Consider the following 112,667-nt stretch of genomic DNA (forward strand, 5'->3'; position numbering starts at 1 on the left):
CACATGGCAGCCCAGTCTTGATCTCCATTTTACAGATGAGGAAACTGAGGCCCAGCGAAGTGAAGTGACTCACCTAAGGTCACACAGCAGACAAGCGGCGGAGCAGGATTAGAACCCAGGTCCTTCTGATTCCCAGGCACGGGCTATATCCACTAGGCCACACTACTTCTCCGGCCACTGTGGCGGCGGCGGCCCCCGCAGCCGTGTCCACCAGCTCCCGATTCTCCCTCTCCTCCCTCCAGGCCCGGACATTCGCTCCGCCCGGGCCCAAGGTCCCCCCCGAAGCGAACTCACCCCTCCGGGCAGAAAAGCAAGCGACGTCTCCGGCCTCGACGATTATCGGGGCGGGATATTAAAAATGCAACTCCAGCAGATGGAAACGTGCCTCGCGGGAGCCGGCTCTCGTCGCGAAGAGGACGGCAGCCAGGGGATGGTACCAGTTCGGATCAGCCGGTGCCAAAAACAGGCAGGCCAACCACCCCGAGAGCGGCTCTTCCGCGGCGGGAGGCCCGCGCTCTACGTGGTTTTGGATTTCGGTTGGCGTGGCGAGTCAGAGTTTGCTGGCCCTGAGCAAGATATCGGGGCAAAGTCCCTTTCTCGCCTCCTCTGTGTCCCACCAGAGAGTAGAAGCCGTTCCTTCCATTTCTGGGGTGCAGGGCGGGGAAGACCCCCCGTTTTTAGAGCTGAAAACCCACCCAAGTACACCCTTCCCACCCCTCACCTGACCTCCAGGTGGAAGAGGACACAGTTGCCTGAAAAATAATGAACAGCGAAGACGACATGCGTTAAGCGCTTACGACGTGTCGGGCGCTGTACTAAGCGCTGGGGTGGATGCGAGCGAATCGAGTTGGACGCAGGCCCTGTCCCATGTGGGGCTCACGGTTTTGACCTCCATTTTCCAGATGAGGTGGCAGGTACAGAGAAGTTAAGTGGTTGGCCTAAGGTCACACAGCAGACAAGTGGTGGAGGCGGAATTAGAACCCATGCCCTCTGACTCCCAAGCCGGGGCTCTTTCCTCTAAGCCACAACGTCACACTCCTCCTTCTTAACGGCCTTGAAAGTGAGAGAGCCCAGGGGGTTGGACAAAAAGGCCCAGGGCAGAGAGGATGGAGGGGAGTGGTCTGAGCACGGATAGATGCCCCTTGTCTGCTGGGTGACCTTGGGCAAGTCACGTCACTTCTCTGGGCCTCAGTTCCCTCATCTGTAAAATGGGGATTGAGACTGCGAGCCCCACGTGGGGACGGGGACTGTATCCAACCCGATTTGCTTGTAATAATAACGATGACATTTATTAAGCGCTTACTATGCGCAAAGCACCATTCGAAGCCCTGGGGACGTTACAAGGTGATCGGGTTGTCCCACGGTCTTAATCCCCATTTTACAGATGAGGTCACTGAGGCACAGAGGGGTTAAGTGACTTGCCCAGTCACGCAGCTGACAATTGGTGGAGCTGGGATTTGAACCTCTGACCTCTGACTCCAAAGCCCATGCTCTTTCCACTGACACGCTGCTTCTCTACCTCAGCGCTTAGTACAGTGGCTGGTGCATACTAGGCGCCTAACAAACACCATAATCATTACTGCAGTCTTATACTTCCACTGAATGATGCCAACTACCTATACGGTGCTCTGCCTTCTTATTATTGTTATTATAACATTTATCATGCAGTTAAACACATGCCAAACGCCGGGACAGATTCAGGATAATCAGGCCGGAGGCAGTTCCTGGCCCAGGTAGGGCTCACAGTCAGAGAACAGGTATTGCACCCTCACTTTACAGATGAGGAAACTGAGGCACAGAACGGTCAGGTGATTTTTCCCAGGTCTCACAGCAGTCGAGAGGCGGAGCTGGGACTAGAAGCCAAGTTTTCTGACTTTCTGTCCTGTGCCCTTTCCTCTAGACCACACTGCTTCTTTTTTTGTCCCGAAGGAGGAAAGGCCGGGTACCGTTACCCCCACTTTCTAGATGAGGAAACCGAGGCCCAGAGAGGTTAAGTGACTTGCCCAAGTTCACACAGCAGGCCAGAAGTCGAGCTGAGACCTGAAACCAGGGCATCTGATTCTTAGGTCTGTGGGGGAACATCTGGGCGTGGAGTGTGGGGCTGAGAAATGGGGGAAGGAATTTACCGCCCACTTCTTATTTTTAGTGACCAATGACTTGTCCAGGGTCACCCGGCAGTCAAGTGGGGAAGCCTGGGTTCGAACCCAGGCCTTCGGACTCCCAGTTCTGTCCTTATTGAACTAGGCCGCACAAGCGCTCAATAAATACGATATGACTCCTAATAAATACTATTGGTTGATTGATCAACCCAACACAGCCGATTTCAATGCGTCCTTTTTTTTTAATAGTATTTGTTAAGCGCTTACTATGTGCTAAGCACTTAGACTGTAAGCTCTTTGTGGGCAGGGAACCTGTCTACCAACTCTTGTTATAGTGTGCTCTCCCAAGCACTTAGTACACGGTAAACTCTCTATAAATAGAATTGATTGACTGAAGCACTGTACTAAGCGCTGGGGCTGATACAAGTCAATCATGTGGGGCTGCAGTCCAAGTTGGAGGCAGAACAGGAATTGAGCACCCATGCTTGGCACATAGTAAGCGCTTAACAAATACCATCACCATTTTACAGATGAGGGAACTGAGGCACAGAGAAGTGAAGTGACTTCCCCAGGGTCACACAGCAGGCCAGGATTAATACTAATACTAATAATATTTATAATTGTGGTATTGGGTAAGCGCTTCCTACAGGCCAGGCACTGTACTAAGTAGATACAAGGTAATCAGGTTGTCCCACCTGGGGCTCGGTCTTAATCCCCATTTTACAGATGAGCTCAGTGAGGCGCAGATAAGTTAAGAGGCTTGCCCAAGGTCACTCGGCAGACAAATGGCAGAGCCGGGATTGGAACCCAGGTCCTCTGACTCCCAAACCCGTGCTCTTTCCACTAAGCCACGCTGCTTCTCTAAGTCAGAAGCAGGACAAACGTATCTCAATCCATCAACGGCATAATGTTTGCGCAGGGCACTGTGAGAAGCGCTTGGGTGGCTACAACAGAGTTAGTAGACGTGATCTTTGTCTCTGAGAAGCTAACAAGTGTAGTAGACGGAGGCAGACGCTAAAATTAATTACAGATCGATAAATAACAGACGGCCCCGATAAATACAGAAATGAGTCCCGCAGTTTAAGCAGGAGGGAATAAGCTCTTAATCACCATTTTACAGATGAGGAAATTGAGGCACAGAGGTGTCAAGTCACTGGCCCCCAGTCACACAGCAGGCGAGGGGCAGAGCTGGGACTGGATTAGCAGATAGAGCATGGGCCTGGGAATCGGAAGGACCTGGGTTCCAGTCCCAGCTCCCCCACCTTGTCTGCTGGGTGACCTTGGGCAAATCACTTCACTTCTCTGGGCCTCAGTTCCCTCAGCTGTAAAATGGGGATTAAGACTGTGCGCCCCGAGTGGGACTTGGACTGTGTCCAACCTGATTACCTTGTATCGATCACAGAACAGTGTCTGGCACACGGTAAGTGCTTCCCAAGCGCTTAGTACAGTATATATATGTATATATGTTTGTACATATTTATTACTCTATTTATTCATTTATTTATTTTACCTGTACATATCTATTCTATTTATTTTATTTTGTTAGTATGTTTGGTTTTGTTCTCTGTCTCCCCCTTTTAGACTATGAGCCCACTGTTGGGAAGGGACTGTCTCTATATGTTGCCAACTTGTACTTCCCAAGCGCTTAGTACAGTGCTCTGCACACAGTAAGCGCTCAATAAATACGATTGATTGATTGATTGATTGCTCTGCACGCAGTAAGCACTCAATAAATACGATTGAATGAATGAAAGTGCTTAAAAAAATACCCCAGAAAAACTGTGAGAGACCGAAGGACCTTGGGCAAGTCGTTTCACTTCTCTGGGCCTCAGTTACCTCATCTGTAAAATAGTCAATAAATATGATTGAATGAATGAAAGTGCTTAAAAAATACCCCAGAAAAACTGAGGGAGACCGAAGGACCTTGGGCAAGTCGTTTCACTTCTCTGGGCCTCAGTTACCCCATCCGTAAAATAGAGATTGAGACTGTAAGCCCCATGTGGGACCAACCCCAATTGCCTTTATCCACCCCGGCATTTAGTACAGTGCCTGACACACAGTAAGCGTTGACTAAATACTATAATTATTAGTCCAGCCCCCTGCCTCAAGGCATAACCACCCCCAGATCATCCAGGCAGCTGGACTTTCCCGTCCTTAAAGGTCTCCAGAGAGCAAGCCACCCACGCCACGGCCCCCACTCAGAAATTAACTTCTCTGTGCCTCAGTGACCTCATCTGTAAAACGGGGATTAAGACTGTGAGCCCCCCGTGGGACCTGATCACCTTGCAACCTCCCCGGCGCTTAGAACAGCGCCTTGCACCTTAATAAATGCTATCATTATTATTATTATTAAGTCTGCTAGGTTGTTCTAGCCCCCATCCTTCGCAACTCACCTCCGATCCCTCCGACTGCAGTGGAAGCTCTCCTTGTTCCTCTAACAGTGATGACGGTACTTATGTAACAATAATGAAATATTAATGCTAAGTTGTCGGGAGTCTGGAGAAACACTGCACTCTGTTTGCCCACACTGATGTTTCGCAGCAAATCACGCGGCGCTTTCCAAGGAGCCCCGGGATCTCTGGCCCCAAAGCAGAAGCCTCCCGTCCTCTCCGCGGCCTCGGTGCGCAAACCCGGAGCCTTGAGGTGGGAATGCTGCAGCCGCCGGATCGGGGCCCGATTCTCCCCTGCAGCGGGACTTCCTCGGGAGTGGAGGGGATCGGGCGACCGCTGAGGAATGTCTTCCGCTGTCGCCTCCGACCCACGGCGACGCCGTGGACGCGTCTCTCTTCCGGAACGCCCTGCCTCCACCTGAAATAATTCTGGTTTTCTTGGTCAAAAGCTGGAAGTGCCTCCTTCCGTGCGGTAAACTTGAGTTTCCGCCCTTCTTTCCTGTGCTCCTCCTGCCCGGCACGGGAATTTTGACTTGTAGCAGACGGTCTTCCACTCGCTATCCACTGCCCGAGCTAGGAACGGAATGGGAAGGCCTCTGCTTGACTTTCCCACCCGTAGTCGAGACTGGCAACTCTGAGCCCACTGTTGGGTAGGGACTGTCTCTATATGTTGCCAACTTGTACTTCCCAAGCGCTTAGCACAGTGCTCTGCACACAGTCAGCACTCAATAAATACGATTGATTGATTGGTTGACCCTGAGAGGGTCACTGAGGAATAACTAAACGATAAAGGGCAGATCAAGCTTGTCACGGCCCACTCTCCCTGCTCCATTTTAACTTAAACCCGCTGATGACTCAGCTTTAGCTTGGTGATCGGTCAGGGGGATTTATTAAGCACTTACTGTGTGCAAGAGCACTGTACTGAGCGCTTGGGAGAGCCCAGTACGGCAGAATTAGCGAACGCGTTCCCTGCCCACAACAGGCTTACAAGTCTAGAGGGTGATTCATTCAGTCGGATTTATTGAGCGCTTTCTGGGTTCAGAGCACACAGAAGTGATGTGAGATATGATATGGTAATGGTGATGATTATTATTATTATAATAACTAAAAATATGATACGGTAAGGGTGATAATGATTATTATGACAATAATAACTAAAAATAATACTTGTGATGATGATGGTGTTTGTTAAGCGCTATGTACCAGGCGCTGTTATCAGCGCTGGGGTAGATAAAAGGTTATCAGGTTGTCCCACGTGGGGCTCACCATCTTAATCCCCATTTTACAGATGAGGTAACTGAGGCACAGAGGAGTTAAGTGACTTGCCCAAAGTCACCAGCTGGTAACTGGTGGAGCCGGGATTAGAACCCTTGACGTCTGACTCCCAAACCCGTGCTCTTTCCCCTAAACCACGCTGCATAAACGCATACTACGTGCCAATAATAATTATGGTATTTGTTAAGGACTTACGACCTGCCAGGTGCTGGAGTAGACATAAAAAATCAGGTGGATAGAAACAAACCAGGTTCCCTGTCCCTGTGGGGCTCACAGTTTCAATCTCCATTTGACAGATGAGGTAACTAAGGCCCAGAGAAGTGAAGTGACTTGCCCAAGGTCACACAGCAGACAAGTGCCAGGGCTGGAATTAGAACCCATGACCTAAGACCCAGGTCCATGTTCTTCCACTACATCGTGCTGCATATATGTATATGTTTGTACATATTTATTACTCGATTTATTTATTTTACTTGTACATACCTATTCTATTTATTTTATTTTGTTAATATGTTTGGTTTTGTTCTCTGTCTCTCCCTTCTAGACTGTGAGCCCACTGTTGGGTAGGGACTGTCCCTATATTCATTCATTCAATCGTATTTATTGAGCGCTTACTGTGTGCAGAACACTGTACAAAGCGCTTGGGAAGTACAAGTATGTTGCCAACTTGTACTTCCCAAGTGCTTAGTACAGTGCTCTGCACACAGTAAGCGCTCAATAAATTCAATTGATTGATTCCAAGCGCTGTACTAAGCACCGGGGTAGATAAGCAATCATCAGGTTCCACTTGGGGCTTACAGTCTAAGTAGGAGGGAGAAGAGATATTGAATCCCCAGTCGGCAGAGGAGGTAACTGAGGCCCAGAGAAGTGAAGCGACTTGCCTAAGGTCACACAGCAGAGACGTGGCAGAGCCGGGATTAGAACCCACGACCTCCGTGCTCTAGCCACTACAGAAAGCAGAGGAGGAACGATAACCCTTTTGGACCACTAAGGGCAAGGCTGAAATTAAGGCTTTGGGATTCCACAGCACCTGTATATATGTTTGTACAGATTTATTGCTCTATTTATTTTACTTGTACATATTTATTCTATTTATTTTACTTGGTTAATATGTCGTTTTGTTGACTGTCTCCCCCTTCTAGACTGTGAGCCCGCTGCTGGGTAGGGACCGTCTCTATATGTTGCCAACTTGTACTTCCCAAGCGCTTAGTACAGTGCTCTGCACACAGTAAGCGCTCAATAAATACAACTGAATGAATACCTGAGACCCGTAGTGACGTTTATTAAGCGCTTACTGTGTGCAGTGCCAATCCGGCTCCTCTCGCTCCATGAGGGAGCTAGAAAAAAGATGGAATCCCAGGATTTCTTCGCCCACCTGACTCTCGTCACCCGCTGATCATCTTTCCCATTTGGGGCTTTCTCCGGGCGGGAAGGAGGCAGTTCCTGGAGGGTTGGGATGACCCCAGCCAACCTGAACGAACAGACACAGGCGTTATTGACCACGCTTTAGCCACAAATGGATCTGCCCCAAAGCAGCAGCACGGCTTAGCGGATCGAGCCCGGGCCTGGGGCCTGAGTTCTAACCCCGGCTCTGCCCCTTCTCCGCTGTGTGATCTTGGGCAAGTCGCTTGGCTTCTCTGGGCCCGTTCCCTCATCTGGAAAACGGGGAATGCGAGTATGAGCCCCATGTGGGACGGGGACTGTGTCCAAACTGCTTAACTTGTATCTGCTTGGAACAGCGCTTGAAACGTCATAACTGCTTAACAGGTGTTCATTGTTATATTGCACTCTCACAATCACTTAGTACCGTGCCCTGCACACAGAAAGCACTTAATATTTGCCAACTTGTACTTCCCAAGCGCTTAGTACAGTGCTCTGCACACAGTAAGTGCTCAATAAATATGATTGATTGATTAATAAATACGACTGAGTGAAAAATGGGTGCAACCAAAACTTACCTCCCCACCAAATGCCGCTAACTCTTAACTGCGAGCTCTGTAATTGCCATCACTTTATCCTTATTACTGAGCTCTGTACACAATTACTTCCTCTCTGAAACCATTCCAAGTCTTCTCCTCCTGTGTGACGCCAAGAGGCTGCGCTGCCAGAGAGCGTCTATTAATTATCTTTATTCTTATTCTGGTGTGTGTGACTGACAAAATATCAGTTTTCCCTGTGAAATGCAGGCAGGGTTGTTTCAACAGGACACCCATTTCTATTCACAAAGAGATAAGTCATTTATTTAATAACAATTATCTACACGGATTAATGTAAACAATAAAAAACGTGGTAAAGAGGTCTCCTAGATAAATCTTTAAAAAAAAAAAAAACAACCCACCAACCGGTTTTAACCAGATTGCACTGGACGGTTTAATGTTGTCATTTCCCTGGATGTCTTGGAGTCAAAGTTCGTGTCTTGGGGTGGGAAAGGGGAGAGCTTCTAAAGACTGAATTTCCAGCTCGTCTTGACCCGTGAACCCGTATCGGAGCAGACGGGATCAGGCTGGGAGGAGAGAGAGAGGAAACACGTATTCTTTCCAGTTCTGGATCGGGTGAGGCTGGGTGATTTTCCCCAGAAGAATGCCATGTTCACAGCAATCCTTGTCTTTCGAACAGGGCGGGGGGACGGGGGCATTTTTACACACTGAACCCTGTTTCCGCCAGCCTCGGCAGAGAAAAGAGAAAGGACGGCTTCACTTGAAGGTGGGAGAGAAAGTTGAGACCCTGACTGATCAACGGGTGAATCCAGGGGAGAAAACAGGGAGCCTCAACTCTCGTCCCGAACGACGGGACGCGTTTCGGCCACCTGAGGGTTCAGACTGAGTTTCCACAAGAGAGTCGCCTCATGTCTGAGCTGCCTCTGCTCTCTCACGTGAATTCTCAAATGAGTCGATCTGCCCTGGGAGGAAGCGACGCGCACGCGGCCATCGGCTTCGCCAAGCATGAGCGGAACAGGCTTGGTTCGCCGAGATCCCAGGGGGGAACGGGCCCGGGAAGCTCTGGTTCGGAGCCCGGATGCCCCCGTCTGCTGTGGCTCGGCTCATCCCGGCCCGGCCGACTCCTCCGGGGGGGCGGGGAGGGGGCCGACGCCATCCGAGGTCCCCTCTCCCCTGGGCAGCTTGCTCGTTTGATGAGGGGAGGCAGAGATGCTTCGACTCAACTGTGCTTTCTGTCGGGGGCTCTGACCCCCAGCTGTTGTCCCCCAAAACTGGGTGGGGGGGTGCTCATGAAATATTGTGGGGCTCGCAGGCCGTAGCTGAGGGCCTGGAGGGAGGCCTCTTTCTTCCTGGCAATGGTCCCAGCTCCGGGGCAAATGGCTTTCAGGGTATTTATTTCTCACGGCCAAGAATCCAGGCTCAGAAGCCCGACGGATACAGCCTAAGCCACAGCCCGGGGACACTCCTCCCATGCGACCCAAAAGGGACATTCTCTCCTCCCGCCATATTCCAACAATCCCATCTTTCCTGAAACTGCTTCTGTTCCCTGGTCCCATATACGCTCAAATCATTTCATCTGCCCAGTTAGTTACATCAAAAGGCCCCCTTTTTCTTGGCTTTTTCACTCCCACCCCATTGATTATTCAACTGCATTCCACCTTCCATCAGGAAGTGCTCAGAAATGCCTAACAAGGGGAACCAGAAAAACAGCATCCATTCAGACCCTTACTGCAACTTTCTTCATCCCACAGCAATGACGGAGAATTCAAACCAATAAAATCAAAGCACCCAGACTTTCCTTAGAAAAGGATAAAAAAAAAAAACCTTATTAACTATAATTTGTGTGTCACTCGCCAAACACTTCAAGGGCTGCAAAAAATCTTTAACCTGAAAGTCTGCGGGTAGATTAAAAAAATAAATCCCATTGGAAAAGATGGGGACTTTCTAACGAGTTCGTCGCTGTCTTTGTAATTGTTTTTGGCAGGTAAAACTTGATTAAGTCAATGGGATGTCTCCCTGCTGGGGTGTCAGCCTTAAAAGAACACATCCAATCACTGAAATAATAAAAGAGAAGACCTTACCTAGACGTCTCCCTCAACTGTCAACGTGGGTGAGCAAGTTTGGGCCCTGCCCAGGGAGGATACCTAAACCTCAGCTCCCTCAGCGCTTCCCTGATGAGAATTTATTTTAAACTGTAATGGAAGCCGCTTTTATCCACATCCAAGCAGCCCGAATCTCCCCCTGTCCGGGTTCCAACGGTGGAAGAGAAGGAACAGAAATGCTTTAGCCCTTCGCCTTCTCCGGCCGCTTTTACCTACGCTCCCGACTCTCCGCTCACAGCTCCAGACAAACGTGACACCTTTTCGGGCCAGGCCTTCCTAGATTTCTTCTGGCAAGGAAAAGGCCACATCTCATTCCCCTTGACAGTCGGAAGTCCACCGGATGGACATCCAGCGGACGGCTTGAGGGAACTCTCGCCAACCCCCCGAATCTCGGGCGCTGCTTCGACCCAGGCCACGTCTCGAGCTTCGACGCCCAGGGTGACGCCACACGGGCCCCTGTCGACGTCGAGCTACAGCTATCTGCTCATCTCCTGCCTGGAAAACAGGGGTGTTGGAGGTTGATAATCGCTTAAACCTCTTCCGACGTCCGCTGCCTTTTTCTCCCGGCAGGAATTCTGCTTAAATGTGTGTTTTCAGGCAGTTCCTGGGAGGGACTGGAAGAGGGAAAGAAGATGAAGGATGGCTGTGTCCTGGATTGGAAGCCGCAGCGAACGCCCCCCAACCCACTCCCCTTTTTTTTAAAGACAAAGTCTCCTCAATCCAACTGTCGGCACAAGGAACTATCGGGCGATTGCCGCTCAACTGCAAAGTGTAAAGCAGGGGAACCAGTACCAGTACTGCCCGATACGCCCCAGCCAGAGACGCGGGATGAGTCGTTTCCGTCTTCGGTCCTCCTGGCTTGACCCCGGCGATGGCTCCGGGACACAGAGGGCATGCAGGTCCACTGCGGGGCATGACTTCTGACACCCCCGCCCACCTCTTACCCTGGATCAGAAAGATGAGAAGGTCTCCAGGGGCATGACAAAAGTGAATGAAGACTTCATTAAACAGATTTTTGACAGGTGTAAAAATAAATTCCTTTGGCTAAAGTCATAGTACCCCGGAGAAAGATTAAAAGGAGAAAAAAAAAGGGGGGGGGGAACGTTTTGATTCTTGTTTTTAAATAAAGAAGGAGTTCCACTCCAGTGAGAACGTGTGCCGCCATTTCACTCGGAGATTAAAAATGGAGAGTGAAAAGCCGGAGGAACGCTTGGGAGTGCTCAGCGGCACTTAGCAGGAACAGTTTCCGCAGCCTTTCACGCTGTTGATGATTTCCTCCTGAAGCTTCTTCCTTTCCTCCTCTTTGGACGTGTTCTCTCTTTTCTCTTCCCATCTGGAGCCGTTGCTCAGTGCCCGGCTGCTCTGCGCGTGCCACATTTCGGAGTAGATGCTGCCGGGCTTGGCCAAGAGAACGCTGTGTGTGCCACGTTCGGCTATTTTACCCTAAAGACACAAAGGCGAGGTCAGGAGGAAAAACGGAAACTTGATGCCGCCGTACGAAGGCTTGACTAACTGGAGCACTTTTGGGTTTTTTATGGTATTTGTTGGGCACTTTCCGGGCCCAGGGGTACTACTAATGATAATGGTATTTGTTTAGCGCTTACTATGTGACAGGCACTGATCTAAGCACTGGGGTGGATACGAGCAAGTCGGGTTGGACACAGTCCCTGTCACATAGGATGATGATGATGATGGCATTTATTAAGCGCTTACTATGTGCAAAGCACTGTTCTAAACCCTGGGGAGGTTACAAGGTGATCAGGTTGTCCCACGGGGGGCTCACAGTCTTAATCCCCATTTTTACAGATGAGGTAACTGAGGCGCGGAGAACTGAAGTGACTTGCCCAAAGTCCCACAGCTGACAATTGGTGGAGCCGGGATTTGAACCCATGACCTCTGACTCCAAAGCCCGGGCTCTTTCCACTGAGCCACGCTGCTTCTGTATGGGGCTCACAGTCTCAATCCCCATTTTACAGATGAGGTAACTGAAGCTCAGAGAAGTGAAGTGACCTGCCTGAGGTCACACAGCAGACAAGTGGTAGAGCCAGGATTAGAACCCAGTCCTTCTGACTCTCAGGCCTATTTTCTAGGCCTGAGAGTTTTTCTAGGCCTGAGAGTTTTCCTATTTCCTGAGAGTATTCCTATTTCTAGGCCAGGATGCTTCTCTGATACAAAGTAATCGGATTGGACAAAGTCCGTGTCCCACATGGGGCTCAATTCTTAATCCCCATTAGGCATGGCGTACTGAGAAGCAGCATGGCGTTGCGGATAGAACCCAGGCCTGAGATTCATAAGGTCATGGGTTCTAATCCCTGCCCCGCTACTTGTCTGCTGTATGACCCTGGGCAAGTCACTTCACCTCTCTGGTCCTCAGTTCCTTCATCTGGAAAATGGGGATTGAGACTCTGAGCCCCACGTGGGACAGGGACTGTGTCCAATCTGTGTCCCCAGTGCTTAGAACGGTCCTTGACAGATAGGGAGCAATTGTACTCTCCCAAGTGCTTCCTACAGTGCACACAGTAAGCGCTCAATAAATATGACAATGAATGACAAATATAATGATGATAACAATAACAATAATAAAAAACCATTTGTCTTGTGTACGATTCACCGAACCAAACAACAAAATGGACAGTGCTGCCATCTAAACAATAGCTTTCAGGTGCTTAGGAGAGGGAAAAAAAACCAAACCAAAACAAAAACACCTCCTTTATGTTCACTTCAAAATGAAACGATTTCTGCAGGGCAAATGTGCTTCTTCCCATGACTACCTCTGGGAACCGCGGCTATTGTCTGGAAACCTACTTAGTGGGAGGACAGATTCCAAAAACTGGGATCTGCCTTTCATTTGCCACCTGGGGACGGCTGCTGCCACACAGGCTGGGAGACAAAATGGGGCTCGTCCTTTTAACTGCTGCTCACTGGGGCTGGACCTTTACAGAGATGCCCAGAGTGACGACGACTTTGTACCTGCTCGAAGCCACATCTGAACGGGTCAGTTTACGGGAAGCAGCCTGGCGTAGTGGATGGAACTCAGGCCTGGAAGCCACGGGTTCTAATCCCGGCTCCGCCACTTGTCTGCTGTGTGACCTTGGGCAAGTCGCTTCACTTCTCTGGGCCTCAGTTCCCTCAGCTACAAAATGGGGATTGAGACTGGGAGCCCCATGAGGGACAGAGATTGTGTCCAACCTGATTACCTCGTATCTACTCCAGCACTTAGACCAGTGCTTGGCACAGAGTAAGCGCTTAACAAATACCACCACCATCATCATCATTATTATTATTATTACTATACTGCCCGGCACATAGTAAGTGCTTAACAAATACCATTATTATTATCATCCCTTGAAGCGATAGACCATTTTGGGGTCCGTTACTAGAAAAAATAAAAAAGGACCCTACAGCAGGCTGAGTTGGAGGAGGAGACTGAATGATGGTGTACAGTCCAGTACTAAGGGGCTTTCTTATTTTATTTGGGGAGAGGAGAACGACAACAGAAATTCTCAGAATTTTCTTCCAGCTGCCACCACAATTGAGGGGAGGGGACCTCAGATTTCCGGAACAATCAGAGGGCGTCACCTTGTCACGAGTCTCTCCGAACCGATTAAGCACGGTATCCTTTTCCTTTTTCCCCCCCTCAATAAGAGAGTAACCCAGTGATAGATGTGTTTTAAAAACGGCCACTCCATTTGGGTGACGCTTTCCGAAAGGGCGTGGGGAGGACGGGTGCATGTCGGAATTCACCCAACAAAGACGCAGAACGCCGGGAACATGTCACAAGCAAAGGAGCCCGATGCCACAGATTCCACTTAGAGCCAAAGAGGATACGGAGCTTTTAATCACTATACACAAATCCTGGGAAACCTGCTTTCCTCATCCACGCATTTCATGCTTTCTCAATGTGTATCTTTTGGGAATCTAGGAAAACAGTACGTGGGTTTAGACACGTTCTGCTCCTGTGACGGGGCTGTATTATTGGCTGTCAAAAGACGATGTTAAAAATGGAATCCGGAAAGCACCTATCGGAGCTCAGCCTGAACCTCGGACAAAGATTTTCTGCACGTCCCGCTAGAATCAGTTTTTACGTTACACACATGCACACCTACACACACACCCCACTAAAACCAACTCAAATGCCCCTGGGCCGCTGGATTCCAGAGGCTCACAGTTAACTCACCTGATCCAGGACGATGATTTCATCGGCGTCGACTACCGTCGAAAGCCGGTGGGCGATGAAAATGGACGTCCTGTGCTTCACCACGTCCCTCATGGCCCCGAGGATGTTCTGGAAGTTTGGGAGGGAAGGAGACAGACACACGTTTGATCGTTTCCGAGACCTGGGCCGCTGAAGGAACTTGGGACGTGTTAGCCTTCGCGGTTTAATGCCTTGGTGAGTGGCCTACGGAGCGATGACAGGTGCCCCCGACCGACAGAGGACGGGAGAAAACCCGGAAAGAGGGACGGGAGGAAAGACGCCGCCAAAATCAGGCGAGGAGCCATTTGGCTCGGAGATTTTACCCCCTTCCAACGGGGAGGGAAACGGGAGTCCATCTTTGGGAAAACCTCTGAAGGTAGACAACCTTGTAGGGACTGTCTCTATGTGTTGCCAATTTGTACTTCCCAAGCGCTTAGTACAGTGCTATGCACATAGTAAGCGCTCAATAAATACGATTGATGATGATGATGATGATGGTGGCAATGAGATCTCTCCAGGCCGTGAGAAAAACGATACGATCTGAAGGCATCCGTCGGAAGAAGCACGGGAACTACTGAGAAGGATACCCTTCTCCTCTGCCCGGATGCCAATTTGCCCTGGGACGGATGGGAACTGGGGACAGTGGTCTGCACACGGTAAGTGTTTGATAAATATGACTGAGTGAATAAACGAATGATTCAGGGGGCTCGGGGAAACAGCCAGTTTGGTTTGGCCACCTGACAACTAAACAAGGCAACGGAGGGAAAGGGGGAGGGCGGCACCCCCGGATCTCAACAGAGATCCACGGAAGAGTCCAATGCGGTCCAGGGGGGATACCCGCTTCTCAGGGCGAGTGAATCTGGGTTTGTTCTCTGCCGGTGAGGCCCACTCCAACAAAACTAACCGGTCTCGGAAGAAGGGGGTGAACCGACATACGGGGAGGCTTGGGGGTGGAGCTCAGAGAATAACCGAAGGGACCCGGGGCCGGGGAAGACAACTGGCCAACGGCATCTGCCTGTCTTGGCTCGCGATGTGCGGTTTAGCTCATGGGAGCACAGCTGCCGCTGTTGCCGTTGAGATTCCGTGCTGAATGCACAGCCGTGGTTATGAAGTGTCAGGCGGTTGCTGGGGTAGTATCATGACATCGGTGTCACAACATCCGACGCTTCCCAGCCCTCCCCGTGACACGAATATAAATCGACGGCGGCGCCCTGACTCGTTTCTACGGCGGGCGGTGGCTCCGTGCGGGGCGGGAGGCGGGCGTCACCATCAGCAACGTGACTCTTTTAACGGGAGCGGGGCGGACCAGAGCGGCCCCCGTCAGCGGGCTAGCTGATTCCAGCTGCCGGGCATCGGGGGCGGGTCGACCTCGCTCTCTGGGGCGGGGAGTCGATCCCGTTCCCAAGTCGGGAGCTGCCCATTTCCCAGCCGCCCCGGGTTGGGGAGAACTGTTTAGCATAAAAGGGAGAGGAGGAAGGTTTTGAACCCTAATCGCCTTACCTCTTCCGTAATAGAATCCAGAGATGATGTGGCCTCGTCGTACAGGATGATGGGAGGGTCTTTCAGAATGGCCCGGGCGATCGCAACCCTCTGCTTCTCTCCTCCTGTTGCAGAGACAAGGCCTTGGCATTTTAAAACGGGCCACAATAAAGCCACGCTCCCCCGATGGTCCCGTTTCTGTTCCTCCTCACCCGGGGAAAGTCTTACAATTCACCCTCCCCGGCCTGCAGACTGTAAGGGTCTCACCTAAATAAATCATTCAGTTTCACGGCTCACAGTGCGGAAAGACCAAAGAGAGGGGAATTGAAGACGGCATTTTCCGTTTCGGACACAGGAAAACAGAGAGAGGTGGGGCGGCCCTTCCTGTCTGCTTCCTCGCTAGACTGTAAACTCTTTTCTTTCTTCTTTACGGTATTTTTTTTTTTCTTTATGGTATCTGTTAAGCGCTTGCAGTGTGGTAGGGCAGATGCAAGGCTAGACACGGTCCATGCCCCGTCTAGGGCTCACGGTCTCAATTCCCATTTTGCGGGTAAGGTAACCGAAGCACAGGGAAGTGAAGTGACTTGCCTGATGTCACACCGCAGACAAGTGCCGGAGCCGGGCTAGAATCCGGGTTCTTCTGATTCCCGGGCCCGTGCGCTAGCCACTAGGCTTACGTTGCTCCTTGAGGGCAGGGAATGTGTCTGCTGTGTTTGACTCTCCCAAGCACTTAGTATAGTGCTCTGCACACAGTGAGCACTCAATAAATCCCACTGATTGATTGACTGATTCTTGCGAGCCTCAGGGTTTTCGGGTGCATTTTCAAGCGTCCTAAATGCAGTTCAGGTTAATCGCTCGGTTGTCTCCATCCTGAGACTCCATCTTTTCCCCCCATCATTTTTTTTTCTCCCACCCCTCACAAGCCACTGACAAGAATTCATTGCCCAGTAGTAGGAAATTCGGGAGCCCTGATGAAGAGAATTAAGAACGGGCTTTCTGAAATCCTGGGGGTTACTGCTGGTGGGGGAGAGGGTGGGGAGGGGTTTATTCATTCATTCAATCGTGTTTATTGAGCGCTTACTGTGTGCAGAGCATCATCATCATCATCAATCGTATTTATTGAGCGCTTACTGTGTGCAGAGCACTGTGCTAAGCGCTTGGGAAGTACAAGTTGGCAACATATAGAGACAGTCCCTACCCAACAACAGGCTCACAGTCTAGAAGGGGGAGACAGACAACAAAACATGTGGACGGGTGTCCAGTCATCAGGATAAACAGAATTAAAGCTAAATGCACATCTTTAACAAAATAAATAGAATAGTAAATATGTACAAGGAAAATAAATAGAGTAAATAGAGCAATAAATCTGTACATACATATGCTGTGGGGAGGGGAAGGAGATAGGGCCAGGGGGAGGAGAGGAAGATGGGGGCTCAGTCTGGGAAGGCCTCTTGGAGGAGGTGAGCTTTCAGTAGGGCTTTGAAGGGAGGAAGAGAGTTAGCTTGGGGTCGGTGCTGTCGATGGCGCTCCCTGCAACGACTGCCTGCTTCAGAGATTCAAGTCCGAGGTGGCTCTCGTCACTGGTCGCCGGACCGTTTCTAATCCCGACACCTCGGAAAGCCCACTCTCCTGCCAGCCCCCGCAGTGTGCCCACAGAACCGTTCCCTTTCCCCAGGCGGACACCTCTGAGCTCTATCAATCACCTGATCGTCTTTATTGAATGCCCCGGAACGCCCTCCCTCCTCCTATCAGACAGATGATTGCTCTCTCCGACTTCAAGGCGTTACTGAAGGCACATCTCCTCCAAGAAGCCTTCCCTAAGCCCTCCTCTCCTCTTCTCCAACTCCCTTCTGCGTCACCCTGACTTGCTAGAGAAGCAGCCTGGCGTAGTGGATAGAGCACGGGCCTGGGAATCAGAAGGTCATGGGTTCTAATTTTTTTTTTATGGCATTTATTAAGCGCTTACTATGTGCCAAGCACTGTTCTAAGCGCTGGGGAGGTTACAGGGTGATCAGGTTGTCCCACGGGAGGGCTCACAGTCTTAATCCCCATTTTACAGATGAGGTCACTGAGGCCCAGGGAAGTGAAGTGACTTGCCCAAGGTCACACAGCAGACAAGTGGCAGAGCCGGTATTAGAATCCATGACCTGCTGGACAGTTTCCAGCTCGTATGCACCCCAGCGCTTAGTATAGTCCCCGGCACAGAATAAGTGCTTAACAAATGCCATAATTATTATCATTATTATACAAGCAAATAGGGATGGACACAGTTCCTGTTCCATGTGGGGCTTCCAGTCTCAATTCCCATTTTACAGATGAGGTAACTGAGGCTCAGGGAAGTGAAGTGACTTGCCCAAGGTCACACTGCAGACAAGTGGCAGAGCCGGCATTAGAATCCATGACCTTCTGGAGAGTTTCCGGCTCGTATGCACCCCAGCGCTTAGTATAGTCCCCGGCACAGAGTAAGCGCTTAACGAATACCATAATTATCATCATTATTATACAAGCAAATAGGGATGGACACAGTTCCTGTTCCATGTGGGGCTTCCAGTCTCAATTCCCATTTTACAGATGAGGTAACTGAGGCCCAGGGAAGTGAAGTGACTTGCCCAAGGTCACACAGCAGACAAGTGGCAGAGCCGGCATCAGAATCCATGACCTTCTGTACCCTTCCTGGACAGTTTCTTGGAAGTAGGCAGGGCCCTGGGGTTCCACTGATTTGATTAAGTGGGCTGAAATAATAATGATGTTGATAATGATCACGGTGGTATTTGTTAAGCGCTTACTAGGTGCCAAGCACTGTAGTAAGGTCTGGGGTAGATACAAGGTAATTGGGTCCCACGTGGGGTTCACAGTCTAAGTGGGAGGAAGGACAGGGATTGAATTCCCATTTTAATAACAATAATAATAATAATGATGGCATTTGTTAAGCGCTTACCATGTGCAAAGCACTGTTCTAAGCGCTGGGGGGATACAAGGTGATCAGGTTGTCCCACATGGGGCCCACAGTCATCATCCCCATTTTACAGATGAGGTAACTGAGGCTCCAAGAAGTTAAGTGACTTGCCCAAGGTCACACAGCAGACATGTGGCGGAGCCGGGATTCGAACCCATGACCTCTGACTCCAAAGCCCGTGCTCTTCTTCTAGACTGTGAGCCCACTGTTGGGTAGGGACTGTCTCTATATGTTGCCAACTTGGACTTCCCAAGCGCTTAGTACAATGCTCTGCACACAAGCAGTGTGGCTCAGTGGCAAGAGCCCAGGCTTTGGAGTCGGGGGTCATGGGTTCGAATCCCGGCTCCGCCACGTCTGCTGTGTGACCTTGGGCAAGTCACTTAACTTCTCGGAGCCTCAGTTCCCTCATCTGTCAAATGGGGATGAAGACTGTGAGCCCCACATGGGACAACCTGATCACCTTGTATCCCCCCCAGCGCTTCGAACAGTGCTTTGCACATAGTAAGCGCTTAGTAAATGCCATTAAAAAAATAAAAAAAACGATTGATTGATTGATTGATTTTCACTAAGCCATGCTGCTTCTCTTCTCTTGATTGATTGATTGATTTTCACTAAGCCATGCTGCTTCTCTTCTCTTCGCTGCTACCATTTGTTAAGCACTCACTATGTGCCAGGCACTGTACTAAGCGCTGGGGTGGATACAAGCAAATCGAGTTGGATCCAGTCCTTGTCCCTCATCGGGCGCACAGCCTTAATCCCCAATTTACAGATGAGATAACTGAGGACCAAAATAATGAGCTGACTTGCCCACGGTCACACAGCAGAGATGGGATTAGAACCCGTGACCTTCCGACTCCCACGCCTGTGCTCTATCAACTTCGCCCTGCTGCTGTTGAGGGAACTGAGGCACACAGAAGTGATTATAACAATGATGGCATTTATTAAGCGCTTACTATGCGCCAAGCACTGTTCTAAGCGCCGGGGCGGTTACGAGGTGATCAGGTTGTCCCACGGCGGGGGGGCTCACAGTCTTCATCCCCATTTTCCAGGTGAGGGCACAGAGAAGTGAAGTGACTTGCCCACAGTCACACAGCTGACAAGTGGCAGAGCCAGGATTTGAACCCTGGACCGGCTCTTTCCAGGACGAGGCCACATTGCTGCCAACTGGCCGGTCCTGGTCTTCCGGCCAGAGGGAAGAGATGGGGTTTAGCCGGTTTGGGTGGGGGGCGGCTTGAATGTGGAAGAGGGGCGCTCAAATAGGGCTCCGTGCCCCTCCGCTGGACCCCCATTCCTTTGATTTCACCCTGCATCACCCCCAGGCCTAACTCCCCTTCTAAGAGAAGCAGCGGGGCCTAGTGGAAAGCGGCCGATCCCTCCACTCCAGCGCTTAGAACAGTGCTTTGCACATAGTAAGCGCTTAACAAATACCAAAATTATTATTATTATTATTATAGTAAGTGCTTAACAAATACCATCATAACAACAACAATAATAACGACAATAATAATAACGATGATGATACCTTCCCCTCCCAAATGAATATCAATCACTGGGTCCCATTCCCTCCGTGTGCACATTGTGGCTACTGACTGAGCGCCTACTCAACGACTGCCTATTAAGCAGAAGCACTGGGAGGCAGAAGGACCTGGGTTCTAATCCTGGTTCCGCCACTTGTCTGCTGGGTGACCTTGGCCAAGTCACTTCACTTCTCATGCCTCAGTTACCTCAACTGCAAAATGAGGACTGAGGCTGTGAGCCCCACCTGCCAACCCGATTTATTTGTATCCACTCCAGCGCTTAAAACAGTGCCTGGCACATAATAAGTGCTTAACAAATACCATCATAACAACAACAATAATAACGATAATAATAATAACGATGATGATACCTTCCCCTCCCAAATGAATATCAATCACTGGGTCCCATTCCCTCCGTGTGCACATTGTGGCTACTGACTGAGTGCCTACTGACAACTGCCTATTAAGCAGAAGCAGGAGGAGGCAGAAGGACCTGGGTTCTAATCCTGGTTCCGCCACTTGTCTGCTGGGTGACCTTGGCCAAGTCACTTCACCTCTCATGCCTCAGTTACCTCAACCGCAAAATGAGGATTGAGACTGTGAGCCCCACCTGGGACAGGGATGTGTCCAACCCGATTTACTTGTATCCACTCCAGCGCTCAAAACAGTGCCTGGCGCATAGTAAGTGCTTAACAAATACCATCATAACAACAACAATAATAACGATAATAATAATAACGATGATAATACCTTCCCCTCCCAAATGAATATCAATCACTGGGTCCCATTCCCTCCGTGTGCACATTGTGGCTACTGACTGAGTGCCTACTGACGACTGCCTATTAAGCAGAAGCAGTAGGAGGCAGAAGGACCTGGGTTCTAATCCTGGTTCCGCCACTTGTCTGCTGGGTGACCTTGGCCAAGTCACTTCACTTCTCATGCCTCAGTTACCTCAACTGCAAAATGAGGACTGAGGCTGTGAGCCCCACCTGCCAACCCGATTTATTTGTATCCACTCCAGCGCTTAAAACAGTGCCTGGCACATAGTAAGTGCTTAACAAATACCATCATAACAACAACAATAATAACGATAATAATAATAACGATGATAATACCTCCCCCTCCCAAATGAATATCAATCACTGGGTCCCATTCCCTCCGTGTGCACATTGTGGCTACTGACTGAGTGCCTACTGACGACTGCCTATTAAGCAGAAGCAGTAGGAGGCAGAAGGACCTGGGTTCTAATCCTGGTTCCGCCACTTGTCTACTGGGTGACCTTGGCCAAGTCACTTCACCTCTCATGCCTCAGTTACCTCAACTGCAAAATGAGGATTGAGACTGTGAGCCCCACCTGGGACAGGGATGTGTCCAACCCGATTTATTTGTATCCACTCCAGCGCTTAAAACAGTGCCTGGCACATAGTAAGTGCTTAACAAATGCCATCATAACAACAACAATAATAACGACAATAATAATAATGATGATGACACCTTCCCCTCCCAAATGAATATCAATCACTGGGTCCCATTCCCTCCGTGTGCACATTGTGGCTACTGACTGAGCGCCTACCAATGACTGCGTATTAAGCAGAAGCACTGGGAGGCAGAAAGGCCTGGGTTCTAATCCTGGCTCTGCCACTTACCTGCTGTGTGACGTCAGTTAAGTCGCTTCACTTCTCTATGCCTCAGTTACCTCATCAGTAAAATGGGGATTAAGACTGTGATCCCTTTTGGGGACATGGACTGGGTCCAACATGACTACTTTGTATCTCCCCCAGTGCTTAGAACAGTGCCTGGCACATAATAATAATAATAATAATAATAATAATAATAATAATAATAATAATAATATTGATATTTGTTAGTATATGCACTTACATAGTAAGCACATAACAAATACCATTAAAAATATAAATAATAATTATTATTATTATTGTAGTATTTGTTAAGCATTTACTATAAATAAATAATCAAATAAAAGATTGGAAAGTCAGTGTGCACGGCCCGGATGAGCGGACACAGTTGACTTTACCGAAACCTACGCTATTTCTGAACCCTGCCCTTTTTTTCTTTTTCTTTTTTTTTAAATGGTATTGGGTTTTTTTGGTTTTGTTTTTTAATGGCATTTATTAAGCGCTAACGATGTGCAAAGCGCCGTTCTAAGCGCTGGGGAGGTTACAAGGTCATCAGGTTGTCCCACGGAGGGCTCACGGTCTTAATCCCCATTTTCCAGATGAGGGAACTGAGGCCGCGAGAAGTGAAGTGACTTGCCCAAAGTCACCCAGCTGACGAGTGGTGGGGCCGGGACTTGAACCCATGACCTGTGACTCCAAAGCCCGGGCTCTTTCCACTGAGCCACTGCTTACTTACGGGCTGTTCTAAGCACAGGGGTTTAGCCTGTATCTACAGGCTAATCAGGTTGGACTCGATCCCCGTCCCGCAAGGGACTGGCCGTCTTAATCCCCATTTGACGGATGAGGTAACTGAGGCCCAGGGAAGTGTCCTGACCATCATCATCATCATCAATCGTATTTATTGAGCGCTTACTATGTGCAGAGCACTGGACTAAGCGCTTGGGAAGTACAAATTGGCAACATGCAGAGACGGTCCCTACCTAACAGTGGGCTCACAGTCTAAAAGGGGGAGACAGAGAACAAAACCAAACATACTAATAAAATAAATAGAATAGATACAGATATATATATAAAATAAATAGAACAGAATAGATATGTACAAGTAAAATAAATAGAGTAATAAATATGTATAAATATGTACAAACATATATACAGGTGTTGTGGGGAAGGGAAGGAGGTAAGATGGGGGGGATGGAGAGGGGGACGAGGAAGGGGCTACACAGCAGACGGGCGGCGGGGCGGGATTAGAACCCAGGTCCTTCTGACTCTCAGGCCCGGCCAGGTCAGAGTGGGGCGTGAAGGAGGAGGGCAGAGGCGGGGAAGCGGGGAGACGGCTCCTGAGGAACAGCATTACCCGAAAGCTTGAGGCCTCTTTCTCCGACCTGGGTGCCGTAGCCGTGGGGCATCCGGAGGATGGCATCGTGGATCCCGGCCAACTTCGCCACGGCATAAACGCTTTCGGGGGCGGCACTGATGTTCCCGTATAAGAGGTTATAGTAGATGGTGTTGTGGAAGAGAACGGCGTCCTGGGGCAGACGCGGAGAAAGACTTTTCAGCGGGCTTGGCGTCTCTGTGAATACTCACATCGTTTATTTAACCCGAATCCAGCCCCCAAGACTTTCCTGGATTGTCACAGGGCTCAGTTCAATCCCCGCCTTGCCCTCGGAGTGTCCCTTTTGGGATTCCCATCAAACGGACGAGGACCAAGGATGTAAAGGACGTTAAGAAGCAGGGTAGCCTAGTGAACAGACCACGGGCCTAGCAGTCAGAAAGACTTGGGTTCTAATCCCGACTCTGCCACTTGTCCGCTGTGTGACCCTGGGCAAGTCACTTTCATTTCCTGACTGCTTACTGTGTGCATAGCAATCAATCAATCGTATTTATTGAGCGCTTACTGTGTGCAGAGCACTGTACTAAGCACTTGGGAAGTACAAGTTGGCAACATACAGAGACGGTCCCTACCCAACAGTGGGCTCACAGTCTAGAAGGGGTAATAATAATAATAATAATGATGGTATTTGTTAAACGCTTACTATGTGCCAAGCACTGTTCTAAGCGCTGGGGAGGATACAAGGTAATCAGGTTGCCCCACGTGGGGCTCACGGCCTTAATTCCCATTTTACAGCTGAGGTAACTGAGGCACACAGAAGTCAAGTGACTTGCCCAAAGTCACACAGCCGACAAGTGGCGGAGCCGGGATTAGAACCCATGACCTCTGACTCCCAAGCCCGTGCTCTTTCCACTGAGCCACGAAAACAAAACTTCTCTATGCCTCAGTTGCTCCTCTGTAATAATAATAATAATAATGATAATGACGGCATTTGTTAAGCGCTTACCAGGCGCCAAGCACTGTTCTAGGCACTGGGATAGACACAAGGTGATCGGGTTGTCCCACGTGGGGCTCACAGTCTTCATCCCTATTTTACTGATGAGCTGAGGCACAGAGAGGTCAAGTGATTTGCCCAAAATCACACAGTTGACAAGTGGCGGAGCTGGGATTAAGACCCGAAACCTGGGCTCTTTCCATTAAGCCATGCTGCTTCCCAAAGATGGTAAACCCCACGTGGGACAGGGACTGTGTTCAACCTGACTAGCCTGACATATAGTCAGGACTATAATAATAATAATAAATAATAATGGCATTTATAATACAGTGCCTGACACATAGTAAGCACTTAAATACCATAAAAGGGGGGGGTGGGGGGGGGAACGATGGAGGGGAGAGGAGAGGACTGGTCCCTGTCCAGAAACCCATTTCCTGACTCTTCACACCATCTTCCTGCTTTTTCAAAATTCAAAACTGGCGGGAACTCTGGCTGATCCGGAGGCCCGGTTTCCTCTGATGACTGGAATATGGGGGCCTCCAAATCCCTCCGGACAACTACTAGACTGTAAGCTCGCTGTGGGCCTGGAAAGTGACTGCTTACTGTCGTACCGTATTGTCCCGGCTCTTAGTAGAGCGCTCTGCCCACGGTAATCGCTCCAGAAATTCAACTGACCGAATAAACCTCTCTTCTCACCAAAAGCTCACCCGGCCTCCGCCGAGCGCTTCTTAATTGGGAATCGGTGAGAACCCCTCCGGGCCTTTCACTCGACAGCAAGCTGATTTTGCTGATATCATTTGCTGATATCTCCCGGCTACTTCTTACTTTAAATTTAAGAGTCGGGAGGCGGAGGGGAACACCTGTCTTTTGGGAAGGAAGCTGAACGGGAACAAGGGACCACTGTTTGAGGAAAAGTTTCGCCACAAAACATGGTGGTGCTTGATCCTTATCCTGTCTGAGTTGTTTTTCCACCCACAGAATCGACCGATCCCGGATATGAACGAGCGGCGGGAAATAACAATCACGATGGCATCCGTTAGGCGCTTACTATGTGCCGAGCACTGTTCGAAGCGCTGAGCGCTGCTCGGAGGCTGTACCTGAGGGACCACGCCCACGGCTTTCCTTAAGCTCTCCAGGCTGACGTCTTGAATGTTTTGGCCGGCGATATAAATGCCTCCCCGCTGGGGCTCATAGAAGCGAAATAACAACCTCACGATTGTGCTTTTCCTGAAATTGGGAGAGAAGACGAGAGGGGGAAACCAAGTTGACTTTAGCGGCGATCGATAAGCGCCCCTCAAACCACCATAACGACGTCACGACCACGGGAGGGGCAAAAAAAAAAAACCCACATCACGTTGGGAATGGTCAATCAACGATGCAGAATTCCATAAAAAAAACGTGGTTACCCACCCTGACCCACTACCTCCTACGATGGCCACTTTCTTTCCCGCAGGGACTTCAAAAGAAATTCCACTAAGGACTCTCTGTCCCTCGAGGTACTCAAAATGCACATTATCAAAGACGACGGTAGCTGTCTGCGGTGTGATCTGAAGGGGAGCCGCCATCGCTTTATCCTGGTGGCGGAAAGAAGAAGAAATGCCACTTTACACATTGCCCAGAGCGGAGCTTCCCTGGCCATTTCCCAAGTCACCGGGAGAGAGTGGAAAACGAAGCAAGAACGGATGGGGCTGTTCATACCACGTTCTTTTGGTGTCTCCCTCCCTCCTTAGCTTTTCGTTTTCTGAAAGACTCGGCTCCACCCTACCGCCCTCCGCCCCACCCCTCAGGGCTATGGGCAAATGGCAAAAAATGATCTTTCAGGTGCTTCGCTGAGCACCCCTTCCGTTTGGCATCCACAAATTCTGCATCATTGATTGCAAACAAAAGGTAAAAAAAACAAGGGCACGATACAAATCCCCGTGGGGGGTAAGAATCGTCAAAGGTCTCCTTGGTAGGCGATCTCTTCCGCCCCGAAAAGGCCCTCAGAGCAACAAAACTACTGACTTTTAGACTGTGAGCCCACCTTTTAGGCTGTGAGCCCACTATTGGGTAGGGACTGTCTCTATATGTAGCCAACTTGTACTTCCCAAGCGCTTAGTACAGTGCTCTGCACACAGTAAGCGCTCAATAAATACGACTGATGAGGATGATGATAAAATCCGGAGCGGAGCGTTCCCTGAGAGGAGGAAATCAGCTAACTCAGAGAAGGCCGGGGGAGAACGAATAGTCCCACGGACAATCCCAGTAACTTGAATCCGACTTGAAAACGGTGCAGAAATTTGTCCGGCGGGACTTACTTTAATCTGGGTGTCCACCTTCAGCAGAGTGAACAGGGTGTTCATATCTATGAGCGCCTGCCTCGTCTCCCTGTACACGGTTCCCAGGAAATTGAGGGGGAGGGAAAGCTGAAACAGCAGCCCGTTCACCATGACCAGGTCTCCGACCGTCAGAGAACCTTAAAAACACAAAGCGGAGAGGAGGAGCAGGGGATCTAAGCGGCGGACAAACTCCCAGCACAGATGGCTTAACGTTCACTACGTCTTTTCAGATTCCGATTTCCCCCCACCCCGGGGACACGCTAATTCCCACCTGCGGGATCTTTCCCAGCGCGCAGTTCGGTGCTCAACACCCAGTCGGCGCTTAGTACAGTGCTCTGCACGTAGTAAGCGCTTAACAAATGCCAGCATATACATATATATATCGGCGCTTCGTCAATACTACTATTACTACTTTGTTCTGGGGGAGTCGGGTCAGTAAACTACCAGGGAGAATTCAGAGCGTCTGAGGTGTGGAATCGATCGATCGTATTTATTGAGTGCTTACTGGGTGCAGAGAACTGTACTAAGCGCTTGGGAGGGGACAATATAGATGAATGGGCGGACGCTCTCTGCTCACAACGAGCTTGAGGAGTAGAACCACTTGCCCGCTGCCAAGCAGAGGGGAAAAGAGAAATTCCACTCTCCGCCTCTCTCGCAACGCACCCCGGAAAATCCCGGTAGTTTTCCGAGTTGGCTCTAGAGTGGGGCGGAGAAACCTTCCCCGGAAACCTAACGCCCATTCCAAATTGGAAGAAGCAAGACAAAGACTCTGAACGGGGGAGGTGGGCAGGGTCAGAGGCACCCAGGGCAGGCCCCCATTCCCAGTCCCGCGCGCTGCCCACTGAGTCACCCCACCTCCAACTGTCAGCTGTGTGACTTTGGGCAAGTCCCTTCACTTCTCTGGGCCTCAGTTACCTCATCTGTAAAATGGGGATTAAAACTGTGAGCCCCCCGTGGGACAACCTGATCACCTTGTGACCTCCCCAGCGCTTAGAACAGTGCTTTGCACATAGTAAGCGCTTTAACAAATACCATCATCATCATCATCATCCAAGGCCCCATACGGCTTCCAAATTCCCGTTGTCAAACACGGGATCCTGGCAGTTTGGAACTCAATAGGGCCGACTCCTCTAGGCCAGGGGATCGACCATCTTCCGGGGTGGAGAAGAGGTGTTACGGTAGCAAAACAGTGGCTAGAGCTCGGGAGTCGGAAGGTCACGGGTTCTAATCCTGCCCCCGCCACTTATCTTCTGCGTGACCTTGGGCCAGCCCCTTCACTTCTCTGGGCCTCAGTTCCCTCATCTGTACTATGGGGACTGAGCCTGTGAGCCCCACGTGGGACGGGGGCCGTGTCCACCCGATTTGCTTGTATCCCCTCCAGCGCTTAGTTCAGTGCCTGGCTTAACAGACACCATAATTATTCGCGAGGGAACATAATCAGACCAAGACGGTCTAGCTCATTGCTGAAAGTGATCGAAATCGAGGGTAAATCTTCCCTATCCACTCACTGTTTCCATAAAGTCAAAGTAGAATAGCCTTTGAATTTAAGATATAATCAATCACAGATCCGTTACCCGTAAATGACTGTGAGCCCCCTGAGGGACAACCTGATCACCTTGTAACCTCCCCAGCGCTTAGAACAGTGCTTTCCACATAGTAAGCACTTCATAAAGGCCATTATTATTATTATTATTATTATTATTATTATTATTACCGGCTACAATTCCCTGGCTGGCTAGCACCATGATGGCTGTCAGGCCGACGCTGAAGATGGCATTCTGTCCGAAGTTCAGCATCGCCAGGGTGGTGGTAGTCTTCAGGGAGGCGGATTCGTACGTCTTCAAAAATCCGTCGTACCTCTGGGCTTCATACTTTTCATTATTAAAGTACTGCGGGACACAAGGACAGGGACAAGACGCGAATCCTCACGCGACGTTCTCGAAAAACCACTTCGGGGATTGACACGCGTGTTCCTCTTAAAAAGGGCGGAGCATGCGGAATGCCCCGGTTTTCCAGCTCTGACTTCACCTCTTCTCAGCCAGTCTGATGCTACGTGCACATCTCAATCGATCGTAATGATGGAATTTATTAAGCGCTTTACTATGTGCAAAGCACCGTTCTAAGCGCTGGGGAGGATACAAAGTGATCGGGTTGTCCCACGTGGGGCTCCCAGTCTTCATTCGCATTTTTCAGATGAGGTAACTGAGGCACAGGGACGTGAAGTGACTTGCCCAAAGTCACACGGCTGACAAGCGGCGGAGGCGGGATCTGAACCCGTGACCTCTGACTCCCAAGCCCGGGCTCTTTCCACTGAGCCACGCTGCTTCTCTAAATGCCCACCCCTTTAAACTGTGTCTCTACTTCGAGACTGTGAGGTCTCTGTGGGCAGGGAACGCATCTGCCAACTCTGTTACGCTGTACACTGCACTTCTAGACGGTGAGCCCACTGTTGGGTAGGGACCGTCTCTATATGCTCCCAACTTGTCCTTCCCAAGCGCTTAGTACAGTGCTCTGCACACAGTAAGCGCTCAATAAATACGACTGAATGAATGAATACTCTCCGTGTACCCGGTAAGCACTCAGTAAGTACGAGTGATTGAGTTACTGAGCGCCTGCTAAGTGCTAGGCACACGGTCCTATCATCATCATCATCCTTCCCAAGCGCTTAGTACAGTGCTCTGCACATAGTAAGCGCTCAATAAATACGATTGATTGATTGATTGATCAATCGTATTTATTGAGCGCTTACTATGTGCAGAGCACTGTACTAAGCGCTTGAGAAGAACAAATTGGCAACATATAGAGACAGTCCCTACGGGGAGGGCACAGTGGTATTATAACAGAAGGTAATCAAGTGGCAACACGCAATGATGCTACTTGGCTCAGTGGAAAGAGCACGGGCTTTGGAGTCAGGGGTCACGGGTTCGAGTTCCGGCTCTGCCAATTGTCAGCTGTGTGACTTTGGGCAAGTCACTTCCCTTCTCTTTGCCTCAGTTCCCTCATCTGTCAAATCCGGGGATTAAGACTGCGAGGCCCCTGTGGGACAACCTGATCACCTTGTAACCTCCCCAGCACTTAGAACAGTGCTTTGCACATAGTAAGCGCTTAATAAACCTCACTATTATTATTATTATTATTGTCACCACGTGATGGTGACCTCTTTCAGGATAAGGAATGCCCGTCAACGCACTCGGGTGGCAGCTTAGAGACCACCTGAGGAGGGGAATTGGAAGCCACCAGACAAAAATAGTGATTCGCCCCTGGGCCTTGAGACTCGCCTTGGGAGTCAGAAGATGATCAGGGGCAGGTTAAGCGACTTGTCACATTTACTCAGCAGGTGAGGGACAGAAGACATTCTGCCTCGAGCAGTGTGGCCCAGTGGATAGAGCCCGGGCAGAGGAGTCGGAAGAACTTGGTTTGTTTGTTTGGTTTTGTTCTCTGTCTCCCTCTTTTAGACTATGAGCCCACTGTTGGGTAGGGACTGTCTCTACATGTTCTCAATTTGTACTTCCCAAGCGCTTAGTACAGTGCTCTGCACATAGTAAGCGCTCAATAAATACGATAGATTGATTGATTGATTGACCTGGCTGCTAATCCCGGCTCTGCCGCCTTTCTGCTGTGAGACCTCGGTCAAGACACTTCACTTCTCTGTGCCTCAGTTGCTTCACCTGCAAAAAGGGGATTAGGAGTGCGGGCCCCAAGCGGGACAGGGACTGTATCCAACCCGACTGGCTTGTAATAATAATAATTGGCATTTGTTAAGCGCTTACTATGTGCAAGGCACTGTTCTAAGCGCTGCGGAGGATACAGGGTGATCAGGTTGTCCCACGCGGGGCTCACAGTCTTAATCCCCATTTTACAGATGAGGTAACTGAGGCCCAGAGAAGTTAAGCGACTTGCCCGAGATCACACAGCAGACGTGGCGGAGTCGGGATTCGAACCATGACCTCTGACTCCAAAGCCCGTGCTCTTCCCACTGAGCCACGCTGCCCAGCGCTTAGTACGGTGCCTGGCACATAGTAAGCGCTTGACAGATACCACAATTACGATTGTTAAAGCAGCCATACCGACAAGCCAACAGCTCACCTTCACAGTTTCGTAGTTGAGCAGTGAGTCTATGGCGGCGTTGCCGGCGTCGTTATCAGCCTTGTTCATTTCGATTCTGAATCGCGTTCTGCAAAAACCAAGACGGGCCCGCCGTGACGCGGCGGCCCCGGCCCTGGGAGGAGAACTCGCGGCCGAAGCCTCCCCGCACCCAGGGGATGCCTTACCTCCACTGGGTAACTGCCACTGTGAAGGCGGTGTACGCTCCTAGGGTTCCTAGGGTTACGACGGCAAACTGAGCCCCACATTTGTAATACTGGGGAGGGGGATGAAAAACAAAGACAGTCAGTATTGCGTCTGGACGGCTGATACCCCGACATTTCAGGCCTGCGAAGCCTTAATCCGCGTATTTGAATAAAAAACCGATGCTGGCTAGAAGAGGGATAATTAAGGGTTTAGTCGAGAGCCCGGGGACCACGTGGAAATCTGCTCTAGGCCGCAAAGAAGCCAAGTTCAAACAATAAATTACGAATGGGATTCGAGAGGAAGACCAGTCCTGTAAGACCAAAGAGAGATGAAAATCAACCGCAGAGAACCTGAGACGCTATTTCCCACAAAAGAGGCTCGGTGAAAAGAAATGACTACATTTGGGATACAGAAACACGGTGGAGGACGGACTCTCTGAAAACGAGTAACCCAAACTGATCCGTGGCTAATCTGGATAATCCAGAAAAAAGAGAAGTCGGGAGAAACCGCTAAATTGGGCCCGCGCCTGCCGGAGAGACAAGTCCAATTTTGCCCGGCTTCCTGAACTTTCAATTCCCTGAACTCAGCTTGGCCCCGGTCCGTTTGAATAGTTAGTCGCCTACTGTTCAATAATGATGAGAAGCGGCGGGGCTCAGTGGGAAGAGCCGGGCTTTGGAGTCAGAGGGCATCGGTTCGAATCCCGGCTCCGCCGCATGCCTGCTGTGTGACCTTGGGCAAGTCACTTCACTTCTCTGAGCCTCAGTGACCTCATCTGTAAAATGGGGATGAAGACTGTGAGCCCCACGAGGGACAACCTGATCACCTTGTATCCCCCCCAGCGTTTAGAACAGTGCTTCCCCCTTTTAGACTGTGAGCCCACTGCTGGGTTGGGACTGTCTCTATATGTTGCCAACCTGTACTTCCCAAGCGCTTAGTACGGTGCTCTGCACACAGTAAGCGCTCAATAAATACGATTTATGATGATGATGATGATGCTTTGCACAGAGTAAGCGCTCAATAAATACGATTGATTGAATGAATGATGACCACGCTAGAATTTGTTGGACGCTTCCTCTGCACCAAAGTGACAATGCCACACGCTGCGGGAGAGGTGAATTGGAGAGGAGAGAGGCCCCTATCCCACACGGGCCCCCGATTTAAGAGGTGGGGAGAGCAGATGTCATGCCATTTTCCAGATGAGGACACTGAGGTTTAGGCAGGATAAGCGACTTGTCCGTGTTTACTCAGCAGGTGAGGGACAGAGTTGGGATCGGAACCAGCTCTCGGGTCGCGGCCTCCCCGTCGTCTTTCCACAGTGCAGTGACTGCCCCTTGCCCCTGCTAACTTTGCTTTCACATCCTCCCAAGGTAACAGCACGGACAGCCCAAGTCTAGGAGTCAGAAGGTCATGGGTTCTAATTCCGGCTCCACCACTTGTCTGCTGTGTGGCCTTGGGTGAGGCACTTCGCTTCTCTGGGCCTCGGTTACCTCGTCTGCAAAATGGGGATCGAGACTGTGAGCCCCACGTGGGACAGGGACTGTGTCCATCAATCAATCGTATTTATTGAGCGCTTACTGTGTGCAGAGCCCTGTACTAAGCGCTTGGGAAGTACAAGCTGGCAACATAGAGAGGCAGTCCCTACCCAACAGTGGGCTCACAGTCTAGAAGGGGGAGACAGAGAACAAAACCAAACATACTAACAAAATAAAATAAATAGAACAGATAGGTACAAGTAAAATAAATAAATAGAGTAATAAATATGTACAAACATATATACATATATACAGGTGCTGTGGGGAAGGGAAGGAGGTACGATGCGGGGATGGAGAGGGGGACGAGGGGGAGAGGAAGGAAGGGGCTCAACCCGATTTGCTTGAATCCAGCCCAGTGCTTTGTCCGGTGCTTGGCACATAGTAAGTGCCCAATAAATAATAATAATACTATTTGTTAAGCGCTATGTGCAAAGCACTCTTCTAAGCGCTGGGGGGGGGGGGAATACAAGGTGATCAGGTTGTCCCATGTGGGGCTCACAGTCTTCATCCCCATTTTACAGATGAGGGAACTGAGGCCCCGAGAAGTGAAGAGACTTGCCCGAGGTCACCCAGCTGACAAGTGGCCGAGCTGGGATTCGATCTCCCAAGCCTGGGCTCTCTCCACCGAGCCACGCTGCTTCTCTAATACCGGAGTTATTATTATTACTGTCAACCGGCAAGCAGAACTTCAAAAATTAAGTTGCCACGCTAGGGAAATCCTTCAAAATGAAAAAAAAAAAACCATTTTGAAGGGGGGAACCGAAGCGCTTCAGGGAGGGGTGGTTATGCTCTTACCAAAATGCCGCTGACCAAAGCCACTTCGAACATGGTGGGACCCAGGTTGAAGACCAGGGCGCTCAGAACGAAACTGATTCCCCGCGTCCCTCGATCTATGGCTTTGGACAGGGCGCCCGTCTGCCGACTGAGGTGGAAGCCCAGGTCCAGGTTGTGGAGGTGGAGGAAGACGTTCCTGGCTATCCTCCGGATGGAGTTCTGGGCCACTTTGCCGAACACGGCATTGCGGACTTCGTTGAACAGGGCGGCGCCGGCTCGAGAGACGCCGTCTACAAACGCCAGGCAAAGGGAGAGAAAGGAAGGGGCTTTTGAGAACGAGGTTAAAAGAAAACTAATCCTTACTCCAGACGGGTCAAACGTCGGAAGGAAATCAAAAAAAGCAGCGTGGCCTAGTGGAAAGAGCTTAGGCTGGGAGTCAGAGCACCTGGGTTCTAATCCCTGCTCCGCCACTTAATAATAATAACAATAACGCTGGCATTTATTAAGCACTTACTCATGTGCAAAGCACTGTTCTAAGCGCTGGGGAGGTTACAAGGTGATCAGGTCGCCCCCCGGGGGGCTCGCAGTCTTCATCCTCATTTTACAGATGACAGAACTGAGGCACAGAGAAGTGAAGTGACTTGCCCAAAGTCACACAGCTGACAGCCCAGATTCGAACCCATGACCTCTGACTCCAAAGCCCGGGCTCTTTCCACTGAGCCACGCTGCTTCTTCTCTGCTGCACTTGGCTGTGTGGCCTTGGGCGAGTCATTTCACTTCTCTGGACCTGTTACCGCATCTGTAAAATGGGGATTTAAGGCTATAAGCCCTATGAACAGGGACTGCGACCAACCTGATAATTCTGCATCTATCCCATCTTACCATCTTATCCATCCACCCCCTTACCTCCTTCCCTTCCCCACTGCACCTGTATATATGTATATATGTTTGTACATGTTTATTACTCTATTTATTTATTTATTTTACTTGTACATATCTATTCTATTTATTTTATTTTGTTAGTATGTTTGGTTTTGTTCTCTGTCCCACCCTTTTAGACTGTGAGCCCACTGTTGGGTAGGGACTGTCTCTATATGTTGCCAACTTGGACTTCCCAAGCGCTTAGTACAGTGCTCTGCACACAGTAAGCGCTCAATAAATACGATTGATGATGATGACATCCCAGCACTTAGTAATAATTGTGCTATTTGGTACGTGCTTACTATAGGCCAGGCACTGTAGTAAGCGCTGGGGTGAATACACGCAAATCGGGTTGGACACAGTCCCCGTCCCATGTGGGGCTAACAATCTCAATCCCCATTTTACACATGAGGTAACTGAGGCCCAGAGAAGTGTAAGTGACCTGCCCAAGGTCACCCGGCAGAGAAGCTGGTCCAATGCCTGGCACACAGTAAGTGTTTAACAAGCACAATTTAGAAAAAAACCCATCACACGCAAGGCCATAATGCCAGGTATATCGGCCACTGCCTGTTTACTTCTTTTATTTTGTTGTCTGTCTCCCCCTTTCTAGACCGTGAGCCCATTGTTGGGTAGGGATTGTCTCTATTTGTTGTTGAATTGTACTTTCCAAGCACTTCGTACAGTGCTCTGCACACAGTAAGCGCTCAATAAATATGACTGAATGAATGGGTATCATTTAGATTATTTTAATCTGGTTTGGCTTTCCACCCACAAACACAAATTCACTTCCCTGGGAGGGAGCTTATGGCACCAGGCTACTTCCTGGCACTTAATAATGATAATAATAATATGTGCCAAGCACTGTCCTAAGCGCTGGAGTAGATACAAGGTAATCAAGTTGGACACAGTCCTTGTCCCTCATGGGGCTCACCATATTGATCAAATCCCGGCTCCGCCAATCAGCTGTTTGACTTTGGGCAAGTCACTAAACTTCTCTGTGCCTCAGTTCCCTCACCTGTAAAATGGGGATTAAGACTGTGAGCCCCCCGTGGGACAACCTGATCACCTTGTAACCTCCCCAGCGCTTAATAAATGCCTTCATTATTATTATTATTATTATTTTGCAGATGAGGTAACTGAGGCCCAGAGGAGCGAAGTGACTTGTGTGGGGTCACACAGAAGACTCGTGGCAGAGCCGGGAACTTGTCCCGTCTCGTTCTATTCCCGAAGTCGGGCTGATTCTCCTGAGGTCCTGGAATTCCGGGGCCGGTTGTCAAGGAAGGAGTGATGGGGACCCCCCCCCACCCCTTGCGCGCCCCCCTTCCCCACCGCCCCCCGACCACGAGATAACGATAAACATCCAAAATGCTAAGTCGTGTTCGCGGTGAAAAGGTCATCTGCTCAGATTGGCTGAAACCTTCCCGAAGAAAGTCAACACCTGTCGCCGGATTAAAGAATCCCACTTACAGCCAATCAGGACGGCCGTTGCCATGGTTGCGACTGTATTCGGTGCATCGCTCAGGTTCAGCATGTTTCCCGACATCTGGTTGAGGTTGTCTACTGCATATTTAAACATGAAGGGAACCACTATATTCATGGCCTAAAAGCATAAAAACAGCAATTACCCATCATGTGCTAAAATGTTTATTTATCAAAGTACAAATATTTACCCTAAATTAGCACCCGTGATTATATTTGGTTATTAACCGCTTACTGACGGTGACACGCTCTCTTGATGTGCAGGGATAAGACGCTTTCCGTCGGGAGAAGCCTTCATCGCAGGGTTCACACTGGCTCTCTTTTGGGATAGTCGCTCGCCAGCTGAGCGAGCGGTGCACGGAGAAAACCCGTCAGGCTGCAGATTCAATAAAGCCGGGGTCCGACCGGAAAATTCAAAGCGGCCAGGGTCTCCCCAGCGCAGGACTTACAAAGCTAATGTGGTGGCTAATGATCACCAGGAACGATTTTCTTTGGAGTGTGGGGGGGGGGAAAATAAATCACCGGTCCTGACAGCCGCTATCGAAATACCGACGGTAAATCGGGCCCTGAAACTCCAAATATAAAAATAGGGTCGGGCTCATTTTCAGGCACTAGAAGCAAACCCTCCAAACTCACAGGTCCTGGGACTGATAAACTTGTATATGTTAGGACCAAGAGGTGTATTGGCAGAAATTCAATTCACACAAACTGAGCTGAGCGCCCATGAAAATCATCCTAAAAGGCTCAGGAAAGCCGAAAAACCTACCTCTTGTTAATGTTCCATTATTATGCCGCTCACTTTTCCTAAACATGAAGACTTTACTGCTAACAAATCCTAATTTTAGCTCCAAAGGATGGAAGTTCTAGAAATCTGTGAAAAATTTCTACCAATCAGGATTTCAAAGTACAGTGCTTTAAGTGTCTTGGCAACTGAGCAGGTGTTCAGGCACTCAGTAAAATCATTAAACTGTACGGCGGACGATAAAACGCTTTTACGAAATGGACCAACTTTGTGTTGAATGTGCACTAGGAGGTGAATGGTTTGAAACTTTCTGAACATCACAATTTGGTGCCTTCGATGTTTAAAGTATATGTTCTAAGCACTGGGGGAAAAAACCCCACAGATGAGAATTAGACATGGTCTCCATCCCCCAAGTAGCTCTCAATCTCAAAATAAGAGGCGGGGAAGGAGAAGAGAAGGAAGTTCTCTTCCTGTATATATGTTTGTACGTATTTATTACTCTATTTATTTATTTGTTTTGTACATATTTATTCTATTTATTTTAGTTTGTTAATATGTCTTGTTTTGTTTTCTGTCTCCCCCTTTTACACTGTGAGCCCACTGTTGGGTAGGGACCGTCTCTATATGTTGCCAACTTGAACTTCCCAAGCGCTTAGTACAGTTCTCTGCACACAGTAAGCGCTCAAGAAATACGACTGAATGAATGAATGAATGAATGAAAAGTTGTTATCTGACATATAAAGAAAGGTGAAAATACGGGAACACAAAAACACTGTAAGAGACGATTCTATTTATTTTATTTTGTTAATATGTTTTGTTTTGTTGTCTGTCTCCCCCTTCTAGACTGTGAGCCCACTTGTTGGGTAGGGACCGGCTCTATCTGTTGCCAACTTGTGCTTCCCAAGCGCTTAGTACAGTGCTATGCACACAGTAAGCGCTCAATAAATATGATTGAATGAACAAAACATATGACAAGAAGCCATAGAGCGCTGACAGAGAAGCAATTACATTCCCCCCCCTTCAACGCCTTTTTGAAGGCCCACCTCCTCCAAGAGGCCTTCCCAGACTAAGCCCCGCTTTTCCTCATCTCCCACTCCCTTCTGCGTCCCCCTGACTTGCTCTCTTTGCTCTTCCCCCCAACCCCAGCCCCGCAGCACTTGTGTACATATCTGTAATTTTATTTATTTGTATGGATGTCTGTCTCCCCGCCTCTAGACTGTGAGCTTGTTGTGGGCAGGGAATGTCACTGTTTACTGTTGCATCGTACTTCCCCAAGCTGTTAGTACAGCGCTCTGCACACTTAATACTTAATAATCCTTAATAAGTATTATTAATAATACTTAATAATACTTAATAAGTATTATTAAGAATACTTAATAAGTGCTTAATAAATACGACTGAGTGAATGAAGAGGAGCAGAGTCGGGGCTCCTTGCAGCTCAGAGCCCACCAGTCCACGGCTCTGGCCACAGGCTCGCCTGACCCGTCGTTCTCAAAGTCGAGCCGGTCTCAATCAATCATACTTATTGAGCGCTTACTGTGTGCAGAGCACTGTACTAAGCGCTTGCTCTTGTGTGACGAGACAAGCGGGCTGACGGGAGTCCTGATGGGGTATAGGGAGGCGGGAAGCGGGGAGCATCTCTCCACCCCCGGCAGGCCTCAGAGGCCCACGAGATTGTACGCTTGTTATGTATGGGCAGGGAATGTGTCTGTTTGTTACAATGTACTCTCCCAAGCGCTTAGTACAGGGCTCGGCACAAGCTAGGCACTCAATAAACGTGACGGGGTGAATATACAGAAGACTGGTGGTGAGTCCTACAGCTAGAGATTCCTCAGTCTCTCAGGGTACCACAGGACGATGGCAGAGTTTCTGATGAAGCCCATATTTCCCCTATCCGCCCTCCTCACCTGCTCTGCTCTACTCGCTTCATTCATTCATTCAATCATATTTATTGAGCACCTATCATCATCATCATCATCAATCGTATTTATTGAGCGCTTACTGTGTGCAGAGCACTGTACTAAGCCCTTGGGAAGTACAAGTTGGCAACATATATAGGCAGTCCCTACCCAACAGTGGGCTCACAGTCTAAAAGGGGGAGACAGAGAACAAAACCAAACATACAAACAAAATAAAATAAATAGAATAGATATGTAGAAGTAAAATATGCTACGTGCAGAGCACTGTACTAAGCCCTTGGAAAGTACAGTTCGGCTTCCTCTGCAACCCCGTAAGCGCTCGAGAAATCCCACTCATTGAACAGGAGCGGCGCGTCCTGGTGGATAGAGCGTGCTGTGTGACCTTGGGCAAGTCACTGCACTTCTCTGCGCCTCAGTTACCTCATCTGAATAATGGGGATTCAGACGGTGAGCCCTACGTTATTATTATCATTGCCTGCTTTTAGACTGTGAGCCCACTGTTGGGTAGGGACTGTCTCTATGTGTTGCCAATTTGTACTTCCCAAGCGCTTAGTACAGTACTCTGCACATAGTAAGCGCTCAATAAATACGATTGATTGATTGATTATCATTGTTGTTTTTATGGTATTTGTTAAGCGCTTACTATGTGGCAAGCACTGTTCTAAGCGCTGGGGGAGATACAGGGTAATCAGGTTGTCCCCATATGGGGCTCACGGTTTCAATCCCTATTTTATATTCATTCATTTAATCGTATTTGTTGAGTGCTTACTGTGTGCAGAGCACTGTACTAAGTAGTTGGGAAGTACAGATGAGGTAACTGAGGCACAGAGATGCTAATCAATCAATCAATTGTATTTATTGAGCGCTTACTATGTGCAGAGCACTGTACTAAGCACTTGGGAAGTTCAAATTGGCAACATATAGAGACAGTCCCTACCCAACAGTGGGCTCACAGTCTAAAAGGGGGAGTGGCTAAGTGGCTTGCCCAAGGTCACACAGCGGACAAGTGGCGGAGCTGGGATTAGAACCCACGTCCTCTGACTCTCAAGCCCAGGCTCTTGCTCCAAAGCCGCTACGTGGGACAGGGACCGTGTCCAACCTGATTAGCTTATATCCACCCCAGAGCTTAGTGCGGTGCCTGGCACAGAGTAGGCGCTTAACAAATACCACAATCATCACTATTATTATTGACTTAATGAATCCCACTTTCTTCATCCTTTCCTCGTCGATCGGCTTCCTTGAAATCCCATGAATCGCTTCTGCGGCCCCGACCCGAGCTCCCTTCGGGTTCTCAGAGAGGTCTGGAACGATGATGGGAGGACCAGACCCCATTTTCTTTCAATGTCTGCCCTCCCCCTCTTGACTGTAAGCTGTTTGCTGGCAGGGAACAGGATTCCCAGATCTGTGGTACTGTACTTTCCCGCGTACTGAGTGCTCTGCAGTGATTGCTTGATTAATCCCAGTTCTCCCAGCTGCAGGCCATCCAGGCACCCAAATCTGATGCTTGTGTCTTAATCGCAGTTCTAATCCTGACTCTGCCATCACCATCATCATCATCAATCGCATTTATTGAGCGCTTACTATGTGCAGAGCACTGTACTAAGCGCTTGGGAAGTACAAATTGGCAACATATGGAGACAGTCCCTACCCAACAGTGGGCTCACAGTCTAATAGGGGGAGACAGACAACAAAACCAAACATACTAACAAAATAAAATACATAGAATAGATATGTACAAGTAAAATAAATAGAGTAATAAATATGTACAAACATATATACATATTTACAGGTGCTGTGGGGAAGGGAAGGAGGTAAGATGGGGGGGATGGAGAGGGGGACGAGGGGGAGCGGAAGGAAGGCGCTCAGTCTGGGAAGGCCTCCTGGAGGAGGTGAGCTCTCAGTAGGGCCTTGAAGGGAGGAAGAGAGCTAGCTTGGCGGATGGGCAGAGGCCCATTCCAGGCCCGGGGGAGGACGTGGGCCGGGGGTCGATGGCGGGACAGGCCACTTGTCTGTTGTTTGGCTTTGGGCAAGGCACTTCACTTCTCTGGGCGCCTCGGTGCCCTCACCTGTAAAATGGGGATTAAGACTCTGAGCAGGACAGGGATAGTGTCCAACCCGATTTCCTTGTATCCACCCCAGCACTCAGTACAGTGCCCGGCACACAGTAAGCGCTTAACAAAAACCGCAATAACGGACAGGAGGCCGACTCAGGCTCGTGCGCTGATCTCGAACTGCGGGTCGCAGCCTCTGACAACGGCGCATCTTGTGTTTCCGCACGTCTTATGGCAGGGGGCAATTCCATCCAATGCCCCAGTTCTTCAGGAACACCCCTTTCCTGATTTCTCACATACGCTTCACGTGACCACAGAGGCCCCCGCCCCCCGAAGGACTTACCATATCTTCAGAGAAGACAAACACAGATCCTCAGCACAGACCCCCGTAAGGCAGAGGGGTGAGAAAAACACTCAACCCTGCCGAAAGCACCGACACCAGGAATCTAGCTCGGATGCTAAAAATTGCAAAAATGCTGCCAGGCCCCGACAGAGCCGCTGCTTGACCCGGGTCAGCCTGAACTGCGATGACCGCGCCTGGAAATCACCACTGGCGACTGTCCTTTCCTAACCACCCGGGCGGAGTGAAAAGAGGCCCCCAATTAACTTCGACATTACATTTCATGCCGCCGGATTTCTCCTGTCACGTCCTCAGAGCATGCCTGCATTTCTTGGCCCACGGCGCTTAAACAACCGGGTAATCACAGCCCAGTGGGGATGGTGAGCTATTCGGGGGTGCCTTCTCCGGCAGCAGCAATGTGCTAAATCGCTACAAACGTTTCGGTTTTGATCACACGCTGAAGCGTCAACAGGTCGAGGGGGGGGGAAAACGCAGTTACGGATAAAATGATGAAGACGACAACTCGCCTCATCTCCTCTCCCCGTGACTAGGGAACACGGATAAACATTCTTGTCTGAGGCACGGTCTGGGTGAAGAGATAAGCCTCACTCAGGGCCCTTGAAGCCACTGGATTCACGCTTCCTAAGTCTGCTTGGGAAACCATGCTCTTAGGGCTGTCGGGCACATTTAAGAAAGGTGTCTCTTACACACACACAAAATCACCATGCCTTGCTCTCTCCTCTCGCCTGGCGACCACTCGCTCTCTTCCACCCTCCTACCGGGAATTGCCTTCCCTTCGCAACTAGCAGCCCACTGCTCTCCCCCATTTTCTGAAAGCTCACGTCCTCCATCCTCTAACCTCCCCACCCTATTTCCCCACTTACTGCCACGCCGGCGCTTCTGTGGGTATGTTTACACCCCAGCACTTGGACTCTACTACTTCCTCTTCTCTGCAACTTATTTTAATGTTTCTCTCCCCTGCTACAGCGGAAGCTCCTCGAGGACAGGGGTCCCATCTACTGATGCTACTGCAGTCTCTCAAGTGCTCATTACAGCGCAAGAACAGAGGAGGCACTCAATAAATATTATTGATCTCATGGCTGATAATAATAATAGTGATGATGGTATTTGTTAAGCGCTTACTATGTGCAAAGCACTGTTCTAAGCGCTGGGGAAGTTGCAAGGTGATCAGGTTGTCCCACGGGGGGCTCGCAGTTTTTTAATCCCCATTTTACAGACAAGGTAACTGAGGCACAGAGAAGTGAAGTGACTTGCCCGAAGTCACACAGCTGACAGTTGACGGAGCCGGGATTTGAACCCATGACCTCTGACTCCAAAGCCTGGGCTCCTTCCACTGAGCCACGCTGCTTCCCAGACCATGCACTTCGCTCTTTTGGAGCCAGCTTTCTCGCTATGCCCCAGTCTCATCTATCTCGCCGCCATGTCCTCCCGCTAGCCTGAATTTCCTCCCCCTGCACATAATGATAATACTATTAAAAAGTAATAATAATTACGGTACTTGCAAGCGCTTACTATGTGCCAGGCACTGTACTAAGGCAGATGCAAACAAATTGGGTTACACACAGTGGGGCGCATAGTCTCGATCCCCATTTTACAGATGACGTAAATGAGGCACAGAAGTGAAGTGGTTTGCCCAAGGTCACACAACAGACAAATGGCAGAGCTGGGATTAGAACCCATGACCTTCTGACTCCCGGCCCTGGGCTTTAATCACTACGCCATGGTGCTTCTCTGCTTCACAAAGGCCAAACCACCACTCTAATAATAGTAATAATGATGACATTTGTTAAGCGCTTACTATGTGCAAAGCACTGTTCTAAGCGCTGGGGGGGGGGGGACACAGGGTGATCAGTCTGTCCCACATGGGGCTTGCAGTCTTCATCCCCATTTTACAGATGAGGTCACTGAGGCCCAGAGAAGTTAAGTGACTTGCCCAAAGTCACCCAGCCAGCAAGTGGTGGAGCCGGGTTTAGAACCCATGACCTCTGGCTCCCAAGCCCGGGCTCTTTCCACTGAGCCAAGCTGCTTCTGTTCTGCCTCTGCCTTCAAAGTATTATTAAAGTCGCATCTCCTCCAAGAGGCCTTCCCCGAATAAGCTCTCTTTTCCCCAGCTGGCTCTTCCTTTCGGCATCATTTACATACTTGGATCTTGGGCTCTGCTCCCAGCTCTGCCAGTTGTCAGCTGTGTGACTTTGGGCCAGTCACTTCACTTCTCTGGGCCTCAGTTACCTCATCTGTAAAATGGGGATGAAGACTGTGAGCACCCTGTGGGACAAACTGATCACCTTGTAACCTCCCCAGTGCTTAGAACAGTGCTTTGCACATAGTAAACACTTAATAAATGCCATTATTATTATTATTGGGCCTACGGGCATTTTATATTCACCCACCCGCCACCTCACAACACTTAGGTGCAGATCTTTAAATTATATATTATAAATGGCTTATTTATTCACGCTAATGTCTGTCTCCCCCTCCAGACTGTAAGCTTATTATGAGCAGGGAACATGTCTGCTAATTCTGCTGCACTGTCCTCTCCCGAGCACGTAGTATGGTGCTCTGCACATAGTAAGCGCTTAATAAATTGATACTGAAGGGCAGATTCAATCACTAACTCACGCCTATTTGTGGTGCCTGCTTGAAGGATTCCTCTCAGGATCAAATACACCCCGATCAAACCGGGGAGGTCAATACAAAACCCTGAATCCCATTGATCTGATCATCTGGACTCACTTGGCTGAAACCATTCTAGAAGCTGGGGTAAGAGCAGGAGAAAATATATTTGACTATTTTTGAAAGGAAAATCCAAGAGGAAAAACACTCTCTGGAATAATGCGCATAATCTTTTTAGACCACGGAATTGAGTTACGAACGCCCCTTTTGGGTGCATTCGAATGCTGAGATTGCTTTTTCAGCTTCCAAGATCAACATTCCTCACCCTGGTACAGCTGAGACATTAATAGAAATAAATTAAATTACGGATACGTACGGAAGTGCTGTGGGGCCGACGGAGGGGTGAATAAAGGATGCAAATCGCAGTGCAAGGGTGATGTAGGAGAGAGAGTGGGAGGAAACGAGGGTTTAGTCAGGAAAGGCCTCTTAGGGATGGGCTTATAACCAGGCTTTGAAGGTGGGGAGAGGGAACGCTTGTCGGTTTTGAAGAGGGAGGGAGTTCCAAGCCGGAGGTAAAATGTGGGTGAGGGTTGGCATTAGAGGAGCAAAGTCTGCAAGCTGGGTTCTAGTAGGAGAGTGGCAAGGTGGCAAGATGACTGAGTGCTTTAAAGTCGACGGTGAGGAACTTCTGTTTGATGCCGACATGGATGGGTAACCACCGGAGTTTCTTGAGGAGTGGGGAAACATCGCCTGAACATTTTTGCAGAAAAGTGATCCGGATTGGGGTGGGGAGAGGCGGGAGGCGGGGAGGTCGGCAGGCTGATGCGGTAATCCAGGCGGGATAGGACATGTGCTTGGATTTACGTGGCTGCAGTTTGGATGGAGAGGAGAGGCTGGATTTTAGCGATGGGAAGGTTGAACCGAACAGATCGGGTGACAGGCTGAATATGGAGGCTGAATGAGAGTGATGAGTTGAGGATAATGCCAAGGTTATGGGCTTGTGAGCCAAGGAGGATGGTGGTGTCTACAGTGATGGGAAAGTCAAGGGGAGGGCAGGGTTTGGGTTGGCGTATGACGAGTTCTGTTTCGGACATATTAAGTTTGAGGTGTCGGCAGGAAACAGGAAAAGCAGCACAGGCCTTGGACAATCCCGGCTCCACCACTTGTCTGCTGCGTGACCTTGGACAAGGCGTTTAACTTCTCTGTGCCCCAGTTACCTCATCTGTACGAGGAGGGTTAAGACCGTGAGCCGCGCGTGCGACACGGATTGTGTACCACCTGATTATCTTGTATCTAAACCAACACTTAGCACAGTGCTTGGCCTATAGCAAGCGCTTAGCAAATACCGTGAAAAAGAATGAGGCTGCAGAGAAGGAGAGAGATGTAGATTTGGGAATCACCTGCACAGAGAGGGTAGTTGAAGCCAAAGGGGCGAATGTAGATTGCCACCGTGTAAATTAATTGGGAGGATATTAAGAACGGCTGGTAACGGAAGGCAGCTTATTTTACCCCCTTTGAAGGAGTGAGAGGTAGACGGGATCTTTGGGCGTGCAAGACTTTCCAAAGAGTGCAGTTTATGGGAAAATGGCAATCCTATCCAAGGGAGAGTGGGTGTAGATGGAGAATTAGTAGTGGACTCCCAAGCGCTTAAGACAGTGCTCTGCACACAGTAAGCGCTCAATAAATACGACTGAATGAATGAATGACTCAGAACTGAACCTTAAGAGGCTCCCACAGATAAGGGGAGGGAGGCAGAGGAGGAGCCCGCGAGAAACCCTGCGAAAGTGTGGCCAGAGCGATAGGAGGAAAACCAGGAGAAGGCCGTGTCAGTGACGCCGAAGTTGGACCAGGAGAAGGGGGTGGTCGACACAAGTCAGCCGAGAGGTCGAGGAAGATCAGAATGAGGTAATGGCCACGGGATTTGGAGAGATCACTGGTGATCTATGAGACGGGCAGTTTCGAGTGACGGGGGCACCCGGAAGCCAAAAAATGCAACGTCTCCAGCTCATCTCTAGACTGTAAGCTCATTGTGGGCAGGGAACGTGTCTGTTTATTTTTATATTGCACTCTCCCAAGCACTTAGTACAGTGCTTTACACACAGTAAGTGCTCAATACACACGACTGAATGAATGAATGAATCAATCCAGCCACATCCCTCCGCCACAGGACAGGCTCACTATCGTGTGAGATTCCCTGAAGGTTGGTCACGGATCGGGGTGGGTGGGAATAATAATAATAATAATGGCATTCATTAAGCCATTATATTCACCCACCCGCCACCTCACAACACTTAGGTGCATATCTTTAAATTAAAGCACTGCTCTAAGCGCTGGGGAAGTCTCAAGGTGATCAGGTTGTCCCACGGGGGGCTCACAGTCTTAATCCCCATTTTGAAGATGAGGTAACTGAGGCACAGAGAAGTGAAGTGACTTGCCCAAAGTCACACAGCTGACAACTGGCGGAGCCGGGATTTCAACCCATGACTTCTGGCTCCAAAGCCCGTGCTCTTTTCACTGAGCCACGCTGCTTCTCTGGAAATGCCACTTTCCCATAAACTACACTCCTTGGAAAGTCTTCTTGCACCCTAAGAGATCCCCGTCTACCGCTCACTCCTTCAAAGGGGGGAAAATTAGCTGCCTTCCGTTACCAGCCGTTCTTAATATCCTTCAATTAATTAACAGGATGGCAATCTACGTCTCTGCTGGAACAGCTCCTTTCCCCGCTTTAATAAAATTTAAAGCCCGGGTCTCGGGGTACGCCAGCTCGGACTCCCCGAGAGAGGCGTCGGAATTCAGAATCAGGCTGCGGGCGTCTTGTTTCATTCATAATCAACTCGGTCTGCATTCTCGTCACTTATTTGCTTTTGAAAAAAAAAATAAAAATCGGTTAATCTCCTAAGGATTACACTCGGAGAGAAATGAAAATTAGTTATTAAAATAAGTCCTTTATATTCAGCCAGTTAAACCACGGGGAGATGTAGGACCTAGGACAAGGACGAGATTTCAGCAACACCTGTGACAAATATAAAGCTTCAAAAATCTAGAACAAGCCAAAGAATTTATTTTCCTAAAACACACCTGAATTTTCTTTTTTTATAGAGCCGGATGATTTCATCAGATAAACAGGCTACCCTCCTTCGGTGGAAGTCTTTAAAAAAAATTTCAGCCACTCCAACAAAGCCGCTCACTTGATTTTTATCATGGAAATATACTCTTTACCACATTGTGCTACAGATAAGGAACAGGGGACTTCTTTTTTTAAAAAAAAAACGGCATTTGTTAAGCACTTCGATGTGCTAGACACCTTTCTAAGCCGTGGGGTAACTCAGCATTAAAATGACTAGAAACAAAAGCTTAAGCCTCTGTCAATTAAACTACTTACTCTACACAGATTAAGAGATATCCAGAGAATAAACCGCCTTGAAATGTCTGCTCAGTAGTTAATTCCCAGTTTCCAGCCGTATTTGCAGGGTGTCCAAGAAAGGGCCATTTAATTTGAATACATCACCAGAAGCATGGAAGGATTATTTAATAAAGGAGGGTTACAGGGATGGGGGAGAAACAGGTTTGCTAAGGCGTTTTCTAACCGCTAAAGCTTGGCGTCCAGGTGAATTTCACGTCTGATCTATGATCACGATCAGTTCTCTTTGTTCAGACCCCACCAAAGGATGAAAATTACAAATTGGTAATACAGAAATTAGAAACTATCGTTCTTTTATAAATACTGCACTTGCAACAATGGGGAAAGGGCATTTTTTTTTCTTTTGCTAAGATGGCAGACTCACTTCCTATCTGTATATTAAGTCCAACTCTTGGGGAAATAAAAATTTTGAACCCTTAGAAGTGAGCGAGGGACACGTGAAAAGGTTGCAGAAGTAGCAGGCCAACAGGGAGATAATTCACACAAGGCAGGCTGACACACAATGCAGACCGATCTGACAAATCACTTATTCAAAGCTTCCATTTAAGATATGTTTTATTAGACGGGGAGTGACGTGGGTGGAGAGAAGGAGCAGGCCCTTAGACGGTTCTCCAGTTTCTGATGCATATACTACGTCTGTATATGTTGCCGACTTGTACTTCCCAAGCGCTTAGTACAGTGCTCGGCACACAGTAAGCGCTCAATAAATACGATTGAATGAATGAATGAATTAGGGAACTGCAGTCGGTGAAGCGTTTAAAATGAGGGCCGGGGTCAGGGAACCCAGAATCAAACTGGGAGCCGAGGCAGGGCACAAGTAGCTTTTGTCAAAAACTACACAACGAAGTTATTCCTCGCTTTTTCCACAACGGAACCGTCTAAAACTAGAAACAAGCCAAAGGCGGTACTGAAAACACTGAACTGCATTTCTCCCTACACTAAATTCACGAGAGATGCGCAAGAGGAACACAGTGTAGAAAGGAAATTTGAAGAAGTCCTACACCTAGGCAATCGCCTCTACTGGCAGACGTGATCTAATATGGGAATAAAGTTACAATTCTTCAACTAACAATAATAATAGTAATTATGGTAATAATAATAATAATAATGGCATTTATTAAGCACTTACCATGGGCAAAGCACTGTTCTAAGCGCTGGGGAGGTTACAAGGTGACCAGGTTGTCCCACGGGGGGCTCACCGTCTTCATCCCCATTTTCCAGATGAGGTAACTGAGGCACAGAGAAGTGGACTTGCCCAAAGTCACACAGCTGACAATTGGTGGAGCCGGGATTTGAACCCACGACCCCTGACTCCAAAGTCCGGGCTCTTTCCACTGAGCCACGCTGCTTCTCTGGTACTTGTTGAGCGCTTACTCCGTGCCAAGCACTGTTCTAAGCTCTGGGGTTGACACAGGTAGTCCGGCTTGGACACAGCTCCTGTCCCACATTGGGCTCCCACTCTTAATCCCCATTTTACCACTTTTCCCCATTTTACCACTTTTCCCCATTTTGCTACTCCCCAGGAGTAGCAGCGCGGCTTAGATGACAGAGCCCGGTCCTGGGGGTCAGAAGTCCCTGGGTTCTAATCCCGGCTCCGCCACATGTCTGCTGTGTGACCTTGAGCAAGTCACTTCACTACTCTGGGCCTCAGTTCCCTCATCTGTAAAATGAGGATTAAGAGTGTGAGCCCTTTTTGTGGGACGGGGACTGTGTCCACCCTAACTTGTATCTACCCCAGCACCATAATAATGATTAGTATTTCACAGATGAGGTAACTGAGGCCCAGAGAAGTAAAGTGACTTGCCCAAGGTCACCCCGCAAGCCGGCATTAGAATCCACAACCAGGTCTTCCAGGCCTGTGCTCTAACCACTAAGCCAAGCTGCTTCTGATCTTATATGTCTTTCTAATGACTGGCTGTGGGTTAAACCAATCAATTAAGGAGTGGAATTTCCTCAGGGCTGAATACGAGCTAAACACTGTACTAAGCACCCGGGAGAGTACAATACAAGAGGGTTGGTGGACGTGATCCCTGCCTTCAAGGAGCTTCCCATCTGACCCAGATCCACCAGAAAATTTCACCAACCGAAGATATAAAAACCGTTGAAGCGGAGAAACTGGAAACCTTGCCGACATACCCCGTCATAATCCATGCAGAAGGTGTAGTCATCATCAATCGTATTTATTGAGCGCTTACTATGTGCAGAGCACCGTACTAAGCGCTTGGGAAGTACAAATTGGCAACATATAGAGACAGTCCCTACCCAACAGTGGGCTCACAGTCTAAAAAGTCAGTGAGGATCACACAAACCGCATGAAGAAATATACTAGACAAGCAGTGTGGTCTAGTGGATAGCCTTCCTAGTGGATAGGAGGCCTTCCCAGACTGAGCCCCGTCCTTCCTCTCCCCTTCCTCCCCCTCTCCATCCCCCCTGCCTTACCTCCTTCCCTTCCCCACAGCACCTGTACATATGTTTGTATGTATTTATTACTCTATTTATTTTACTGGTACCTATTTATTCTATTTATTTTATTTTGTTAATATGTTTTGTTTTATTTTCTGTCTCGCCCATCTAGACTGAGAGCCCTCTGTTGGGTAGGGACCGTCTCTATATGTTGCCGATTTGGACTTCCCAAGCACTTAGTACAGTGCTCTGCACACAGTAAGCGCTCAATAAATATGATTGAATGAATGATAGCGCACACGCCTGGTAGTCAGAAGGACTAGGGTTCTAATCCCAGCTCTGCCACTTGTCCGCTGTGTGACCTTGGGTAAGTCACTTCACTCCTCGGGGGCCTCAGTTACCTCATCTGTAAAATGGGGATTAAGACTGTGAGCCCCTTGTGTGACCTGGACTGTGACCAACCTGATGATCTTGCCCAGCGCTTAGGACAGTGCCTGGCACCGCACAAGTGCTTAATACCGTAGAAACAAAAAGAAAACAAAAAGATCGCAGAATTGTTGCTAGACAGCACACGCCTGGGAGTCAGGAGGTCCTGGGTTCTAATCCCGACTCCGCCACTTGTCTGCTGTGTGACCTTGGGCAAGTCACTTCACGTCTCCACGCCTCAGTTACCTCAACTGTAAAATGGGGATTGAGACCGTTGTGCCCCGTGTGGGGTAGACACCGTGTCTGACCCTTTTAGACTGTGAGCCCACTGTTGGGTAGGGACTGTCTCTATACGTTGCCAACTTGGACTTCCCAAGCGCTTAGTACAGTGCTCTGCACACAGTAAGCACTCAATAAATACAATTGAGCGCTTAGTACAGTGCTCTGCATACAGTAAGCGCTCAATAAATATGATTGATTGATTGATTGTATCCACCCCAGTGCTTAATTCCTGGCACAGAGTAAGTGTTTAACGAATACCACAATTTTTATTATTCCTACTATAATGGAATGGAATGGAACTATAATATATAGGAATATATTATTCCTACTATTCCTACTGTAACAGGTGACCATGAGGCAAAGATAGCAGCCATCCTGGGATAGGGCAGTGACTCACCCACTATGGTACTCTGTCTCCCACAGTGACCATCACTTGCTGGCTTGGAGATTCTTGGGGCCTCTATTGGATGGAATCATTCATTCAATCGTATTTATTGAGCGCTTACTGTGTGCAGAGCACTGTACTAAGCGCTTGGGAAGTACAAGTTGGCAACCTATAGAGACGGTCCCTACCCAACAGCGGGTTCACAGTCTAGAAGGGGGGAGACAGAGAACAAAACAAAACATATTAACAAAATAAAATAAATAGAATACGTACAAGTAAAATAGAGTAATAAATATGCACAGACATCTATACATATATACAGGTGCTGTGGGGAAGGGAAGGAGGTAAGGCGGGGGGAATGGAGAGGGGGAAGAAGGGGAGAGGAAGGAGGGGGCTCAGTCTGGGAAGGCCTCCTGGAGGAGGTGAGCTCTCAGTAGGGCCTTGAAGGGATCCTACCTCCCACTGAGGCAGGCCTGAAGCCAGGCATCCAGAACCCGATTTGGAACCGTGGATTCGCAGGCGTGTCTTCTCTTAGAGCGTAAGTAATGACTGAGACTAACCGGTGCCTCGGCTTGTTGGTGCGTACGTGTGAGTGAGTGGGAGAGAAAGGAAGGGATAGAGAAAAGGAGGGAAGGAGGGGGCACAAGGAATCATTTATTCTGCCTGGATGTAGTTTCCACTACGCCACAGGTGCCTGCGCTTGACTTCCTCTCTACCCCATTCTCGCCTGTCCCGCCGTCGACCCCCGGCCCACGTCGTACCTCTGGCCTGGAATGGCCTCCCTCCTCACATCCGCCAAGCTAGCATACTTCCCTCCTTCAAAGCCCTACTGAAAGCTCACCTCCTCCAGGAGGCCTTCCCGGACTAAGCCCCCCTTTTTCTCTGCTCCCCATCCCCTCCCCATTGCCCCCACTCACCCCCTTTGCTCTACCCCCCCTCCCCGCCCCAAAGTACTTGTGTGCATATATGTATGTATTTATAATTCTATTTATTTTATTAATAATGTGTATATATCATCTTTATTTATACTGATGCCCGTTGACTTGTTTTGACATCCGTCTCCCCCCTTCTGCACTGTGAGCCCCTTGCAGGCAGAGACTGTCTCTATTTGTTGCTGAACTGTACTTTCCAAGTGCTTACTACAGTGCTCTGCACACAGTAAGCACTCAATAAATACGACTGAATGAATGAATGAAGCTACCCCGTTGAAAGAAACCGATCCACGAAATGGCTCAAAAGGATTTCTTCCCATTCCCTGCCCACAACGAGCTTACGGTTTAGAGGCAGGGAGACAGATGTTAATAGAATAAATGACAGATATGTACATAAGTGCCGCGGGGCTGGGACGGGAGAGGAGCAAAGGGAGCAAGTTGGGGTGATGCGGAAGGGAGTGGGAGATGAGGAAAAGTGGGGCTTAGTCAGGGAAGGCCTCTTGGAGGAGACGTGCTTTCAAAATAAGGCTCTGAAGGCGGGGAGAGTCATTGTCCGCCAAATTTGAGGAGGGAGGGCGTCCCAGGCCAACTTTCCTTTAAGCAATCTGTATGTAAAAGACAGACCTAGAACGAGTCCAGTGTTGACTATAATAATTATTATATTATTATAATAATTATAATAAGTATTATTATTACAGTCAGCTGCTGAAAAGGAGATCGGCAATACCATTCCCATCATCATCATCACCATCAATCGTATTTATTGAGCGCTTACTGTGTGCAGAGCACTGTACTAAGTGCTTGGGAAGTACAAGTTGGCAACATATAGAGACAGTCCCTACCCAATAGTGGGCTCACAGTCTAAAAGGGGGAGACAGAGAACAAAACCAAACAAACTAACAAAATAAAATGAATAGAATAGATATGTACAAGTAAAATAAGTAAAACAAAGTGTAAAATAAGTAAAATAATATGCACAAGTAAAATAAATAAATAAATAAATAGAGTAACATTTATCCCACCCTCCTGCTCAAACACGCAGACTCTAGCTTAGTCTGTTGCTCAGCAACTTTGGAAAAGTGCTCTCCCAATAAAAGGGTACAAGTGGTGCTCAGGAGCAGCGAGCCTAAAGGAGAGAGTACGGGAGGGGGTTTGCGAGGGGAGCGAGGGGGAAATGCGGGGGACAGTGAGGGAGAGGAAGGGAGAAGGTCACAATCCAAAGGACCAACTTGACAGAGACAGATTATTTCAATAGAGACAGAAAGGTCACAGACCGGCGTAAATGCACAATACGGCTGGGGAGAGGACGGGGAAAGGCCACGGAAACGGCGGCGGGGTCGCTTTGCCTTTCTGGCGGTTCATCGGTGGAAAAGACGCAGAACCTCTGGGTTGCCGAAACCCGGGACGATTTCTGTAATCCTTACCTTGGCCCCCGCCAGGAAGCCTAAGGAAACGGCCACTCGGGCTCTGAGATCTGGCCTGTCCTTGGGCCACACGTACGATAACATTGCCTTGATGATTTTCTGGGCGTCGACGTCCTTCAGCTGTTTGGGGAAGAGGGGACAAAAGGAAAGAAGGAATTGGCAGCCTTATCTCAGAACCATGCCTTCCAGGACGCTACGCATTTTGATAAAAAAAAAAAAAAAATCTCCAGTGGTTGCCTATCAACCTCCCAATTCCACACTATCGGCTTCGAAGCTCTCCATCACGTTGCCGCCTGCTAACTCACCTCCCTTCTCTCCTTCTCCAGCCCAGCCCGCACCCTCCGCTCCTCTGCCGCCGCTAACCTCCTCACTGTGCTTTGTTCTCGCCTGTCCCGCCGTCGACCCCCGGCCCACGTCCGACCTCTGGCCTGGAATGCCCTCCCACCTCACGATCGCCAAACTAGCTCACTTCCCCCCCTTCAAAGTCCTACTGAAAGCTCACCTCCCCCAGGAGGCCTTCCCTGACTAAGCCCCCTTTTCCTCTGCTTCCCCTCCTCTCCCCATCGCCCCCACTCCCTCCCTCTGCTCTATCCCCCTCCCTGCCCCACAGCACTTGCGTGTATAGATGTACATATTTATAATTCTTTTTATTTAATTAATGATGCGTATATATCTATAATTCTATTTATTTATATTGATGCTATTGATGCCTGTTTACTTGTTTTGTTGCCTGTCTCCCCCCTTCTAATCAATCAATCAATCGTATTTATTGAGCGCTTACTGTGTGCAGAGCACTGTACTAAGCGCTTGGGAAGTACAAGTTGGCAACATATAGAGACAGTCCCTACCCAACAGTGGGCTCACAGTCTAAAAGGGGGAGACAGAGAACAAGACCAAACACACTAACAAAATAAAATAAATAGAATAGATATGTACAAGTAAAATAAATAAATAGAGTAATAAATATGTACAAATATGTTCTAGACTGTGAGCCCATTGTGGGCAGGGATTGTCTCTGTTGCTGAATTATACTTTCCAAGCGTTTAGTACAGTGCTCTGCACACAATAAGCGCCCAGTAAATCCAAGCATGGGCTTGGGAGTCAGATCTCATGGGTTCTAATCCCGGCTCCGCCACTTGTCAGCTGTGTGACTTTGGGCGAGTCACTTCACTTCTCTGGGCCTCAGTTACCTCATCTGGAAAATGGGGATGAAGACTGTGAGCCCCACGTGGGACGCCCTGATCACCTTGTATCCTCCCCAGCGCTTAGAACAGTGCTTCGCACATAGTAAGCGCTTAACAAATACCATCATCATCATCAGCACCATCTTCATATAAATAAATACAATTGAATGAATGAAGGAAGGAAAGGGGAAGACCAAATACTAGCTCAAACGGCGATTTAATGGCGTGAACCCAGAGTGACTAAATGATGTGATTTGCCCAATTCCCCTCGCACCCCAAGTCCCAACCCGAAATCACCCCCTCCTTCCACCTGTAGCTCTTCCACCCTTCACCTACAAGTCCCCAAACATTTCTCCTCTTCTCCATTTTCAGGCTCACGCGGACAGAGGCTGCCAGTAATAATAATAATAATAATGATAATAATAATGGTATTTAGTAAGCGCTTACTATGTGCAGGCACTGTTCTAAGCGCTGGGGTAGACACAAGATAATCGGATTGGACGCAGTTCCTGTCCCACACGGGGCTCACAGTCTTCATCCCCAACTTACAGATGAGGGAACTGAGGCCCAGAGAAGTGAAGCGACTTGCCCAAGGTCACACAGCGGACAGGTGGTGGTGCCGGGATTAGAACCCATGACTTTCTGACTCCCTGGGCCTTGCTCTAGCCACTAGGCCACGCGGCTTCCCTGCACCAATGGGAGAAGTCAAATCCAGGGCATTTGTTTCTGCAAACAAATGTTCCAGCGCTTAGTACAGTGCCTGGCAATATAGTAACAAAGCATAATGATTTCTGCAGGCCACCCTGCCCCCGGAAGTCGGATTTTCTGAGTTTTCCCGTGAGCTAATGCAATTTGCCCAGCTGATTTCCCACAGCACACTTTTGGTGATTAAACATAGCGCTTGGCTTCGTTTACTCTGCCCCAAATCTCAAATAGGTGGCCGCTTTGGTCATCCATTTCGAGGGTGGCTACTCTGCAGGTACGACTGGAGGGGGTCCACATCAAGAAGTGAAAAACCACATACGATAAAAATGAAACTCGGATATCAGAGTGCTTGGAGGCATCTTCTGGTTGTATCTGACTCATCTGAAGAGCATCGGAAAGTACAGCAGAAACGTACTTTAGTTAAGTTTCAAGAATAAAAGTTGCAGAAAGTCTATAAAAGAAACCTCATAACGGACCGAAAACAGCATTATTTCAGTTTTACTTTCAGGGCTTACAGTTCTGATGGGTTTAAAGCATAATTGAAGACCCTTCAGATTTTTGAAAGTGCATTTGGTAAATATATAAAAGCTCCAACGACCGGAAAACTCGTCTTTCCCGGTCAGCGGACGGGGGTAGCGTTTTACAGCTTCCTTTTCTGACCAAACTAGTTCTGAAGCGGTTTCAATTACTGGGCCATTTCCTCAGTTTTGTGCCACTTATTTTTCTCAGTAGAACCCAGAAAAGAGAGACCAGAGATTTGCTCTCCCATCTTCTCTAATACCTACTAGCATTCCTTAAATGAGGACCCAGAAAGAAGAGTTATGGCTAGGAGCAAGGAAATTATTCGCGTTGCCTTTATTGTGGGTGAAATGCCACCTCTCCTTCATTTAGCCGAATGTGTGATCATGCAATATCATCATCATCATCAATCGTATTTATTGAGCGCTTACTATGTGCAGAGCACTGTACTAAGCGCTTGGGAAGTACAAATTGGCAACATACAGACACAGTCCCTACCCAACAGTGGGCTCACAGTCTAAAAGGGGGAGACAGAGAACAAAACCAAACATACTAACAAAATAAAATAAATAGAATAGATACATACAAGTAAAATAGAGTAATAAATATGTACAAACATATATACATATATACAGGTGCTGTGGGGAAGGGAAGGAGGTAAGATGGGGGGGATGGAGAGGGGGACGAGGGGGAGAGGAAGGAAGGGGCTCAGTCTGGGAAGGCCTCCAGAATACGGTGAATATATAGAATATATGAATATATGAACCCATTCCACCGTAAAGGATATAACAATAATAATAATCGTATTTGTTAAGCGCTTACTATGTGCCAAGCACTGTTCTAAGCGCTGGGGTAGATAAAAGGTAGATAAAAGATAAAAGGTTGTCCCACGTGGAGCTCACAGTCTTAATCCCCATCTTCCAGATGAGGTAACCGAGGAACAGAGAAGTTAAGTCACTTGCCCAAAGTCACACTGCTGATAAGTGGCAGAGCCGGGATTAGAACCCACGACCTCTGGCTCCCAAGCCCATGCAATTTCCACTAAGCCATGCTGCTTCTCTACGGCTTCGGTTACATTTTAGGTATACTAGAGTATGGAAAGAACGTTTTTCCTGGCTACGCTACGGCCAGATTTGGGTGACAGTCGTGAATTTGGTGGGTTATTTTTACACCCAACCCAATAAATCCTATTTACTCAGAGCCTTCTGCGTGCAGAAGCACCGAACAAAGGCACTGTGGAGGTAATTCACTTTTTTTTTTCCCAGGAGAAGAGAAAAATGGAGAAAAGCAGCCCAACCCTTGTTTCTGAAAGTGGCGGCTTCCGAGAGGTGCTTCAGAGGATGAGGTACAAGTCATTTCCTCAATTTCCCCAGCAATCGCTGCCCGCTGCACTAGTGGGAAATAAAGTTGGTGGTCTCGCTTCGGCCCCTGACAGACAATATGCCACGTCTCCCATCCACGGCAGTTATTTCATCAGCAGTGGACACCCCCAGGGTAATCCTGCAAGACCAGAAAGGTTATCGAGAGCTGGCCGCAGCCTGGAGTCTTAATCAGCCATCGCCCCTGCGTCGGCTAATCTTTTCATTTCAGGCAAGCCAGGACACAAAAATAGCGCGCTTGCCCTTTTGAGGCTGTATCTTTCAAAAAAGAAAATAAAGTAAGGAAAAAGTCACCGAGGACGGGAGCGGCAATTGGATTGTTTTTAATAGAGTGGTCACGTGTGTGGTCCCCACAACGGACCAGAAAACTCAATCTAAAAGAAAACACAACCAAAAAGCCTCCCTGGAATAGGGAAGAGAGGTTCTCTTTAAAAGGTCAGGGTTCCCCGGCAATCAGCAATCATCATCATCATCATCAATCGCATTTATTGAGCGCTTACTATGTGCAGAGCACTGTATTAAGCGCTTGGGAAGTACAAATTGGCAACATATAGAGACAGTCCCTACCCAACACTGGGCTCACAGTCTAAAAGGGGGAGACGGAGAACAAAACCAAACGTACTAACAAAATAAAATAAATAGAATAGATATGCACAAATAAAATAAATAAATAAATAAATAGAGTAATAAATATGTACAAACATATATACATCATCATCATCAATCGTATTTATTGAGCGCTTACTATGTGCAGAGCACTGTACTAAGCGCTTGGGAAGTACAAATTGGCAACATATAGAGACAGTCCCTACCCAACAGTGGGCTCACAGTCTAAAAGGGGGAGACAGAGAACAAAACCAAACGTACTAACAAAATAAAATAAATAGGATAGAAATGTACAAGTAAAATAAATAAATAAATAAATAGAGTAATAAATATGTGCAACCATATATACGTATATACAGGTGCTGTGGGGAAGGGAAGGAGGTAAGATGGGGGGGATGGAGAGGGGGACGAGGGGGAGAGGAAGGAAGGGGCTCAGTCTGGGAAGGCCTCCTGGAGGTGGTGAGCTCTCAGCAGTGCCTTGAAGGGAGGAAGAGAGCAATCAATAAAATCAGTTACTAGCCTTGATAATGTAAAAAAAAGATTCTGACTTTTCACCTTCGTGGTTAACTCGTTTGAAAAAGAAAATGGAGGAATGGCCACAATTGTGATGTTGGTGTACCTGAGCGTTTAATAATCATCCCGCTTTTTCCCAGCAATGCAAGTGGGGTCTTTCACAAACGCACGGATTTAGAAGAATTCTTCCTCATACACGCCGCTCCGACGGTTTCGGACAACATTTGGGCCGGAACTGAACTAAGGAAGGGCAGAAAGGCCTTATAATTCCAACCTCCCGGGAATGGAGGTTGTGAACGGCAGCGCGAAGAAGTGAGGGGGAAAAAGCGGGAAGAGTGAGCCAAAGTATGGCCCGGTGAGGGGCTCTTTGTATCCTAAGCACTGCGGAAGAGTTTCCGTTACGATTTGGCAGCCGGGGGAAAGGAGTTCCCGGCTTATCCGTTCGTGGCTTATCCCTGTACCTTGAACGCCATGACCTAAGCGCCTCTTTCATTTCCTTAAAAGGGATCACGTTGCCAAGCTGGCTGGCGTCACGGCTGCATCTTGGAGCTAAGCGTGGCTGAGTGGCTAGAGGAAGGACCTGGGTTCTAATCCCGCCTCCGCCCCGTGTCTGCTGTATGACCTGGGGCAAGTCGCTTCGCTTCTCTGGGCCTCAGTTACCTCATCTGTAAAATGGCGATGAAGAGTGTGAGTCCCAAGTGGGACAGGGACTGCGCTCGATCTGATTACCTTGTATCTACCCCAGCGCGTAGAACAGCGCTTGGCACGCAGTAAGCGCTTAACAAATACCATTATTATTCTTAAATAGCCGCCCAGGGAAGCAATCCCACGAGGAAAGGAAAGGGGGAAATCAAATTGGCTTACGGATGTGTTTGAATCAATCAATCAATCGTATTTATTGAGCGCTTACTGTGTGCAGAGCACTGTACTAAGCGCTTGGGAAGTCCAAGTTGGCAACATCTAGAGACAGTCCCTACCCAACAGTGGGCTCACAGTCTAAAAGGGGGAGACAGAGAACAAAACCAAACATACTAACAAAATAAAATAAATAGAATAGATATGTACAAGTAAAATAGAGTAATAAATATGTACAAGCATATACACAGGCGAATGGTGACAGAATTGAATTTGGCCTATTCCACTGTAATTTACAAAGAAATAGGCGGGGTGGCCAAGGGGCCTGGAAATACGGCACACGGTAGGATAGACTCGAAGCACAATCCGAGACCCCTCCGAAGAAACTCTCTCCAAAAACAGCTTCCCTCTGCTTGAATTTAATCCAAATTTGAATTTGAAGAAGGGGGGTGTTGGGCAGAAGGGGCTAATCTGCATCCATGCTGGGAAATATCCCAGAGATGCTCCTAATGTATGATTTATCGCCATAACAAATTCCCTGGCAGGTTATTAACATTTATTGGGTGAAAATGTGCTGCTTCACTGAGCTTCGCTGGGCCAGGCAGAAGAGGAAAAATGATGCCGTGAGGATGGCTAAGCACCGCTGATGCAGGATGGGCCAGGGGAGGGAGAGGAGGCCCGAAGCCTTCACGACAATGGGGCTACGCTAGAAGAGACAGGCCGTGCTGCCCGTTGGAGTTCGTTCATTCATTCATTCCATCGTACTTATTAAGCGCTTAATCAATCAATCAATCAATCGTATTTATTGAGCGCTTACTGTGTGAGAGCACTGTACTAAGCGCCTGGGAAAGTATGATACAATAAAGAGTGACAATCCCTGCTCCCTGCTCCGTTGCTCATCCGCTGTGTGACCTTGGGCCAGTCACTTCACTTCTCCGGACCTCGGTTACCTCATCTGGTAAATGGGGGCTGAATCCTCCGACTCAGACACTGAGCCCCGTGTGTGCCCAACCTGATTACCCTGTATCTACTCCCTGTGCACAGAACAGTGCTTGGCACATAGTAAGCGCTTAACAAATACCATCGTTATTATTGTACAAATACCATTAAAAAAGATTATTTAATAGAAGAATCCACTTGGGGCCGAAATCTACTCAGGTCAAACGAAGCACTAAACCCCAGGTTACAGTCGTCGGGCTGGGGAGGTCGGGGAATTGTGTTCCTGGGACCTCCACCTCCACCTCGGAGCATCTCTTGGTATCAATTACAATTCATAATTGTCATTACAATTACAACTAGAGAAGCAGCGTGGCTCAGTGGAAAGAGTGGAAAGACTCCGGGCTTTGGAGTCACAGGTCGTGGGTTCAAATCCCGGCTCCGGCACTTGTCAGCTGTTTGACTCTGGGCAAGGCACTTCACTTCTCTGGGCCTCAGTTCCCTCATCTGGAAAATGGGGATTAAGACTGTGAGCCCCCCCATGGGATGATCTGATCATCTTGTAACCTCCCCAGCGCTTAGAACAGTGCTTGGCACATAGTAAGTGCTAAATGAATGCCATCATTATTACAAACACTCTCCCGGCCTTCAAAGCCTTATTGAAGGCCCACCTCCTCCTAAAGGCCTTCCCTGATTAAGCCCTCCTTTCCTCTTCTCCCACTCCCTTCTGCATCGCCCTGCCTTGCTCCCTTTCTTCTCCCCCACCTCCCAGCCCCACACCGCTTACGTCTCTATCTGTCATTTATTTATTTCTATTCATGTCTGTCTCCCCCTTGCCGCTGTGAGTTCATTGTGGGCAGGGAATGTGTCTGTTTTTACTGTTATATTGTACTTTCCCAAGTGCTTAGTATGGTGCTTTGCACACATTAAGCACTCAATAAATACGAATGACTGAATGAATGAATGAGTGTATCTCCTTCAGAGTCCTGGCAGGGTGGAAATGTGTCCAGAGGGGTAGCACGGAACCACCACCATGCCCGGGAAGAAGCAGTCCGACAGGCGGGCTCCCACACCTACCGGAATGCCACGTTGGCGCACGATCCAACGTCAAAACCGGGCCGTCCGGATGAGCCCAACCATTTTCCAAATACCATCATCGTTTTCCAGCCCTACTCTTATCTCCAGGATCAAGAGTCAGCCTGAAGAAGCGAACTACTTCTCTTCAACCCAACCACAACTATTTAACTTCCTTCTATGACTCTGAGCGAGCTGCCTCTCGAGTGGGATGGGAGAGGACGTCAGAGATGACGGACGGAAAAGTCCGAGAGGTACCTAAGAGAGCCCTCCCACGCTGGGGAAGAGAGAGACGCTTTTCTTAAGGAATTCTGAAAAAGACAAAAGTTTGGTAAGCCATGGCCCAACAATACCTCCCTCCTCCCGTCCCGCCCATCATCATCGACGGTATTTATTGAGCAACTGATCTGTGCAAAGCAGAAACCTGGTGAGATGGCAGGTAATAAGAGCGTGGGGACCACAGATGAGGAAAAAAGAGCAAGGGTGGCAGAAAATCAATGTTTTCCAGAGAAAGAGTGAGACTGCCTTGAAACACAGATTGCTTTGTACCCGAAGACTCCAGGGACAGTTTATTCGGCCAACATATTTTTGAGTTGAGCCACCCCCAGGAGGCCATGGCGAAATATTTGTCCAAACTGACAAATATTCAAATACATGTGTATAACAGACACACAGATCTTCCACCAAAGACGGGCTAGCTGATACGATACCACGGACGTCGGAGCTTTTGTTTCGAAGAAGCTTTCGATCAGGTTGCCTTAGAATCGCTGAATTGCTGGGGATTATTGAAAATGGGCTAACAATGAGAATATAAAGTACTCTGAGTTCCTTGAAAGAGAAGCAGCCTCTCATTTAAGGGTTTTTTATTAGTACCAGAGTGTGTGTGTCCAATTATAAATAATAATAATGATGATGGCATTTATTAAGCGCTATGTGCGAAGCACTGTTCTAAGCGCTGGGGAGGTTACAAGGTGATCAGGTTGTCCCACGGGGGGCTCACAGTCTTAATGCCCATTTTACAGATGAGGTAACTGAGGCGCAGAGAAGTTAAGTGACTTGCCCAAAGTCACCCAGCTGACAAGTGGCGGAGCTGGGATTTGAACCCATGACCTCTGACTCCAAAGCCCGGGCTCTTTCCACTGAGCCATGCTGCTGCTCTAAATAAATAATTTATATTATAAATAAGTGCAGGCATACTTACCAGAGAGTTCCAAGTGACCCCTGTCAATCTACATGGTAAATGAAGAAAGTTAACTGTTTGGGGTAGACTTACTTCATCTGTTTATTTTCCAGGGTGGGCTGAATAATAATAATTGTGGTATTGTTTAAGTGCTTACCAAGTACCAGGCACTGTATTAAACGCTGGGGTGGATACAAGCAAGTTGGGTTGGATACGGTCCCTGCCCCATGTGGGGCTCACAGTCTCAATCCCCATTTTACAGATGAGGGAACTGAGGCACAGAGAAGTCAAGTGACTTGTCCCAGGTCACACAGCAGGCAAGTGGGAGAGGCAGGATTAGAACCCAAGTCCTTCTGATTCCCAGGCCCGTGCGCTATCCCCAGACCAAAAACAACCACCCCAGCTGTTCTACATAAGCTGAGGCTCCGGGACGGGAGAACCCACTTTGGACTTCAGCAGAATGGGAGTCGGGAAAAATTCTCCCGGTTTCCGTCTGATGATCGGGAATACCGGGCAGGCGGCGTATGGTCTGCCTACCTAGGAGAAGCAGCAGGGTGTAGAGGACAGAGCTCGGGCCTGCAATTCAGAGGGCTCTAACCCCGCTCCGCCACTTGTCTGCCGTGTGACCTTGAGCAAGTCACTTCACTTCTCTGGGCCTCAGTTACCTCATCTGGAAAATGGGGTTTTGAGCCCCGCGTGGGGCAGGGACTGTGTCCAACCCGATTTGCCCGTATCCACCCCAGCGCTTAGTACAGTGCTCAACAAATACCACAATTATTATTATTATCATTATTATTAATAATGATAATAAACATAGGTTCAGGAATGGGAATTGCAAATATCTCTGCCAAACTGGGTCTTACCCCTTCCTTTGGATCGGTGTGTAGTCCACCGCCAGCATGGCCGTGCCAGCACCATCTTTTTTCCAGTAGAGGCCACACTTGAAGAGTCTGGAGGAAAAGGAGACGTCGCTTAGTCCACGAGGCAATATTCCGAACGGACAAGAGCTTCCGAAACGCGGTCATCGGAAATGGCCCGCAAAACTCATCTCAGAAGCGGGCGCGGCTGAGCCACAGTACTTGAGGGAGGACCGAAATCGGAACCCGGCTCACGAGACTGGCACGGCGAGTCCCTCGAAACCACCGGCTACATGTCGGGAGGACGGAAAATCGCAGCGGGGTGATCCCAATGTGACAGAAAGAGAAGGGAAAAGTTCAAACGGCGAGGACGGCTGTTAACAGACTGGCTAAAGGCCCGAGCTCTACAGAACCTAAAAAGAGAGTTTTTCCACTATTCCAATAAATCTGGGAAAGGATGGGAAATAAAGCAGGCTCGTGCAAAGGTGGCGATCGCCAATACAGATGTGCAAACTACTCTCCAGAAACACACATTTTAACAATAACTGCAGCTTGGACAGTTATCACAGCCAAATGATATATGAGGAAGATGATGCTTCCCTGCCTGTTTTCCTGGTTGAGGCAAAAAGCAGTGGTCATAATGAAATGCTGTGAAATGATCGGGTTTAGTCCATTCATGAGGAAATGAGAATTAGGATTAATAAAAAACAATTATTTCCACAAGGGCCACCAAGGAATAATAATAATAATGGTATTTGTTAAGCGCTTACTATGTGTGAAGCACTGTTCTAAGCTCTGGGGGGATACAAGGTGATCAGGTTGTCCCACATGGGGCTCACAATCTTAATCCCCATTTTACAGATGATGGAACTGAGGCCCAGAGAAGTTAAGTGACTTGCCCAAAGTCAGACAGCTGGCAAGTGGCGGAGCTGGGATTTGAACCCATGACCTCTGACTCCCAAGCCCGGGCTCTTTCCACTGAGCCACGCTGCTTCTCTAATGTCACAGATCAGATAACAGGACACTCTGCTTTTCAACTAGGGAAAAGACGAGAAGCTGAAAAAATACGATGGCCTCCTTTACAATAAGTTCTATATACCAGTGCTTAGAACAGTGCTTTGCACATAGTAAGCGCTTAATAAATGCCATCATTATTATTATTATTATATAAACGTGCCCCACATCCCAGCAAGAGAAGCAGCGTGGCCTAATGGAAAGAGTCCAAGCAGTGAGTCAGAGGACATGGGTTCGAATCTCAGCTCTGCCCCGTGTCTGCTGGGTGACCTTGGGCAAGTCACTTTAACATCTCTGAGCCTCAGTTATCTCACCTTTAAAATGGGAATTAAATCCTAGTCCCTCCTAGTTAGACTTTGAGCCCCAAATGGGTCAGGGACTGTGTCCGAACTGATTAACTTGGATCTACCCCAGTGCTCCGTACAGTGTTTGGCACGTAGTAAGCACTTAAAAGTACCGTAATTATTATTACACAGAAGGAAGCAGAGACATCAACTTCCAAATTTCTGGTCTGGTTCTGTGGTGAAGTTTAAGAGATGCTTCCTATACACATACGTATATATATGTGTGTGTGTGTATTTAGAAACATGCAACAAAAATAGACTGTAGGGACTGTATATGTTGCCAATTTGTACTTCCCAAGCACTTAGTACAGTGCTCTGCACATAGTAAGCGCTCAATAAATACGATTGATGATGATGATGAATAATAATAACGATGGCATTTGTTAAGCGCTTACTATGTGCCAAATACTGTTCTAAGCACTAGGGTAGATACAAGGTCATCAGGTTATCCCATGTGGGGCTCACAGTCTTAATCCCCATTTTACAGATAAGGTAACTGAGGCCCAGAGAAGTGAACTGACTTGCCCAAAGTGGCAGAGCTGGGATTAGAACCCACGACCTCTGACTCCCAAGCACGTGTGCACACACAGTAAATCTGAAAATTTCAATTCACTCCCATTAGCAGCTGAGGGGGGAAAAAAACAACAACAACAACAACAAAAAACTACCTCTCACCAAGTTGCAAGCTCAGCATACCCCTCACCCCAAGGGTTCTGATAAATTTTCACAGTCGCTTAACATTCTGCTAACTGTGCACCTTTTCGGGTAAGCACACTGGAAAGCCAACCATACATCATCGGACCCAAACCTCCAAGATGCATGTGACTGTCAACAAACCGCAATTACAATTTCTAAAAGCTCTCTGGAAATGTTGCCGTATCTAGCTGTGATTTTCAGAGAGTGGGAGAGACTTCTCAGGGGGTGACAAAAGGATCGGGACTTCGACACAGATTCTTTCTCCATTTCCAGGGGCTGAAACGTAACTTCCCGTTGCTCTCGTGACGACTCGGAGAACAGGAAGAGGGAAATTATGCAGGAGATTCATTCAATCGCATTTATTGAGCGCTTACCGTGTGCAGGGCACTGTACTAAGCGCTTGGGAAGTACAAGTCGGCAACATAGAGAGATGTAGAATATGCATTAGAAACTGGAGAACCGTCTAAGGGCCTGCACCTTCTCTCCTCCCGCGCCACTCCCCGCCACCAACCAGGCAAAGAGGAGGGAAAGTCTGCCAGGGCTTACCTTTGTAGCATTTAATAAATGCCTTGAATAGTCTCTCCGCAGCGCGGCTTGCCTGAATGTCTCAGGAATCTGTTAAATGACAGAAAAAAGGGGGAGGGTGAGTTGAAGAGTGGACACTCGCTGTTCCAAGACGATTCCCTTTGTTTAGCCTACATCTGCATGAAACGAAAACACAAAGTCAATTTTGGGTGGTAGTGTTTTGCCCAAAAGGAAGACAGAAGCAAGAAGTGGGTAGCAGGTGTAAAAGAAAATCAATGGAATCATTAAAAATGCCAAATGGCATTTTCTTCTGGCCCTTTCTCCCCCTAGACTTCCATTTCTTTGTGCTCTGAAAGCCCCCTAGGTCTCCCACCCCTCTTTTTCATGCCATCTTCTTTCAACGGGCTTTTGTATTCTTTTCAAATGCCCCTCTTTTGTTGCAAATCCCATATTCCTGTGTTTTATTCTTCTCCACCTTGTGTCCCTTTTCCCTCTTTGGGCCTCAATCAGGGTTCCTGAATGGCGAGCTTTCGCCCCGGCCATGAGAGACCGCCAATGCCACTGTTTCTCAAGGATGGAATGGATCTCACTTCTCCAAGAGATTGGGTGACCATTTATTTCTAAGGCGGGAAACAAATGAAACAACAACACAATCCACTTTGGTCTCTTTGGGAAAAGGCTGGCTCTCTCGGGTGCCTTCCAGACCGGATCGTCAAGTCCTGGGTTGGAAGAACTAACCTCTTGGGCTAGGACCTCAGGGTGAGAACAGGCCCATAAGATGATACAAACCCGGATAACCAGAATCATGCATCCAAAGAGAGGAGTCAGAGAAAGCACCTGAGAAAATAGTTTCATTCGGTCTTACATCGAGTTTTCCAGTAATGGCATACCATGAAGGCCTCAACTCTAAAGCTAAGAGGAAGCTGCCGATATGGTAGAGTTTATACGTGCATTGTCCACCTTTCTGATCAATCAATCGATGGTACTTACTGAGCGATTACTGCGCGCAGAACACTGAACTAAATGCTTGGGAGAGTACAATTCAAGAGTCGGTAGACGTGATCCTGGTCCACAAGGGGATTCCAAGTCCACAGACGCTAAAACCAACTATGGATGGGGGAAACTATAAGGCTATTTATATAAGTGCTGTGGGGGCCGGGCTGAAGCACTGAAGAGTCCCAAAAGTGAGCCAGGAAAGGAAAACCTTATAAACAAACACAAACGACAGTTGATCCTATCTTTTGTGGACGTGAGTCTTTTTTGGAAAAGGGAAGAAAAGTTGGGGAGAGCAAATTACCAATTCCCAAAGACAAGACTTGCCTTCAAGTCAAGAATGGCGAGATGTGGGGATTTTATAAAATTCTCGCCTTCTCGTCGGTACAGCTGATTTATTCACATTTTAAAGGGGGCGTTTTTATTCCTCTAGTAACGGTGTACTGAGCTCATTAAGAGATTCCCTTAGCAAGCGGCTAACATCCTCTCCGCTTGTGTTTCAACGGTGAAATTTATGTTGTGTGTTCATTGTATTTATAAACTTATCTGTTCCTAGAATGAGATCACTGCTCCTGGTAGTTTCATGTATTATCTAGGTTGTATAACCGAGTACAACCTTTATGTTCCAAAGAGTCAGCATTTCCTGGGCTCTCAGAGCCCTATTAGGTTTCACCAGTAATCATGGTGAGTAAAATTTCTAGTGTGCTGTTAAACAGAAATGCCCCAACAATACTGCTATTTCTCAACCATTAATCATTTCCCTGAGAAAAGGGGGGAAAAAAAACAAAGAGGAGATTTTTAAATTAAAGTCAACAAACCCTTAAAGAAAAACCTGCGCAATTAAGGAACGACTTTAACCTATTTTAAAAATCTGAGGCAGGGACTTTATTTGGACTCCGTGTCCTTGCTAGTTTTCTGGAATGGGTCAGGGTTGGCCTTTTCAGCAGAGTTTTTTGCCATGGCCTAGTTGATAGAGCAACAGAGAGGCAGCGTGGCTCACAGAGAAGCAGCGTGGCTCAGTGGAAAGAGCACGGGCTTTGGAGTCAGAGGTCATGGGTTCGAATCCCGACTCCGCCACATGTCTGCTGTGTGATCTTGGGCAAGTCACTTCACTTCTCTGGGCCTCAGTTACCTCATCTGTGAAATGGGGATTAAGACTGTGAGCCCCACGTGGGACAACCTGATCACCCTGTATCCTCCCCAGCGCTTAGAACAGTGCTTTGCACACAGTAAGTGCTTAACAAATGCCAATTATTATTATTATTATTATTATTATTATTATTATTATGGCCCTATACGTCAGAAGAACCTGGGCTCCGCCACCCGTCTGCTGTGTGACCTTGGGTAAATCACTTCATTTCTCTGGGCCTCGGTTCACTCATCTGTAAAATGGGGATTACGACTGTGAGCCCCAGGCGGGGCAGGGACGGTGCCCAACTCGATTTGCTTGTATCCACCCCAGCGCTTAGAACAGCGCTTGGCACATAGTAGGCGCTTAACATGTACCAGAATGATTAAAAACGCTACAGGTGGTTGTGTGTACACAATAAAGGGCTGGCCTGATGGTGGATATAAAACCGGGGGAAAGGAGAAATTTGTCTGCATTTCATTGTGTAGAGAATAACAGGTAACAACTAAAAAGATGACGGGAGATGTCCCTCCCTCTAGACTGTAAGCTCATCATGGGTAGGGAATGTGTCTATCGTTATACCGTACTCTCCCAAGCGCTTAGTATACTGCTCTGCATATGGTAAGCGCTCAATAAACACAACTTAACAAACCCCTATGATAATGGACTCTGTGCTCCACAAGGAGCTAGGAAATCAAAGCTATCTTTGGGGCCGGCCGGGACTTGGTGTGTGACCACAGGAAAACTGCCTAATCTTTGGGCCTCGGTTTGTGATGTGAACATAAAGCCGTGATCAGAGAAAACAACTGAAAAGCACTTTACAGTTTCCAAGTGTTCTCCAAACGTGATACCTGAACTATTCGTACAGTAATTTGCATCCAAGTAGCTCCAACGCTAAATCAATAGGGCACTTGATTGAATTCACTGTCCGCCGATTTCAAAATCCGCAGATAATTGACCGCGTGATTTGTGGTCAAGGACGAGGCTATTGACCCATTGCTGAACGATTCGTTTGAGAACAGGAGCAATGGGAGTTTTTCTATTTTTACAGCCAGGAAACAGCGTGTTCATTTGCCTCCAAAAGGACTATCCCAAATAATCCCGCTGCTTCGCTGCATATTTTTAGCTGTCGGCTTTTTAGATTTGGAAATGGATAGACTGTCTTCGCTAGGGCTTCCCAAGGGACGGACAATTTTCAGGGTGTAACTGAATATTGAGTGAGGATGGGAAGATAAAGGCCTCAAACAGGGGGCCGGCCACCTCTTTGTGCGGAAGAGCCGAAACCGAGGCAGGACTCTCTCGGGCCACGCGGCACGGTTTTGTCCCGCTGCTTCTGGTGTCGTGTGATGGCTTGGACTGCTGCCAGCGCCAGGGAATGGCACTGCCAGGTGCGGGGCCGGAAAGGGAAGAGGATGGAGAGGGATAGTGCCACCCTGGCTCCGTCCTTCAAACTGGTGGGGGCACGTTCCGGGTCACGGTGGAGCCGACAGACCAGGTCCCGGGGGGGCCTGGGGCAGATAAAAGCTAATCAGGTTGGACTCAGTCCCTGTCCCACATGGGGCTCACGGTCTTCATCCCCATTTTACAGATGAGGTAACTGAGGCCCAGAGAAGTGACTTGTCCAAGGTCACACGGCAGAAAGGTGGATGAGCTGGGATTAGAACCCGTGACCTTCTGATTCCCAGACACGTGTTCTATCCATTATGCCTCGCTGCTTCTGAATAGTGAAAAGACGTCAAATTCGCTTTCCAAGGGGCTGAGTTTAGGCCATTCCTATCCAGGCACTTGGTTCAGTGACCTTGGGCATTTGATATTCGCCCCACCCTCAACCCCAAAGCACTTACTTACAAAACTTGAAATTCATTCACTCCTTCAGTCCTATTTATTGAGTGCTTACTGTGTGCAGAGCACTGGACTTAGCGCTTGGAAAGTACAATTCAGCCATAAAGAGAGATAATCCCTGCCCACAACGGGCTTACAGTCTGGAAGGGGGGGAGACCGACATCAAAACAAGTAAACAGGCATCAATAGCACCAATAGTCATCAGCCTCCTTTCTGACCTCCCAACCTCCTGTTTCTCCCCACTTCACTCTGCTGCCTGGATTATCTTTCTACAGAAACGTTCTGGGCATGTTGCCCCCCAGCCTCAAAAATCTCCAGTGGTTGTCAAGCAAAAACTCCTCACTACCGGCTTCAAAGCTCTCCATCACCTTGCCCCCTCTATAAGTAAACAGAATTATAGATATATATATATCAAAACAAGTAAACAGGCATTAAGTGCTGGGGGTGAGGAGGGGAGGTAGAGCAAAGGAGTGAGTCGGGGCGACGGGGAGGCGAGAGGGAGCTGAGGAAAAGGGGGGGTTTAGTCTGGGAAAGCCTCTTGGAGGAGGTGAGCCTTCGGTAGGGCTTTGAAGGGGGGAAGGGGTGATTGTTTGGTGGATGTGAGGAGGGAGGGCATTTCAGGCCAGGGGTCGATGACGGGACAGGCGAGAACGAGGCCCAGTGAGGAGGTCAGTGGCACAGGAGCAGAGTGTGCGGGCTGGGCTGCAGCAGGAGAGAAGGGAGGTGAAATTATGTATTATAAATGATTTATATTACTGCCTCACCTTCTGGACTGCCAGCTCATTGTGGACAAGGGACATGTCTGCCAACTCTTTGTACTGTACTTTCCCAAGCACTCTGTACAGTGCTCTGCACATAGTAAGTGCTCAATAGATACCACTGCAGCTGCTGCTAATGAGAACTTCCCATTTGCTCATGGTAATAATAATATTAATAATTGTGGTATTTGTGCAGCGCTTACTATGTACCAGGCACTGTTCTAAGTGCTCTGGTAGATACAAGCAAATTGGGTTGGACATTTTCCCTGTCTCACATGGGGCTCACAGCCTTAACCCCCATTTTTCAGAGGAGGTAACTGAGGCACAGAAGTTCCGTGACTTGCCCAAGGTCACACGGCAGACAAGCGGAAGGGCCGGGATTAGATCCCGGTCCTTCTGATTCCCAGCTTTTCCCGCCTCACTCCAGATCATTCACGGTCATTCATCCATTCAAACGTATTTCCTGAGCGCTCACTGTGTGCAGGGCACTGTTATTACACTCTTGGGGGAGTACAATATAACAATAAACGGACAAATTCCCTGCCCACAATGAGTTTACAGTCTATCTATGAAGGGAGGTGATTTCCGAGGCTGGTGACGGAGCCATGAAGGAAATCCAGAAGACACTTGCTAAACGGAGGCCACACAAGAATTCCAGGCACAATAGTGGGATAGGAAAAAAAAGTCTGTCTAAAGTACGGATTATTTTTCCTTGAACATATTAAAACTGATCGAATAAGCTCAGCTTTTATAGTACATTTGATTTCTCACTTCAGTACCGAGTATTCTCGAAGGCCAGAAATAGCTTTCTGAGAAACACCGACGTCGAGCTGACAAAATAAATGAAAGATGACGGGGCGGAGGAAATTATGCCTAAACCCTGGGAAAAATCGAAGGAGTCACTGAACGGGAAGGTGGATCCTTCCCATGAATAACCTTGCACTTTTTTTATGCCGTGCAATCAGTTCCGCCATAATGCACGGTGTCATCAAGTGCTTGGACTCAGCTGTAGTCGGGGAATTAGGGGATGTTCTTGCTACAACTGAAGCTGGCTTAGAGACAGAGGCAGTGGAGAGTCGTAACAACACCATAGCTGATATTGAAGCAGTATCGCGTGGTGAATAGAGCATGGGCCAGCGAGTCAGAAGGACGTGGGTTCAAATCCCGGCTCCGCCACATGTCTGCTGTGTGCTAGCCTAGTGGGAAAAGCCCAGGGCTGGAAGTCAGGGGGGCCTCGGTTCTCCTCCACCACTTCTCAATCAATCAATCAACGGTATTTAGGAGAATACAAGAGGCGGCATGGCGCAGTGGAAAGAACCCGGGCCTGGGAGTTGAAGGATCAGGGGTTCTAATCCCAGCTCTGCCACTTGTCTGCTGTGTGACCTTGGGCAAGTCACTTCACTTCTCTGGGCCTCAGTTCCCTCAGCTGGAAAATGGGGATTAAGACTGAGCCCCACGTGGGACGACCTGACTACCCTGAAGCACTTAACGAATATCATCGTTATTATTTTTCCTCCAAACGGTAAACCATCTTGTGCCTGCCTATCTCTCATGCGAGATGATAAACAACTCGAGAGCAAGGATTCATTCAATCGTATTTATTGAGTGCTTACTGTGTGCAGAGCACTGTACTAAGCGCTTGGGATCTTCCCACTGTCTCCAGATGCCCTCTCCCACCCACTGCCCAGAAGAGGCGGTCAATAAATACCTGTATATATGTATATATGTTTGTACATATTTATTACTCTATTTATTTATTTATTTAATTTGTACATATCTATTCTATTTATTTTATTTTGTTAGTATGTTTGGTTTTGTTCTCTGTCTCCCCCTTTTAGACTGTGAGCCCACTGTTGGGTAGGGACTGTCTCTATATGTTGCCAATTTGTACTTCCCAAGCGCTTAGTACAGTGCTCTGCACATAGTAAGCACTCAATAAATACGATTGATGATGATGATGATAATAATAAATACTCTCCCCTGACCTAAGTGCTACCGTTCCGGTCCCTTGCCTCCTTTTGCTCTAACCTCTCCTGCCCCACAGCACTTGCGTATATATGTTCATTTTAATAATTATAATTCTATGTATTTATATTAATGATGTGTATAAATCTGTAATTCTATTTATAACGATGCTACTGATGCCTGCTTACTTGTTTTGATGTCTGTCCCACCACCCCCTTCAAGACTGTGAGCCCGTTGTGGGCAGGGATTGTCTCTATTTGTTGCTGAATTGTACTTCCCAAGTGCTTAGTACGGTGCTCTGCGCACAGTAAGCGCTCAATAAATACGACTGAATGAATGGACGAATACTGAAGCAGTAGAACCCACTTTGGGACTCACTGTTTTAACGTTGAAGTTCTCCTCCAAGGTCACAAAGTTTAGTTAAGCTGTGATATCCCAACAGTCTTGGGATAATACTTTCTTGCCAGCTGCATAATAATAACAATAATAATAATAGTAATGATCATGGTCTTCGGTAAGCACTTACCGATCACCGTACTAAGCGCTGGGCTAGAGTCAATTAATCATATTTATTGAGCGATTCCTATGTGCACAGCATTTGTATTAAGCACTTGGGAGAGCACAATACAACAGAATAAGACACAAGATCTTTACATCTGCAATATACCATGCCGTACTACATTCAACATACACCATAGCTGATATTGAAGCAGTACCGTGTAGTGGATAGAGCATGGGCCAGCGAGCCAGAAGGACCTGAGTTCAAATCCCGGCTCCGCCACACGTCTGCTGTGTGACCTTGGGCAAGTCACTTCACTTCTCCGTACCTCAGCCCCTCATCTGTAAAATGGGGATGAAGACTGTGAGCCCCCCCGTGGGACAACCTGATCACCTTGTAACCTCCCCAGCGCTTACAACAGTGCTTCGCACATAGTAAGCGCTTAACAAATGCCATCATTATTATTTATTATTATTCCCCGTACCTCAGTTACCTCATCTGTAAAACGGGGATTAAAGACTGTGAGCCCCAGGTGGAACAGGGACCCAATTTGCTTGTCTCCACCCCAACGCTTAGTACACTGTCTGGCACATAGTACGCGTTTAACACACCCCAATTATTATTATTATTACCTAACTTCTCTGCCCTCAGTTATCTGTAAAATGGGGATGGAGAATGTGAGCCCCATGCGGGGCAGGGACTTGTTCAATCTGATTGAGTTATCTCTACCCCAGCGTTTAGAACAGTGCTTGGCAGAGAATAAGCGCTTAACAAATACCGTAATTATTATATTACCATTATTATTATTTTTACTGAGAGGCTAGTTGCAGTGCGACTCTGGACTGCCCAATTCCGGGTTTACGACGCCCGCACAAAAGAAAGCGTTCGCTCGGCAGAGGCTAGTAATTCCAGCCAAATACCTGGAACCTCCTCTTAAAGCTCAGAATGGCGACTTCCTCTCCCAGCCCTGGCACACTGGAGCCCCATTAGCAGCGTGGCTCAGTGGAAAGAGCATGGGCTTCGGAGTCAGAGGTCATGGGTTCGAATTCCGACTCCACCACATGCCTGCTGTGTGATCTTGAGCAAGTCACTTAACTTTTCCGGGCCTCAGTTCCCTCATCTGGAAAATGGGGATTAAGACCGTGAGCCCCACGTGGACAACCTGATCACCCTGTATCCTCCCCAGCGCTTAGAACAGTGCTTTGCACATAGTAAGCGCTTAACAAATGCCAATTATTATTATTATTATTTTGCACCGAATCTGGAATGCTGAGATAGTGGGAAGAGAACTTTCTGCCATTTTCCGGTTTCAATTTCCAGTCATTCAGAAAAACCCTGCTTCTGTCGGTCACCGACGCGGAATTTGAAGGCAGCCCCTAACTCGCGGTCGCACGGTGGGGCAATTTGTCTTGGAGGCCGGACTGCCCTTTTATTTAGGTACATATTTCTGGAATACTTTATTTGTGTTGCTTCTAGATGGAATAATCTGTCCTCTATTGTCAGGCTGACACAGTGGAGTGCACTGCCCTCACTGCGGGTAAGGAACGTATCTGTTATAGTGTACTCTCCATTCATTCAATTGTATTCACTGAGCGCTTTCTGTGTGCAGAGGACTGTACTAAGCGTTTGGGAGAGTATGATATAACAATAAACCGGCACATTCCCTGCCCACAGCGAGCTTACAGTCTAGAGAGGGAGACAGACATTAATATACATATATTACAGATATGGATAAAAGTGTTGTGGGGCTGGGGGGGGGGGGGTGAATAAAGGGAGCAAGTCAGGGCGATGCGGAGCGGAGTGGGAAAAGAGGAAAGGGGGGCTTAGTCAGGGAAGGCCTCTTGGAGGAGATGGGCCTTTAATAAGAATTTGACGGGAGGGAGAGTAACTGTCAGATTTGAGGAGGGAGGGCGGCTGATAATGGCCTGTGAGGAGGGCTCTTTCATTCCTGAACTCCACTGTCCCTCCCCAATTCATTCAATCGTATTTATCAAGCGCTTACTGCGTGCAGAGCACCGTACTACACAGTTGGCCGCCATTCACCGCTCTACTTTCCCACTGGCCGCGTACCCCGAATAAAGAGGCGTTACTGCAACCGAGCTCAGTAACCCCGCTGGGAACGGGGCATCATCTTCTGGAATTTGCCAGGAGGCCAGCCCGAGGAGCGAGCCAGGGAAAGCGTCCGTCACCTTCCAAATTTCAATTATCCTTTCGGTCCCAATTAGTTTGGATAACTGACATGCTGCTGAAACGCCGTCAGAGAAACCGACAGCTCTTCTGGAAGCCTTCTAAGAAGTCCCTCCCGCAAGAGCTATTTGGAAAAGACCTCGGAGAAATGCTGGAAAAGTAAATACCCGCTTTCTCCTCCACGTCACGCTGCTCTTGTAGACGTTCCCGTTCTCCTCGGCATTTGAGAGAAATGAGACGCGCCTGGGTTGCTGAGCCTCAGGACGGAGGAAATGAAAACCCAGCCCCTGAGTTCTGGAGATTTAGGCTCTAAAAGGGAGGACGCTGATGTCTGGGGAATCTTTGAGGGCAAGCCTAGGCCCCGGCCCAGAGAGGCAAGACGTAAATGGTGGGTGGAAGAAAAGTAATTCAATCGATCATATTGAGCGCTTACGGTGTGCAGAGCACTGTACTAAGCACTTGGGACGGTACAATGTAAAAATCAACAGACGCGTTCCCCGCCCACAGTGAGCTTATAGTCTAGAGGGGCAGATAGACATTAATATAAAGAAATTAATGAGAGATATGGACGTAAGTGCCACGGCACGGGGACAAACAAGGGAGCAAGTCACGGCGATGCAAAAGGGAGTGGGGGAAGAGGAAAGCAGAGCTTAGTGAGAGAAGGCCTCTTGGATGAGATAAGCGTTCATTAACGCTCTGAAGAGAAGGGAGAGTCACTGTCTGTTGGCTATGAAGAGTTTGATCGTTCGACTGCCTGCAAAGCGACTATTGGCTTTGCCAATTACGGTCAATCTTCAGTCATCTGTGAACCCGCCAGCCTGGCAAAGCGACTGTAAGTAACCAAAGTTGGGAAGACGCCTTGAAAGGCAGCGCTGATCAAACTGGAAACTTGACTTGCCCACCTGTCTCCCGTGGCCATTTGGACTCTAATTTTTGTTTTTTAAGCGACTCACGGACAGCACGGTGGATTTGCAAATTTAGCTGACGTTAAAAACCTTGCTGGTGAGATATTTAGAGAAGCAGCGTGGCTCAATGGAAAGAGCACGGGCTTTGGAGTCAGAGATCGTGGGTTCAAATCCCGGCTCTGCCAATCGTCAGCTGTGTGACTCTGGGCAAGTCACTTAACTTCCCTGTGTCCCAGTTATCTCATCTGTAAAATGGGGATTAAGACTGTGAGCCCCCGTGGGACAACCTGATCACTTTGTAACCTCCCCAGCGCTTAGAACAGTGCTTTGCACATAGTAAGTGCTTAATAAATGCCATAATTATTATTCTTTTAGACTGTGAGCCCACTGTTGGGTAGGGACTGTCTCTGTATGTTGCCAATTTGTACTTCCCAAACGCTTAGTACAGTGCTCTGCACATAGTAAGCACTCAATAAATACGACTGATGACGATGATTTAGGCCCAGAAGAGAAATGAGTATGTTAAGTTCTGTTGTAACAGCATGGCTCCGTGGAAAGAGCCCGGGCTTGGGAGTCAGAGGTCGTGGGTTCTAATCCCGGCTCTGCCACTTGTCTGCTGTGTGACTTTGAGCAAGTCCCTTCACTTCTTTGCGCCTCAGTGACCTCATCTGCAAAACAGAGATTAAGACTGTGAGCCCCATGTTGGACAACCTGATTACCTTGCATCTACCCCAGCGCTTAGAACAGTGCTTGGCACATAGTAAGCGCTTAACAAATACCATAATCATAACATGTTTCTTAATAATAATTGATAATTGTGGTATTTGGTAAGCGTTCACTACATGCCAGGCACTTTTACTAAGCGCTGGGGTGGATACAAGCACGTTTCTTGGGTTCCAGAGGTTGAAATCAAACCCCTGTTTTTGAAGTTCAGCCTTTTGGTCATTTAACTGAGCCTAAAGATGTTCATTCATCCGTTTACCCAAATGGTAGCAACTTTACTCCATTCGGTGCCAGGATGACAGCGTCATGGGTCTTTCATCGGAATCGGAGCTAATGAAAAGCCGGCCATAAAAAAGTACTTCTGCTCAATGTCGAGTTAAAGATGTTCCAGCTGAAATAATAGCTCACTTGAGATCTTCTCGGAGAATACTATTATCGGAAGGGGTAATGCTCGCACTATACACGAAGTCAAGGTTTTCGCTTCCCTTACCTGAAATTCCAGCTACCCATGACTAAACATTGGACTAGTTGAAATTCCAAAGCCTCATTTTGTACCTAAATGCTTTTCCTCCCCGCTGAGGTTAGCCACCGTTGGGGGAGGAAGGGGTGACTAACACCATTTTCTCTTTCAGGGCACGCTGACTTGATTCAAGGCTCTCCGGGGGATGCCGAGAGGTCTTCTGTTAGGTGAGATGGCTACTATCTTGGAAGTTCTGCCCCGCCACCTGAAAACCCTCAGGGGTCTCGCCGGGGTGGGTAGGGAAGGAAGAATTATTCAGTCATATTTATGAGCGCTTAATGTTTGCAGAGCACTGTACTAAGTGCTTGGGAAAGTACAATATAACAATTGATAGGCGTATTCCCTGCCCATAGCAGGCTTAGAGAAGGTGTCCGTCACAGTGGCCGTTTTGCCCGTTCTGAAGCCAAGCACTTCTAGCACAGCCCAAACCACATTTTGTACATATTTATTACTCTTTGTACATATTTATTACTCTTTGTACATATTTATTACTCTATTTATTTTACTTGTACATATCTATTCTATTTATTTTATTTTGTTAGTATGTTTGGTTTCGTTCTCTGTCTTCCCCTTTTAGACTGTGAGCCCACTGTTGGGTAGGGACTGTCTCTATATGTTGCCAATTTGTACTTCCCAAGCGCTTAGTACAGTGCTCTGCACATAGTAAGCGCTCAATAAATACGATTGATGATGATGATTTTGCCAGCCATGACAGAAACTCCCATTCATAACCAGCCCCATCTCTCTCCCTCTGCCCCACGCCTCCCTTTCCCATCTCCACCGCCCTTCTTTCGTTTCCTCTTCTCCCTCTCCCCATTCCTACTTCCTTTTTACCCTTCTGCTTTCCCCTCTAGCCTTGCCCCCAGGCCGCCCCAATTGGGAGACCAAAACTGATCATCTGGAGAGACAAATATACGTGGGATCTGACGTGCCACGCAATGCCAACTGGTGGTCCATACCGTGCGCCGCCGCCAACGCTTAGCACAGTGTTCTGCACTCGGTAAGTTCCCAATAACTTCCACTGGTTGAGTCTATCCAGAAACCTTGGAATCAATCAAACTGTATGGTGTGGTGGATAGAGAAAGGGCCTGAGAGTCAGGTCATGGATTCTAATCCCGGCTCTGTGCTGTGTGGCTTGGGCAAGTCGTTTCACTTCTCTGGGCCTCAGTTACCTCATCCGTCAAATGGGGATTGAGACTGTGAACCCCGCACGCCTTTGCGGGCAGGGATTTTCTCTCTTTATTTGCTGTATTGGGCTTGGAAAGTACTTAGTAGAGTGTTCTGCACACAGTAAGCACTCAATAAATACAACAATGAATGAATGACAGGGACTGTGTCCAACCCGATTTGCTTGTATCCACCCCGGTGCTTAGTACAGTGCCTGGCACATAGTAAGCGCTTAACAAATACCACAATTATCACCGATAATAATAATAATAAATCCTAGCCCAGACACGTTCAAAGGGCCCAAAACTATGCAAACACTACCTCAGCTCCCTGCTGTGTGCCAAGCAAAAAAGTTCTGTCTGCAGCCTTGTTTCCTTTGGGACCCAGATGAACGGGGGCTGTAATAAATGGAAAATTTCCACCTCTCCATGCCTTTGCCTCAACACCATCCATCATTCCGAACACGCGGGGGGGGATCCCCAAAGGGGCACGTCGTCATCCCAAAAAGAAGTCCTTGAGGATGGGTTTAGGGCCCACGGCGAGACGCTTAAAACTAGGATGACTCATGACTCTTCTCCAATGTCACGGGGCTCTCGTAGCTGATGAAAAGCTGGCCCTAAAAAAGCACTTCTGCTCAAAGTCGAGTTAAAGACGTTCCAGCTGCAATAACAGCTTACTCGAGAGCCTCTCGGGGATATTATTATTGGAAGTGGTAACGCTCTCACTATTCATGGGGTAAGGGTCTTCGGGCTATCACATTCTGCGATAAAGGAACCAAAATGCAGGCTTTCCTAACTAGCAGGGTGTGCCCTGGCCCAAGGCAAGTGCGGGGAAGTGCAGCCATCTAGCTGCTTATTAATAATTAATTATGAGATTTGGAAGCGCTTTCTACGTGCCAGGCATCGTTCTAATTGGAAACGAACAAATCAGGTTGGACCCGGTCCCTGCCCCACATGGGGCTCACAGTCTCAATCTCCATTTTACAGATGAGGGGACTGAGGCCCAGAGAAGTGAAGTGCCTGGCTCGTGCTCATAGAGCAGACAAGAGAAGCAGCGTGGTTCAGTGGAAAGAGCCCGGGCTTTGGAGTCAGAGTTCACGGGTTCAAATCCTGGCTCCGCCAATCCTGGGCAAGTCACTGCACTTCTCTGGGCCTCAGTTCCCTCATCTGGAAAATGGGGATTAAGACTGTGAGCCCCCCGTAGACAACCTGATGGCCTTGTAACCTCCCCAGTGCTTAGAACAGTGCTTTGCACATAGTAAGCACTTAATAAATGCCATCATTATTATTAAGCGGCGGAGCTGGGATTAGAACCCATGACCTTCTGACTCCAAGGCCTGGACTCTATCCACTAGGCCCGGCTGCTTCTCGTGATTCACTCCATGAGGGAAGCAGCATGGCCAGTGGAAAGAGCTCAGACCTGGGAGACAAAGGACCTAGATTCGGCTCTGCTCCTTCCCCGGATGCGGGACTTTCGGCAAGTCCCTTCTCTGAGCCTCCATTTCCCCGACTGTCAAATGGGGATAAAATAGCTTGGCTCCCTCCCCTTTACTCTGTGAGTCCGATAAGGGACAGGGACGGTGACCCGATCTAATTCTATTATTCAATGAACCCCAGCACATTCCCAAGCGCTTAGTACAGTGCTCTGCACACAGTAAGTGCTCAATAAATATGACTGAATGAATGAATGTTAGGCACAGAGTAAGGCTTAACAAATACCATCATTATCAATAGTATTTATTGAGTCCTTACTGGGTGCAGAGTAACGATAACGATGATGGCATTTATTAAGCGCTTCGTATGTGAAAAGCACTGTTCTAAGCGCTGGGGAGGTTACAAGGTGATCAGTTGTCCCACGAGGGGCTCACAGTCTTAATCCCCATTTTACAGATGAGGTCTTGAGGCACAGAGAAGTTAAGTGACTTGCCCAAAGTCACGCAGCTGACAATTGGCGGAGCCAGGATTTGAACCCATGACCTCTGACCTCTGACTCCAAAGCCCGGGTTCTTTCCACTGAGCCACGCTGCTTCTCTGTGCTGTACTAAGCACCCCGGACAGTACAATACAACAGAGTCGGGAGACGCATCCCCAGTCCACAATGAGCTTAAAGTCTAGGGGGGAAGCTTAGAGGACTTATGACATAATAATAATTGTGATATTTGTTGAGCTCTTACTACGTGCCAGGCACTGTACTAAGCGTTTAACAAGTAGCATAATTATTATTATCATCACCCCACTGGATCGCCTCCACGGACTGAATCAACCTGATAACGGCCCGATAAATACATATATAATGATGGTATTTGTTAAGCGCTTACTAGGTGCTCGGCGCTGTACTAAGCGCTGGGGTGGATACAAGCAACTCAAGTTGGACAGTCCCTGTCCCATGTGGGGCTCAGAGTCCCAATCCCCATTTTACAGATGAGGGAGCTGAGGTCAAGAGAAGTGAAGTGACTCGCCCAGGGTCACACAGAAGACAAGTGGCAGAGGCCCGTGCTGTATCCGCTGACTGAGCCACGTCGCGTCCCATTTTTGCTTCGGGTGTGCAGATCTAGCCGTCGATTCACAGAGACTCAATCCCACGGCTAACCCGCTGGAGGTTCTCTTCCAACGTGTTGAAAAACAATCCGATATCTGCGCTCCCATAAGCCGAGAGGCGGAATTAGCTTGGCGGTAAGCCTCGAACGGTGGGGAAGGAGAGCTCAATTTCGGCCGATGAAGAGGCAAGATTATACCTAAACCAGATGGGCGCTTGAAAGAAGTCTGGTTCAGTCAATTGAGTCCGGTTCAGGGTCTAAATGTGCTTGCCAAGAGGCGTCCGGCTTGGCTCACCTCATCCACGTCTAAGTGGTTAAATAGCGACGCTCTTTTAAACTTTGAAAACAACGAAGGCAAATCTGATGGTGAAAATGTTGCAGCATCCAAATTCCTAGTGTTTACCCACCCTCACGCCTTCCCTTCTTCCTGTAAAAGACAGTTTTTAACAAAAGTGTTTGTGTTTTCCTCCCCTAAAGCATCCGCTCCCTAAAGGCCGGGATCATGTCTGCTAATTTTTTTTTATGGCATACATCAAGCTAATCAGGATGGACACAGTCCCTGTCCCACATACTCTGTGGTGAAATAAAATGAAACACAGGCCTTTCGTTCAGTCTTAATAATTATTGTACTTGTTAAGTGCTTACTATGTGCCAAGAACTGTTCTAAGCACTGGGGTAAATACAAATTATCTGGTTGGACACATTCCCTGTCCCACACAGGGTTCACACTCTTCATCCCCAATTTCGAGTTGAGGGAACTGAGGCCCAGAGAAGTGAGGTGACTTGCCCAAGATCACACAGCAGGTACGTGGTGGAGCCAGGATTAGAACCCAGGTCCTTCTGACTCCCAAGCCCGTACTCTACCCACTGGGGAACGCTGCTCGAATGGTGACCTCCAAAAGAGTCAGTGTTAAATTCCCCGAGTAAAAACCAGGAGACCCCCCACACCCCCCGGCCCAAACCATCTCTTGTCCTCATTCCAACTTCCTCTTAGTTCCCCTCAGAAGCAGCGTGGCTCAGTGGAAAGAGCCCGGGCTTTGGAGTCAGAGGTCATGGGTTCAAATCCCGGCTCCGCCACTTGTCAGCTGTGTGACTTTGGGCAAGTCACTTCACTTCTCACGGCCTCAGTTACCTCATCTGTAAAATGGGAACTAAGAATGTGAGCCCCACGTGGGACAACCCGATCACCTTGTATCCCCCCCAGCGCTTAGAACAGTGCTTTGCACATAGTAAGTGCTTAACAAATACCATCATTATTATTATTATTATCCCTAGAAACAAGATGGCTTCCCCCGCCCCACAGCACTTGTGCCCATATCTGTAATTTATTTATTTATAATAATGTCTGTCTCCCCCTCTTGTTTGTAAGCTCATTGTGGGCAGGCAAATGTACTCTCCCAAGCACTTAGTAGACTGGTCTGCTCACAATAAGCACTCAATAAATACGACTGACTGACTGACGGCCTTCCAGTACAGCACTGGTCGGGCTGGAGCAGAGGGGGATGAGGGTTGAAAGGCAGGATAACATGCCGGGGGGCAGAAGTACGGGGAAAGACACACAACCCCCCCAAAAACCTCATGACTCTAGTTAAGTCCATCAACCCCGCGGTCACCTGCAGAACATTTGCCAACGTTCCTCCCGCTTCTTCCCCCAGAAAACTTTTAGCATCTCCAAAAGCCCAGCAAACCTCGCCCTGCCACACTAGAATTTATTTTGATGGTATTGACGCCTGTCTATTTGTTTTGTTTTGTTGTCTGTCTCCCCCCTTCTAGACTGTGAGCCCACTGTTGGGTAGGGATTGTCTCTATTTGTTGCCAAATTGTACTTCCCAAGCGCTTAGGACAGTGTTATTCACACAGTAAGCACTCAATATGAGCGAATGAATAAATGAACCTGCCTTGTGAGGAGAAAATGAACGCAATCACTGAGAGGGCGGGGGGGAGCGAGCCCACCCTCCATCCACATCACTGTCGACCCTGAAATCTGAACACACGAGGTTAAATTTCCAGGGACGCCTCCTGCCGCAGGTAGCTCAGTGCTGGGAGAGAAGACCTCTGAGGGGAAAAAATATAATAATAATGGAGATACTGAAGGGTTCTCAGCTTCCAAAAGCGTTTCCAATTATCTGAGAAAGACGAGATCCCGGCCCTCAACTTGTTCCAACAAACCTCCTCCCTGGAAGCATCTGACAATGAAGTTTGCCCTGAGAATATGCTTCTGGTTCTCTGAAAATGCAGTGAAGTTCTCACAACACTCCACATAAAGGAAAGACCGTGACTTTCTGATTCCCAGGCCTGCTCTAAACACCACACCATACTGCTTCTCTATTTATCTGAATATCTGTCTGCCCCTCTAGACTGTAGTTTACCAGACAAATAATATGTCTGTTTGTTACACTGTACTCTCCCAAGCCTTTATCATTATTATTACTACATTTATCACCTTGCCTCTCCGTTTAGATTGGAAGCTCCTGGAGGGGAGGAGCTTTAACAGTTCTCCCCAAGCTCTTGGCATAGTCGCTACGCATCCCTTGTGGGTATTCCATAAACATTTGCTGAACTCTCGGCAACAGCAAAGCAATTCCATCTAATTTTTCATTTCTTCATGTCTCTTTACGCTCTAAGGGCTCGATACATGACCTGACTGATTGATCGGCGACTTGGTGGCTTGGAAGAAGGGGACTTCTTCTTCTCCCCCTCATCCCCCTCTCCATCCCCCCATCTTACCTCCTTCCCTTCTCCACAGCTCCTGTATATATGTATATATGCTTGTACATATTCATTACTCTATTTATTTATTTATTTATTTTACTTGTACATATCTATTCTATTTATTTTATTTTGTTAGTATGTTTGGTTTTGTTCTCTGTCTCCCCCTTTTAGACTGTGAGCCCAATGTTGGGTAGGGACTGTCTCTATATGTTGCCAATTTGTACTTCCCAAGCGCTTAGTACAGTGCTCTGCACATAGTAAGCGCTCAATAAATACGATTGATGATGATGATGACTTCCACTGGCATCCATGAAGCCGGTCTGGTCGGACAGTCCGTAAATTCTCCCCAAAGTCCAGTCCATAAAGTCTCCCAAAGTCTTTAAAGCCATCCACCATGAAAGGTGAACCGTGATGGGGGAATGGGTTTTAGATCACCACTGTCTTTAAAGCACCCAATCACCTTGCTACTCTCCTACTTCGACCCATCCCGCTCACTTCATTCATCTAACGCTAATCTTCTCACTGGGCCTAAATCTCTGACCTGGAACACCCTCCCTCCTCATATCCGACAATGACTCTCCTCTTTCAAAGCTTTATCGAAGGCCCATCTCCTCCAAGAAGCCCTCCCTGACTAAGCCCTCCTCTCCTCCTCTTCTCCCACTCCTTTCTGCATCGCCCCGACTTGCTCCCTTCATTCAACCCCCCGGAAATGTATATGCCTGTAATTTAATTATTTATTTAAGTATATTACTGTCTGTTCCCCTCCCCTCTAGACTGTAAGCTCATTGTGGGCAGAAAATATGCCCATTAATCGTTATGATGTACTCTCCCAAGCGCTTACTGCTGTGCACTGCAGACAGTAAGCGCTCCATAAAAACGATTGAATGAACGAATGAATAACTGCTCATGACTGTTCTGCAAAGGAAATCGGCAGGCCACACTTTCAGCTTGAAAAGGGTTCGGATCACATCGACGTGCACTCTTCCAATTCCGGGTGACGATCGACTGAAAATTGGGGACAACTGCCATGGCAACCTACTCTCAAAAAACCCAAAGGCAAGCTAAAAGCCTTCTTCGGCAAAGTGCTACTGACTCTACTGTTCTCTGCCAAACACTTAGCACAGTGCACAGCACACAGTAAGCACCAATAACTTCCACTGATCGAACTGCAAAGAGGCTGTTTAACTACTAGACCAGATATGAGAAATGAACCCGCTACTGAAGCCATTCATCAACGGGGAAAAAAATGTCACCAGCATTTTACCTCAGCATCATTGAGCCCTCAACTGTGTGCAAAGCGCTGTATTAAGCCCTTATCTTCACATCAAACAGATAATGCCTTTTAATGACGTTCTGGAGGAGGGTGACTTCCAACACTTCCACTCTTGCAACAGGGTTTCTCTGAAAACCTACAAGGGTCTTCAAGTGGTCAACTAGTTCCATCTCCTCTCACAGTAAGGATGGAAGATTCCACAATATCAAAGCACCTGCTGAATGAAAGGCCAAGGGAATACACTCCTAAAGCAAGGAAGGGAGAATTGATGCAATAATAATAAAAATGGTAGTTTTAAATGCTTACTCTATGCCAAATACTGTATTAAATGCTGGGGTAGATAGATGCCAATCAGGTCAGACACAGTCCCTATCCCAGTCAAGGGAGAACAGGCAACAAATCTCCATTTTACAGAAAAGGAAACTGAGGCACCAAGGAGTTAACTGACTTGCCCACGGTCACCCAGCATGGCGTAGTGGATAGAGCACGATTCTGGGAGTAGTCAGAAGGTCATGGGTTCTAATCCTGGCTCTGCCACTTGTCTGCCGTGTGACCTTGGGCAAGTCACTTAACTTCCCTATGCCTCAGTTACTTCATCTGCAAAATGGGGATTGAGATTGTGAGCCTCACATGGGACTGGGCCTGTGTCCAACCCCATTTGCCTGTATCCACCCCAGAGGTTAGTACAGTGCCTAGCACATAGTAAGCTCTTAACAAATACCATAATTATTATTATTAAACGGTGAATCTGGGATTAGAACCTCAGTCGTTTGACTCCCGGATCTGTTTTCTTTCCATTAAGCCACAAAACACACTGAAGTATACAACCTGCGGCAAATGAAACACTTATCAGTCACCATCTGGAAAGCCACCACAACAGACCCATGCGACCTGAAATACGGCACCGTAGTCTGGGGGAAGACAGAATGATGACACTGAGGCAGAGATCGAGCAGCAAGCAGAAACAGGCTAAAGGGCAGCATCTAGGCACGATTGGAGAAAAAGGAGGAAGAACGAGCCCTGGGGGTGGTTTCTGACCCATTCAGGAAAAAGCAGCATGAAAACAGGAAATATTTTTCATCTTGAGCTGCCCTTTGGGTCTGAAGACGGCATTTCTGACAGTGAGATTTTTATCCAGCTGTCTCGACACGGCTGAGAAGATCTATACGCGACCAACAACCCTTCCCAGGCCAAGCTCTCGATTTGCTCTATATAGTGTCTGCGACCGATTTTGCTTCTGCCTTTTGGCACTACAATCTTCCCCACATCTCCAGCGCTTAGAACAGTGCCTGGCGCATAGTGAGCTCTTAATAAATACCATAGTCATTATTATTATTATTTAAAAGGACCTCCCCATTCATGACTGCCATACGTTGGGGTTTGGGTTTTTTTTTTACGGTATTTGTGAAGCATGTCCTGTGTGCCATTAACTGTACTAAGAAGTTCATCAGGTTGGACACAGTCCCTGTCCCACATGAGGCTCAGTCTTAATCCCCATTTTAAAGAGGAAGTCGCTGAGGCCCGGAGAAGTGAAGTGACTTGCCCAAGTTAACACTAGAGACAAGTGGCAGAGTCAGGATTAGAACCCAGATCCTTCTGACTCCCGGGCCTGGGCTTTTCAGAATAGACCGTCTGCTGCTGTCTCCCAGCAATTTTCAGTTTCTGGTTTGGCTTCTTTGGGTCTAAAACATTTCTTTGGCCCTGGCTTCCTGTCAGTTCACCAAAGACATGGCTGCCCTCTGTACTCCAAGATGATTCCAAGGATGGTGAACTTCACCCTTGTTTCCGTGCGTGTGAAAAGGCGGCCATGGGGCTGACAGCATTCTTCCACATCTTCCATTCGTTCATTCATTCAGTTGTATTTATTGAGCGCTTACTGTGTGGCAGAGCACTGTACTAAGCGTTTGGAAAGTACAACTCAGCAACAGAGATAATCCCTGCCCACAGTGGACTTACAGTCTAGAAGGGGGGAGACAGACATCAAAACAAGTAAACAGGCATCAATAGCATCAATATATGTAAATAGAATTATAGATATATACACATCAAAACAAGTAAACCGGCATTAATATAAATAGAATTATAAATATATATACACAAGTGCTGTGGAGGTGAGGATGGGGGTAGAGTAAAGGGAGTGAGTCAGAGAGATGGGGAGGGGAGAGGGAGCTGAGGAAAAGGTGGGGGTTAGTCTGGGAAGGCCTCTTGGAGGAGGTGAGCTTTCAGTAGGGCTTTGAAGGGGGGGGAAGTGTGATTGTTTGGTGGATGTGAGGAGGGAAGGCATTCCAGGCCAGAGGTAGGACGTGGGCTGGGGGTCAACGGCGGGACAGGTGAGAACGAGGTACAATGAGAAGGTTAATGGCAGAGGAGCGGAGTGTGCGGGCTGGGCTGGAGAAGGAGAGAAGGGAGGTGAGGTAGGAGGGGGCGAGGTGATGGACAGCTCTGAAGCTGAGAGTGAGGAGTTTTTGCTTGACAGCAACTGGAGATTTTTGAGGAGGGGGTGACGTGCCCAGAAGGTTTCTGTACAAAGATAATCCAGGCAGCAGAGTGAAATATAGACTGTAGTGGGGAGATACAGGAGGTTCGGAGGTCAGAAAGGAGGCTGATGCAGTAATCCAGTCGGGATAGTGGCTGTACTAATGTGGTAGCAGCTTGGATGGAGAGGAAAGGGTGGATCTTGGTGATGTTACGAAGATGAGACTGGCAGATTGGATGTGTGGGGTGAATAAGAGAGCGGAGTCAAGGATGACACCAAGGTCGCGGGATTGTGAGTCGGGAAGGATGGTAGTGCCGTCTACAGTGATGGGAAAGTCAGGGAGAGGACAGGGTTTGGGAGGGAAGATAAGGAGTTCTGTCTTGGACACGTTGAGTTTTAGGTGGGGGGAAGACATCCAAGTAGAGATGTCCTGAAGGCAGGAGGATATGCAAGCCTGGAGGGAGAGAGAACAGGGAAGATTAAGATTTGGGTATCATCTGCGTAGATATGATAAGTGAAGCCATGGGAGCGAATGAATTCACCAAGGGAGTGAGTGCAAATGAAGAATAAAAGGGGACCAAGAACTGACCTCTGAGGAACCCCAACAGTAAGGGAATGGGAGGGGGAGGAGGAGCCCACGAAGGAGACTGAGAATGAATGGCCAGAGAGATAAGAGGAGAACCAGGAGAGGACAGAATCAGTGAAGCCAAGGTTGGATAACGTGTTGAGGAGAAGGGGGTAGTCGACAGTGTCAAAAGCAGCTGAGAGGTTGAGGAGGATCAGGAAGGAGTAGGAGCCACTGGATTTGGCAAGAAGGAGGTCATTGGTGACCTCTGAGAGGGTGGATTTGGTGGAGTGGAGGGGATGGAAGCCAGTTTGGAAGGGGTCCAGGAAAGAGTTGGAGGAGGGGAATTGGAGGTAGCAAGTGTAGACAACTCGCTCCAGGAGTTTGGAAAGGAAGGGTAGGAGGGAGATGGGGTGATAATTAGAGGGGGCTGTGGGCTCCTGGGAGGGTTTTTTTTTAGGATGGGGGAGATGTGGGCATGTTTGAAGGCAGAGGGGAAGAAACCGTTGGAGAGTGAGCAGTTGAAGATGGAAGTTAAGGAGGGGGCGAGAGTTTTTATATGGTGGGAGGGAATAGGGTCCGAAGCACAGGTGGAGGGGGTGGCACTTGAGAGGAGGGAGGAGATGTCATCTGAAGATACTACTGAGAAGGAAGGGAAAGTAGAAGAGGGGGCCGAGAGGAGGGGGGGATGGAGGAGGGGGAGGGGTGACTTTGGCCAGATCGTTGGGGGTGCAGAATGGGGTAGGGGCAGGGGGCCTGAGGAGGGAGTTAAATGTCCAGAATAACTGACGAGGGTGATGGGCATGGGGGTCAATAAGGGAAGAGAAAGTTTTGCCGGGCAGAGGAGAGGGCAGAGTTAAGGCAAGAAAGGACAAACTTTAAGTGGACAAGGTTGACCTAGTGTTTAGATTTCTCCTGGCAGCGTTCAGCGGCTTGAGAATAGAGCGAAGGAGGTGGACAGTGGAGGTGATCCAGGGCTGTGGGTTAGTGGTGTGAGAGCAATGAAGCGAGTGAATTAAGTTGAGTAGAGAGGGTGAAGTTGAGAGCATCTATTTGGTCATCAAGAGTGGGTAGGGAGGCTAGGTGGGGTGTGATGCGCTGAGAGAGATGGATGGGGTCGAAAGAGCAGAGGTCTCTGTGGGGGAATAGTACAGATTTACGGGGAGGGGGCATGTGAGAGAAGAGGCAAGTGAGAAAGTTGTGGTCAGGGAGAGGGATTTCAGAGTTGGTGAGGGGGGAGATTGTTCAGCAGTTAGAGATCGAGCGTATGTCCAATTGTGTGTGAGAGTGTGTCCTTTCACCCTCAAAGGTGGTTTTGCAGTGCCTGACTTTAATTCTGCCTCAGAATCCTCTGGAAAGTTCAGCTAAAAAGAACCCCTTTTTAGGATTCAGAGGCTCTCCTATTAATCAACGCCGTATCGTGGCAGGAGAGTTCACGTACGCCAAAGAAGCTTAGAGCTATGCCACTGAGAGAGATCCTCTCGTCCGGGTTACCCATAATGGAAAGGGCTAAGCCGAAGCATCAAAGCTGATTCAACTGTGCTGGGCAGCGGCGACATGGGAAACGGTCACAGGCGGATGATCAAAATGTTGATCAAACGACCTCAACTTATGCTTTTACCGCATGGAAGAAGGCGATGGTAAACCACTTCCCTATTTTTTACCGAGAAAACGCTCTGGATAAAGAAGTCCATAGAGTCGTTACGAATCGGAAGCGACCCGACGGCGTTTGATCATCATTTCGGGTTACAACACGGCGGGCCGGCCGGTCTCCGCTCCGGCTGTCGTGCCATATTGTCTGACGAGATATCGCTTGGGTATCTGCTGACAGACAGTCCCTAGAAGTGTCCCACCCAACCCACACGGACGTGAAAAACATTATTTTGCCGCCGGTAGGGTGACGATGCAGTCTTTTGAAATCCTGTCTAGCCAAGTGATTCCCAGCCGCTTACTGTAAAAGTGTTCTGCGCCTAGTACGTGCTCAATAAATACCTTTAATGACGATGACACTAAAAGTAGCCTCTATCTGGAAGATGGATGCGAACCTGTGGCACGTCGCTACTCTCCTACTCCAACCCAGCCTGCAAATTTTGCTCCTCTAATGCCAACCTACTCGCTGTTAACTCGATCTCGTCTATCTCGCCACCGACCTCTCGCCCGCGTCCTGCCTCCGGCCTGGATCGCCCTCCCTCTTCATATCCAACAGATGATTACTCCCCCCCGCCCACCTCAAAGCCTTATTGAAGGTGCGTCTCCTCCAAGAAGCCTTCCCTGATAAAAGCGCTCATTTCCTTTATTCCCACTCCTTTCTGCATCACTGACTTGCTCTCTTTATTAAGAAGAGCACGGCTTTGGTCATGACTTTCAACAAGGCTGTCCGTTGCCGCCAACGTCATGTGTCACCTGTCTTTAGGCGCTGGGCTGCTTTGAGACCCCCGGGGGTTATTTCACACAGCTCTGCAAACTGTAAATTTCAACCTGAAACACTTTGGGATATGGGGCAAAGATGTTCTGAATACCATGGAGAAGCAGCATGGCCTCGTGGAAAGAGTCTGGGAATCAGAAGACCTGGGCTCTAATCCCACCTCTGCCACGTGTCTGCTGTGAAACCTTGAGCAAGACACTTCACTTCTCTGTGCCTCAGTTCCCTCATCTGTGAAATTAGGATTAAGACTGTGAGACCCATGTGAGACAGGGACTGCGTCCAACTCGAATTGCTTGTATCCACCCCAGCAGTTAGTACAGTGCCTTGCGCACATTAGGCACTTAACAAATGCCACAGTTATAATTATGATTATTATTCAATAGTATTTAGGAAGTGTTTACTGTGTGCAGAGCACTGTACTAAGCACTTGGGAGAGCACAAAACAGCAATCAAGAATGACAATCCCTGCCCACATAAGTTCTCAGTCTAGGGAGGGGGAGACAGAAATCCAATACAAATAAACAGATGTCAATATAAATAAATAAAATGACAGATATATACATAAATCACAGCCATATATATAAATAAAAGTAGCGCAGCTTAGTGGAAAGAGCATGGGTTTGGAGTCTGAGGTCATGGACTGGTCGTCTGTCATAAATAACGACAGATCTATACATAAACAAAATGACAGATCTATACATAAATAAAATGACAGGCCTACACATAAATAAAATGACAGGCCTATACATAAATAAAATGACAGACATATATACAGATTAAACGACAGACATATACACAAGTGAATAAAGTGACAGATATATACATAGAGACATATACATAAATGAATGAAATGACAGACATAAACAAATGACAGACATATGCATAAATTAAGTGATACATACATAAATAAAAAAGATATATATGTAAATGAATAAAATGAAAGACCTCTACATAAATTAAATGACAGACCTCTAAATAAATTGACAGGCCTATACATAAATTAAATGACAGGCCTATACATAAATGAAATGAGACCTAGACATAAATTAAGTGACAGACATATACATAAATGAATAAAATGACACATACGTAAATAAATGACAGATATACACGTAAATGAATGACAAACATAAATGAATGACAGACATAAACATAAATGAATGACAGAAATATACGTAAATGAATGACAGATATATACATAAATGAATGACAGATATAAACGTAAATGAATAACAGAAACATACGTAAATGAATGACAGATATATACATAAATAAAATGAGACCAATGTGCAAATAAATAAAATGACAGACCTACACATAAATAAAATGATATATACGTAAACAAATAAAATGACAGACATATGCATAAATGAATGACAGAAACATATGTAAATGAATGACAGAAACATAAGTAAATGAATGACAGAAATATATGTAAATGAATGAGATATATACATAAATGAATGACAGATATACACGTAAATGAATGACAGATATAAACGTAAATGAATGACAGATATAAACATAAATAAAATGAGACCTATACACAAATGAATAAAATGACAGACCTATACATAAATAAAATGACAGACACATACATAAATGAATAAAATGACACATATGTAAATGAATGACAGAAACATATGTAAATGAATGACAGATATAGACATAAATAAAATGAGACCTATACACAAATGAATAAAATGACAGACCTATACGTAAATAAAATGACAGACATACATAAATGAATAAAATGACAGACCCACACGTAAATAAAATGACATTTATACATAAATGAGTAAAATGACAGCCTATACATAAATAAAATGACAGACCTATACGTAAATCAAATGAAAGGCCTGTATGTAAATAAAATGAGACCTATACAAATAAAATGACACATACATAAAGAATAAAATAACAGACATATACGTAAATGAATGACAGATATATACACAAATAAAACGAAACCTATACGCAAATGAATAAAATGGCAGCCAATATGTAAATAAAATGACAGACCTATACATAAATCAAATGAAAGGCCTGTACATAAATCGAATGAGACCTATACATAAATAAAATGACATATACATAAACGAATAAAATAAAAAACATATGCAAATGAATGAGACATATATGTAAATGAATGACAGACATATACGTAAATGAATGACAGATATATACATAAATGAATGACAGATATATTCATAAATAAAATGAAACCTATACGCAAATGAATAAAATGACAGACCTATACGTAAATAGAAAGAAAGGCCTGTACGTAAATAAAATGAGACCTATACATAAATAAAATGACATATACATAAACGAATAAAACGACAGACATATACGCAAATGAATGACAGATATATACAGAAATAAAATGAAACCCATACGCAAATGAATAAAAGGACAGACCTATACGTAAATCAAATCAAAGGCCTGTACGTAAATAAAATGAGACCTACACATAAATAAAACGACATATACATAAACGAATAAAATGACAGACATACGTAAATGAACGACAGACATACACCTAAATGAATGACAGATATATACATAAAGTGAAACCTATACGCAAATGAATAAAAGGACAGACCTATCCGTAAATCAAATGAAAGGCCTGTACGTAAATAAAATGAGACCTATGCATAAATAAAACGACATATACATAAACGAATAAAATGTCAGACATATACGCAAATGAATGACAGATATATACGTCAACGAATGACAGATATATACATAAATGAATGACAGATATATACATAAATGAATGACAGACATATACATAAATAAAATGAAGTCTATACGCAAATGAATAAAAGGACAGACCTATACATAAATCAAATGAAAGGCCCATATGTAAATAAAATGAGACCTATGCATAAATAAAACGACATATACATAAACGAATAAAATGACAGACATATACGCAAATGAATGACAGATATATACATAAATGAATGACAGACATATACATAAATAAAATGAAACCTATACGCAAATGAATAAAAGGACAGACCTATACGTAAATCAAATGAAAGGCCTGTACGTAAATAAAATGAGACCTACACATAAAACGAATAAAATGACAGACATACGTAAATGAACGACAGACATACACATAAATGAATGACAGATATATACATAAAGTGAAACCTATATGCAAATGAATAAAAGGACAGACCTACACGTAAATCAAATGAAAGGCCTGTATGTAAATAAAATGAGACCTATGCATAAATAAAACGACATATACATAAACGAGTAAAATGAGACATATACGCAAATGAGTGACAGATATATACGTCAATGAATGACAGATATATACATAAATGAGTGACAGGTATATACATAAATAAAATGAAACCTACACGCAAATGAATAAAAGGACAGACCTATACGTAAATCAAATGAAAGGCCTGCAGTAAATACAATGAGACCTATGCATAAATAAAACGACATATACATAAACGAATAAAATGACGGACATATACGCAAATGAATGACAGATATAACCATAAACGATTGACAGGTAGATACATAAATGAATGACAGACATATACATAAATAAAACGAAACCTATACGCAAATGAATAAAAGGACAGACCTATAGGTAAATCAAATGAAAGGCCTGTACGTAAATAAGATGACAGACCTATATGCAAATGAATAAAATGACAGGCCCATACGTAAATAAGATGACAGACCTATACGCAAATGAATAAAATGACAGGCCTATAGGCAAATGAACAAAATGACAGACCTATACGTAAATAAGATGACAGACCTATACGCTAATGAATAAAATGGCAGGCCTATACGTAAATAAGATGACAGACCTATACGCAAATGAATAAAATGACAGGCCTATAGGCAAATGAACAAAATGACAGACCTATACGTAAATAAGATGACAGACCTATACGCAAATGAATAAAATGGCAGGCCTATACGTAAATAAGATGACAGGCCTATACGCAAATGAATAAAATGGCAGGCCTATACGCAAATGAACAAAATGACAGACCTATACGTAAATAAGATGACAGACCTATACGCAAATGAATAAAATGACAGGCCTATACGTAAATAAGATGACAGACCTATACGCAAATGAATAAAATGACAGGCCTATAGGCAAATGAACAAAATGACAGACCTATACGTAAATAAGATGACAGACCTATACGCAAATGAATAAAATGGCAGGCCTATACGTAAATAAGATGACAGGCCTATACGCAAATGAATAAAATGGCAGGCCTATACGCAAATGAACAAAATGACAGACCTATACGTAAATAAGATGACAGACCTATACGCAAATGAATAAAATGACAGGCCTATACGTAAATAAGATGACAGACCTAGACGCAAATGAATAAAATGACAGACCTATAGGCAAATGAACAAAATGACAGACCTATACGGAAATAAGATGACAGACCTATACGCAAATGAATAAAATGACAGGCCCATACGTAAATAAGATGACAGACCTATACGCAAATGAATAAAATGGCAGGCCTATAGGCAAATGAACAAAATGACAGACCTATACGTAAATAAGATGACAGACCTATACGCAAATGAATAAAATGGCAGGCCTATACCCAAATGCACAAAATGACAGACCTATACGTAAATAAGATAACAGACCTATAGGCAAATGAACAAAATGACAGACCTATACGGAAATAAGATGACAGACCTATACGCAAATGAATAAAATGGCAGGCCTATACGCAAATGAACAAAATGACAGACCTATACGTAAATAAGATGACAGACCTATACGCAAATGAATAAAATGACAGGCCTATACGTAAATAAGATGACAGACCTATACGCAAATGAATAAAACGACAGACCTATAGGCAAATGAACAAAATGACAGACCTATACGTAAATAAGATGACAGACCTATACGCAAATGAATAAAATGACAGGCCTATACGTAAATAAGATGACAGGCCTATACGCAAATGAATAAAATGACAGACCTATAGGCAAATGAACAAAATGACAGACCTATACGTAAATAAGATGACAGACCTATAGGCAAATGAACAAAATGACAGACCTATACGGAAATAAGATGACAGACCTATACGCAAATGAATAAAATGGCAGGCCTATACACAAATGAACAAAATGACAGACCTATACGTAAATAAGATGACAGACCTATACGCAAATGAATAAAATGACAGGCCTATACGTAAATAAGATGACAGACCTATACGCAAATGAATAAAACGACAGACCTATAGGCAAATGAACAAAATGACAGACCTATACGTAAATAAGATGACAGACCTATACGCAAATGAATAAAATGGCAGGCCTATACGTAAATAAGATGACAGACCTATACGCAAATGAATAAAATGACAGACCTATAGGCAAATGAACAAAATGACAGACCTATACGTAAATAAGATGACAGACCTATACGCAAATGAATAAAATGGCAGGCCTCTACGCAAATGAACAAAATGACAGGCCTATACGCAAATGAACAAAATGACAGACCTATACGTAAATAAGACGACAGACCTATACGCAAATGAATAAAATGGCAGGCCTATAGGCCAATGAACAAAATGACAGGCCTATACGTAAATAAGATGACAGACCTATACGCAAATGAATAAAATGGCAGGCCTATACGTAAATAAGATGGCAGACCTATACGCAAATGAATAAAATGACAGGCCTATACGCAAATGAACAAAATGACAGACCTATACGTAAATAAGATGACAGACCTATACGCAAATGAATAAAATGGCAGGCCTATAGGCAAATGAACAAAATGACAGACCTATATGTAAATAAGATGACAGGCCTATAGGCAAATGAACAAAATGACAGACCTATACGTAAATAAGATGACAGACCTATACGCAAATGAATAAAACGACAGGCCTATACGTAAATAAGATGACAGGCCTATAGGCAAATGAACAAAATGACAGACCTATACGTAAATAAGATGACAGGCCTATACGCAAATGAATAAAATGGCAGGCCTCTACGCAAATGAACAAAATGACAGGCCTATACGCAAATGAACAAAATGACAGACCTATACGTAAATAAAATGACAGACCTATACGCAAATGAATAAAATGACAGGCCTATACGTAAACAAAATGAAAGGCCTGTACAGAAGTCAAATGAAAGGCCCGTACGTGAGTCAAATATAAGGCCTGTACGTGAGCCAAATGAAAGGCCTGTACATAAATCAAATAAAGGGCCTGTATATAAATCAAATGACAGACACAGGCATAAGTGAATAAAGTGAGGGATCTATCCAGAAAAGAATAAAATGACAGAAACATCCCTGAGGGCCGGGCTGAGGGGAAGTGAGAGAGAGAGCCTTGAGGTTGGGCCTGTCCTTGCGGCTCGTTGCCCCCCGGTTCCTTCCCCGTCCCCGTGCCCGGGATGCCCCCTGACCCCCTCCCCCGAACCGCCCGTGCCCCCGGGAGGGTGTTGGGTACCTGCCGGGCCCGAGGGGCCCCGTGAAGCCCCCGTTGCCAGGCGACATTGGCGGCCGCCCACCGCCGAGGCCTCACCGCCAGCAGCGCCATCTTGGCCGGGAGCCGGCGAGAGGACGACGGGAGGAAGAGAGCCCCCCCCGGCGGGGAGGATCCTGGGATACGGGAGGACCGCCCCTCCGCCCTGTGCGCACGCGCGGGCCCCCTCTCGCTCCTCCCGCCGCCCCCGAGAGGCCGGAAGTGACGTCAACGGCGGTCGTGAGGGGGCAGCCCGCGCTGAGGAGACGCGAAGGCCGCCATTATCCTCCCCACCCCTAGTGATGCTAATCGTTCAGTTTTAATGGCGTTTATTAAGCTTTTGCTACGTGCAAAGCGCCGTTCTCAGGGCTGGGGAGGTTACGGGGTGATCAGGTCGTCCCACAGTGGGGGCTCACAGTCCTCATCCCCCATTTTAGGAGGATTGTGGCTCAGTGGAAAGAGGGCAGGCTTTGGAGGCAGAGGTCATGGGTTCAAATCCAGGCCCCATCAGTTGTCAGCTGTGTGACTTGGGGCAAGTCACTTTGCCTTTCTGGGCCTCAGTCCCCTCGTCTGGAAAATGGGGATGAAGACTGTGAGCCCCACGTGGGACAACCTGATCACCTTGTATCCCCCCAGCGCTTAGAATCAATCAATTGTATTTATTGAGCGCTTACTGTGTGCAGAGCACTGGACTAAGCGCTTGGGAAGTACAAGTCGGCAACATAGAGAGACAGTCCCTACCCAACAGTGGGCTCACAGTCTAAAAGGGGGAGACAGAACAAAACCAAACATAGTAACAAAATAAAATAGAGTAGAAATGTACAAGTAAAATAAATAAATAGAGTAATAAATATGTACAAACATATACATATATACAGGTGCTGTGGGGAACGGTGCTTTGCACATAGCGCTTAACAAATGCCATTATTATTATTATCCCCCATTTTACAGATGAGGTAACTGAGGCACAGAGAAGTGAAGTGACTTGCCCAAAGTCACACAGCTGATTAATAAGTTTTGTTTTGTTGCCTGTCTCCCCCTTCTAGTGAGACCGCTGTTGGGTAGGGACCGTCTCTACGTTGCCAACTTGTACTTCCCAAGTGCTTCGTACAGTGCTCTGCACACAGTAAGCGCTCAATAAATACGATTGAATGAATGAATATGTTGCCAACTTGTACTTCCCAAGCGCTTCGTACAGTGCTCTGCACACAGTAAGAGCTCAATAAATATGATTGAGTGAATGAATGAATATGTTAACAACTTGTACTTCCCAAGCGCTTCGTACAGTGCTCTGCACACAGTAAGCGCTCAATAAATACGATTGAGTGAATGAATGAATATGTTGCCAACTTGTACTTCACAAGTGCTTAGTACAGTGCTCTGCACACAGTAAGCGCTCAATAAATGCGATTGAGTGAATGGATGAATATGTTGCCAACGTGTACTTCCCAAGCGCTTCGTACAGTGCTCTGCACACGGTAAGCGCTCAATAAATGCGATTGAATGAATGAATAAGTGAATTGAGGTATTTGGGAAGCGCTTACTATGTGCCAAGCACCGTCCTAGGAGCTGGGGTTATTATTATCAAGCGCCGTCGAGTGTTTCCGGCTCTGTGGCCCTATTTTCTCCAGAAAGGCCCGTCTCCTGCCGTCATCTGTAACGGTTCTGCCCTTATCCTTGTTCATTCATTCAATCGTATTTATTGAGCGCTTACTGTGTGTAGAGCACTGTACTAAGCTCTTGGTTATGGTCTCCAGCCGTCTAGCTGCTGGTCTCCCTCTTCCACATTTTCCTTGGACTTTTCCTAGCATTAGTTTCTTCGCCAGAGAATTACTCCTCCTGATACAAGGTAATCGGGTTGGACACAGTCCACGTCCCTTAAGGGGCTCACTGTCTCGATCCCCATTTTACAGATGAGGGAACTGAGGAACAGTGAAGTGAGTTGCCCAAGGTCACACAGCAGATAGTTGCAGAGCCGGGATTGGAACCCATGACCTAACACCAGGGCTCGTGCTATATTCATTCATTCAACTGTATTTATTGAGCGCTTACTGTGTGCGGAGCACTGTAATTCATTCATTCAATTGTATTTATTGAGCACTTACTGTGTGCAGAGCACTGTAGTAAGTGCTTGGGAAGTACAAGTCAGCAACATATAGAGATGGCCATTCATTCATTCAATCATATTTATTGAATGCTTACTGTGTGCAGAGCACTGTACTAAGCGCTTGGGCTTCCCCAATTACAAGTTGACAACATATAGAGACGGTCCCTACCCAACAACGGGCTCACAGTCTAGAAGGGGGAGACGGACAACAAAACCAAACATGCAGACAGGTGTCAAAATTGTCAGAACAAATATAATTATAGCTATATGCACATCATTAACAAAATAATAATAATAATGACAGCATTTATTAAGCGCTTACTATGTGCAGGGCACTGTTCTAAGCGCTAGGGTGGTTACGAGGTAATCAGGTTGTCCCACGGGGGGCTCGCAGTCTTCATCCCCATTTTACAGATGAGGTAACTGAGGCCCAGCGAAGTGAAGTGACTGCCCAAAGTCACACAGCTGACAAGTGGTGGAGCCGGGATTTGAACCCATGACCTCTGACTCCAAAGCCCGGGTTCTTTCCACTGAGCCACGCTAGTAATAAGCGCTTGGAAAGTACAATTCCATAACAGCGACAATCCCTACCACTAGACCATGCTGCTTCTTCCCCCATGTCTGCTTCTTCCCCCCTCCGCCACTTGTCTGCTGTGTGACCTCGGGCAAGTCACTTCGCTTCTCTGTGCCTCAGTTCCCTCATCTGTAAAATGGGGAATAAGACTGTGAGTCCATGTAGGACAACCTGATTACCTTGTATCCCCCCCAGCGCTTAGAACAGTGCTTGGCACATAATAAGCTCTTAACAAAACACCATTATTATTATTATTATTTCCCAAATCTCTAGGCCAGGACTCGCCCTACGCCCCTGTGGATCTCTCCTCCAGGTCATCCTGGCTCAGAAGGAAGGGGATTTCCCTGGAGGCCTTCCCGCTGGAATGTAAGCTTGTTGTGGGCGGGGAATGTGTCAGCTATATTGTACTCTCCCAAGTGCTTAGTACAGTGCTCTGCGCACAGTAAGCGCTCAATAATTACGATCGATGGGCTAACTGACTCACGGTCAGAGAACGTGTCCAATCAATCAATCAATCGTATTTATTGAGCGCTTACTGTGTGCAGAGCACTGGACTAAGCGCTTGGGAAGGACAAGTTGGCAACAGTCCCTACCCAACAGTGGGCTCACAGTCTAAAAAATTATCAGTATTAATCGCAATTATTGAGCACTTACTAAGTGCAAAGCAGCGAACCAAGGCTGGGGGGAATACTATTATTCCTTATCTTAATTATTGAGCGCTTCCTGGGTGCAAAGCACTGCCCTACGCGCTCGGGAGGGTAGTATTATTAATAACTGTAATTACTGATCGCTTCCTGGGTGCAAAGCACTATCCTATGCACTTGGCAGACTATTATTATTCTTAATCATAATTACTGAGCGCTTACTGGGTGCAAAGCACTTCCCTATGCCCTTGAGAGAAGAGTATTATTATTAATCGTAATAAATAAACGATTTCTGGGTGCGAAGCACTGCCCTACGCGCTTGGGAGACTATTATTACTCTTAATTGTAACTATTGAGTGATTACCAGGTGCAAAGCACTACCCTACGCGCTTGAGTATTATCAGTCGTAATAATTGAGCGCTTCCTGGGTGCAAAGCACTTGGGAGACTATTATTATTCTTAATCGTAATTATTGAGCGCTTACTAGGTGCAAATCCCTGGCTGACGCGCTTGAGTATTATTAATCGTAATAACTGAGCGCTTCGTGGGTGCAAGTCCATCAACTCTATTATACTGAACTCTCCCAAGCGCTTATCCTTATATTCTACATCTTCTCCTTTCTGTACTTAATTTAAATGTCTGTCTCCTGCTGGAGACCACAAGCTGCTTGTGGGCAGGCACCGTGTCTACCAACTCTATTGTACTTTTCTAGGTGCTTAGTACAGTGTTCTGCACACAGTAAGCGCTTAATAAATACTGTTGATTGACTCCCTTCAGGCCCTCTTCCTCCCAGAGTCCCTCCTGTTCCACTGCGCTACACTTCCCCCTTCTTTTTTCCTCTTTCTACTCAGTCCTTCTGATGCTTCCCTCCAAAGTTCCCGTCTCCATGTATCCAACGCATTCATTTTATTTATTTATTTATTTGTTTATTTTATTTTGTTAGTATGCTTGATTTTGTTCTCTGTCTCCCCCTTTTAGACCGTGAGCTCGCTGTTGGGTAGGGACTGTCTCTATATGTTGCCAATTTGTACTTCCCAAGCGCTTAGTACAGTGCTCTGCACATAGTAAGCGCTCAATTAATACGATCGATGACGATGATGACTCATTCATTCAATCATATAACGCGCTTACTGTGTGCAGAGCACTGTACTAAGCGCTTGGGAGAGTACAATAAACAGCCACTTTCCCTGCCCACAGTGAGCTTACATGATTATTAATGGTTGGATTGTCCACTCTTAATGGATTATCTTTGGCTGATGATTCATTTTATTCATCTTGAAATGTATATTAAAGCTCAACAGCCACAGACCGCCTTCCATCCTTCAAATGGAAGCGCTCCCAATTGACTTTCTCCCATCTCTGACAGAGTTGTCTCCTTGGATCTCCAAAGCTCATCTTCCTCTTCACCCCGCCCCGCTGTTGTATTTGTTGCTTTTAATTATTCAGTCCACTTCTCCCCTTCATTAGCACAGATCTACACACTCTCCCTTCCCTGTCCTTCCATTCTTCGGAACTCCGCCTTTCCAACCTAAGATTATTGGTGGGAAGGAGAAAGTGTGAGAGCAAAACCACTCAGAGGCCCATGTTTAAAGAGGTATTTCAAATCTATCCTAGCCCCCAAGGCGCTCTCCTTCTAAGACTAGAGTGGGGAGGGTGGGCAATGGGCATATATGGAAAGATAAAAAAAGAAAACCAGAAGAACCGCAGAAAGAGGCGAGAACAAGACCACAAAAATAAGGTAAGAATTGAAGAACAATGTGGCCACGCTCCGCGTGCTCCACTTGTTTTTCTTCTTTATAAGTTCCTCAAGTGCTGTAACTCTTTCTTTTGCTTCATTTGGATGTTCACAGACACTTATACCTGTGTTCTCCAGGTACTCAATAAATGCTGTGCTTACTGTGAAATCACATCAGAAGGGAAGGAAGAACTGCCCCCTTATCCCCATTTTACAAATTGTTGCCAATTTGTACTTCCCAAGCGCTTAGTACAGTGCTCTGCACATAGTAAGCGCTCAATAAATGCGATTGATGATGATGATTTTACAAATGTATATATGTATATATGTCTGTACATATTTATTACTCTATTTTACTTGTACATATCTATTCTATTTATTTTATTTTGTTAGTATGTTTGGTTTTGTTCTCTGTCTCCCCCTTTTAGACTGCGAGCCCGCTGTTGGGTAGGGACTGTCTCTATATGTTGCCATCTTGTACTTCCCAAGCGCTTAGTACAGTGCTCTGCACACAGTAAGCGCTCAGTAAATACGATTGATTGATTGAAATGAGGAAACTGTGAGACGAGTTAAGTGACTGGGCCAAGGTCACACAGTAGGCGACCAGCAGAGCCGAGATTAGACTCGATCAATCAGTTGTATTTGTTAAGTGCTTACTATGCTTGGGTAGATACAAGATAATTGGGTTCATTCATTCATTCAATCGTATTTATTGAGTGCTTACTGTGTTCAGAGCACTGTACTAAGCGCTTGGGAAGTACAAGTTGGCAACATATAGAGATGGTCCCTACCCAACAGTGGGCTCACAGTCTAGAAGGGGGAGACAGAGAACAAAACAAAACATATTAACAAAATAAAATAAATAGAATAAATATGTACAAATAAAATAAATAAATAAATAGAGTAATAAATATGTACAAACATATATACATATATACAGGTCCTGTGGGGAGGAGAAGGAGGTAAGGCGGGGGGATGGGGAGGGGGAGGTGGGGAAGAGGAAGGAGGGGGCTCAGTCTGGGAAGGCCTAATTAGTTAATTAGTTAACTGTATTAATGGGTTAATACAGTCCCTGCCCCACATAGGGGTCGCAGTCTTAAACCCCATTTTACAGATGAGATAACTCAAGCACAGAGAAGTTAAAGTGATTTGCCAGCGTGGCTCAGGGGAAAGAGCATTGGCTTTGGAGTCAGAGGTCATGGGTTCAAATTCCGACTCCACCACTTGTCAGCCGTGTGACTTTGGGCAAGTCACTTCTCTGGGCCTCAGTTCCCTCATCTGTAGAATGGGGATTAAGACTGTGAGCCCCCTGGGGGACAACCTGATCACCTTGTAACCTCCCCAGCACTTAGAACAGTGCTTTGCACAGAGTAAGCGCTTAATACATGCCATCATTATTATTATTATTTGTCCAATGTCACACAGCAGACAAGTGCAGAAGGCGGAATTAGAACCCAGGTCTTCTGACTCCCATTAAGCCACGCTGCTTGAGTATTTACTATGTGCGGAACACTGTACTAAATGCTTGGGAGAGTACAGTACAACACAGTTGGTAGACAAAGTTGCTGCCCACAAAGAGGTGACAGTCGACTGACTCCTAGTCCTGTCCACTAAGCCATGCTGCTTTCTCTGAACTCATGTGGGCTTTGGAGTCAGGGGTCATGGGTTCGAATCCCGCTCCGCCACATGTCTGCTGTGTGACCTTGGGCAAGTCACTTAACTTCTCTGAGCCTCAGTTATCTCATCTGTAAAGTGGGTATTAAGACTGTGAACCCCACATGGGACAACCTGATCACTTTGTATCCCCCCCCAGCGCTTAGAACAGTGCTTTGCACATAGTAAGCGCTTAACAAATGCCAACATTATTGTTATTATGTGGAAGTATTCATTCACTCATTCGATCGTATTTATTGAGCGCTTACTGTGTGCGGAGTACTGTACTAAGCGCTTGGAGAGGACAATACCACAATAAACAGACACATTCCCTGCCATGTGCTTTGCACACAGTAAGCGCTCAGTAAATACGACTGAATGTATGAAGAATAGCCGCGGACTTGGCCCCGCTCCTGCCACTACCACCTCCATCGGCCCCCCAAAAACCACTGAGTGATGCGGGGAGTGGGAGGGCGGACTCGGTAGTGGGAAACCAACCCGCTCACTGTGTGCTAAGCGCTGGGGTGGATTCTGGCAAATCGGGTTGGACACAGGCCCTGTCCCACGTGGGGCTCACAGTCCTGACCCCCGTTTCACAGATGAGGAAACTGAGGCCCAGAGAAGTGAAGTGACTTGCCCAGGGTCACCCAGCAGACAAGTGGTGGAGCCGGGATTAGAACCCACGACCTTCTGACTCCCAATCAATCAATCAATCATATTTATTGAGCGCTTACTATGTGCAGAGCACTGTACTGAGCGCTTGGGAAGTACAAATTGGCAACATATAGAGACAGTCCCTACCCAACAGTGGGCTCACAGTCTAAAAGGGGGAGACAGAGAAAAAAAACCAAACATACTAACAAAATAAAATAAATAGAATAGATATGTACAAGTAAAATAAATAAATAAATAGGGTAATAAATATGTACAAACATATATACATATATACAGGCTCCCAAGCCCGGGCTGTAGCCACCACGCCACGCTGCTTCACGTTACGTCAGATTCCTTTTCATACTTCAATAGCCTTGAATGTCCTACTTCAGAGGGCTGACTTGTTTGATGAAAGTATTGCTCGTTTGAGTAGGGACCGTCTCTCTATGTTACCAACTTGTACTTCCCAAGCGCTTAGTACAGTGCTCTGCACAGAGTAAGCGCTCAATAAATACGCTTGAATGAATAATATCTTCAGCCCTGCCCGGACCGGAGGGGCAGCAAGCTAGAGAACCAAAGCCCCAAAGTCGAACCGACCAAATTAAATCACTAATTGAAACAGGGAAGGGGGTGAATCTGAGATAAGAGCTGCGGGAGGGTTGTTGTCCACAGAGAATTTTGACAGGGGAGAAATTGGGAAAACTAGAGACACAGAATAAGGTGTGGTTCCTAAGAAGATGCCATTATTATTATACAAATTGTTGGAATGACTACATTCTCCTGCTGCTTGAATACAGTGGATTTTCACATTCAATTAATAGTAATGAGCCTTCATTTGGCTTTAATTAATCTTCACAGTACCCCTGGGAAATGAGTCAGGAATACTATTCCCAGTTTATAAATGAGCAGTTAAGAGCTGAGCTACTGATCAGTCAATCAATCATCATTTTTGAGCCCTTATTGTGCGCACAGCACTGTGTATCCTTATTAATACACCTGACAATCTCCCTGCAAGATTCTTGCTTTCGCCCAGAAAGTAAGGGAATGAGAAAACTAAACCATTTTTCACTCCCCTCTCTGCTCTTTTCACATCTTCAAACCTGTATAATTCTAAAGCAGCCTCCAATTTCACCTCCCAGCGAGGTCCAGTTGTTTAAACATGCCAGGTGCACGGTGAAGAGAAATACAAAATGCACTGTACTAAGGGCTTGGGAAAGTACAATAAAACAATAAACAGTGATATTCCCTGCATTCGTTCCCAAGTAGGGAGGTGGTGAATAAAGGGAGTAAGTCAGGGTAACACAGAAGGAAGTGGAAAAAAGGAAATAAGGGCTTAATCACGGAAGGCCTCTTGGAAGAGATGTCCCTTCCATCTGCTTAGTCTGGGAGCTTGGCGAGAGGCTGTTGTTTCAGTTTCTAAGGTCCCAAGCCTGGGGAGACTTCAGGACGCAAGAAGAGACGGCTGAGAAAGAAAGGCAGTCATTCTAGACACTGCTGTCTAGAAAAGGCGGTCTCCAGAGATAATAATAATAATGATGACATTTATTAAGCGCTTACTATGTGCAAAGCACTGTTCTAAGCGCTGGGGAGTTTACTAGGTGATCAGGTTGTCCCACGTGGGGCTCACAATCTTAATCCCCATTTTCCAGTTGAGGGAACTGACGCCCAGAGAATTGAAATGACCTGCCCAAAGTCACACAGCTGACAAGTGGCAGAGTCAGGATTTGAACCCATGACCTCTGACTCCAAAGCCCGGGCTCTTTCCACTGAGAGATGAGATGCTTTGGATAAATAGAACCTGAAAATGATCTCCATCAAGGCATATGGAGGTTTTTCTGGCTACTAATAAACCACCAAATCAATCCTTAGCTGAATGTGCATAAAAGCCAAATGGTCTCCGTGAGCCTGTTTCTAGGCAAAATATTTGAAAACGATTAACTATTGTTGGATTGTTTCTACATACCCTATTGTGCTGTACAAGCACTTAGTACAGTACGCGCTCAATAAACACCACTGATTGCTGAAAAAGATCGAGCAGCAACAGAGAAATCATCATCATCATCAGTCGTATTTATTGAGCGCTTACTATGTGCAGAGCACTGTACTAAGCGCTTGGGAAGTACAAATTGGCAACATATATGAGAAATCACCGAATGTTTATAAATTTCAGGTTCATCCAATGAGTTCTGGGCTTCAGAGTTCAATTTTGGGTGATTAACTCTTGCCGTTTTCTATGCGATTTCGTCTTCGTACATTTGTGAGCCCCGTAGATTCAGAAGACTGTTTAAAGGCTGGAGGGATTTATCTAGAAAAGAGAAGGAAGAACCCTTGCCTACGGTTCCAGAGGTCGCGATCATCGCAGACAAAATTGATTTTGCTGAATCAGTGCTCAGATGTGTAAAACTGCCCCCCTTTTCCACGCATACACAGATTATTCATCCAGAGAAGATCGAAGATGACTTGTGATTAAGCAGTGATAAATTGCCTCTCAGCCCTTTGTCTTTTCTTCCTGCCATCTATGCTCTGAGTTCCCTGCCCAAGGGGTTGGAAAGAGCTTCTTTTCTTTTCTCCAACCCCATGGGAGTTGAATTTCAACGAGGGGTTCCAGTGATTGCAGCATTCTGAGAGCCAGATAATAATAGTAATTATTCATTCATTCGATCGTATTAAGCGCTTACTGTGTGCAGAGCACTGTACTAAGCACTTGGGAAGGTACAATACAACAATAATCAGTGACACTCCCTGCCCACAACGAGCTCACAGTCTCGAGGCGGGGAGACAGACATCAATACAAATAAGTCAAATGACAGATCAATCAATCATATTTATTGAGTGCTTACCGTGTGCCGAGCACTGTACTAAGCGCTTGGGAAGTCGGCAACGTATAGAGACGGTCCCTACCCAACAGTGGGCTCACAGTCTAGAAGAATATATACAGATATGCTGTTGGGCTGGGGGAAGGTGGGGAACAGCGAAGGAAGCAAGTCAGGGCAACAAAGAAGGGAGTGGGAAATGAGGAAAAGCGGGGCTTAATCTGGGAAGGCCTCTTGGAGGAGATGTGCCTTCAATAAGGCTTTGGAGGGGGGAGAGTCATTGTCCGTCAGATTTGAGGAGGGAGGGCATTCCTGGCCAGAGGCAGGACACAGGCCGGGGCGGTGAAACAGGAGAGACTGAGGCACAGTGAGGAGGTTAATTAACACCGGAGGAGCGAAATGTGCAGGCTGGGTTGTAGAAGGAGAGAAGCGAGGTGAGGTAGGAGAGGGGACGGTGATGGAGGGCTTTAAAGCCAGTGGTGAGGAGTTTTTGTTTGATACAGAGGTGGAAGGGCAGCCACTGGAGATTTTTGAGGAGGGAGGGTGACATATCCTGAACATTTTTGTAGAAAGATGATCCGGGCAGCAGAGTGAAGTATGGACTGGATCGGGGAGAGACAGGAGGCCGGGAGAGGTCAGCACGAAGGCGGATGCGATAATCTAGTCGGGTTAGGATGAGTGATTGTATTAACGTGGCAGCAATTTGGATGGAGAGAAAAGGGCGGATTTTAGCGATGTTTTGACAGGGTGTGGTGATGGATTGAATATGCGGGTCACCAAATTATGGTATTTGATGAGCTCTTACTGCATGACTAGCACTGTACTAAACACCACGGTAGGTAGAAGGTAATCAGGTCAGAAACAGCCCCTATCCCACATGGGACTCGCAGTCTATGAGGGAGGGTGACATATCCTGAACATTTTTGTAGAAAGATGATCCGGGCAGCAGAGTGAAGTATGGACTGGATCGGGGAGAGACAGGAGGCCGGGAGGTCAGCAAGAAGGCTGAAGCGATAATCTAGTTGGGTTAGGATAAGTGATTGTATTAATGTGGTAGCAGTTTGGATGGAGAGAAAAGGGCGGATTTTAGCGATGTTTTGACGGTATGGTGATGGATTGAATATGCGGGTCATCAAATTATGGTATTTGATGAGCTCTTACTGCATGACTAGCACTGTACTAAACGCCACGGTAGGTAGAAGGTAATCAGGTCAGAAACAGCCCCTATCCCACGTGGGACTCGCAGTCTATGAGGGAGGGTGACATATCCTGAACATTTTTGTAGAAAGATGATCCGGGCGGCAGAGTGAAGTATGGACTGGATCGGGGAGAGACAGGAGGCCGGGAGGTCAGCAAGAAGGCTGATGCGATAATCTAATTGGGTTAGGATGAGTGATTGTATTAACGTGGTAGCAGTTTGGATGGAGAGAAAAGGGCGGATTTTAGCCATGTTTTGACGGTATGGTGATGGATTGAATATGCGGGTCATCAAATTATGGTATTTGATGAGCTCTCACTGCATGACTAGCACTGTACTAAACGCCACGGTAGGTAGAAGATAATCAGGTCAGAAACAGCCCCTATCCCACGTGGGACTCGCAGTCTATGAGGGAGGGTGACATATCCTGAACATTTTTGTAGAAAGATGATCCGGGCAGCAGAGTGAAGTATGGACTGGATCGGGGAGAGACAGGAGGCCGGGAGGTCAGCAAGAAGGCTGATGCGATAATCTAATTGGGTTAGGATGAGTGATTGTATTAACGTGGTAGCAGTTTGGATGGAGAGAAAAGGGCAGATTTTAGCCATGTTTTGACGGTATGGTGATGGATTGAATATGTGGGTCACCAAATTATGGTATTTGATGAGCTCTCACTGCATGACTAGCACTGTACTAAACACCACGGTAGGTAGAAGGTAATCAGGTCAGAAACAGCCCCTATCCCACATGGGACTCGCAGTCTATGAGGGAGGGAGAATGGCTTTTAAATCCCCATTTTTAGAGGAACGGGGAGACGTGCACACAGTGACGTTGTAAAAAATGACCCGATCAGCAGAGCGAAGTAGGGGCCGGAGAGGGGAGAGGCCGACGGCACGGAGGTCGGAGAAGAGGTCGATGGAGCAGTTGCCTCAGGATGTTTATTGTTATTATTTTTATTATTATCTGCCACAGTGCGTGGCACATAGTAAGCTTTTAGCAAATACCAGAAAAACAGATTACCTTGGATCCCCCCTAGTGCTTACAACAGTGCTTGGCACATAGTAAGCGCTTAACAAATGCCATTATTATTATTATTATTATTATTATTATTATCTGCCACAGTGAATGACACATAGTAAGCTCTTAACAAATACCAGAAAAACAAATTACCTTGGATCCCCCCTAGTGCTTACAACAGTGTTTGGCACATAGTAAGCGCTTAAGAAATGCCATTATTATTATTATTATCTGCCTCAGTGAATGACACGTAGTAAGCTCTTAACAAATACCAGAAAAACAAATTACCTTGGATCCCCCCTAGTGCTTAGAACAGTGCTTGGCACATAGTAAGAGCTTAACAAATGCCATTATTATTATTATTATTATTATTATTATTATTATTATTATTATTATTATCTGCCACAGTGCGTGACACATAGTAAGCTCATAGCAAATACCAGAAAAACAAATTACCTTGTATCCCCCCTAGCACTTAGAACAGTGCTTGGCACATAGTAAGCGCTTAACAAATGCTATTATTATTATTATTATTATTATTATTATGTGACACGGGCCTGGACCAGCTTGGTGGCAGTTTGGATGGAGAGGAGGAGGCGAATTCTGGAGATATCATATATGTTGCCGACTTGTACTTCCCAAGCGCTTAGTACGGTGCTCTGCACGCAGTAAGCGCTCGATAAATACGATTGAATGAATGGAGGAAGGACTTGGAGCCGAGCTGGGGATTCCCCAAGCACATGCCCCTCTCCAGTACATTTTTGTGAAATCCTTTGTTTCTGCCTCTGCCTTTTGGGGAGTAGGGGGAAGGGATCACAAGCCCTACCTCCTTCTAAATCTCCTTTGCAAGGCCAAAAGGCAGGAAAGGGGTTAAAGACCCACACTCGGTCCAATTAAGGATCCCTCCTGGTATTCATTAAGCACTTACCCTGTGCCAAGACCTGTACTAAGCCCTGGGGTGGATGCGAGACAATGTAAAGTAGCACTGTCACACTTTCATCATCCGGAATGAGACACCAGTTTCATTAATATACAGAATTATGATTCTCCAGTCATGAATTACTTTTATATTGCTTCAGGTTGATTTTCATTTTGTAGACTGTGGCTTTCTATCCATAAGGAAGAGCCGAAAAAAGCAAGACCACCTTCTCAGAGCTTCCTCCTCTGCCTCTCCTGGCCCTAGCTGGGGGGAGTCCCCTCGGGGCTCAGTTTTGGGTTCCCCTCTGTTCTCCATCTATTCCTGCTCCCTTGGAGAACTCATTCACTCCCACGGTTTCAAATACCATGATTCCCTTTTAGGCTGTGAGCCCGCTGTGGGCAGGGATTGCCTCTATTTGTTGCTGAATTGTACTAAAGAAGCGCTTAGTACAGCACTCTGCACACAGTAAGTGCTCAATAAATACAATTGAATGAATGAATCCCCCAGTCTCACATGGGACTCGCCGTCTAAAGGGGAAAGAATAGCTATTGAATCCCCACTGTACAGATGAGGAAACTGAGGCACAGGGAAGTTAAATGGCTTGTCTAACAGCAGGCAAGAAGTAGATCTGGGATTAAAACCAGGTCTCCTTTTATTCATTCATTTATTGTCATATTTATTGAGTGCTTACTGAGTGCAGAGCACTGTACTATTCATTCATGCATTCAGTTGTATTTATTGAGCACTTACTGTGTGCAGAGCACTGTACTAAGCGCTTGGGAAGTACAAGTTGGCAACCAGTTGGGAAGTACTGAGTGTTTGGGAGAGTACAGTATAAGAATAAACAGGCACATTCCCTGCTCACAATGAGCTTACGGTCTAGAAGGGAAGACAGACATGAATATATCATCAATCGTATTTATTGAGCGCTTACTGTGTGCAGAGCACTGTACTAAGCGCTTGGGAAGTACAAATTGGCAACATATATGTGTAAATAAATGACAGATATGTACATAATAATAATAATAAGAATACTGGCATTTATTAAGCGCTTACTATGTGCAAAGCACTGTTTTAAGCGCTGGGTAGGCTACAAGGTGATCAGGTTGTCCCATGGGGGGCTCACAGCCAATCCCCATTTTACGGATAAGATAACTGAGGCCCAGAGAAGTTAAGTGACTTGCCCAAAGTCACACAGCTGGCAGTTGGCGGAGCCGGTGTGGGGCTGGGACGGGGATGAATAAAGGGAGCAAGTCAGGGTGACACAGAAGAGAATGGGAGCGGAGGAAAGGAGGGCTTAGTCAGGGAAGGCCTCTTGGAGGAGATGGACATTTATTAAGGCTTTGAAGCAAGGGAGAGTCATTGTGTGTTGGATTTGAGAAGGGAGAGTGTTCCAGGCCAGGGGTAGGATGTGGGCGAGGGGTCGGCGGTGAGATAGAAGAGATCGAGATACAGTGGGAAGGTTAGCATTACAACAACAAAGTGTGAGGGCTGTATTTTAGTAGGAGAGGAGACTCTAGATCCTAAGCTCGTCTCTAGACTCATCGTGGGCAGGGAATGTGTCTGTTTATTGTTGTATTGCACTCTCCCAAACGGTTAGTACAGTGCTCTGCGTGCAGTAAGGGCTCAAAAAATACGATTGAGCAAATGAATTAATGAATGATTAGTGAGGTGAGGTAGGAGGGGGCAAGGTGATTGAATGCTGTCAAGCCCACGGCGAGGAGTTTTTTGTTCGATGTGGAGGTGGATGGGCAACCGCTGGAGGTTTGTTATTTATCGTTATTTTGTTAGTATGTTTGGTTTTATTCTCTGTCTCCCCCTTTTAGACTGTGAGCCCACTGTTGGGTAGGGACTGTCTCTGTATGTCACCAATTTGTACTTCCCAAGCGCTTAGTACAGTGCTCTGCACACAGTAAGCGCTCAATAAATACGATTGATGATGATGGAGGTTCTTGAGGAGTGGGGAAACACGGCCTGGACGCTTTTGTCGAGAAACGGTCCGGGCAGCAGAGCCTGTGTTCCCTCCACCAGGCCACACTGCTTCTCTCCAGTTCCCAAAAGTTAGTCTTTCCCAGCCGGAGCTAAACACCGGAGGGCCGAGGCATGGAGGGCAGTGAAGGATAAGTTATCCTAGCCTGCCGAAAAGACCCCATCCCGAGCCTTGAGGGCTTCCCTACTCCATCGCTCTTCAAAGGAATCAAGCCACGGCCTGGGGAGGGCAGGAGGAACCGCAGCAGCAGGCAAGATTCATTTATCGCGTCTCCAGAATCTGGAAAGGTGATGAAAGATCCATCTGTCAACAACCCAACATCCACCCAACTGTACGTTGCCCGAGGCGGCAGGCCTGCCGTTCGGCCCCTTTCTAATTTTAGTTTGTTTTGCTCAGCTCGCGTGGTTTCTTGGGCTGACTTACGGGCTGAGTCGAAGGGGAAGACGAGCCACCGCAAAACTAAACGGAAAAGCGCATTTCACGGTGCCGTCTCCTCAGCAGAGCCGGGAGGCAGCCACGATTTTGCCCTGATGCTTGGCTTCAGGTACCGCACATCTGGGGAGAGGTTCCCCAGAACATTTTTAGACTGTGAGCCCACTGTTGGGTAGGGACTGGCTCTATATGTTGCCAACCTGTACTTCCCAAGCGCTTAGTACAGTGCTCTGCACACAGTGAGCGCTCAATAAATACGATTGATGATGATGATTTTGAATTTGGCCACTCATGAATTCACCTTGGTCCGTACCTCGGCGTGATCACTGCCCTTAGGCTGTGGTGTTTCTGTCATTTTGTACTCTCCCGAGTGCTTAGTACAGTACTCTGCATACAGTAAGTGCTCAGTATGTACGACTGAATGAATGATTGACTGAATACAGTGCTTGGTACTTCATGAATGCCACAATTCATCATGATCAGCATTATCATCATTCCTCCATCCATCTATGGAACAATCAGTGGTATTTATTGAGCTCTTACTATGCGCAGAGTACTGTACTAAGCCCTTGGGAGAGTACATCACAGTAGAACTAGAAGTCACATTCCCTGCCCATAATGAGGTGACAGTGTAGAGATGAGCGTAAAGTTTAGAAGCCATTTAGAAAGTCCATGGAGGAGACCGTGAGAGCTAAAGGGGCAGTAAGTGAGTAAAAGTGAATGAAATTTGAATCGCTTTACCTGTTCTTTCCCGCCACGAGAACATTACAAGATACCCACTGAGCAACCGCTGCAAACTAAATATTTTTCACACGGTTATGGAAGAAATTTCTGCTCCCTGGACTCTATTATACAGACAGTCTAAGCAGTCAGTAAGCTTCCCGCATGCCTCAGCCTCAGTAAGATATGATCAAATTCTCCTAATTTCCACTGGGAATTTGTGGGCTGAGGTAGCTATTGAGCCCCAGGCAGAAGCTATTAATAAAGAAATTGAGATGTGAGAGAGGAGATTACGGAGTGTGTTTCGGCCAATTATTCCCCTGTATTACCCATAGTGTTTAAATCGGAAGAAACAATTTTCTTATTTTTGTTTCATTCAGGAGCCACTCGGGAAGCAGCCTGGAGGACAGGAGTGTTATTCAAGTTGTGAAT

The 112,667-nt window shown here is 47.2% G+C and overlaps 1 protein-coding gene across 1 annotated transcript; it reads right to left on the reverse strand.

The window, feature by feature from the left end:
- Nucleotides 1–10,782: 10,782 nt before the first annotated feature.
- On the reverse strand, nt 10,783–96,061 carry ABCB7 (ATP binding cassette subfamily B member 7). Its single transcript, XM_038747699.1, has 17 exons — nt 96,013–96,061; nt 95,765–95,916; nt 64,593–64,661; nt 61,999–62,085; nt 52,185–52,304; nt 35,214–35,346; nt 32,847–33,115; nt 30,501–30,589; nt 30,316–30,403; nt 27,944–28,118; nt 26,209–26,366; nt 25,322–25,485; nt 25,009–25,138; nt 22,942–23,113; nt 15,499–15,602; nt 13,981–14,088; nt 10,783–11,246 (listed from the first exon to the last, which is right to left on the reverse strand). Exons 1-17 carry the CDS (start codon nt 96,059–96,061, stop codon nt 11,034–11,036), a joined length of 2,280 nt encoding a protein of 759 aa, XP_038603627.1. The 3' UTR covers nt 10,783–11,033.
- Between the last annotated feature and the right edge of the window lie 16,606 nt (nt 96,062–112,667).

The sequence above is a fragment of the Tachyglossus aculeatus genome, chromosome 6, assembly GCF_015852505.1.
Source record: "Tachyglossus aculeatus isolate mTacAcu1 chromosome 6, mTacAcu1.pri, whole genome shotgun sequence".
In the NCBI taxonomy this organism is placed as follows: domain Eukaryota; kingdom Metazoa; phylum Chordata; class Mammalia; order Monotremata; family Tachyglossidae; genus Tachyglossus; species Tachyglossus aculeatus.

Bases quoted from the DNA above. Each gene is read 5' to 3' on its own strand.
- ABCB7 (XM_038747699.1), bottom strand. From the start codon at position 96,061: ATGGCGGCCTTCGCGTCTCCTCAGCGCGGGCTGCCCCCTCACGACCGC. The intron at 95,917-96,012 runs GTTGACGTCACT...CCCGTATCCCAG, and splicing joins GCTGCCCCCTCACGACCGCC to GATCCTCCCCGCCGGGGGGG. The intron at 62,086-64,592 runs GTAAGCCCTGGC...CTTTTCCTCCAG, and splicing joins ATTTATTAAATGCTACAAAG to ACTCTTCAAGTGTGGCCTCT.